Consider the following 102,188-nt stretch of genomic DNA (forward strand, 5'->3'; position numbering starts at 1 on the left):
GCTCTACTCTCTCTCAAATAAATAAATAAATAAATAAATAAATAATAAAATATTAAAAAAAAGAAAGTTTTTTTCTTCTAATAATGAACATTTACCTAGCGTACCAAATTCCATATACTGTTTTTACTGTTTCTTGTTTATTTTGTTTGTGTTTTTTTTTTTAAAGATTTTATTTATTTTTTATTTGAGAGAAAGAGAGAATGAGAGATAGCACGAGAGGGAAGAGGGTCAGAGGGAGAAGCAGACTCCCTGCTGAGCAGGGAGCCCGATGCGGGACTCGATCCCGGGACTCTAGGATCATGACCTGAGCTGAAGGCAGTCGCTTAACCAACTGAGCCACCCAGGCGCCCTTGTTTGTGTTTAATATGCCCAAAGTAATACAGCTTCTAAGTGATTGAGCTGGGATTCAAAGCCACACAGTCTAGCTCCCAAACCTAAATCCTTTTTTTTTTAAATGATTTGAGGTGAAATTCACATAATATAAAATCTACCATTTTGAAGTGAACAATTCAGTGGCAGTTAGTACAGTCACAATGTTATGCAACCACTACCTCTGTCTAGTACCAAAATATTTCCATCATTCCAAAGTAAAACCCCTTACTTATTAAGTAGTTTCCCCCCATTACCCTCCATGTACTGTTTTTGATCCTCATAATGATCCAGTTGTACAATTGAGGAAGGTGAGGCTCTGAGTTCGGTGATAAATCCAAGGTCACACAGCTAGTAAATGTGGAACAGTAATTTTGAACCTTAGTTTTCTGACCCCAGAGCCTAAACCTTTGATTAACACACATCTTTGGGCAAACCCCCAAGAAGGGGGCTGGATTTGGGTTTCAGAGGTAAATTTTGTTGGGGCAGGGATGTAGAAACCATAAGTGCATCCTCAATTGTAAAAAATGCACATTGAAGTAAAACTGCAATTAGTACTGTATAGGTGGTTGGCAGAACAAAAAATAATCTAAGGCCAAGAGCAGCTATAGGGCAGGGACTTGGAAAGGTCAGCACTGCAGGAAATTTGCCAAAGTCTAAGAACGAGAAGTTCACAATTCCTTGGGCGGCCGCTATGTGCCAAGCTGAGAGCCGAAGAGAGGCAGAGTATTCAGGAGGATGTGGCTTGCCTGGGGGTGAGGGTGGGGGCAGGGTCAGCCAGGAAACCTCAGGTGGTTGTTTGTAAGAAAAGCTGGGGGTGCAACTGGGGAACACAAAGTAGGAAATAGGCCTCAGGCCAAATGTATGCCACCTTGCGGGAGGCCATCAGACCAGGAGGACACTGAGGGCTGGAGGGCCTCGCGTTAGTATTGTTCTACATCGTCCTGGAGGGGCTGTCATCAGTCTAAGCCCTCTTCCTCAACATATGGGTCCCTCTCTGGGGCTTCCCCCTTCCTCTCTGGAGGTCAACAATCCTCGAGTTTCCCCCCTTTGTAGGGAGCTCTGACAGAGGGCGCCCCACTTAGGCTGTCTCTCATGGTTTCCTCTTCTCCCTCCCTGTGATGGTGGTGTTCTCTCACAAGCCCCCCACCTTTTTCAGGTTCGGGATCTTGCCCGAGTTGTAGTTTAACAACGCGCAGCTCTCCGCCCAACCGCGCCCCTCCGGCTCCCAGAGGGCAGCTCCATGGAAACCAAAACATCACAACTCCGCGGAGGTATCGCGAGAGGTGCGGTTGCGACCGCGGCCGAGGAGAGGCGGAGCGAGGGCGGGAACAAAGAGCGAAGTGGGAGGGGTCTGGGCGCTTCCGAGGTCCCGGGCGGGAGAAGGTACCTCCTAGTGGCGCCCCCGCGTGACTGCGCTTTACATAATCGAGGCCGCACGCGTCATAAGTGGCGTATTCCAGTCCAAATCGAATCAGAGTTGTCATAAGCCCTGTGTTCCGCCCCTTAGTACTTGATGGACGTCGAAATGAACCAGTGAACGGGCGACAAGCGCCGCCGCGCCCGCCCTGATCCGCCCGCACTCGCCGGCCCGCCCGCCGGCCGCAGCCCGCAGCCTGCTGCCGCCGCCGCCGCCGCCAGCTTGTCCCTCAGACTGTCAGATAAAGCGGCGGGCCGGGCCGGCTGGGCGGTGAGCACGGCCCCGGCCGGACATGGCGGCGCTCTACGCCTGCACCAAGTGCCACCAGCGCTTCCCCTTCGAGGCGCTGTCTCAGGGGCAGCAGCTGTGCAAGGTGCGCGGGCTGGGGCGGCGGCCGGGAACTGGGACGCTAGAGGTGCGGCCCGGAGCCCCCTGTTCTGAGGGGCCGCTCGGCGGGGTCCCCCGGGCAGGGCGTGGCAGGCCCGCCTAGCTGAGGCGCCTCACCAGCTCCGCTGGGGGCCGGCGGGGCACGTGGGGAAGTCCCGGGCTCCGTCCAGGCCCCCGCGGCCGGCGTGTCCCGGTGCTTAGCAACCGCGAGGGATTGTTCTCGGACCCCTTGAGGTCAGGGAGGGAACAGTGGGTCCCCTGCTTACCCCCGACCAGACGCACCGAGATCCCTCCTGGGCTGGCTCCCCCGTCGTTGGTTGCAGACTGAGGGACCCCCTACCCCGCCTGGTACTGAACTCCAGAGTTGGGTGCTGCCTGGGAGGAGAGACTCCCAACTCGGGCGCCTCGCGGGCACTTTCCAGCCAGTCTCAGAGTCGGATGTGGCGCGGCTTTATAGAAAAGCCCCACAATTAAGCGCACGAAGCAGAAGGATTTTTCAGCATCCAGTTGGTGACCTTCGGTTCTGGCCCTAATCCTGAAGGTCCAAGTTCTTTTTTTCGTTTGAGTTGCTTCATCTTGCTTTGCCTATTTGAGTTAATAGAAGTGCTGTGAGGTGACAGTTAAAAATCACCAAGCTGGATTTTGAGATATTCCCAGATAATCCAGAGTTTGTGCCTCTGATATGGGTAACTCATAACTGTATGTCACCGTTGCCTCAAATGGCCATGACTTTGTCACTCTGTTTACCCTGTAGGAGAGAGCTCAGATGTTTGAGTGCTTTTTTTAGGCTTTATATAAATACATATATATATTTGAAATATATATATTGCTTTTAAGGAAGTTTCATATAGGTAAGCAATAATGATTTTAATTTAGCATTTTCATTTCACAATTGCTCAAAAATCAAACAATGGAAGTGGCAGAACTGAAACTAGAATCCAGGGCTTCTGATTTCCAGTCTGACACTTATTCATTCATACTTTTGTTTTACAGTTTATGACTAGTTCCGTATAAGTTCTTTCTTAATTCCCACATCAATGCAGGCCGGTGATGCCAATATTACAGAAGAGAAAAATAAGGCCCAGAAAGTTCAAGTGACTCACTCAAGCACAGTGGCTATGCTGGGAATAGTACCCAGGTCTTCTGCCTCCTACTGAAGGCTGTTTCCATTTCTGACTGCCTTTTAAAAATTATATCCTCATTTCATTTCAGGAATGTCGGATTGCACACCCTGTTGTGAAGTGCACCTACTGTAGAACGGAGTACCAGCAGGAGAGGTACAGTTTTTGTTGACCATGGAAGATGTTAATAGGCTTTTTCTCTTAAAATCGACAATTAGTTGTTTTTCACGGTACAGATCTGTAATTGAGTGCATTATACACAGATTCTGCAGTTTTATTATAACACATTGACGAATACAAAACACACTTATCGTTCCCAAAGTTATCCATTGATTGCTTTAATTTTTAAAGTTACTTTTTTTAAGATCCTTGATCGTTTTATATTGTGTTTATAATCTTTATGACACGAAGAAACCACAGCAGTAAAACAATGAGCCTGTGTTTCAGTATGTTTATATTCAGAGCTTCAAGAATTTATAATCAAAAGGAAGATAGATACTTTTAGAAATGTGACCATTCTGATAAGGGTTTGTTATTTTTTTTTTAATCTCATTTTTAAAAATGTGAAAAACATTTAGGTGTGAGTAAACACACATTTTGGGGAGACTTTCAATAGCAGCAAAGTAGTTTATTGGTGTAGTAAGTTCTGTGGGACTGCAACTGTAATAGTTCCTTAAAGCAGGGTGGGGTCTATTTGCCAGCTCACACATAGACCTAGAAACCTAATTTTAATCAGACTTATTTCAGTTGTAGGAACATTTTCCCAAACATTTTATTATGGATATTTTCACACCAGAAGTGGTTGAAAGAATTGGACAATAAACACTCATATACCCACCACTTAGATTCTACAATTTATGTTTACTGTATTTGCATTTATCCATTAGTGTATTAATCCACCTTATTTGTAATGCATTTTAAAGTTGTGGACATCAGTATACTTGATGCAAAACAGTTAAGCATGCGTATCATTAACAAAATTCAACATTTATTTATGGTCCTTTATTTTTTTAGAGATAAAATTTGTGCACAGTGAAATGCTCAAATCTTAAGTACATCATTCGATGAGTTTTGCAAACCGTGTACATCTGTGTAACCCCAAACCCTTTCGAAATAATAGAACATTATCATCACCTCAGAGAGTCCTCTCATGCCTCATTCCAGTCAATCCCTACCCTTCTTGCCTTCCTCACACAACTACTCTTCTGATTTTCCTTTCCACCATAGATCAGTTTTACCATTTCATAGAAATGGAAACATATAAAACATCCTCTAGAAGCATTATGTTTTAGCTTTTACATTTGGGTCTATGATCCATCTTGAATTAATTTTTGGGTGTGGGGAGAAATGAAGTTTGACCCTGAATTTGCACCATACATAAGAATTTATTGAAGATGGGGGTGCCTGGCTGACTTAGTCGGTGGAGCATGTGACTTTTGATCTCGGGGTTGTAGATTTGAGCCCCATGTTGGGTGTAGAGTTTACTTTAAAAAAATTAAATCTTAAAAAAAAAGTTGATTCAAGGGTACCTGGGTGGCTCAGTTGGTGTAGTGTCTGCCTTTGGCTTCGGTCATGATCCCCGAGTCCAGGGATTGAGATCTGCGTTGGACTTCCAGCTTAGTGGGGAGTCTACTTCTCCCTCTGCCTCTCACCCCCCTCGTGCTTTCTCTCTCTCAAATAAATAAAATCTTTAAAAAAATTGATTCAAGATGGATCATAGAAATAGTTTTTCTTTGTATGTTTTCTGAGATGTCAGGAGCATTTGTATATATATATGTCCCACTTCTTCAGTAATAAATCTAAGCATAAACTCAAGTGTTCGACATCACAGAATTGCTGATGTGAATCCTCTTTCTAAAAGAGTTTCCTTTAAATGCACCTCACTTCTCATATGGTCTCTTTAAAATGGCAGAAAATTGCCCTGGAAAATATTTTGTTTGAATATTTCTTTTAATTTAAATGTTTTCTACTTTGACGTTTTTCTTTGTTTTAACTTTATAGTCACTTTTATAGGACTTTATGGGAAAATAATCACAAAATAGCTCATAGGCTGGATTTTTATGTGATTTTATTTTCAGCCCCAGAATATTGTTTATTCTTGCACATCAAGCATTTGTTTGTACCTCCCTTTGTGAAGAATTAAACTTTATTTGAAGATGATTTTTTTCCCCAAGGTAGTTTATCAGTTCAGATATTTAAGTAATATTATCACCTTGGGACCTTCACAAGACAGAAGATGTTTTTAGGGGCACCTGGGTGGCTCAGTCGTTAAGCATCTGCCTCTGGCTCAGGTCATGATCCCAGGGTCCTGGGATTGAGCCCTGCATCGGGCTCCCTGCTCTGTGGGAAGCCTGCTTCTCCCTCTCCCACTCCCACTGCTTGTGTTCCCTCTCTCGCTGTGTCTCTTGCTGCCAAATAAATAAAATCTTCAAAAAAAAAAAGTTTTTATTTTTATCAGTGCTTAGTTGTTAGAGAAATTGGAAATATTGATAAAATAGTTAGTCATAGCATCTATTTCCTCACATCTGGGATTTTCATATGCTTTTACTTACAGAGGAGTGTGTAGACAGAGTAAAGTCAACATGGATAGAATCTCTGAAGTTTGTATTCGAAACACATATACTTTATTTCTCACCTCAGGTTTCTCAGCTGTTTATCCAAATTGAGGAGAATTACTTCTAGTCCATTTCAGTCTAACATAATATTCTTTTGAGGGTTCTGTCCATATTTGATAATTTTGTTTAGTGATACTTGGAGATGTGATAATCAGAAATAACTCATTCTCCATTTTAACTAAAGTCTCATTTTATCTGAGCTAATAAAATTAGTAGCCACCAAAGAATTAATAGAAGAATTATTGGCCAGATACTCAACCTTCAGTTAACCAGGTATCCAGACCACATATCACCTTGGCACTTAGCAATGAGCAAATTCTGTGGGCTTGAGGAGGAATCAGTTTTCAGATGTTGTAAGTAAGACAGGTTTTTTCTTATAAAAACCTTGTGTCTCTTTTTTCCTTAACAGTAAAACCAATACAATATGCAAGAAATGTGCTCAGAATGTGCAGTTATATGGAACAGTAAGTAGGGTTTCTCTGTACCTAACAGTGAGTACTCAGGTCTCTTGGAACCTTATATTCTGTGGATTATTGATGTAATTACCATATTTTTATTAGAACTAGTTACGTGTCAATACATCCTCAGTGAAGTTGATCTAGTGTTTGAGCTTTCAAGCTTGGTTAATACTTAGTATTGAGAAGGTTTGTGTTTATGGTCATGATGGCAGGATTGTCATTATAATTTTCCTTGAGACCTTCAGTAACCAGTATGAAAAGAGGAGGGGAAAGATAGATCCTACGATGTGACTTCTTTGTTTGGTAGCAGTTGACTGTTCATTTTGATGAACGGATTTTTGTCTCTCAGTGTTAGGGTTCTGGATACTGTGTCCTTGCAGGGAATCTCCCAACTTGTGATATGGTGATAATGGCAAAGAGGCCTTTTGAGAAATTTCAAAGCCCTTGCTGGTTTCTCCAAAGAACTGGTTCTGTTGAATTTCTCACAGAAGTCCCAGCATATATACATGAATGGGGTTTTATTATTTGCTCATTTATTTGTTTTTAAGTCAGTAGTACTGTGCAGAAGAACACCTTACGCGTAGTGTTAGGAATTGGGCTTCATTTGATCGATGTAGAAGGAAATTTGTCAAGTCAGGAATACAATTTTACAATGAACTGTGTAATAGGAATGATTGCTTTAAAAAAAGTACTGGTATTTCATAATATACTCAGTTGACCCTTTTTCTCTCCTTAAGCCCAAACCTTGTCAGTACTGCAACATAATTGCAGCGTTTATCGGCAACAAGTGCCAGCGCTGCACGAATTCGGAGAAGAAGTATGGGCCGCCATATTCGTGTGAGCAGTGTAAGCAGCAGTGTGCATTTGACAGGAAAGATGACAGAAAGAAGGTAAATCTCGGTGTTCTTGTTGACTTTCTTTTTCTTTCAGAGAAATTAAGGTGGGTCACTTGTGTCAAAAAGACATTAACAGGGGGTGCCTGCTGGGCTTGGTGGGTGGAGCATACAACTGTGGATCTTGGGGTTGTGGGTTTGAGCCCCAAGTTGGGTGTAGAGACTACTTAAAAATAAAATCTTTAAAAAAAAAAAAAGAGGGGCGCCTGGGTGGCTCAGTCTTTTAAGCGTCTGACTCTTAATCTCAGCTCAGGTCTTGATCTCAGGGTGGTGAGTTCAAGCCCTGAGTTGGGCTTGGTGCTGGGCATGGAGCCTACTTAAAGCCTACCTTTTTTTCTTTTTAAGATTTTATTTATTTATTTGACAGAGACATAGCGAGAGAGGGAACACAAGCAGGGGGAGTGGGAGAGGGAGAAGCAGGCTTCCTGCTGAGCAGAGAACCTGATGTGGGGCTCCATCTCAGGACCATGGGATCATGACCCGAGCTGAAGGCAGACGCTTAACGACTGAGCCCCCCAGGCACCCTAAGCCTACTTAAAAAAAAAAAGGACATATGATAGAAAAGAATTCTCAGTTCCTTTTCTAGTTGCTATTGACCTTGAAGATTTTTAGCCTTTGTTTTCTTCATCTACTAAATGTGGACCATTTTATTCTTTTTTTTTTAAAGTATATATATATTTTTTAAGTTTGTTATGTATGTATGTATGTATGTAATCTCTACACCCAAGGTGGGGCCCGAACTCATGACCCTGAGATCAACAGTCGCATGTTCTTTTGACTGAGCCAGCCAGGCACCCCTGGACCATTATAGTCTGATATCTCACAAGTTAGTATTTCATGAGAATCTGAATTATAGTGATCAATATCCCATATAAGTGAAATTAACATATAAGTTATAAGTGATGATTGGCAAAATTCTGTTGAATTCTGTAAAGGAGAGATTGTGACTTAAGCAAGATACGTGACCAGTGTCACTATCTTACTCTAATTATTTCTCTCTGTTGAAATTAAAAGTCATGGGATGACATGGAGGAGAGCCCTATGTGGAGCGATGGGGCATTGATAGAATAAAAGTGGTTTAGATTTGTTCTGTTTAAAACTCGGTGACTTCTGGCTGCACTTAGATTAAAACCCAAACCCCTTGCCTGGCCTGCATGGCCCATACTTGCCTCTCAGTCTCATCTGACCTCACACCTCCCATCCCTCCCTCACCTTGTTTCAGCCACATTGGCTGCCTTTCAGCCCTTCAAACATGCCCGTGTCATTCCCACCTTTGTGCTAGCTGTCGTTTTGCCTGATACATCCTTCTCCAAAGCGTCTTAACTGGTTCCTCATGCTCAGATGCCACTTCTTCACAGAGACCCTTTACTAATTCACTCACTCTCACCCCTTATCGTATTACCCTGTTTTATTGTCTTCACAGCATGTAACATTGTGAGAAATTAATCTTGCTTTTTGGCTTGTTTGTCCACCTCCACTAGAACATGAGCTCTATCCATCTTGTTCTTTTTTTTTTTTTTTTAAATATCCGTCTTGTTCTTTGCCACATTTCCAGTGGCCTGGCACATAGTAAGTGCCCCCCCCATATATATTTATATATATATATTTAGACTGATAAAAGTTATAGTTTATTGAGAACTGTTTCCTCTCCCTTTCAATTGTTTTACCACAAATGGCCAAAATATTAATCTGAAATATATCTCCAGCTTGCTGTTATTTATTGAGAAAAAGTGTGCTTCTCATTTTCTACTTTTTAAAAAGTGATTATATATCTTTTTAAATTGAGGTATAATCAACATACCTTATATTAGTTTCATATGTACAGCATAATGATATTTGTGTATATTGGAAAGTGCAGTTAACATCCATCATTATACACAGTTACAGAGTTCTTTTTCTTGTTTTTTTTTTTTTTTTAAGATTTTATTTATTTATTTGACAGAGAGAGATAATGAGAGCAGGAACACAAGCAGGGGGAGTGGGAGAGGGAGAAGCAGGCTTCCCGCCTGAGCAGGGAGCCAGATGTGGGGCTCGATCACAGGACCCTGGGATCATGACCTGAGCCGAAGGCAGACACTTAACGACTGAGCCACCCAGGCGCCCCGAATTCTTTTTCTTGTGATGAGAACTTTTTTTTTTTAAAGATTTTATTTATTTATTTGAGAGAGAGAATGAGATAGAGAGAGAGAGAGCACGAGAGGGAAGAGGGTCAGAGGGAGAAGCAGACTCCCTGCTGAGCAGGGAGCCCAATGCGGGACTCGATCCTGGGACTCCAGGATCATGACCTGAGCCGAAGGCAGTCACTTAACCAACTGAGCCACCCAGGCACCCGTGATGAGAACTTTTAAGATCTACTCTCTTAACAATTTTCAAATATGCAATATAGTATTATTAACTGTAGTCATCATACTGTACATTATATCCCCGTGACTTATTTATTTTATAACTACAAATTTATACTTTTTGACTACTTTCACCCATTTCACCTACCCCCCACTCCCCACCTCTGGCAACTATCAATTTGTTCTCTTCAATAAATGTTCTTTTAATGAAAGAATACAGTACAGAAACTTTTTCAGTGTCCAGAGCTACTTTTTGGAGATGCTTAGGCTTACAAGAGCTAACTCTTGCTAACCAAATTCATTACTTTAAAATGGGAGGATGTAACTCTCCAGTGACCAGATTACTCCTGCTTGCCAACCAGAGCACATCTTCTCTGAATCAAGATACTGGAGAAGCTGACTTAGGAATCAGGAGGTAGCATATAATAATAGTTGGAGTATAAACTTTGCAGTCCTGTAGACCTGGGTTCACTGAATGATCCTGGGCAAGTTACTTAATCTTATTATGCATCAGTTTCATCATCTTTCCTGTGGGAAATAACAGTAGCTGCTTCACAGGACATAGGGAGATTTAACTGAGGTAGAAGACTTGCCTAAGTTCACACACCTCATAAGTGGCAGAACTGGGACGTAACCCAGAGGTTCTCGCTGCCAGTACCTATATCCTGTAGTACCCATGTACCACATTCTCTTTTCTTTATCTTTGTCTCCTTGTGTTTCAGGTAGATGGGAAATTGCTGTGCTGGCTGTGTACACTTTCATACAAACGGGTCCTTCAAAAGACCAAAGAGCAGAGGAAACATCTGAGCAGCTCTTCCCGTGCCAGCCACCAGGAGAAGGAACAGTATAGTCGACTGAGTGGTGGCAGCCATTATAACAGGTAACCCCAAGATGCATAACAATAGGACTGGAAGTACTGGTTGGTCAGGCAAAATACGCAATTAGCCATGGAAGATACCATTTGGTATACATTTTCCTAGTCTTTTCTCTCTAGTTACTATCCTTAGGAGGACTCTCCTTTACCATATTTTACAGTTCATATATCTTCCAAGTGCCAGAGAGATTTCCATAAGGTATCAGGATTTCCTGACTTAGTTTGTATTGTGTCTGAAAAGTTTGTGGAACTTGTTCTACTTTCCCTGTAATGTTCTCCTCACCTTTGGAGTGGGTTATCTCCTTAAAAGTTTGGACGTTTCACTTTCTGAGGCATGCAGCTTTTTTAATGCATATTTGGCCAGGAGGTTGATAGATGTTCTAGGTTTGTCCTGGTGGGATCTAGTCAAAAAGGTGTCCTTTCATTGTAGCCTTAGCTTCCTTTCAGAGTATCTGAGGTGTTTAAGAGTTCTGGCTCTGGATTGAATCCCAGCTCTGCCAGGTTCTCTGTGTGGGATCTTTTTTTTTTTTTTAAGATTTTATTTATTTATTTATTTGAGAGAGAGCATGAGAGGGGGGAGGGTCAGAGGGAGAAGCAGACTCCCCGCTGAGCAGGGAGCCTGATGTGGGACTCGATCCCAGGACTCCAGGATCATGACCTGAGCCGAAGGCAGTCGCTTAACCAACTGAGCCACCCAGGCGCCCCTCTGTGTGGGATCTTGGGCAAGCTTTTTCATCTTTAAAATAGGGAAATAATAGTATTACCTCATGGAATTGTTGTGAAGATAAATTATATAGTGAATGCATAGTGATCAGTTTTATAACTGGCATATAGGAAGCATTCAATATATTTTAGTTACTGTTTGTTATTGTTACCATTATGATTTTGTTTGTTCATTTAGCAAACATTATTAAGTACTCTCATGGGCCAGCGACTCTGCTAGGAAGGCAGAGATGAATGAAAGCATCATGCTGCTTACCAAGAGTATGTAGTCTGGTAGGGAAGACAGACCTGTAATCAAATCATTGCAATATAATTCGATGAGCATGAGAAGCATCAAGATACAGGCATGAGAGGCAGTAGTAATTAACTGCCTTGGGAAGTCAGGCAAGTGAGGCTCAGAGAAGAGCTGGTGTTGGAGCTGGATTTTAGGATGAGTTGGAATCATCACAGAGGGAATGGGCAGAGGCATCCTAGGCTGAGGAAATAGCATTTGTAGAGACATGGAAGGCGTGAGACCACATGAAATCCTGGGGAATTGCAGGTCCTTTTATGTTGCTGGACCTTACGTTTGAGAGCCAGGGAATGGGAGAAAAGGGGATTCTGCAGACATGTTAAGGAGCATGAACCTAATCCTGGGGTCTGTAAAAAAATTAACCCTGACTATTGTGGAGAATACATTGGAAGAAAAAGAGACTGGGGGCTAGTTAAGCTTTTTTATGAGTCCAGGGTAAGAGATGTTAATATTAGAACCTCAACTGAGGCCATGGCACCAGAGATCAAAGAAGCAGATTCAGGAAGATAGTTTAGAGGGAGAATTATGAGAAATTTAGATAATTGATGAACAGGTGGAAGGGTAAGAGCTGGGTGAGTGAAGGATAATTCTCAGGTTTCTTACTTGGGTGAATAGGTAGATTCTTAACTGAGAAAGAATATAGGAAGAAGAGAAGTTCAGTTTTTATTTTTATTTTATTTATTTATTTATTTTTTAATATTTTATTTATTTATTTGACACAGAGAGAGACACAGCGAGAGAGGGAACACAAGCAGGGGGAGTGGGAGAGGGAGAAGCAGGCTTCCTGCCGAGCAGGGAGCCTGATGCGGGGCTCGATCCCAGGACCCTGGGATCATGACCCGAGCCGAAGGCAGACGCTTAACGACTGAGCCATCCAGGCGCCCCGAGAAGTTCAGTTTTTAAAAGTTGAGTTTGTGGGGCGCCTGGGTGGCTCAGTCGGTTAAGCATCAGCCTTTGGCTCAGGTCCTGACTCAGGTCCTGGGATTGAGCCCCGCGTCAGGCACCCTGCTCGGCAGGGTGTCTGCTTCTCCCTCTCCCTCTGCTTCTCCCCCTCCCTCTGCTTCTCCCCCTGCTTGTGCTCTCTCTTTCTCTCTAATAAATAAATAAAATCTTTTTAAAAAATTAAAAAAAACAAAATGTTGAGTTTGGAGAATCAAGAAGAATTATTTTTTGGGAGCTTAGCCTAGAACTCAGAAGAAAGGTTCAGATGTGGCCCATTGGTAGCACATAAGAGTCAGTGGGAATAAAAGTTGTTATCAAGTGTGTATTCCTGCTGCTCCACCCCAGACTTTAATTCAATAGGATGTAGGATAGAGTCTGTGAATCTGCATTTGGGGAATACCATTTCCAACCCATATGATAAGTAGTTGTTAAAACCATGCTCTTGGATGATATAATTCAAGTTGGAGGCTGAGAACAGAACTCTAGAAGCACTCAAGAAGGGTGGAGTGAGTATTTGTAAACCATGTATCTGATAAGGGGTTAATATAAAAAAATATGAAGAATTCATACAATTCAATACTAAAAAAGAAAAAATCCAATTTAAAAGTGGGCAAAGGACCTGAATAGGCATTTTTCCAAAGAAGACATACAAATGGCCAGTAGATACACGCAAAGGTGCTAAACATCACTAATTGTCAAGGAAATGCACATCAAAACCACAATGAGATATTACCTCACATCTTTTAGATGGCTATTATCAAAAAGACAAGAGGGGTACCTGGCTGGCTCAGTCAGTGGAGCATGTGACTCTTGATCTCAGGGCTGTGCGTTCGAGCTCTACTTTGGGTGTAGAGATTACTTTAAAAAAAGAGAGAGAGGAAAAGACAACAAATGTTGGTGCGGTTATGGAGAAAAGGGAACCCTATACGCCATTAGTGGGAATGTAAATTGGTATAGCCATTGTGCAAAACAGTATGGTGGTTCCTCAAAAAATTAAAAACAGAACTACCATATGATCCAGTGGTCATTCCTGGGTATATATCCAAAGGAAATGAAATCGGTATCTTGAAGAGATTATCTGCACCCCCATGTGCATTGCAGCTTTATTCATAATAGCCAAGAGATGGAAACAATGTAAACGATTTGCAATGAATGAATGGATAAAGAAAATGTGATATAGGCAGGTCTTTAAGCGGTGCGGGCCGGAGTGCGGAGCTAACAGCACCATGGAAGTTTGTGTCCTCCCTCTCCAGTCCACGTCCCTCCCTGGGCCGGGCTGGCATTCTTGCCTGCCCCTTCCCACATGGCGCTGCTCCGATGCCCGATGGTGTCCACTGATTTGGAGAATGCTGACACTGGAGTTAATTCTAAAGCTAAGAGTCATGTGACAATCAGACGGGCAGTTTTAGAAGAAATTGGAAATAGAGTTACAACCAGAGCTACACAGGTAGCTAAGAAAGCTCAGAACACCAAAATACCTGTTCAGCCCACCAAAACAAATGTCAACAAACAACTGAAACCTACTGCTTCTGTGAAACCAGTACAGATGGAAATGTTGGCTCCAAAGGGTCCTTCCCCTCGACAGGAGGATATCTCCATGAAGGAAGAGAATCTCTGCCAAGCTTTCTCTGATGCCTTGCTCTGCAAAATCGAGGACATTGATCATGAGGACTGGGAGAACCCTTAGCTCTGCAGCCACTACGTTAAGGATATCTACCAGTATCTACGGCAGCTTGAGGTTCTGCAATCCATAAATCCACACTTCTTAGATGGAAGAGAGATAAACGGACGCATGTGCGCCATCCTGGTGGACTGGCTGGTGCAAGTCCTCTCCAAGTTTAGGCTGCTTCAGGAGACTCTGTACATGTGCGTCGCCATCATGGACCGATTTTTACGGGTTCAGCGGGTTTCTCGTAAGAAGCTTCAGCTGGTTGGGATTACAGCCCTGCTCTTGGCTTCCAAATATGAGGAGATGTTTTCTCCAAATATTGAACACTTCGTTTACATCACAGACAATGCTTATACCAGTTCCCAAATCCGAGAGATGGAAAAACTGATTTTGAAAGAACTGAAATTTGAGTTGGGTCGACCTTTGCCACTACATTTCTTAAGGTGGGCATCAAAAGCCGGGGAGGTCGATGTGGAACAGCACACTTTAGCCAAATATCTGATGGAGCTGACTCTCATTGACTATGACATGGTGCATTATCACCCTTCAAAGGTGGCAGTGGCTGCATCCTGCCTGTCTCGGAAGGTTCTGGGCCAAGGAAAATGGAACTTAAAATGTAGTATTATACTGGATACACAGAAAATGAAGTATTGGAAGTCATGCAGCACATGGCCAAAAATGTAGTGAAAGTTAACGAAAACTTAACAAAATTCATCGCCATCAAGAATAAGTATGCAAGCAGCAAACTCCTGAAGATCACACTTCCTCAGCTGAACTCAAAAGCCGTCCAAGAGCTTGCCTCCCCTCTGATGGGACGGTCCTAGGCTGCTGTGGCCCTCGGGGAAGAGTGCTCCAACTGTGCACTTGGTCTCGCTGATCTGGAGCTCTTCACTTTGTATATAGTCCTCTGGTCTATCTCATGAAACCTTTCCTTAGGCCTATTTTCTAAAATGTATATTGAGGAAAAATAAAGCTATTAATTTAAAAAAAAAAAGAAAATGTGATATATACACATATACACACAAACATACTCTGTGGTATCACTTCTATGTGGAACCTTTTTAAAAAGCCAATTTCAGGGGCGCCTGGGTGGCTCATTCGTTAAGCGTCTGCCTTTGGCTCAGGTCATGATCCCGGGGTCCTGGGATCGAGCCCCGCATTGGGCTCTCTGCTCGGTGGGAAGCCTGCTTCTCCCTCTCCTGCTCCCCCTGCTTGTGTTCCCTCTCTCTCTGTGTCTTTCTGTCAAATAAATAAATAAAATCTTAAAAAAAATAAAAAGCCAATTTCATAGAAACAGAGATTGGAATCATGGTTGCCAGGGGCTGGGAAAGGGGGAAATGGGGAGATTTAGGTCGAAGAGTATATAAACTTTCAGTTCTAAGGAGAAAAAGTTCGGAGGATCTAATGTATAGCAGAGTGACTATTCTTAATATGGTATTATATACTTGAAAATTGCTGAGAGTAGATTGTAAGCATTCTTGCTGTTAAAAAAAGTTAACTATGTGACGTGATAGATGTGTTAATTATCTTAATCTTGGTAATCATTCCATAACGTGTATATCAAACTGTCACATTGTATACCTTACATGTATACGGTTTGTCAGTTACTCCTCAGTAAAGTTGGAAGGGGGGAAGGATGGCATGATCAGTGGTATCAAATATTGAAGACATCAGGTAAGAAGGGGTCTTTCTTGAGGGTGAACTCATTGGGGCTAAAACTGATTTTTAGTGGTGTTGTGGGACTCAGATAGTAGATTCATAGAACTGTACTGAAGAAGAACTGGACAAAGAGTTCAACCTGGTATCCAGTCCCAGCTTCACTATTGACAAGCTATATATCCTTGGGTAGGTCAGTTAACTTCAATGAGCCTCAGTTTCTGCACAGTAGAAATAGTGTCTGGCTGGCTCAGTTGGTGGAGCATGCGACTCTTGATCTCAGGGTCATGAGGTTGAGTCCCACATTGGGGATGGAGCCTACTTAAAATTTAAAAAATTAAAAAGATTTTTAGAAAAGTACTTTTTAAACTATAAGATAGATTATACTTATTAAAATTTTATTGACTCTATTCCTGTAGTTATTAATAAAGCAGGTAATATTTAATTAAAGCTAAGAATTTTGGGGCCCTATGGAAGAGAGCTACCCATGCATCCAGGACCTACGAAATCAACACCTTGGTGGATTTTTATAATCAAGAATAGGGGCACCTGGGTGGCTTAGTTGGTTGAATGTCTGCTTTCAGCTCAGGTCTTGATCCCAGGGTCGTGGGATCGAGCCCCACATCAGGCTCCTTGCCCAGCAGGAGGCCTGCTTCTCCCTCTCCCTGCTGCTCCCCCTGCTGTGCTCTCTCTCTGTCTCTCTGTGTCAAGCGAATAAGTGAAATTAAAAAAAAAAAAATCAATAATTAGCTCTTGTATGGAAGAGCTGTGATATCATGTTGGTCCCATTTAACAACCTTTTATTGTGATGTTTTATAAATCTTTTATTTCTAATGTCTGTCTCTCTCTTTTTTTGCATTAAAAGCCAGAAAACACTTTCTACATCTTCAATTCAAAATGAAATCCCGAAGAAAAAATCCAAGTTTGAGTCAATCACAACCAATGGAGACAGGTAAGTCAGTTGGTGTGTGTGCATGCTTCCGTTTGAGCTTCTGCATGTACAGTTCCTGAAACAGGAGTATATTCCAGGGTATGCCTTGGACCTAGTCTAGGGTTGTTATTGAGTCTCTGAGGGTCATTACATTAGCCACTTGATATCTTATGAATAAGCAGTGCCAATATTTGTTTATAACTAATCCTGTCGGTAAAAGATAAGCACGTATAACTGGATTTAATAGCAGCTGAATCCTGTAGTCCACAAATAACTCCCCCACACTAATTCTAAGAAGTCAGGAGCTGTATGCTTTTCACTATGATCTGTGCCTGTGGCCTCCTCCAGGCAGGGCAGGAGTTGGTCTTGAGAGGTGGGGAGCAGAGACCAGTTGAAGTTAAGACAGTATTGCTCAGCCTGTGAGGGGTAATCAGTGCTTCCTTAGCATGCAGAAAGCCCAATGTAGATACTCAATCAGCAGAGAACGAGATGCATTTAAATATTTTTACTTCTTTTTAAACCTGTCTAAATACATATCTTTATTTGCTTTCCCTTCTGAGTGCTGCTTCCTTTGCAAGCTGCTTTGTCCTAATGTCTAGAGGGCCCCATTCGTGTTGGTGCAGTGTTGCTTCCCAACCAAGTCTTGGGGCCACCCACTTTCCTGTTTCTGCAGGCCTAGGCATCCTGAAGTGAGACAGTGACATACTCTTCCCCAAAATCCTTGGAATCATTTCCATTCTGAAAACGCCCAATATAGGTTCTCCTTCCCAGCCAGTGGTGGATATGGGAGTAGACTAGCACGTAGGCTTACCAGGGCTGAATTTCAATTAAGGAGCACAAAGCATCTGTGAAATGTAGTCTTTCCTGTTACCTTTTTTTATTAACTTGATTTCAGATTCTACAAGGTGTCTTTTTTTTTTTTTTAAGATTTATTGATTTATTTGAGAGAGAGAGTGCGAGGTGGGGAAGGGCAGAGGGAGAGAATCTCCAAGCAGACTCCCCACTGAGCACAGAGCCCAACACAGCACTCGATCCCACAACCCGTGAGATCACGACCTGAGCCGAAACCAAGAGTCAGACACCCAACTGACTGAGCCACCCAGTCACCCCTCACTTTGAAAACATTCTGACAACCCTTTTTTTTGACGGTCCTTTTGTAATGTCATGCAAACCCCCAGTTGTTTTACTGAGTATCTATCTTGAATTCAGTTCTGTACCAGATGTTGACAGTCTCACTTCTGAGCTGTCTGTTGTAGCTGCCTCCCCATTTTCAGTTGATCGTAGACTACTTTCTTGGCCCCACTTTTAAAATATCCATATATGCTCTTGTCCTTTCATTGTTATCCTCTCTTGTCTTCTGAAGGCTGCTCTCTAACAATTTTCCATTCATCTTGGTGTTCTACCACATTCTCCTCACTTAGTTTTTTGATTTTTTTTCTCCTTTTTTTCCTTTTCCATTAGCCTTCTTTATCATACAGAGAGAACACATCATGTTAGGTTTTGGTTTGTTTTTGTTTTTAAGATTTTATTTATTTATTTAAGCGAGAGAGGGTGTGCTCGAGCAGGGAGAGGGGCAGAGGGAGAGGGAGAGAGACACGTAGACTCCCCAGTGAGCATGGAGCCTGACATGGGGCTCCATCCCAGGACCCTGAGATCATGACCTGAACCGAAGTCAGATGCTCAACCAACTGAGCCACCCAGGCACCCCTAGGTTTTTTATAAAACCTTTTCTCAAATAATTTTGTTTTCTTATTTTTTTATAGATATTTATTTGGTGGGGGGAGGAGCAGAGGAAAAGGGAGAGAGAGTCTTAAGCAGACTCTGCACTGAGTGCAGAGCCTGACATGGGGCTTGATCTCATGACCCTGAGATCACAACCTGAGCTGAAACGAAGAGTCAGACGCTCAACCAACTGTGCCACCCGGGTGCCCCCTCAAATAGTTTTATACTTCTAAAATGCCTTTGTCTTTTTTTTAGTATCCTGTAGAATTCACAGCTTCCCTCTGATATTTTCTAGTTTGTAGAAATTGTAGCAAAAACTTTTCAATTTAAGGAAAATCTGAGTTCATGTCTAGCTTTTCTTCCCAGAGAAAATGTACCAGCTACTTTTTTTTATCATATTTGTTTGTTGTTCTGTTGGTGATAAAAAAGCACTCTCAACATTGGGTGATGCCCAGGCACACCTTGTGGTTTATTGTTCTAAAGGACATTCTTTTCCTTTCCTCATAGGTTTTTTTTTTTTTAAGATTTTTTTTTTTAAGTCTAACTTTTTTTTTTTCTGAAAGATTTTATTTATTTATCTGATAGAGAGAGACCCAGCAGGAGAGGGAACACAAGCAGGGGGAGTGGGAGAGGGAGAAGCAGGCTTCCCGCCGAGCAGGGAGACTGATGTGGGGCTTGATCCCAGGACCCTGGGATCATGACCTGAGCCGAAGGCAGACGCTTAACAACTGAGCCACCCAGGCGCCCCTTTTTTAAGATTTTATTTTTAAGTTGTCTCTACACCCAGCACAGGGCTTGAACTTACAACCTTGCGATCAAGAGTCATACACTCCACCGACTGAGCCATCCAGGCGCCCCTCCTCATAGTTTTATTTCATTCTCCGTTTGAAATATGCCTGAAAGAGTAGACTTACTTTGTGTGGCCTTTGAGGACAGACCCAGGGCCAAAGGATAGGAATGGCAGGGGGGCAGGTTTTGGCTTACCCTGAGGAGGATTGCTCTTATATTAAAAGATTTAGAAAAAGGGTGCACCTGGGTGTCTCAGTCGTTAAGCGTCTGCCTTCGGCTCAGGTCATGGTCCCAGGGTCCTGGGATCGAGCCCTGCATCGGGCTCCCTGCTCAGCAGGAAGCCTGCTTCTCCCTTTCCCACTCCGCCTGCTTGTGTTCCCTCTCTGCTGTCTCTCTCCCTCTGTCAAATAAATAAATAAAATCTTAAAAAAAAAAAAAAAGGTTTAGAAAAGACAAGACGCTTCCTAGAGAAGTAGTGAGTTCCCTGTCATTGGAGATATTTGAAAAGAGACTGGATCTAATTTTCTGCCTTGCTAACCTAGCCATCTGTTTTCATTTGATTTCTAGCAGTTCTTATTAATCAGAAGTTAGAGAGTTAGAAAGGTCAGGCCCTAACACAGGATAGACACAACTGGTTTTGTCAACAATGTATTGGTATGGGAAGAATCCTCTCTTAAGAAGCAGGTAGAGGAGAACATTAGGAGCTTTTGGGACCACAAGATTTATATTAGCCCATTACTCTGTTTCATTTGTCATTCTAGTTACGGACTTAAGTAAATTCTCTTGGATTGAGGGAAGACAGTCCCTTGGCAGGTATTGAAAGTGGAGGAGACTTTAATGGGTTCTTTCAGTATTTTCTCCTGTATGCCTTGTTTTATCGTATGGCATTTACTTTTTTGTTACCCAGTAATTCTGCGTATTCATCAGTTATAAAAGCAACGGGTCCATTCTTCTGACATTCTTCTCACATGCTTCATGTGGACCAAGAGAGAATATTCTTATCAATGGACTGTGTCTTCTAGCCATAGAATGTTTGACTTGGTAACTCTGAGGATGTCCAGTGATTCCACTTGCTATTTGGAGTTTCTACCTGTGTAGAGAAATGCTGGTTATTAGATGTAGTTCAAGACGGAGGAATGAACCAACAGCAAGGGGGACCTAGAGTCATTGCTATATTGATGTAGGGAGCTGGGAATCAATATTCCAGTGTCTGCTTAGGAAGAACAGGTTTGTGTTTTACTTTAAAGGTTGCCTTGGGAAGAGTAAGAGCTTTCTTTGGGAAATCTCTAGAGAAGGGCATGATTTGACTCTCATGGCAGTGATTCCTTAACTTGTTTTGGGTGTAAGACATCTCTGACCAACCAGGGAAAGCTATGGATCCTCATCTTAGAAACCACCCATTGTATGTATACACCGAATTATACATACAATTTCAGGGGGTTACAGATTCCCTGGAGCTGGGCCTGGTTAGAGGACTCTGCTAAGAGGACAGAGTTCACCTGGCACTTCGAAAAAATGAAGTGCTCAGGTGCTGTTATTGAGAAGAATCTGTTGAAAACCCAGGTTGTGGTGTGACTCTGGAATTTGCCACCTCTCTGTTCCTTTTCTAACTAATATCATTGAATTGTTGATATTGGAAGTGGTGGTCAACAGGCCAGTTGCAGTGTAGGGGAAGTTGGCTTCCTTCCTATTAATTTCATCTTTTGGGGGCACCTGGGTGGCTCAGTCAGTTAAGGTCTGCCTTTGGCTCAGGTCATGATCCTGGAGTGCCAGGATTGAGCCCCACGTCGGGCTCCCTGCTCAGTGGGGCTTGAAGTCTGCTTCTCTCTCTGCCTTTCGCTCCCCCTGCTTGTGTGTGGTCTCTCTTGCTCACTCTCAAATAAAATCTTTAGAAGAAAATCTCATCTTTTTATAATTTTTAGAAGGGACTGACTGCTCCTGAGATGGAATGCAACAGCCTCTTTCTTTCTTTCTTTCTTTTAAGATTTTATTTATTTGAGAGAGAGAATGAGTGGGGGAAGGGACAGAGGGAGAGGAAGAAGCAGACTCCCCACTGAGCGGTGGCCCAACGTCAGATGCTAAACCACCTGAGCCACCCAGGCACCCCGAGGCAGCAGCGTCTTAGCAGCTGCACCACATCACGGTGCTTTGGGGCAGAAAATAACCAAAAGATGAGCTCTGTGGGGAGTTTTAAAAGAAAAATATGTGAGCTAACAATTGGTAATTTATCCAGATTCTAGGGAAATGAGTTAGTCACAAAAAATTGACTGTTTCACCCATAAATAATTGGGAATCTTCAATGCACCAGAAATGAAATGTCCTTGACTCTTGGGGAATGCATTTGTCTTCATCTTGAATGTGAGAGGAGATGCTGCAGAAATGCTCTGGGTTGTGGTTTGGTTTGTATAGTTATCTCATGATCACCTTGCCTGTGCAATTTAGCAAATGCTATTGAGTCTGGCATGTGTGGAGCATTGTGCTTACTGCTGGGAATTCAAATAGTTGTTCTTACCCTTGAGCTTGTAGTCAAGCGGCCTCTGGTGTGTCCTCAAGTAGAAAAAGGTTTATCCCTCCAAGTTATGATTTTTTTTCCCCTCCATGTTTCTGCCCAGCTTTTCCCCAGACCTGGCTCTGGACTCACCGGGCACTGACCACTTTGTCATCATTGCCCAACTGAAGGAAGAAGTGGCCACTCTGAAGAAGATGCTGCATCAAAAAGATCAAATGATTTTAGAGAAAGAGAAGAAGGTACAGTTTTGTTAATGCCTCTCAGGCTAGAATGATGCAAGGGTAAGCATGTGGTACCATAGGGCATGGTACTAACTCTTGTTTAACTGGTTTTTATTCGGTACTGGCCGCTGATGCTTTGAGAGATCCAGTGGCAAGGTTGGGCTATCCTGGGAGAGGCTTACTGTCTGCCAAGATGACTCATGAGCTGGTATTACCATGGTGAATCTACCTCGGTCAGGTGCATTTAGCAAGTTGATCTTTCTCAGCGTTTGGAGGGAGCTTCCACTTCTCAGGGAGGACTCGTGTTAACCAGGCTTACAGAAATGATGTGTAAAACTACAGTGCTCCTCTTAATTCACAGTGGGGCATAACTGACTCCTGCTCTTCTCAGCATGAGCTGCTTTGGAAGGTTGTAATCAGAAGGTGCCAAATGAGCATGGAGTCAGGACAAGAGGAGGTAGTTATGTAATTGGAATTCTTAATGCTCTCAAGCTAAGAGAACCTGATGTCTCCATCTGTATTATTGGGATGGCCATGTCTGTGGGATAGTAATACTCAAAATATGTGGGCCAGGTCTCCCTCCTTACTGGACTATGTTCAGGTAGGCCTTCCTGCATGACTGGTAGGTCACTTTGCTTCTATTACTGACAACTCTCTTCCTGAGTGACCCACTCTTTAAACACATTAACATCTTCAGTAAAGTCTTACTCTGGTCTAACAGTCCCCCCTCTTTAAGGGAACCTTTTACATCCTTCTTCTGATTCAGGTCTATATATCTTATTTTTAGATTCTTAAAGAATATCTCATTTTTGTCTTAATATATTAATAACAATAATAGCTAACTTTTATTGGATACTTAACTATGTGCCTGACTATTCTGCGTGCTTTCTATGTATTAACTCATTTATCTTCATAAAAGCCCTTTGAGAGAGGAATCACTGTTATCATCATGTCACAGATGAAGAGAGCCTCCAATATTTTTCCTTTTAGGCTTTCCTTCCCTTCTTCTAGTTGTGTTTTTTTCCCTGAGGCTGTATGTTTTTTTGTGCCAAGTTTGGAGTGCTAGGTTTCATTGTGAATGGCCAACAAAGGCATTTATAACATTAAAATATTTATATGCATTCTTTCCATCTAATTTTGACCTCATTTTACAGATGAGGAAACGGACCCAAAGATGTTAAACGATGTACCAAATCACACAACTAGTAAATGGCAGAACAAAGTAATTAACTCAAGTCTTTCTGATTGTGCCGTTCTTTCTCCTAGCTTGTGCTTTCTTCTGCCAGTAAGGTGGAGATTCATGGGGAGAGACCAGTATTTTTTCCACTTTACTACATGACTACTGGATGAAAGCAGACATAAGTATATCTTCTTCATGGACTAGATTAGAATGGCACATCAAAGGATTTTGCAAAATAGAGATAAAATGAACACTTGTTTCTACTGCTTTGCAAAGTTTGGGTTTTAGAAGGAGCAAAAACAAATAGTAGATTGTTTCTCATTGCTTTCAGAATCAAGGTCACACTCCTTGGCTTGGAACACAGGCCCTTCTACATCATGCCTGCCTATCTGTAGCATCATCTCCTGCCATTCTCCATGCTCCTCAGTCATTCGAACAAGCTGTCAGTTACCTCATACTGTCTGGGCTTTGCCCGCCCCTACAGTTTTCTTTGCTCGGATGCCCTCTCCCTACCTTGTGTGCCAGCTGTAGCTCATGTATCTCAAAACTCAGCTCACAGATCACTTCCCTGACATAGATTTCTCTTCTCTTCTTGAATAGCATAGTCAATAGAAGAAGTCCTGGGGTTTGAATTCTAGCTCTGCCACTGGCTAACCTGTATGATCTTGGCCATGTTACTTAGCCCTTTCTAAGGCTTGGTTTTCCCATCTATAAAATGGGAAGAATATTGCCCCCCCCAAAGGTTTATCATAGGATTGAATGAAAAAATAGAATTAAACAGTTTGGGTCACCTGGCTGGCTCAGTTGGAGGAGCATACAGTTCTTGATCTTGGAGTTCTGAGTTTAAGCTCCATGCTGGGTATAGAGATTACCAAACCAAACCAAACAAAAACAAAAACAACCATGTACACACACACACACACACACACACGGACACGCACATACATAGAGATTACTAAAAAACAAAAACAACTTGTTCAAACACTTTGCCCGGAACAGGGTTAAAAATTCAATAAATGGCAATAGCTGTTATGCTCCTGGCTTCTCTCAAACCGTCAGTCATATTGTATTATAATCACTGAGTTATTTGGAGGATTATTGGCATGTATTAAATACATAAAATCTTTATTTTTTTTAAGATTTACTTATTTATTTGACACAGAGAGTGCACAAGCAGGCAGAGTGGAAGGCAAAGGGAGAGGGAGAAGCAGGCTTCCTGCTGAGCAGAGAGCGTAACGCAGGGCTCATGACCTGAGCCGAAGGCAGATGCTTGACCAACTGAGCCACCCAGGCACCCCAATATATAAAATCTTTAAAACCTGCCAGTGATGATGTGTCAGAAATGATGTGTCAGGGTTTTGTGTAATTTTCAGGATATCTTTAGAAAAAACAGGATACAGAATCCCCTGGCTTTGATATAGTTATGGATCTTCAGGAGAGCCCTGGATTTCATTCATTTGGGAAACCATTTAGTTCTTTGGTACCAGAACATTTTTTGTTGCACAGAGATTTCTTCTGGTCACTCTGCCTTTTTTCCCCGCTCAGATCACAGAGTTGAAGGCTGATTTTCAATACCAAGAATCTCAGATGAGAGCCAAAATGAACCAGATGGAGAAAACCCACAAGGAAGTCACAGAGCAATTGCAGGTGAGTCTGCTTATTTTATATGATAACCCTGGTGTATTTAGCTGATTGTATTTTCAAGTGATTATCTCTTAGATTTCTTTGTTCTCAGGGTATTGACAAATTCACATTAATCAACCTTATAGCTGTCTTTTATTGTTTCACTATTGGGTGTGTTCTGATCTTTTTCCCTCAAAAACAGTGGCAGTAATAAATGTGTGTTTTGATTTTTGGATAAGCCAGATGTGATTCCAGATGTCTGGATTGTGAATTCTGTTTATCCAGCACATTAAGGCACTCCACGGTTTGTTTGTGTTGCACAAAGCACCCTTTTGTAACTGGATCCCAGGAGATTGAAGTGTGCTGATTAACCTCCAGCAAACACTATCTTCCCCTGAACCAAGCCCTAGAGCTTTCTGTTGTTTTCTGCCTCTAGAACTTGTTCTCCTCCTGACCCTCTACATTGTATGCCTTAGCATCTGCATGAAAAACATGTTCTGTCCTGTTAAAACATCCTTCTTGCACTGAATTTTTTTGTTTAGGCTAAAAACCGAGAGCTCCTGAAGCAGGCAGCTGCCTTGTCCAAGAGCAAGAAGTCGGAGAAATCAGGAGCTATAACCTCTCCATGAGAGACCATAAGGAGGCTCCCAGTCAACAGCACAGGGGTTCCTGGGTTAGGATTGGTGACCTGGCTGTTCTCTGGGAATTGCAAGCTTTCTTAAGAAATCTCTATTTTATTACAGTTATCCTTCTTTGTGGGATCGCAGGGGGCTGAATGGAAACACCTGGTTTGTGCTGTGTCACGACTGCATGCTTGGATGTTTGGGGTTCCAAGCTCTTTGTCTCACACTTTCACTCTTCTTTCCCTCCCTTCTCCCCCCCCCCCCCCCCGCCCCAACTACTCTCTGTCTGTCCCTTTGGTACTACTCTGTGTGTGTGTATGTGTGTGGTGGTCACTGCTCAGTGTTATGTGCAGAATGATTTTTGTTTGTTTGTTTGTTTGTCCATCATTGCATCCTGCCATACCCATGAGCAAATAGTTTGGCATTAATCACATATCACTGCCACCCTCTGAACTTTGAAAACTGCCACCTTAAGACTTGGTACAATGGAAGAGGCTTTCTCTCTCCAATAAACCTTTTACTTCAGGGTATACTCTTGGGTTTTTTTCCAGGTATATTATGTATGAACTTTGTACTATGTATAGCCAGAGTTTTATTTATTTTTTAAAAAAAGAAACCTTTTCTTGATAAAGGAATAATGGTAGCCTAGCTTGTTCTTCTTGTAAAAGTGATGCCTCTTTAAAAAAAAAAAAGTTCTACTCTACCTTTTAGTAAAGGAAGAAGACCTTTTCTTGTTACCTTGGAGTCTTAAAAACTGATTGCTGAGGTGAAACAATTCAATGCATCAGTATGGAGTTAAGTGCCTTTTGGAGGATTTCTTGGAAGAGCATTTAAGAAGAAGCTACTTAAGGGAGGTAGCAAAGATTTGAACAGTCTGTCTTTTTAAGTAAGGGCAGAAAGAAAGGTTGTCCAGGTTTTACTGGACATTTCCTTCCCCTACCCCTTTCTTGATTGTTTTATGTGACTGATTTTAAATTCTCACACTGCCAGTTCTTTTTTTAAAAAAAAATAAAAACCTTTTACTTATATCATTTGTTATATTGGGCCTTTGTCAGAGAACATTTTTTTTAAAAAATGAGCAGATTCAAAATGGGATAATGTTTGAACTACAGAGCATTTTGAGAGTCAGTATGAGCTGCTCAAGTATGGACTCTGAATCTGATTTTGAGAAATGGTATCACTGTACCTTCTCCTCACTCCTCCTCATTCACCCCAGCTTGCACACTCCTTGCTTTGAATGGAAATGTATTGAAAACAGGTGCTTGTCAGAAGCAGCTTGGCCTCAGCCAGAATTGTTTGTGTCCTATTTTCCCTTCTTGACCCAGTAGGCACATGGATTTACTTTTCCAGGAGAGGAGATAGATTTGCACTTCCAGTCAGTCTCTCGGGTCCTCTATGGGATGTTTGTGAAAGAAATGAGAGATGTGTAATGTCCCATGAAACACAGTAAAATCAACTACCTTGGAATCATTAATGGAGAGGGAGGGGTACTGCGGCTAGAGGTAACCATAAGGGCAGATGACCTTTGTACCTCAGTGTACCAAAATTGTAAGCAGTCAGTTTAACTTGCTAGGCATTTCCTAAGGCAAATGCTTATAATTTGTGATAACATTCTCACAAGTGGAGCCACGCACAGAATTGGACGGAGATGTGGAAATGGGTGGCTTCTTTCCGAGAAGAGAAACAATGGACCATGTTGCTTCTATCTCACTCTAGTAGGGGAGGTCATTTTCCCTTCCACGCAGGGGAAACGGCAGTGCTAAATAGTTTTGTAACTTTTTGAATGAGAAACTTTTAGGTAAAGATAAACTGTCAGGTAATATTTTTCAGATGCATTTACATTTGACTATGGGGAAAAGATTGTGAAAAACGTTACAGTCATGGTTTTTTGTTTTTTTTTTAATTTGGAAGACTTGAGAAATTCTGTTTCATGAAGTGATAATATAAAAACGCATACTTAGTTTTATACTAAATCTTTTTTTAGGGTTTTGGCATTTAATATAAAGCAGATTCACACATTTTCTAACTTTCCACAAGTTCCGAAAAGTGAAGGAAGAAACCTCAGTCTTGAAATTTTGGTTTTTAAAAATCATGACACTGTTTTACCATGAAATTGAGTAGCTAACTTTTGGTAACACCTTTTGTTCATTTGTATGTTTGTATAATGGACATTTTGAAACACGGGAATGTTTTGGTTTGTACAAACTTTGAAAAATGTGTGTTAATAAAAATTCAAATTGACTCAAGTATAATTGTTGGGTGATTGATTGACTGATTGATTGCTGGTTTACCACCAATGGACATATCCCATGATGCCCTTCAGCCTAGAAAACATTTTGTCTTGCTTGTAGACTTAAACAATTAAAAGCCTAACTGTGGTAATAGGGAGTTTCATATCCATCAGAGAATAAACTCATTCTCTTTTTTTCTCCTATGACTTTATTTTCCAATTTAAGTGCTTGCTTTGTTATAAACACTGTGCCAGGCAGTGAGGATACAGAAGTGGAGAAGATTGACAAAGTTACTGTCCTCATGGGCTTCCATTTAGTGAAATATTGGAGACCACCATTGTTTCTTGATTTTGTATTTACCATTATTTTTCAAAATAGAATACAGGATGAATCTTTATAGGGTAATGAGTGAAAGGATTTTGAGATACCATCTCAAGAAGGAGAGGAATGTATTAGTTTGAAACTTTGGTACTGGTAGGTTTTAAAATTAATAACAGGTGCCTCTCAGACATTGTCACTGTCACATCCTGGTCATTCTATTTCATAGACTCAATGACAACTTACTTTCTCTAAATTGAAGACAGTTTTATTTTGTAGGTACCATGGTCTGAATGTTTGTGCCCCCCCCCAATTGATATGTTGAAATCTTAAGCCCAAAGATGATAGTGTTAGAAGGTGGGACCTTTCTTTGGAAGGTGTTTAGGCTCTGCCTTCATGAATGGAATTAGAGATACCTTGCCTCTACCACTTTATGAGGACACAGCCAGAAGGCAAGGACTGTAGACCAGAAGAAGGCCATCACTAGAACATAACCATGCTGGCACCTTGATCTTGAACTTCCCAGCCTCCAGAACTCTTGAGAAATAAATTTCTGTTGTTTATAAGCAATGCAGTCTGCAATATTTTGTTACAGCAGCCCGGAAAAACTAAGACAGTAAGCTATGTCTATGACCATCTTTATTGTGTGAATTAATTTATCCATTTACTCAGCCTTAAAAACCACTGTAAGGGAAGTATATAGTATAAACAATTCTTCAAGAAGGTCTTCAGCCACTCGAAATAACCCTCAAAATTTAGAACTTTGGTTCCATCCTTTGCAGTTTGAGATCATATGTTACCTGCAGTATAGCTGTCTTCAACTGATGGCCGGCTCAAGGGTCTGGGAGGAGCGGTCATTTTCGGGAAGGCCAAAACTGTCAGGAGTTGCAGGGTATCCTGGTTATTATTCCTACATAAGAAACTATCCCCAAATTTAAATATGCCCACGGACCCTATTGATCAAGAATTTGGACAGGGCACTGTGGGGATGACTGATTTGTTCTACAATGTCTGGGTCCTCAGTTGGGAAGATTCAAAAGCCGAGGAATGCTTTCTGGGGCTGGAATCATCTCTAAAGGCTGTTTACTTGTATATCTAGCTGGGATGACTGGGATGACTGGAAGTCCAGTAATGCTGACTGGAGCACCTTACATGGGACCCCTCCATATATAACTTGGACTTCCCCAGCATGGTGGGTCAAGATAATCAGACTTCTTCCATGGTGGCTCTAGACTCCAAGCACAAGTGATCCAGTGAACAAAGCTGAAGATGAATACATCTTCCAACCTGTCCTCAGAAGTCACATTACCTTACTTGTGCAGTACTTTATTGGTTGAGCAGTCAGAAGCCCATCCAGGCTTGAGGGCAGGGGACATAGATCCATTCTCTTTATGAGAGGATGACAAAGTAGAAGAGCATGTTGGATGGAAGCTATTGTGGCGGCTAACTTAAAAAATAGAATCTGCCACATAGGGACTAGATTCTGGAACCAAACCAAATCCAAGAGAGCAAGGCAGAAGCTGCAATGGTCTACCTTCAGATGTGGCTCTCCATCATTTCTGCAATACCTTACTGGTTACAGAGGTCAAATTACTGACACTATTCGAGGTGGAATGGTGCCTCCCACGTGGGTACATACCAGGAAGTAAGGATCACTGGGGTCTGTCTTGCAGGCCGGCTACCGCATTGCCCTTTGGCCTATAGGATTGAGTAAAAACGATGTGAACCTCTAGATTTGGAAGCCAGAAATGAAAGCTGTCAGTTTGGGGAAAGTAGTTCATATTCCTCAGCTCTTCCTGGTATCAATGACTACTTTCCCTACCAGTGTTTGCCAGGTTGTCACTGCAACAGATTACCAACTCTACATGAAAAGTGATACTGGTGTCATGCCGCGGTTAACTCTGAAGTCAGACTGCCTGGGTTTGAGTTCTGTCTCTCCTTAGTTTACGGTTGTTGTGAAGATTAAGTCATATCTGTAGAAGTCGTTAGAACAGTGCTTGGCACATAGTACGCACTAGGTTTTGTAAGCAATTTTTATGCGTGACTTCTACAGAATCTACATTTTCTATTTCCTGAGAGGGAAAGTAATAGAGTCATAAATTAGAATAACCGTGGATGTTCACTTGTTTTTGGCTTCCATTGTTACCTTATCCGAAGATCACATTTAGGCCCTCAGAACATTCATGCAACCCACAACTGGTATATCCTTTTTTTGACTCCAAACCACTCACCTCGTGCATGCCACTTCATCACACTGGTTCTTAGAGTGTCATTTTCTTTAAGTTTAATAAGATATTGTTTGCATACAGCAAAATTTACCCATCTTCATATATAGATCAAAGAGTTTTGATGGATGTATACCGTTGTGTAATCACCACAATCAAGATATAAAACATTTCTATCAACCTCAAAACTTCCCTTATGCCCCTTGGTAGTTAATCCCCTCCCCCCAACTCCAGCCCCTGACAACCATTAATTTGATTTCTAGCCCAGTAGCTTTGCCTTTTCCAGAATGTCTCATAAATGGAATCATACAATATGCAGACTTTTGTGTCTGACTTCTTTCATTTAGCACATGCTTTTGAGATTTGTCCATGTATTTGCATGTCTTGGTAACTCATTCCATGTTTCAGTAGTCTGTTCCTTTATTTTATAGCTGAATAGTTTTCCATCGTATGAATATACGGCAATTTGTTTATTCGGTAACTGATGGGTATTTGAGTTATTTCCAGCTTTTGATTACGAATAAAGCTGCCTTACACATTTATGTACAAATCTTTATAGAAACATGTGTTTTCATTTCTCTTGGGTAAAACACCTAGGGGTGGAATTGCTGGATTGTATGGCAAACTCGTTCAATTCTCTAAGGAACTACCAAACTGTTTTCCAAAGTGGCTATATGATTTTGCATTCCCATGAGCAATGCATCCAGAGTGCTCATTTGAATGCATTCTTCATTGCAACTTAAGTGAATATCTCCATTGACCCTTCCCTACCATTCCCAAGAAAAACTTGCCATATTGGTGATAAAATGATACTTTATTTTTTTAAAATATGAAACTTATTTACTGACGTATAGCATACTTCAGAAGAGTACACATCACATGTATATGACTTGATGAATTTTCACAAAGTAAACACACCTATGTAATCACCATCCGAATCAAGAGGACTGCCACCAGCACCCTAGAAGTTCACCTCATGTGCCCATTCCCAGTTACTCCCTCTCTCAAATTAACTACATACTATCCTTACTTTAAATAATTTTGCTGGTTATGAATCTAATAAAAATGGATTAATACAGAATGTACTCAATTTTTTCTGGCTTCTTTTGCTAGGCATTATGTTTGTTACTTTTTTTTTTAAGTAGGCTCCATGCCCAACATGGGACTTGAACTCACGATCTTAAGATCAAGGGTCAGGGCGCCTGGGTGGCTCAGTTGGTTAAGCGACTGCCTTCGGCTCAGGTCATGATCCTGGAGTCCCGGGATCGAGTCCCATATCGGGCTCCCTGCTCGGCAGGGAGTCTGCTTCTCCCTCTGACCCTCTTCCCTCTTGTGCTCTCTATCTCTCATTCTCTCTCTCTCAAATAAATAAATAAAATCTTAAAAAAAAAAAAGATCAAGGGTCAAGTGTCGCATACTCCACTGACTGAGCGAGGCAGGCACCCACAATGCATTATGTTTGGATAAGTTCACCTGCATTGCTTACATAGCAGTAGGACATTTATTTTTGTGTTCTATAATACTACTACAATTTATCCATCCTATTGTTGATGGACATTCGGGTTGTTTCCACTTTGGAATTAGTAAAAAGAAATGCTGCTCTGGCCTTCATTGTAATAGCCTCAAAATGGAGACAATTCAGATGTCCATCAATAAGAAAATAGATAATCAAATTATAGTATTTTCATATGATAAAATACTACTCAGCAATAAAAAAGACCAAACCACTGATACATGTGACATAATGGATAAATCTCAAAAATATTATGCTAATTGAAATAAGCCAAGCACTAAACAATACGTAAAATATAATTCCATCTCTATGAAGTCCAAGAATAGGCAAAACAAATCTGTAGTGATAAAAATTAGAAAGTGATTTCTGGGGATGAGAGAAATTGATTAGAAAGGAGCACAGCTTGATAGAGCAACGTGTACAAACCTGCAGTTCATTGGTGTTTTTGTACAACCTTGACCCATTTGCTACATTCCTTTTTTTTTTCCCCTATAAAATATGTGATAGAAAGGAGAACAGCACAAGGAAACTTCCCTGGATGATGATGAAAAGGTCTATATCTTGATATGGGTGGTAGTTCCATGGATGTATACAAGTGTCAAAATTCATTGAATTGAACACCTAACACCCCTACATGACATTGTATTGTAAGTCAATTATAACTCAATAAAAATAATACAGAAAATGCTGCTTAGTCCTAAAAAATGCTATTATGAACATTCCTATACTTGGTTTTTGGAACACATAAGTATTCATATCAGTTGAGTATTTAGTTAGGGGTAGAATTGCTGGGTCATAGAATATGTATGAATCACAGCTCTGCAACTTAATAGTTGTCATAGCGCTGGGCAAGTACCCAGGACCTCGAGAACACCAGATTCCTTATCTGTTACCAAGGAGCTAATCTCACATTGATGGGTGCAAACCATGAAAACTGTTTTTGTCAATTAACAAAAGGACACAATGCTGAGAAAAATCACAGATTTTCAGAATATTTGCTATTCGAAATATCAATAAGAATGGAATATTCCACTCCTGCCTGGAGGATTTGAGTTACTTTGACACAGAGAAGCAGCCTCAATTTCCCACCCAGGTGCAAAGCTTCAGATAAGGGGTTTCCAGATACAACGTTCCACATTTATCTTCACGTTGTAGTTTCCAAGGAAACAAGATCCCGAGTCCTCTTGTTAGCTCAGGCCTGATGATAATCCCCTTACATGTAGCCTAGTGTGCTTTGAGGCTATCAAAAAACTGCTTCTTTTAAAATTTTACCTACACTCCATCTTTTCCCCAAATCCTAGGATAATTCTATCTTCTCCTGTGCTTGGTGAGATGCCCCATGATACCTCTGGTGTGCAGTCTCCCTTGCAGCATTACGTTAATAAACCTAATTTTGTCAGACCACAGGTGGTTTTTATCAGATAGGCTTTATCTTGGGGGGTACCCATAAGGTTTGTAAAAGGTGTTCACACACTGGATCGGCATTTAAGAAATGGTAGTTATTTTTTTTATCATCCATATATAAATATAATAAATGTTCATCTGACATCTGGTATTTGCAAGACACAAATGTATACCTATGACAGCACAAAATAGCACAAGGCACAGATGGAAAACCACTTTTTATTTTAGATGGAGAAAGAAAACAACAATAACAAAACCCTATGTCTTCAACTCCTAGGAGAAAAATACCTTTACTGAACTTTGCTCTAAATAGAGTCAAGTGTAAATGAAAAAAGACTATTTTATAGGTAAAGTACAATTTACATTAGCTATAAGATTTGACATAAAACTATAGATTCTAAGAAATGGTAGCATTTTAATAACCAGAATGAGAGCCCTCAAATGTCATCTATCCCTTTCTATAGAGAAAGAAATGCTCTTAAAAAAAAAAATGCCACAACGAAAATAGAAATAGCTTTGCTTACAAAATCTCTAAGGCTCATTCACTCATTTGGGGTCTCCTCCCAAACAGGCAAACTGCTTCCTCTCTTGCCATTCCCCAGAGATCGCAGAGTAGGCTGGGGTGGGGCTGGGTGGAGAACACAGGAAACAAACACTGCTAGTTTCCCCTTCACTTCTTATCTAGATCTCTTCCCAAACCCAAATCCTACCCATGTCTGTCCATTTACGATAAGCTCACCAAATGCAGTCTTCTATGGGAACATTGAGGTCATACACTCCAAATTACTTGAGGAATGATTTCCCCCCCCACCCTCTAGGGAATGACTTTTTCCCCCACCCTCAAGGGAATGACTTTTAACATTTGAGAGACTAGTTCTCCAAACAAAATCCTGGTTTGGGATATATAGTAAATGAAGAGGCTATTTGGGAAGGATTTAGATGGAAAATGAGTTTGGTAACATGAGAATGAGTTTTAGGGAAGTAGGGAGATGAGGATGGAGTTAGCTTAATGTTTGGGTTTTGCTGTCAAATCTCAGAAAAGCAAATTAACCACCGTGGTCTTAATTTTCTCAGTTTTGTAAAAGGGAAAATAACTCTTGCTTTGTCGAGTTACTTTGCTTCAACATTTAAAAAACCGATTGTCCATTATCTATTCTGAACGTAAAAATATAGTTGGAACATTGTCCCTTGCTATGATAGAGCTTATGAACAAATGAATTGCAGTGAAGATTCATACATAGTATGTGCTCAATAAATATTATCATCGCTTTATTGTTTAGATTAGAAGAGGAGTGGAGGAGAAATGAAAGCGGTCTGTAAACCATGAAAGTACTCCGCAATTACTATCAAAGCCCTTCAGGATGGAAGTAGAGAGGAATTTCAGGAGATGGTTACCTATCTGACTTTCAGGGTTGTCGAATTCTCCCATATTTGGGCCTGAATTCTCAGAATAGAACAGAATAGGATGTTAGGGCTGAGATCATCTGGTACAATTTTATGCTAATAGAAAATTCTTGCCTCCTGTCACCGCGCTCCGCGAGAAACAACACTACCACCCCAGCTCCTCCAATCCAAGCCCCAACCGTGTGATGTCAGCGCCCCGCCCCGTTTCCCCAAGGCCGGTGCGTCAGGTCTCTAAGCTACTGTCCCCGGCACCAGTTCCAGCGGCGCCTGCGCACTGTGGGGCGGGGCGGGACGGACGCGTGCGCGCGGCGTGGGGGCGGGGCCAGTGCGCACGCAGCCCTAGCCCCTTCCCCCGCCCTTTCTCTTCTCGGTTTCTCCGTCAGGCTGCGGGTGCAGTCTGGTTGCTGCTTCCGGTAGGAGCGCGGTGCACGGCGAGTTGGTCTCAGTTCCTCGTCATGTCCTACGGTCCCTTAGACATGTATCGGAACCCGGGGTCCTCTGGGCCCCAGCTCCGGGACTTCAACAGCATCATACAGACGTGCAGTGGCAACATCCAGCGGATCAGCCAAGCCAGTGAGCTGGGGACAGGGCTGGGGGGCAAAGGCCATTCCGGGGACAGGCCTGGGTGAGGTTGCCGGGATGCGGAGCCCGGCCGAGGCTACGGCTAAAGCCACACCTGAGGCCGTCTCGGGCTCTCCACTGTGGGGGCGGCGGCTGCCATCCTCGAGTCTGTCAGGCCCAGGCTCCCCGAGGGTCCCGAGCCCCAGCTGAAGCTTGAGTTTATTCTCAGGTGTACTGCCCTCATGGTATGGGGGCCAAAGCAGCAGTCCTGACAGCCCTAGGGTGGAGGGGTGTGTGTGTCATCTCGGGAGCAGTGAGTGAGTTCACTTGGCCCTGTGGTCAGCCGAGTTTTTCCTGTCATCTGCCTTACCCCCACCCACCTCTCTTTCCTCTTTGGCCAGTTTGGATCGGGAGTTGTTTACCGATCTAGACTTTAAGTTACATTCTGCTCAGCTTTTTGCTCCTTGGAAATCAGCTTTCAATTAAGGGAAGTGGAGACTGCATGTGTTTGGGTGACTTAATACCCAGCTCTTTCTGTAATGAATTTGGAAATCAGATACAATGACATGTATTTGAGGGGTGAGATGACTTCTGTTTTAATAAAGAGAGTTCACCGAAAACATTCCCATTTACATGGTTTTGTCTTTTGTAGCAAAAGATTTGCACATATTTTTGGGTTTCAAGCTGATGAAGCTTCTGCATTCCTTACCTGTTTAGCAGCTTTTTTGAACAAATCTCATACACAGAGAAGCCCAGGGACTTGGCCACAATCACATAGCAAGTAAGACATGTTAGAGTTGGTGGTGGATTTCAGAATGTCATTGCTTGTCTTAGAACTAGCCCCCCCCCCCCCCCACCATTAGGGTCTGAATAAGACTGACTGAGCTGATTGAGTCAAATACAGGCAGTTTCTTGTGCCTGAAAATCATCACAGAGCCTTATAAACAGGTCAGTGGCGCAACTTTACTTGGAAAGAATGATAATCAGCATCCTTGTTTATTATTGTGTTTTTGTGAGCTTGGATATACTTTGAATAGGTAGAACTTAGTTGGTCTTGAATTATAATTATGTTCTATATAAAGAAGGGGAAAATTTCTAATGAAGAGTGTGAGACTGGGTGAATTGGAAGTGGAAGGAAGACTATGTGGCCTGTTATGTATAAAAATATAAAAAAATTAATGTGACCACTGGTTTGAAAGTATAGTACTTTGTGTTCCAATTTCTCCTCTTGTGAGGGGACTGTAGTACCAGTTAGGTCAGAAGATTCTGGTTCAAAGCTGAGAGTTTATCGTTGAGGCTAAATCTAACCTTAGTGTCTGTTTGTGAAATATTCATTCTACATATATTTGTTTGAGTATTAGGCATACTCATATACTGAGTATAGGAACCGGCATGGCATGGATTCTTTCAACAGGGAGTCCGTGGCATACATATCGACTGAAGTATAAAGTTGAAAGGGTTCAGTACTACAGAAGAGATAAAGCAACATCGAGTAGGTATTCGGGGGAGAAAGATATCATTTTCACTTGGGAATGATCTAGAAAGGCATTGTGGCATTTGAGCTAGGTCTGAAAAATAGTGGAAAGGATTTGAACTTTTGACAGTAAAGAAGGGAAGAGGAGGGAATAAAATGAACAAGACGTGGTAGTGGGAAAGCATGGAGTATATATGGAAAAGTAGAATGATTTAATTTGGCTAGAGGGGTGGACTCTAGAAAGTAGTGGAAAATTGGGTTGGAAAGGTAAGTTGGGGCCCAAACATGAAGGGCTTTAAGTGCTAAACTAAGGGGGCTGGATTTAGTTCTTTTCTTTTTTTTTAAGATTTTATTTATTTGAGAGAGAGAAGAGGGAATGAGTGGGGGTGGGGGAAGGGGTAGAAGGAGAAGCAGGGTCCCCGCTGAGCAGGGAGCCTGATGTGGTGCTATATCCCAGGACCCTGAGATCATGACCTGAGCTGGAGGCAGCTGCTTAACTGACTGAGCCACCCAGATAGCCCTTGGATTTAGTTCTTTAGAAATGTATAAATTGCATTGGAAGGGAGAGACTGGATTTAGAGACACCAGTTAGGAACTGTGAAAATGAAAAGGAAGGAAAGGATAGGCTTCTTTGGTGACACAATTGAATAGGATTTACCTGTTGGTTGGGTATCGGGCTCAAAGGATCATTGGAATCAACCATTAATAACACTAATAGCTAACATTTGAGTACATACTGTGTGCCAGGCAATGCAAAAAGTGCTTTATATGCATTATCTTACTTAATTTTTTAACAACTCTGTTAAGGAATTACCAATATTATTTCTTTTTATGGGTTAGGAAACAGACTGAGAAAGTTTAAATAATTACTGAGCAAACTGGTACCTGGTTGGCTCAGTTGGTTAAGTGTCTGCCTTCAGCTCAGGTCATGATCCCAGGGTCGTGGGATCGAGCCCTGAGTCGGACTCTCTGCTCAGGGGACAAGTCCGCTTCCCCCTTTCTGTCTCCCTCTGCCGTTCCCCCTGCTTGTGCTCTCGCACTCTCTCTCTCTCTCAAATAAATAAATAAAATCTTTAAAAAAAGTTACCAAGCAAACAAATAGCAATGCCAGATTTTGAAACCAGGTTTGTCTCTTATGACCAGTAATTAGCCTTTTTTATAATTTTTAATATTACAATATTGTAGCAGCTGGCAGTTCAAGTTAGAAGTGACTTGTTCTTTTTTTACTTGCCATAGGAAACTGGGAAATACATGAAGCTGTAGAACTTTCTCTTGGGGTGTGGCTAACCTCCGCTGCTAGATAGTTAGTTCCTTTGAAGAAGCATGGGACATGACTTACTCATCTTTATATTTCTAGTAGTAACAAGTGCTGTGAAGAAAATGGCAGGGTAAGGGGATGGAGGTGAGGAGAGAGAGAGGGCGGGTGTGCTATTATATTTTAGATCAGATGGTTAAGGAAGGGTTCTGTGAGGAGGTGACATTTGAGTAGAGACCTGAGTGAAGTGGAGAGAGCCATGTGAATAGCTGGGGGAAGGCATTGTAGGCAGAGGGAATAGTAAGAGCAAAGATCTTAGTGTGTTCTTTTTTTTTCTTTTTAAGTAGGCTCAATACCCAGTGTGGAGCCCAATGCAGGGCTTGAACTCACGACCCTGAGATTAAGATCTGAGCTGAGATCAAGAGTCAGACGCTTAATCAACAACTGAGCCACCCAGGCGCCCCTAAAGATTTTATTTTTAAGTAATCTGTACACCCAATATGGGGCTCGAACTCACAACCCTGAGATCAAGAGCTGCATGCTCCCCCAAGTGAGCCAGCCAGGTGCCCCCCTAGGGTGTTCAAAGAATAACAAGAAAGCTAGTGTGGCAGTTAAAGAAGGGGAGCATAGTAAGAAAAGAAGTCAGGGAGGTAGCCAGGGATCATTATCACTTAGGGTCTTGATGCTTACTAAATAGTACATTTGAATGAGTGAAGTTTTTCTACCGTCTTTGAAGTCTTCCTCCCTCATTCTTCCTGTAGGAAGGGATACCTACCACATCTTATGACCCTAGGTAGTGTCAGTTGGAATTCTTCCCTTAGGGTTGTTTGGTGAGGAATTGAGAATTTGAAATTGGCAGGGTAACACTGTTTCTACCCTGTTAGTCAGGTTAATGACGTTCCCCAAATCTCTCCAAGACATGGTGGTTATACTAAGTATACACTCTGAATGTGAACTCACAGACATATGCCCAAGTCCATATAGCCCTGCAGGAACTCTACCCATTTGAAAATTTGAGAGAATAGCTATTCTTTTTTCTCAGCTGTTCAGCCACAGATGTGGGTTTGGAATTGCCGAGCATATCAGCTGAAATAGGGCAGGCCACCACGTGGGTTGTTATAGATACAGCTAGGGTTGACTGCCTGGTACAGAAAGGGTTGTTATCAATATGTGTGGGGTACAGAAGAAATGTACTTGGCTCTGCCTATTATGGAGTGGAGGGTCTGGGCAAGTACTGCTGTGTCAGATAAAGGAAAAAAACCTAGTAGCCTCCAAGTTATCTCTGAAGAGATTAAAGAACAGCGTTTCTCTTCTTCAATGTTGCTTATTTATTGCTATGGTTTTTTTTTTTTTTAAACTAAAAACATGAAAGGCAGTTGAATTTTTTTTTAAAGATTTATTTATTTATTTTGAGAGAGTGAGAATGAGAGAGAGAGCACATGAGAGGGGGGGAGGGCCAGAGGGAGAAGCAGGTTCCTCGCTGAGCAGGGAGCCTGATGCGGGACTCGATCCTGGGACTCCAGGATCATGACCTGAGCCGAAGGCAGTCGCTTAACCAGCTGAGCCACCCAGGCGCCCAGGCAGTTGAATTTTTAAAACCAATTATCATGAAATCCCATGGGTGGTTCTTTCAAAGTTATTTTCACATTTGCCATTTGCTTTTTATTTCATTGCCATCTCTTAAATCTTCATGATCTCAACATCTGTATTACAGCAGCATACTCTCATCGTCTCTCTTTCCATTCTTACTCATCCTGATAATGCTATCAGTAGTATGTCTAAAATCCTGTTTGGATTATACCACTCACCTTCTCAAGAGCCCGCAGTGGCTCTCTCATGTCTGCTGCATCAGATTTTAACTTCCTACCTTGTTTTCATTCTCTGTCATCTTTTTTTTTTTAATATTTTAATTTTAAGCAATCTCTTTGCCCAGTGTTGGGCCCAGACCTACAACCCTGAGATCAAAAGTCACACACTCTCCCACCTGAGCCAGCCAGGCGCCCCTCACTCTCTGTTATCTTAACCCAGATTAGGCATATTGTCTACTTCTCTTCACCCTTTGCCATAGGCAGGGCTGTTTTTCTTAACATCCTTAAACACTTGTTTTTGCTCCAAGTTTTTGTTCATTCTGTTCCTCCTTTCTTTAATATCTTTCCCTAACTTGCTAGCTATCTAAATTATACAAATCCTCTGAGTTGTGCTTAAATCCTGCCCCTTGTAACTAAGCCTACCTTTGATTTTGAAAGAAAGTGAAGTCAGAAAGAGCATGGGCTTTAGGGTCAGCAGTTCTGTGACTGAGTCCTTGCCCCTCTATGCACTGTTAACTCTATGCACTATTTCCCCTTTTTGTCTGTAGCCCTCTCTGTAAAAATAGGTAGAATTTTTTTTTAGATTTATTTATGTATCTGAGAGAGAGAGAGCGAGCAGAGGAAGGGCAGAGGGAGAGGGAGAGAGAATCCCAAGTAGACTCCCCGCTAAGCGTGGAGCCCAAAGTGGGACTTGATGCCAGGACCCTGAGATCATGACCTGAGCCAAAATCAAGGGTTTGCCACTTAACTGACTGAGCCACCCAGGCACCCCATGAATAGAATTATTAAAATGGGGTGTTTTTTTTTAAGATTTTATTTATTCATTTGAGACACAGAGACAGAGAGAGCATGAGCAGGGGGAGAGGAGAGGGAGAGGGAGAAGCAGACTCCCTGCTGAGCCAGGAGCCCAATGTGGGGTTCGATCCCAGGACCCCAGGATCATGACCTGAGCTGAAGGCAGATACTTAACCATCTGAGCCACCCAGGCGCCCCTAGAATGGGGTGTTTAAAAGTAGAGTGACTGGCACATAGTAGACATTCAGTAAATGGTGATATTATTGGTTGAGTCTCTTGCCCTACTATGGTTTAGTAATTAGGTGAGCAGGCTGAGGAGTCAGACTACCTGGGTTTGAATCCTAATCTGCTTCTTACTACCTGTGTAAACATACTGCTTTATCTCTCTTGTTTCTTAATTTCCTCATCTATAAAGTAGGGTTAAAAATAATATCTACTTCATAGGGTTGTGAGAATTAAATGATGTAATTATGTAAAGTGCTTAAAACAGTGCGTGCAACATAGTAAATGTTTAAGAAGTGTTGGTTATCCTTTTGTTGTTGTTTCTTTGAATTTGCAAGCCCTTTTCATGCACAGTTTTTAGCACTTTTATTCGGTATTCTTTAATTAATTATTTTTGACCTTGTCATTCTAACTAGAGAGATTGCTTTCAGTTTTCTGGGTATAGAAACAGTTCTCTTTAGCTCCAGTGCCTGGCACAGCAAAGGATATGTAGTTGGCGTTCAATATGTACTTAATTGATGTTATCATTGCTAAGTATATTGTTCTTTGTCTTGAGTTTGATAATTATAGCTCTCCTTAATTGAGTTCTTTTATGTGCCAGACACTGTTCTAAATTTAGCTCCATATTATCTCATTTTATCTGCTCAAAAACTGTATGAGAGTTCTCTTGTTATTCCCATTTTTTAGGTGAGGAAACTGAGGCACAGAGGAGTGAAGCCTTTTGCTCAAGATCATAAAGCTAAGCTGGATGCCTGGCTGGCTCAGTCAGTGGAGCATGCGACTCTTGATCTTGATATTGTGAGTTCAAGTCCCACATTGGGTATAGAGCTTACTAAAAAAAAAAGATCATAAAGCTCAGAAGTGGTAGAACCGGGAATAACACATAGGCAGTCTTAATTCAGAGTATTCTCTTAACCATTACATATTCTGTCATTGGCACAGTAAATGGAAGATTATGTCTTTGATATTTAGTGCTCGGGTTTAGTTTAGTTTAGAGCCTTAATATTGTAATATAGTGGCTACATTTTTCAAGTCAGGTCATTTTCATTGTAGCTAATGAAAACAATATAAACCTGATTTTTAGAGTAAGACACTGATAGGACTTCATTGTCATAACCACCACATAGGCTATCATTTTCCCATTTGGTATAAATATTGTTTTTTTTTCTTTGAAAAAGAAACACTATGATGGTAGTTACTTTGATATGACTAGACTTTGATTTGGATTAAGGTTCATTTGGAGATTCAGGGGTGCCTGGGTTGCTCAGTTGGTTAAGCATCCAACTCTTGATTTTGGCTCAGGTCATGGTCTCAGGGTCATGACCTTAGGGTCGTGAGATTGAGCCCTGTGTCAGGCTCCATGTTCACTGCAGAGTCCACTTGAGATTCTCTCCCTCTGCACCCCCCAAATAAATAGATAAATAAAATCTTTAAAAAAAAAAGGTTTATGTGGAGATTCAGATTCTACTTAAAGCTGATATCAGCTAAAAGCACATAAAGAGTGTTCAATTTAGAGTAATTCATAGTGTGAATATCAGCTGTAATGTACAATAAATTGATTTGTTTTGTAGTCTTCATAAAAGTTTTAGCCAGGACATGCTTTTAAAAATAAGAGGTCAATGATAGAAATTGAGGTCTAGTTTTAAAAAATAACAAAATTGCTTACATGGAACTTAAGGACTTGTCTTTATATTTGGCCTAGTCATCTGGTTTCTAGGATTATGTAGCATTTCACAGACTATTATTTTCACCCAAAGTGTTGTAACAAGTCAACCTAAGATAAAACTTTTATTTACTAGAATGCTTAGAAAAGGAGTTTTCTTATTAACCAAGTTGACCGGAAAACCCTTTTAGATTCAACCTATTTTTATAAAAATCTTTCCGGAAAGTATCACTTTACTTCACTGTTAAGTACACTCCAGTGAAAATAACTGTGTATGGGAACATTCTGTTCCTTTCTGGGCTTTAGGTTTATTTATTTATTTATTTTTTATTTTTTCCTTTGGGCTTTAGGTTTATTAAGGGACAAAATTCTTGGATATAAAATAGATGGGTCATTGAGTCACTATTTTTGAATAAATCCCTGATGTTGGTGGTTATGGAGGGCAGTATACAAAAAATTCTGCTTTGGATTCCGTAAAGTAAGACACTTCTGTCCTTATGATTTGAGTTTTGGTGTATCTGATACCTGAGTCTTGCTGGAAACATTTAGGAAAATATCTTAATACTCAGAAGTTTAGAAAGAGTTGACAGAGGCTTGGATTAATTCTGGTGCTTAGCTAGGAAATAACCCTTAGATCCCCCTTCCCCGAACTTCTGTAACCCCCCCCAACAAATTCAGGTAACCTCAACAAACAAAAGAAATCAGAAAAGTCTAGATGAAAAAAGTTCTCAGCTGAGAATATACAGAGAATAGCTGATTTTTTTTTTTTAAGATTTTATTTATTTATTTGACAGAGACACAGCGAGAGAGGGAACACAAGCAGGGGGAGTGGCAGAGGGAGAAGCAGGCTTCCCGCTGAGCAGGGAGCCCGATGTGGGGCTCTATCCCAGGACCCTGAGATCACGACCTGAGCCGAAGGCAGATGCTTAACAACTGAGCCACCCAGGTGCCCCGAGAATAGCTGATTTTTAATAGATTTTTTCCCATGTCCTTTAAAATCCCCGTTGCTCTCTAGGGTATTTAATAAAAAATTTTTTTAAGTTTATTTTTTAGTAATCTCTGCACCCAACGTGGGGCCCGAACTCACAACCCTGAGATCAAGAGTCACATGCTTGGGGGGTGCCTGGGTGGCTCAGTGGTTAAGCGGCTGCTTTTGGCTCAGGTCATGATCCCAGAGTCCTGGGATCGAGCCCCGCATCCAGCTCCCTGCTCAGCAGGAAGCCTGCTTCTCCCTCTCTCACTCCCTCTGCTTGTGTTCTCTCTCTCGCTGTCTCTCTCGGTCATATAAATAAATAAAATCTTAAAAAAAGAGTCCCATGCTCAGAGTGCCTGGCTGGCTCAGTTGGTTAAGTGTCTGTCTTCGGCTCAGGTGATGATCCCAGAGTCCTGGGATCGAGTCCAACATCGGGCTCCCTGCTCAGCAGGGGAGTCTGCTTCTCCCTCTCCCTCTGCCATTCCCCCAGCTTGTGCTCTCTCTTGCTCACTCTCTCTCTCAAATAAATAAAATCTTGAAAAAGAAAAAAGAAAGAGTCGCATGCTCTTCCAGCTGAGCCAGCCACGTGCCCTGAGTATTTAATAAGTTTTGATTAGATGATTAATACCTTGATACTTTGACGTATTCTAGAGTTTCTAAGGAGGGTACTCTATAAAGACAGTCAATAAGATGAGATCTGTTTCCTTAAACTTTTTATAAGATCTATCTTAATGTGTCTTTATATATTCAACCAACTATTTTTGGAGGGGTGTGTGTGTGTGTGTGTGTGTGTGTGTGTGTGTGTGTGTGTGTGTGTATTGTTATGCAAATTCAAAAATGAGTAGAATGTGGTCCCTGCCCTCCTGAGGCACATACTCCGTCCAATCCCATTTGTACACAGGTGGAACCTCTCTATGCCAAACTCTGGCTTGCAAAAAACACTCCTTGATTGCATAGTATCTTTCTGGGACTAGAGCTTATTTATTATTGTTGAATTTCAGCACTGAGCAGTGATAGGACTTAGAGAACATTTATTTTTCACATACTTGTAAAGATTTAATGAGGAAAAAATAGTACAAATATAAGTATTATAATAATAGTAAGTACTCAGTATATGTTAGTTAAACCTGAATATCACATACAATTGGTGAAAAGAGACTCGGCAACATGAAATGACTTGCTTGGTGCCATGTATCTAGTTAGTGGTTAAGTGTGGCTTAGAGGTCAGGTCTTATTATTCCCAGCTTATGTTCATTCATGTATTCTGCCTTAAAGAAAGTGTCATGATATAAAAGGAGGTTAACTCAACCAACAATGACTTATGTATCCACTGGGTGCCTGGTGCTCTGCTGGACTCTGGAGAGTACACAGGAATGTTCCCAAAAGTGGGAGGGAGTTGGGGAAGAGAGCAGGTTAGAGCAAGGACATCGGCCTACCTGGGGTAGACAGCTATTAAGTTAGGAGGTATCAGATAAGCAGGGTGGGGCTAAGTGGAACACTGGAATTGAGGCCTGCCCTGTGTCACTCCATTCTATTTCCTTTAAGCCTCAGCCTTTTGAGAAAACATAACATGGCACAAAGAATACAGCCATTGGAATTTGCCGTGGGTTTGAGTTCCGGTCATTATGATATTCTGTGTCTTCCCATTTCATTCCAATTTGAAGTCCTTGTTCTAGTTTAGAAGGCCCTGTACGATCTGGCCTCTACATCCTTGGTCACTTTCCTTACTCCTCTCCCGCTTGCTCTGTTGTAGCCGCAGTGGCCTCCTCACTGTTCCTCATTTACAAGAAGCGCTCTTGCCTTGGGACTTTGACTTCATACTCTGTTAGAAAGCTTCTTCCCCTGTATTTGTATGGCTTGATCTTTCACTTCCTTTAGATCTCTTCTCTGTGTCACCTTCTCAGAGAGGTTATCTCTAGCTACACTATGTAAGCTAGTACCCTCTCCCTGCCCTGTCTTTCCAGCCCTTACTTGAATTTTTCTTTTCTTTTCTTTCTTTCTTTTTTTTTTTGTAAGATTTTATTTATTTGTTTGACAGAGAGCACAAGCAGGGGGAATGGAAGGCAGAGGGAGAAGGAGAAGCAGGCTCCCCACTGAGCAGGGAGCCCGATGTGGGGCTCAATTCCAGGACATTGGGATCATGACCTGAGCCGAAGGCAGATGCTTAACCAACTAAGCCACCCAGGCACCGCTATTTTTCTTTATAGTACTTAATCACCACCAGAGATCTATGTTTATTGCCTGTCTCTTTTCTTTAAAATGTTAGCTTCTTAAGAGCAGTCGTCGGGCCGCCTGGGTGGCTCAGTCGTTGAGTGTCTGCCTTCAGCTCAGGTCATGATCCCGGGGTCCTGGGATCGAGCCCCGCATCGGGCTCCCAGCTCAGTGGGGAACCTGCTTCCTCCCTCTCCCACTCCCCTGCTTGTGTCAAAAAAAAAAAAAAAAAAAAAGAGTAGTTGTCTTCTAGAGCATAGGACAGTATAGAGTAGGTACTCTGAATGAATGAATGAATGAACGAATGAATTCTGTCACATTCATGAGCCTCAGTGTGCCCATCTATAATATTGAGATAATAATGCTTATTTAAAGGGTTGTTGGGATTAAATAAAATAATGCTTATCAAGTGTAAAGGAAAAATACTCCTGTTTTTCCTCTACTTTCAATACTTCTGACATCAGATGTGTGGGTTTTCCACACACCAAATATTTCTGAGATTCTCCAAACACCAGTTGGATCTCCTACAATTTAACCCAATTCTGATACGTCTGCCTAGAATTAATTATCAGATGCCACACGTTAAGGGCTGAGTCCCACATGACTATTCCCCTTCAGACACGAGTTGCAAGTTTTGGTTATCACGTGTGCTTCTGACCAGTGGGCTATAAATCCAAGGTTCCCAGGAACCCCTCCTTGGGTTCGATTAATTTGCTAGAGCAGCTCACACAATTCAGGAAAACATTTTACTTAATACATACATAATTCAGGAACAGCCAGAAGGAAGAGATGCCCAGGGCAAGGTATGTAGGAAGCTCGTACACCCTCCCAACACCCGCCCTGTATCTTCACCTGTTGACCAACCCAGAAGCTCATGAAATGGAGTTCAAGAGTTTTCATAACGCTTAATCTTAATGGGCAGTGCCTATCATCCCTGCCCCCCACCGCCATTTCCCTAAAGTCAGTGGGTGGGGCTGAAAGTTCCAACATAATCACTTGGTAGTTCTGGTGACTAGCCCCACCCAGCCCAAGGCTATCTAGCTCTAACTCACCCTAGTAGCATAAACTCAGTGTATTCAGAGGGGCTCTTTATGGGGCAACTGGGTGGCTCAGTCCGTTAAGCAGCTGACTCTTGATGTTGATCTCAGGGTCCTGGGATCCGAGCCCTCCACAGGGCTCTGCACTAGGCCCGGAGTCTACTCAAGGATTCGCCTCTCTCTCCCTCTGCCCCTCTCCCTGTGCTGTGTGTGCACGCGTACGCGCTTTCTCTCTCTCTCAAATAAATCTTAAAAAAAAAAGGGGGGGGGATCTTTATGAATAGCAAACGACACTCCTGTTGTGCACAAAATTCCGAGGGTTTAGGTGCTTTGTGCCAGGAACCGGGGACAATGACCAAATGTATTATTTATTATATCACATCAAGTACCTAGCCCAGTGTCTGGCACATAATAAATGCTCAATTAATGCTGATGTCTGCCTTCTTATAAATTATTTGTATGGCTAGCCAGTTGATAGCTCTAGTGGTATCCTGATTCCAATTTGACTGAGATAAGAGGCGAAATTCCACATGTTAGTGATGAAAAACTGTTACTTATCTTATAGAATGCTGTCTTAGCAAAATGCACTCATTATGGTGCTTACATTTTCCTGTGGAACCATTAAGCTAAAAGTAACCTCACTTAATAGAATAATTGATGTATTTTAGGAATGTTGGTCAAAAGGCAAAATTTTAATCACTTGAACACTGTATTTCCATTATAAAATTGGAGTTACATTTTTGCTAAACAAAACAAAAACATGGTCTCAAAATAAGATAAAATCATAATTTGTTTTTTTTTAAAGATTTTATTTATTTGAGAGAGCAAGAATGAGAGAGAGAGAGAGAGCACATGAGAGGGGGGAGGGTCAGAGGGAGAAGCAGACTTCCTGCTGAGCAGGGAGCCTGATGTGGGACTCAATCCCGGGACTCCAGGATCATGACCTGAGCCGAAGGCAGTTGCTCAACCAACTGAGCCACCCAGGCGCCCAGATAAAATCATAATTTGAAGTGCTACAAGTTTATTCTTTTTTTTTTTTTAAGATTTTATTTATTTATTTGACAGAGACACAGCGAGAGAGGGAACACAAGCAGGGGGAGTGGGAGAGGGAGAAGCAGGCTTCCCGCGGAGCAGGGAGCCCGATGCGGGGCTCGATCACAGGACCCTGGGATCATGATCTGAGCCGAAGGCAGACGCTTAATGACTGAGCCACCCAGGCGCCTCAAGTTTATATATTCTTGACTTTGGGATTTTTTTTTGCTTTTTAACACCCATGATGTAGTGATTTTGTCTAGATAGAAATAACTCGTACATATTTCTAAGGACTAGGTTGTTCAATTGCTACTTAGGAGTAGAGTCACCAGCAATCAATTAGATTTTGCTTAATCATTGTTTCTTATCAGACGTAGAGGCTATTAACTCATCAGTGTTTGTGTAAGGTAACTTGGTATTTCATAAACTTCAGCTTGCTTTTTTACTATTCTCTCTCTCCCTTTTTTTAAGATTTGTGTGTTTTAGAGAGAGAGCATGGAGGGGCGGGGCAGAGGGAGAGGGAGATAAAAGCAGACTTCTCGCTGAGCTCAGAGCCAGTCGGCGATCCCGGGACCCTAAGATCATGACCTGAGCCAAAATCAAGAGTTGAACTCTTAACTGACTGAGCCACGCAGGCACCCACCTTTTTATTACTCTTGGTGACCAGATTAAGAGCAAGATTATGATTGAACCTTAAATTTTGTTATTTTAAGGAACACCCTATTCTAAGTTCTAATAAGTGAAGGTTTTTTCTTACTTCATATGGAAGCACTGTATGTACATTGTCCCTATAATATATACAAATGGTGTAATATACAGTGGTTTCCTCCTCATCTTCCACTAAAGCCAGTCATCTAGCAGTCTGGTATCTCACGAGTGAAACTTTGGCATTAATGCTGAGAGAATAGGAAAGGCCCTCACAAAGGAGACAGCGTTTTGGCTGGAAGGGTCATATACCTATTGTGTTATGTTATCTCTTGAGGTTCTGGTGAAATTTGAAGATAATCGTGTTTCCTCTGGGCAAGGAGTACTCTATTATGTCTGTACTCCAGCAACTTGGAATAGAAATTAGTGAATGCTCTTCAGAAGCAAGCAAGCAGGGGTGCCTGGGTAGTGCAGTCAGTTGAGCATCTCTGACTTGGTTTGGGCTCAGGTCGTGATCTCAGGGTCGTGAGATCGAGCTCAGCATCAAGCCCCATGTCAGGCTCTGGGCTCTGCATTCATCAGAGTCTGCCTGGAGTTCTCTCATCCCCTCCTCTGCGCCCCTCCACCCCCAACACGCACACATGCTCTCTCTCTTTCAAATAAATAAATAAGCAAGCAAGCAAGCAGACAACAACAAAGAAATACAAGAAAATTCCAACCTCTACAAATGAATGAATTAATGAGTCTAACTCCTTCATCCTCCCAGCCAACCAGAAAAAGAACAGAACGCAGGACACAAAAGAAATCAAAAGGTCAACTACACTTCAAAAAAGCCCACAAAAAAACCCAAAAATATTTAGAATAAGAAAAAAAAAAAAAAGATAACGCTCTATTTCTGATGCACAAATCAGCGAGGTACAGGGCTATTCACATTCCCAGGCAAGCTGGTGTTAGAGTGTTTCTCCTTATTGGTAGATGATCAGTTCCTCTGGACCTCTGCTTTCCTAGTCCAGGGCTAGAGGCCTAAACATCTAGAATTCAAACATGAACTTTTCTAGTCTTAGCAAAATATCTAGGAAAAGATAGAGAACGTTATCTGAACAAAACCATATATTTGACTGTAAACAACATAGTTAAAAGAACATAGGCCTTGGAGTTCAATGTATTTGGGATTGGATTTTTTGCTCTGTTACTTAATAATTGTGTACCCTTATACAATTAACTTATGTAAATGTAACTTATATAGCTTATCTAAATATATTTCCTCATCGGCAAAAATGAAGATATACCTACTTCAGACTGTTGCTGTGAAAATTAATAAAATAATGTATACAGAGCTCCTAATATAAAAGCTCCTGGCACATAGAGGTGCTCAGTCAATGGTAATTTATTATTATTATTTTTAATGGTAATTTATTATTAATAACAAATGTATATTGTCTTTCCAAAAATGTTTGTTATAGAAAAATTATTGTGTATTATGAATTTAAATTTTAATTGTTGCGAGTTGATATTTGGCCCTTTCAGAGGTGTTGAAATTTTAAACTAGCGCCTGGGAAATCTGGAAAATTTTGAAAGTTCTTTGGGAATGATGAACAAAACTGCTACCCTTTACTTGGTGACATAGTTATCTATAGGAGAAAGGTGAACCTCGTAATTAGTTTTAGAAGGGAATGTATATGCTAGTTTTGATCATAACATGTTTTCTGTTAGTTGCATGAACTCTTTCAGGTTGTGGAGAGAGACTAGTGATTTGAGAAGTAGGTTGCTCATGATGAATGTATTTTTCTTTTAAATAAATCTTTCCCCCCCCCTCTCCCCAGCTGCTCAGATAAAGAATTTGATGAGCCAACTAGGAACTAAGCAGGACTCAAGCAAACTACAGGAAAATCTGTGAGTAGCTTCCTAATGTGTGGGGTTCTGTGAGGGCCCTTTGAGGACACACCCACTGTCCTTGCTGCGTGGCAGCTTAGGTTTCCAGCCTGTGGACTCGGAATGACAGGCAGTGGGACATGAAGTAATAGCTGGATTTAGAAGAGGGGCAACAAAATATATTCATGGGTTGTGATCTCTGCTGCCTTTCAAAATCCTGGAACTCAGATTCTTTCTTCCCCGTGGGCTGGTTAGGAGAACACTTTGAGGAAGTAGGGAAGGGAACTTTTACCACTGTTAAACTGTATTCTGCCTAAATGAGCCTCCTTGTTGGCACAGGACTCCTGATGATCTGCAGAGCTCCTCTAGTCTGTTGGGATTTCCAACTGTAAATATTAGAAAAATGTATTCACAATGATCTGAGGGGCGTCTGAGGGAGAGGAGAATGGACTGGTGGTAGGGACTCGTGATTCTTTTTATTACATCCTTCTTGACCCCATTTCTGCTTTTAGAAGTTCTATTCTTCATCTTTAAAATATACTGAATGATATTCTTTGTTTCCTGTCCTAGACAGTGTGAAGTGAGAGAATGACTTACTACTTTGAACTTTTTCCAGGGAGATGTGAAAAATCTTTGGATGTGTTAGTAACGTCTGGGAGGTACAGGCTCCTGTTTGACTCCCTCTTGTTTTTGACTCCCTCGTTTTTTCTCTTGGAGGCCCCTTTGCAGTGAAAAAATAGTAATGATTAAGTAGTATAGTTTCTCTGTCCTCCCTCAAAACCTTTGTAGAAATAGCCGCAGAGTGGGGGAAACCATGACTAAAAGGGACTCTTTTTATGTTTCCACTACTTTCCAATCCCACTTAATAGAATGCATATTCTTCCCTCTTTACTATTCTTCCCCTATACTCCTTATATGTTTTTATGCAGTACAGGGCTTCTTTGTTTTGGAGGGAAGAGCCAGAAAGTCGAGCATGAAGGACGATAGGGAGCCAAGAATAAAGCTGAAAAAGTGCCAGCTTTAAGCAAGGATGTGGGAGTAGATCTTTGGAAGTTGTTCCCTAGGGTAGAAGCTGTGCTTTTAATGCACATTTCATCCAACCCCCAGTGTCTGGATTCCATCTCTAGTCAGTGGCCTGTGACAGACAGCACCTAGGCAGAACTGCTGGGCAGTGGATGGGAGAGTTTTGTGAGACCTTGGTGTATTCAAACTATTAGGTTTAGATGTGGGGGGGCACTTGCTCTTATATTTCTTTTTTTTTTTTTAAGATTTTATTTATTTATTTGAGAGAGAGAGAATGAGAGACAGCATGAGAGGGGAGGAGAGTCAGAGGGAGAAGCAGACTCCCTGCTGAGCAGGGAGCCCGATGCGGGACTCAATCCCGGGACTCCAGGATCATGACCTGAGCCAAAGGCAGTCGCTTAACCAACTGAGCCACCCAGGCGCCCTGCTCTTATATTTCTATCAGAACTGCTGATAGGCATTTCCTTTCTCCCCAAAGAGTTAAAATACCTGATCAGCAGGTTTCACTGAGGTAGGTTCTTTCTACTGAGTAACATGAAGATGCCTTGCGGTGGGTTTGACTTGAGTTGTGTTTCTGGATTTGTGTGTGTGTGTGTGTGTGTGTGTGAACCTGGGCCTTTGGGAACCCATTCCTTCAAGTACCCCTTTCATTCTCTGCACTGGGGCACTCTGAGAACTAACTGTACTAACTGTAACAGCTCTCGAGGAGTGGGAATATCCTGAAACGTGTCTTTTCTCCCTTAGGCAACAGTTACAGCACTCTACAAATCAGCTCGCCAAGGAAACAAATGAACTACTGAAGGAATTAGGGTCCTTGCCTCTTCCCTTATCTGCTTCAGAACAGGTTGGTATTTTCTGGTGTGTGTGTTTGTTTAATAGGAAAGGACTTTGTTTTAATGGGAAGGAAGTGTGTGAAACAAAAATAATTTGGCCTTTGGTGCTAGGTAGACCTTCTCTGACCCTCAGTTTCCTTATCTGTAAAATGGGGTTATGTGACTGTTGTGACAGTAGAAAGAATGTATGCACCGGGTCTTGCAAAGTGCTCAGCATTTAGTAGTAATCAGTATCTGCTGCTATTATTAATAATAACATACTAACATATTGATAAAATGAGCTTAACTGGTAAACATTCTCAGTGTTTGCATCTCTGGGTTTTGGCCAGCAGCTTTATGTTTGCAGGCTTGGTCCTAGTTTGTTTTGTAGTCAGTTTCTATAAATTTCAATCAAATGTTTTTGCTTTCTATTTTGTAGTCACTTTCATGTCCCATCATGAGTTATTCATAGGTTTCAGGTTGAAGAAATGCCCAGGGGAAAGGATTTCTCTTTTCAAGTTATTTTATTCAGTGGTCATTGAGATCCTTTAAAAACACACAATTTTTAACTGGAGTTCATTGTTCCCTTGATGTGCTGGGCCTTTTCTTCACGCATTCCTGCAGTCAGTGTGCCTCCTCCTTTATTGTGGCTTGACCTGTTTTACTTATCATTCATGGTCTACCTCAAATCCTCTCTCTTCCAGGAAAAAAAAAAGCCTTCTCCAACTACCTTAGCCTACTGTGATTCTGTTTTTCTTTTAGCTTCTCTACCATTCCTGGGAGCACTTGACTTATTTTGCTTTTTATTATTGAATTTTTTTCTGATGATGTCCTATTCTCTGATGGCTGTAAAGACAAAGCCTACACCTTCCCTATTCTGGGTTGTGTTTCATTCTGTGAGTTGTGCCTAGTTGTAACATGAAATAATTTTAGTGTGCTGTAATCATCATTTAAAAAATAAGTGTAGGAATATCAGAATGTATACCATGTAATAAAGGGAACTATTATTACAGGAAGCTTTCATTTCCTACATATGTGTATATATGGTACTAGGTCAAGATGTCACATTATTTCTGCATGTCTCCATCAAAAAAGTTTGAAAATGTTAGTTTAACCCATGCCTGGCAAAGCTGTTTAATGAAGCAGATTTTAGTCTTTAGAGTTTTGGCGCCCCCTTGCACAAAAGAGAGGAACCAAGACTAGATAGATGCTTTGTCATTGTGCTACAGAGCAGCTCTGATAAGAAGTAATCTTAATGTAATCCCCTTTGATCGTCCATAGGTGTGCTGTTGTTATTCGTGCTGATATTTCATTTAGAGACCAGTTCCCCTTGCCATCCAGTATCTCCAATAAAAATCACCCCTTCCCTCCTCCCAGCTGGGCACTTAGGGAATACACGCTTGTGGATGGTTTTAGTTAGTAATAAAAAGAGTCTAAGGATCTTGATGAAAACAGAGTGTTGAAAGTACTTAAGAGTTAATAGCCTAAGCAAAAGAAATAGAAAGTTAAATCTGCTACCAAAAGAGAGAGAGAGAGAGAAGGATTTAATGTATTCCAAAATCAAATAGAAGTTATTTTTGGATCATCCATGCTATTGTTCCCTTCCATTACACTGGATCATTAAGAACACGAACTAGATCTTCACACAATTCCTTGATTCCTTCCCCTGTTGTGCGGAATACCATTTGCCCTTTCGATTCTTTATTCATCTAATCAATCTTAGCTTACCACCATCTGTTTGCTCCTGTCCTGTATATCAGACCGTATATCCTCCTTTGAGTCTTTTTTCATATTCACATGCTATCATCAGTGATCTTCTCATTGCCAAGTCTAGTGGGCTTTTTTGAGCACTTTTCTGTCTCATTTGAAACAGCCCATCCCGTCTCTACTGAAACGATCTTCTTCTTTCCACGATTCCCTTTCAGTGTGTCTCCCGACTCTGTTATCTTTTGCTGGCCTCTTTTCTCTTTCCCCAGGTGGAGTTTCAGCCTCCTTCTCTGACTCTCTGTGTTCCTAGAAGTAGGCATGTCCCAAGGCTCTGCCACTGACCTCTCATTTTCTTAGTCTCTGCTTTCTCCCTCAGGAGGCTCATCTATTTTTATGAGTTCCCTGTCACCTTTATGAACAGGACCCCCAGATCTTTTCCTGGCTCTAGCCCTTAACCTCTAAGGACTAGGCCCATATTGCCAATCCCTACTCTAATATCTCCTCTTGAATATACTGCCTTCATCTAAAATTTAATGTGTTGTCTTATACTGAATTCGTCCCATTTCACCCAAATCCCTTAACTAAGCTGATTGATAATACTGATTGTCATAAAAAAAGTTTGTGCCTTTTGACCTAATATTCCCACTCATGCAAATTTGTCCTAAGGCAAAAAGGTTGGTAGAAAAAAAAAAACTGTAGTCTGGAAGTGGATTTCCTGTATTTAAATTCTACCCCTTCCGGGGTGCCTGAGTAACTCAGTTGTTAGGCAGCTGCCTGCGGCTCAGGTCACAATCCCAGGGTCCTGGCATCGAGCCCCGCATCGGGCTCCCTGCTCCGTGGGGAGCCTGCTTCTCCCTCTCCCACTCCCCCTGCTTGTGTTCCCTCTCTTGCTGTGTCTCTCTCTGTCAAGTAAATAAATAAAATCTTAAAAAAAAAAAAAATTCTACCCCTTCCACTTACTGACTGTGTGATCCTAGGCAGATTACTTGATTTCTTTATGCCTTGGTTTTCTGATCTGTAAAATAGGGACTATAATAGTACCTACTTATAGGTTGTTGTATAGATTAAAGTATTATGTTAAAGTACTTATAACCGTACTGGTACATAGTAAGAACTGTATTAATATTAGCAATTACAGTGGGGCTCACATTAGCTTTATTTATAATAGTTAAAACCTGGGAAGAATCTAGAAGGAATGTTTACATAAATTTTACCAGATCAACTTGATAGACTATTATGTAACAAAGGTCAATAATTATGAAGAGTATGATAACATGGAAAATGTTTATGATATACTTAAAGATACTATTTTTGTGGGGCACCTCTCTGGCTTAGTTGGTGGAGCATACAACTCTTGATCTCAAGGTTGTGAGTTCAAGCCCCACATTGAGCATGGAGCTACTCAAAAAAAAAAAAAAAGAAGATAGTGTTTTTGGTTTGTGAGATTAGAGAATGATGGTTTTTCCCTCTTATTGTTATAATGTTTGTGTGAAAATAAAAAATCCCAGAAAAAGGGAAAAAAATTCCTCATCTAAATTTGCTTTCAGGGTGCCTGGGTGGCTCAGTTGGTTAAGCATCTGCCTTTGGCTCAGGTCATGATCCCAGGGCCCTGGGATCGAGTCTCACATTGGGCTCCCTGCTCAGCGGGGAGCCTGCTTGTCCCTCTCCCTCTGCCCCTCCACCCTGCTCACGTGCTCACTCTCTCTCTCTCTCAAATAAAATCTTTTAAAAAAAATAAAATAAGTTTGCTTTCAGCATTACCATAATTCTCCCAGGTGTGGTATTTGAGTCATTCTTGACTTTAGCTCCCTTGTAGCTCCATAGTCAGTCACTGAGTCATAATGTTTCTTAAATTCATGTCTTTTGTGTTCCCTTTACGGATACAATGTCCTCCTAACCTTTAACCTAGAATGTTGCAATAGTCTTTTTGACATGTTTCTTTTTTCCATCCTATCCTGTGTACCATCACAGACTACTTTTTCTAAATTATCATTTTGTACCTATCATGTTTCCTGCTCAGAAATCTTTGTTGCTCTTTGTTCTTTAGGATTGAATCCCAAACTCATTAGCTTGGCATTTAAAACTTGCTCTGGTCAGCCCCTTCTCTGTCTTTCCAGGTCTGTCTTTTAGCTATTCTCATGAAAAAAACTTAGGTTCCAGTCAAACTATCTCCTTATAGATTCTCTTCAAATTTTTACTGCCATGCCTTTGATCACACTGTTTTCTTACTTGGAATTGCCTTACTTCCTCCATCTGCTTATTCAGACCTTTCTCTTCCTTCAGTATCCACTTTCTCTTGGCCTTTTTGGCCACTTGCGTTCTTAGTGATTATACCTGCCTCCAAACTCCTGTAGTACTAATGGGATATAGCAGTTATTTATATTGATTTGTAACTTGTGTGTCTATATCCCTTATCTATAAGTAGTTGGTAAGCTGTTTGAGGTCAGGGATGAGTTTTTACTTCTGTGTTCTCAGCACATAGGTTCTCTCAGTATGTGTTTTTTTGAGACATAGAATCAATAAGCTTAGTAAAGATAGCCTGTAATAGTTTTCAGGTTCTGAAAGATTTTAAACTTCACTACAGTATGAAGGAAAATGATTCTGTAGTTTTCAGGGAAGCTCTGAACTCAGTGTAGATGAATATTTTTAACATTTTAACAGAGAACAATCTCTTTTGGGGTTCAGTCTGAGCCTAAAGTTATTTATTCTGCTTTTAGATTCTCCAGGGAACCAAAATTCTCAATTGCATTTCCCTCTGAGATTGCCTTACAAGGTAAATGACACACAGTCCCCAGGTTTGTCAGAATGAAAGAAGGAGAATTCAAACTTGGTCTGTGGCATTAATGAGGGATTTGAGTTAGCAAAGAACAAATTTATTAATTTAAGGAAGAGCCTGTTTTATAGTAATTTTCCTGGTTGGAAATCTTTAGAAGGAATAATTTTGCTTTTAATGGGAATTAAAACCAGATTATTTAGGGTTAATATGAAATTTCAACTCCTTGTTTATTTCCTTAGCGCCAGCAAAAACTTCAGAAAGAACGTCTCATGAATGACTTCTCTGCAGCCTTAAACAACTTCCAGGCTGTTCAGAGAAGGGTATCTGAAAAGGAAAAGGAGAGCATTGCCAGAGCAAGAGCTGGATCTCGTCTCTCGGTGAGTTTATTCCCAAAAGAAGACCCTTGCGATTGCAGGTTGTTCTTTCCCACATTGTTGGGGTTTTTTTCCCCCCCTCCTAACTCTGGCCATTTTGACCATTAGCTTTTGTTTGTTACCTGCCCCCCCTCAGTAATAATAAACGTTGACATTAGCCATTGTGAAAATGCCAGATTGGTACAATCTATATAAAAAATACGTATGCAGGGCACCTGGCTGACTCAGTTGGTAGAGCATGTGATTCTCACTCTCAGGGTCGTGAGTTCAAGCCCCATGTTGGGTGAGCAGCCTACTTAAAAAAAAATTTTTTTTTAATAAAAGTAAATTAAAAAAACATGTATGCCTATGGTCTAAGACTAGAAAGGAATATGCATAAAGATTTGAAAAAGTGACAGAATTGTGTGTGATTTCTTTTTTTTTAATTTTATTTGTCTTATATTAGAAACTTAGGAAAAGAAACAATGAATCTATTTCCTAGAATATAGCAGGCTAGGTTATTTTCACTAGACCTCTCTGTGAAACAAATTAACAAATACTAAATTTTAACAACCCAACTTCTCAAAAGTATCAAATGGCCATGAAAATATTAAGGTCAAAATCTAAGAGAAGAGAACCCATAGAGAGGTAAGCTGAGCACTGAAACTGCTTTTGCATGGAATACATTTACTGAGGGCAAACTTGAACTTTAGATTTGTTGTCCATGTGGCATGAGGGGGAAGAAAAACCCAGAGTCCAGACAAGGTGGAAAATCTAAAAGAAGGTGCTCCTCCAATTAAACTGGACCCCAAAAGGCTATATCCTTCAGGTATGGGTAAACCAGAAGTAAGCCCTTCTTTCCTACAAAAAGATTGCATTAGCACTGAACTGAGCAAGCGATGGAGGACAACAGGAGAGAGGGGAAATCCAGACAATAACTTGTACCACAAAGGAACCTTGAGGCAAATTTACTGCCCAAATTCATACTACATGAATGATCCGAAAGCCTCAAGCTTCAAGTAGTTCTGGACTGGTAGAGTACCTAGGTACCAGGCAGAAGCAAATACAAATCCTCTCTGGTTAGACACCTTTATCCTAGCCCTGAAAGAATACCCTCAAACAATTTTTGAAGTGTCATGAGCAGCACAGGGTTAAAAATACCCAAGTACAGTGATTAACATAACAAGAAAAATACCCAAGTACACAAAGAAACAAATAACTCTAAACAAGAACTAATAGAAACAACAATGAGGTAAAATGGACCTACAGAGACTTCATGTATTAGAATTATATGACAACTGTCCTTATTGTATTTAAAGAAAATCTTGAAAACATCTGCAGGAAGCAGGAAACTACAAAAAACTTTGGAAAAGGGTCAAAATACTTTCTAGAATTGAAAAATATAATATGGAAACTAAAAACTTAATGGATAGATGATTTAACTAGAAAACAGAAGATATTATCTATCTCATGATATTATGTATCAGCGTGTAGGACAGGGGTTAAGAAGTTAAATAGGAAGAAAGACCATGAGAAATGGAGAATAAAGAGAAAGGATGTGACCTAGTTTTAATTGGAGTTTCAGAATAAGAGTGGAGCAAACATAGAACAGAGGTGATATTTGAAGAGATAATGGCTGGTAATGTTTTAGAACTTATGAGAGACACTAATCTGCAGTTTCAAGAAGCCCAACAAATCCCAAAAAGAATAAATAAGACTCTCATCTGAATACATCAGAGAGAAACTTCAAAACACCAAAGACAAAGAGAAAATCATAAAAGTAGCCAGGGAAACAATGGAATACCTTCAGAGAGGCAGTAGTTGGATTGGCAGTTGACTTCTCAACAGCAACAGTGGAAGCCAGTTGAGAGCTATCTTTAATGTTCTAAAGGACAATAACTGCCTACCTAGGAATCTAAACCCAGTGAAGGAAGATATACAGAATGAGAATTAAAGACATTTTCAGTCAAAAGTGAGTGTGCTCTCAGCACACCTTACTTAATATTCTAGAAAATGAACTTCAGGCAGAAGGAAGGTGCTCCCACATGGGAAGTCTGAAAAGCAGAACAGAATGAAGAGCAAAGAAAGTGGTAAATACGTGAAAAGACAGACTACAAACAGGGAGAAGATACTGCTATATGTATAATTGACAAGGGACTAGTAACCAGAATATATATAGAACATATAAAGAATTCCCATAGGGGCGCCTGGGTGGCTCAGTCGTTAAGCGTCTGCCTTCTGCTCAGGTCATGATCCCAGGGTCCTGGCATCGAGCCCCGCATCGGGCTCCCTGCTCTGTGGGAAGCCTGCTTCTCCCTCTCCCACTCCCCCTGCTTGTGTTCCCTCTCTCTCGCTGTGTCTCTCTCTGTCAAATAAATAAATAAAATCTTAAAAAAAAAAATTCCCATGAGTCAGTATGAAAAAGATACAACCCAATAGAACAGTAGTTTCTCAGACTTTCTGATCTCAGGACCCTATTAACACTTAAAAATTATTAGGGACCCCAATGAGCTTTTATTTGTATGAATGGCATCTATTGATATATATTAGAAAAAACTGTAGGGCGCCTGGGTGGCTCAGTTGGTTGAGCGACTGCCTTCGGCTCAGGTCATGATCCTGGAGTCCCTAGATCGAGTCCCGCATCGGGCTCCCTGCTCAGCGGGGAGTCTGCTTCTCCCTCTGACCCTCCCCCCTCTCATGTGCTCTCTCTCTCTCATTCTCTCTGTCTCAAATAAATAAATAAAATTAAAAAAAAAAAAGAAAAAGAAAAAACTGTAAATGTTTATGTTAGGATGTATGTATAAGAATGTTTATAGCAGCATTATTTGTAGTAGTCAAAAGTTGGACATCTGAATGCCCATCAGTAGTAGAATAAGTAAATGCATTATGGTATATTCACATACTGTAATATCATACAGCGAAGAAAATAAATGAATCACAGTTACATTCAGCCTCAGGGATGGATCTGGCACAATGTGGCGTGATCCAATCAAAGCATGAAAGAATACAAACAGTATAATTCCATTCATGTGAAGTTCAGAAGCATGTAAAATAATATTAAATAAGGATACATATCACTGTATTGAAAATACAAGAAAATGATCATTGTAAAGTCAGGATAGTAGTTACTTTAAGGGCGAGGGAGGGGGCATTGTAATTGGAGAAGGGCATAGGGCACTAGCAGTGTTTTGTTTCTTGATTTGGGGAAAAAGTAAAACAAAAACAAAAACAAAAAACCTCACAGTGTTCCTCTGGGTGGGTAGAATTTTGAAATTTTCTTCATTTTCCTTGTTCTTTTAATTACTGCTATTATAAAAAGGGAAAGACTTTTTTAATGGGAATAGATTGCTCTTTTAACATTTTTTCTTAAATTTTTTTAATACACGCATTAGACTGATTTTTGAAATGAGTCTGCCACTTTAGTGCCTGATATGCCATAAATGTCCATTTTTTTTTTAAATCTTTATGTGTTCTGAAAATTTGTTTCCCTGCAAGTTTCAACTCTTTCCCTTATTCTACCTCCCTGTTGTTTACTCCTCTCTCCAACCTGTTCCCTCCATCCTATTTAGTAAGGTTACCATTCTGAGCCCAGGTTTGCTTTCAACTACTTCACAGCCATTTTCTGGTTGAGACAGATTGCCAGAGCCCTGTGTCATCTTACAGATCCTGTTGGAGCCAAGGGATGTTGCTTCTTTATACTGTAGCGAAAGGAAGCCATTGTTTTGTGTGTCTGTCTGTGACATGTTTCTGGATTACAACAGCAATAATGCCATCTGCTTTCTAGGCGGAGGAGAGGCAAAGAGAGGAGCAGCTCGTCTCATTTGATGGGTAAGGAATTATCCATACAACCTGCTGGCTAGTTGAGGTGGATTCTATACTTTCTGCTTCTAATTTTTTTTTTTTTAAGATTTTATTTATTTGTCAGCGAGAGAGTACAAGCAGGGGAAGCAGAAGGCAGAGGGAGAAGCAGGCTCCCCACCGAGCAGGGAGCCCGATGCAGGGCTTGATCCCAGGACCCTGAGATCATGACCTGAGCTGAAGGCAGACGCTTAACTGACTGAGCCACCCAGGCGTCCCTCTGCTTCTAATGTTAAAAATCAGTGCGGAGAAGAAGGAAAAATGAAGGAAGACCTGGGGTGGGTGACTTATAATCCACCAAATAAAATAAAAAACCTTGGGCTTTTCCAAGGTCTTTGAATTAGAGAAGAAACAATTTGAAGGTGAATAAAAAAGCCAGAGAAATCTCTGATGTCTTTGTGTTGGGGAGAGAGCCTGGCTCGCTAGGAATAAGTATGAACCCATGAATCTACAAATTAGGATGTTACCTCTAATTCAGATGTAAGTTTTTCAAAGTTCTTGGGTCTCCGTTTACCCATCTGTAAAATGGAGGCAACTCATTCTTTTAGGAGTAGTACAAGAAAAAGCAAACAGTTTGCATCTGAAAGACATCTTCTTTCTTAATTTCTCCAGACTGAATTAACTAATTCCATAGAAATGTGTTGGTGGGGTGCCTGGGTGGCTCAGTCATTAGGCGTCTGCCTTCGGCTCAGGTCATGATCCCAGGGTCCTGGGATAGAGCCCCGCATCAGGCTCCCTGCTCTGCAGGAAGCCTGCTTCTCCATCCCCCACTCCCCCTACTTGTGTTCCCTCTCTCGCTGTGTCTCTCTTTGTCAAATAAATAAATAAAAATCTTTAAAAAAAAATGCGTTGGTGTTATTAATTCGGAACTTAAAATGCTCTATAATAGGTATGAATCTCTCTTCCCACTACACTGTGAGCGCCTTGGAGGGGTGCCTCGTGGGCTCTGTCTTACTCCTTTTTGTATCTCCAGTGTGGGGAAGAAACTAAATACTGTGGAGATGATGTCTGATTTATGCATACTGTTGGAATTTTTGAAGTATTTTATGTCTAGCATCATATGTAGTATGCCTTTCTTCTAAATATGGTACCTGAAAAGAAGAGTTATAACATTTCACTAGCTTTTTATTTTACTTTTCTCTTAAGGGGCATTTAACCCACTGGCTCCTGGGTGGCTCAGGCAGTTAGGTATCTGTCTTTGGCTCGGGTCATGATCCCTGGGATTGAGCCCCATGTTGGGCTTCCTGCTCAGTGGGAAGTCTGCTTCTCCCTCTCCCTCTAACCCACCCCCTTCTCGTGCTCTCGCTTTCTCTCTCGAATAAATAAAAAACCTTAAAAAATATTTTTTTTAAAAAAAGAGGCATTTAACCCAAAGTATAATCTCAAGGAATGTTCTGAAAACCAGAAGATGTGATTCTGTTAGACTAATTGGAGAAGCATCGACAGGTCACTTAGCCTGCTCTCCTCCACCCATTTAGTACCCAAGAGACCAACACAGCTTACACTCTGAGAGTGCTCTAGAAGAGGATGGGCCAGGGTGCTTCATTGACTTTGAATCTCTTTCTGCTTCCCTTGTCTAGCAAGCCCTAGCAAGATTGTAAGTGTACCCCTAACTGGAAAACAGCAAGGAGTCCCATCCCTCATAATCGTGCTTCATCTCAGTTTTGCCCAGGGAAGCTGAGACTTTGTTTTCTTGGTAATATCAGCTCTTTGCCTCCAGATATGTAGAATGTGGCCCTCAAGGACTTTGTATTGATACCAGAGGCATTGGAGCCCGGTCATGTCCTTGGATAGGCTCTGCTGGTAGTAATGTTGTGGGTGTCTCATGCACACCTTAGGAGGAATCAACTAGTGTGCTTGTTGCCTTGCAGCCATGAGGATTGGAACCAGATGCAGAGCCAGGAGGATGAGGTGGCCATCACCGAACAGGATCTGGAACTTATTAAAGAGAGAGAAACAGCAATTCGGCAGCTGGAGGTAAGAGCCACGTCATGTTTTTTGTTTGACTCCATGTATCTGCACTCTAATCCACTTGGATTTTCTCTCAGCAATTATGAAAAAGCATGAAATGAGTCCTAATGTGATTTGCGTATTATGTCTCAATGTAATCATGGTGAATTTGAACTACTCTTATGGTGGTACTGGTCATGGTGCCCAAGAAGACTCAAATACCATATCTTACATGGTCTGTGGGAGAATATGCATGAAGAACAGAGCAAGGCAAACAAATATTTTATTGCTCATTAAGACTTTGCCACCAGGGTACCTGGGTGGCTCAGGCGGTTAAGCGTCTGGCTTTGGCTCAGGTCATGACCCCAGGGTCCTGGGATTGAGCCCGCATCAGGCTCCCTGCTTAGCAGGGAGCCTGCTTCTCCCTCTCTCTCTCTGCCCCTCCCCTGCGCTCATGCTCTCTCTCTCTCCCGCTCTTGCTCTCTCAGATAAATAAATAAAATCTAAAAAAAAAAAAAAAAAAAGACTTTGCCCCCAGACCTCTTTGGAGAGAGCCCTTTTGGGGCACCTGGGTGGCTTAGTTGGTTAAATGTCTGCCTTCAGATCAGGTAATGATCCTGGGGTCCTTGGATCGAGCCCTGTGTCAGGCTCCCTGGTCAGCGGGGAGTCTCCTTCTTCCTCTGCCCTCTGTCCCCATCCCACCCCCCTTTTCGTGCTCTCACTCTCTTTCAAATAAATAAAATCTTAAAAAAGAGAGAGAGAGAGAGCCCCTTTGTTTAGTCTGAATAGCTCAGAATAAAGGCAGGCCAAAAAGTTTGCTTAATTTTTGTGCATCCCATAGTCCAATCCCAAGTTGTAGATATGACTTCACTGCAAAGAAACAGGAACAGGTTTGGTTTTTTTTTTAATTAAAAAAAATTTTTTTTGTTATGTTAATCACCATACATTACATCATTCGTTTTTGATGTAGTGTTCCATGATTCATTGTACAGGAACAGTTTTTAAGGTGGGGATTGAGGGAAAGGTCTTGAGGCCTTTCTTACCTGATTTTCCAACTTTAACTTTACATAATGACAAGTATATTCTTAAACCTGAGTAATTTTCTCCTCCATGCAGCTAGAGGACTGCCATCCCTGGGGGCGGGTGCAGTGAGGAGGAGGGGGTTTGTAGAGGAGAAACTTGGAGCTCCTTCATGACCTTCATCTGTGGCAGTGGCTCTGAACTCTGACTGTACCTTAGAGTCACTTGGAGACTTTTCCCCCCAAATGCCCAGCTGTTCTCCCTCCCATGCCAACTATTAGTTTTGACTATGTGAAATTCCCATTTTTTTTTAGGCTAAAAATGGGCAAATATTCACAAGATTTTTTTTTTTCAAACTTCCCAGGTGATTATAATGTGCATTCAGGGTGGAGACCCACTGCCCTAGAGACCATCAGTGTCACAGTTCATCCTCAAGTTTGATAATTTTATTGCCTTCAAAGATGTCCTATCTTTTCTCTTTTTACCTACTGCAACTAACCATCGACTTGGTTCTCTAACATTAGAAATACTGTTATAGCAGAGTCGAGTGAAACACAGAGCTAAGGAAAGGAATGTAAGGTAGAGGACGTCAGGAACATAATAGGTGCTTCACAAATTCGGCATTCAGCATTAAGTCCGAGTGCCTTAGCGGGGACTGGATTTTTATATCCAGTCATTTCCTACATCTAATATACATCTAATATTCTATTCTAATGGAGTAGAGGTTGTGTCTCCTCGACTGTCACATTGTGCATCTGACATTTCTAGCTACCAAATGTGTGGACTTTTTCCACATCAAGCAATCTTTCGACACCAGCTAGGTGTTTTACAATTTAATCCAATGCTCACACTGTCTACCTGGAGTTAGCATCAGATCCCACAGCTTAAGGGCTCAGTCCCACAACCCTCCCCCCAACTTGGGAAGCCAACTAAGTCTAGGTTGTTACCTATGCTTCTTACTGACAGGCTATCAGTTGGAGGTTCCCGTGACCCCCTCATTGGGTTTGATTAATTTGCTAGAGCAGCCCAGAACTTAGGAAAACAATTTATTTACTAGGCTACTGGTGTATTATAAAAGTTACAACCCAGGAACAGCCAGATGGAAGAGATATGCAGGGCAAGATATGTAGGAAGGGGTGCGGAGCTTCTATGACCTCTCCACCTGCACCGCTCTCCTAGCCCTCCATGTTCACCAACCCAGAAGCACTCTTAGTCCTGCCATTTAGGGTTTTTATGGAGGTTTCGTTATGTAGGCATGATTGATTAAATCATTGGCTCTTGGTGGTTGATTCAGCCTCCAGCCCTCTGATAACACAGTTGGTTCCCCTGGCAACCAGCCCCCATCCTGAGGGGCTTGTTCTTTAAGCTCAGGTGTGGTTGAAAGGGATGTGTTATAAGTAACAAAAGCTAATTTTCTCTCTTTTACCACTTAGGAAATTTCAAGGGTTTTAGGAGCTCTGATCCAGGAATGGGATGAAGACTAAATATATATTTCTTATTATAAATCACAGTTTCACACCCATGTTATAACCAAGCTGGGCTATTTGCTCTTTAACTCAATTAACTTTTTGTTTATATGGCTTCCCTTTTGCTTTAAGGTGCAACTCAAGGGGCGCCTGGGTAGCTCAGTCGTTAAGTGTCTGCCTTTGGCTCAGGCATGATCCCAGGGTCCTGGGATTGAGCCCCGCATTGGGCTCCCCGCTCAGTGGGAAGCCTGCTTCTCCCTCTGCCTCTCCCTCTCCCTCTGCTTGTGTTTCCTCTCTCGCTGTGTGTCTCTCTGTCAAATAAATAAATAAAATCTTTAAAAAAATAATAAAGCTTTAAAAAAAAAAGGTACAACTCAAGTCCTGCTGCTTCTACAAGCCTTCCTCTATACACCTTCCTATAACCGCTTACTAGTCACTTCCTATATAATGACTTTTCTTATTTATCTTATTGTGTGCTCATCCCATCCCCCACCTCCGTTAGCTAGTAAGCCTTTTTGTATCCACAGCAACTAGCAGACTGTCCCTACTACAGTAGACTCTTAGCAAATAATTAAGGTTTTGATGTTCTGGTAAGAACTAGTCTTGCCAAGTTATGATTCGGAAGTCGTGGCTTTCAAGCATTGTTTTTTATTGTAGCGTTCTGAGAGGCAGTGTATTGCAATCGAAAGAGCATGGGCTTTAGAGATATTCTGGCTGCAATGCCTGGTTTCCTTACTGACCAGCTTTGTGACTAGACAGTTATATAACCTCTCTGAGCCTTATTATCCTCAAAGATACTTGACTTCATAGAGTGACTGAATGATTAATGTAAATATCAAAGAGGCATAGTAACATAATGAAAACATCATGAACTTTTAATTCTCAGCTCTGCCACTTGCTAGCTTTGAGACCTTGGGACAAGTCCTCAAACCTTTCTTGAGCCCCACTTTTCTCTTCTGTACAATGGGGATAGTACATGTCTCATTGTGTTGTCATGAGGACCAACTAAGTAATGATTAATCATAGCTGACACTTACAAAGTGCGTATTGCACAATTCCAAGAACTTTAAATATATCAACTTATTTAGTGCTTCTGCACTTTAATATGAGATGGGTACAGTCAGTGTCCACATTTTAGAAGGGACAGCCCAGAGAGGTTCTTAACCTAAGATGGTACCACAAGACTGTGGAGGATTAACTTCACACAGCAAGAGTGGGTTCTCTCTGGCTGACAGTCAGGCTTCAAGAGTCTGTGCTTTAATTACCTACCTGGTATAGTTCTTGGCACATAGTAGGCATTTAGTAGATATTAATTAACTTTATTTTCATTTTCAGTTTATGGAGAAAGCATGATTTATGCCTTAGAAACACATGTGTTATGTTTACACCAAAATTTTGGCTAAGTAGAGGAATTGAATTGTCTAACATGTTGCTTGATGTTAATTATTCTTTGTGTTCCCTAGGCTGACATTTTGGATGTCAATCAAATATTTAAAGATTTGGCCATGATGATCCATGATCAAGGTGATCTAATTGGTATGTATCATTGATACCTTTAACCTCAAGGTGAGTTGATAGTAGTACTTGTGTGTGAAGAAGTCAATAAGACATGCCTTAGGAAATTAAGAATGTCATTTAAAAATTATTAAATTCTTTTTTTGGCCCCCTTTTTATATTGTCAGATGTAGAAACTAAAGTGAGACCTCCGTGATTACTCAGCTCACTTGCCATTGCCTCTTGTTTAGTCTTTGGCTGTTTAGGGAAATAGCTCTTGGCTTCCCAGCTTTTATCTACAGAAACGTACACAATTTTGGGATTAGTAACCTTTTTTTTTTTTTTTAAGTTTTTTATTTGGAAACGATTTCAAGTTTAGAAAAGTTGCAAAAATAAAAAGACTATAAGGAATTCCTTTATAACCTTTACCCAGATTTACCTCTTGTTAACATTCTACCCCCATTTGCTTTAGACTTGCTCTCTTTCTCTCTAAATATACATATGTATACATAGTTTTTTCTGAACCATTCGTGGGTAAGTTGCATACTTCACAACCCTTTGCCGCTAAAATGGTTCAGTGTTTATTTCCAAAGAATAGAGCTACCGTCTTACCCAGTGGTAACTTTTGATTCCATGGCTGGATAGTTGGAATGGTGGAATGGTGAAACCAGGAGCCAGAACATCAAGAGTGTGTTTAATTTGCAATCTTGAAACATCTGATTGTGGTAAAAAGGTAAAAACATCCACTGCCCTTCTGTCTATTTGCAGACAGCATAGAAGCCAATGTGGAAAGCTCAGAGGTACATGTAGAGAGAGCCGCTGATCAGTTACAGCGGGCTGCCTACTATCAGGTAAGAGCGCATACCAGGGACAGCCGCTATGCTGAGACTTCAGGAGCTGCCACAGCCTGCTGACGCCCTGAGAGCAGCTGCAGGCTTCGGCCTAGGCTTCAGCCGGAGGGGCCGTTGGTCGTAACTGCATCCGCGGTCCGCTCTTAATACTTTCCTCTGCGGAGAAATCGACAAAAAGACATCAGTCCTTGAATAAACTGACACAGAAGCCTCTTAGCTACAAAGCTAATCCCAGAAGCTGGCATGATACCTAAATCTGGTATAAGGCTAATTTTGTATTCTGAACAGCTAAAATTTGTTCCAGTTAGTATAGTAATATGTACAAAGTAGGACTTGGTGGATACTTTATGTTGACTGCAGCCACAGAGGATGGACAGAAAATCAATTCCAACTGCTATTTGTGAATAAGTAGGGGGTTACCATTTTTCTATGAATAAATGGGAGTTAATCGTTCTACTTTGTATGAAGTGATATTTTTTTTTACATATTAGCTGAAACTGGTTTTGTGACTTTTACCTGGGTCTTTATCTCAAGTGTGCAGGTACTGTGATTGAGGTCCTCTTCATTTCCTCTCCGTTTGGTGCTGTATGGCTTTTTAATAAACAGCATTTCAGTCATTTTCCATGTTCCTAAGATAGTTGTATTTTACCTGGAAATGTTCTTAAGGAAATTTGTATTTAATAGTTGTGTTTCCTTTTAAAAACTGAGTGATGATGTTAGTGTTAGACAGTACAGGACTTACGAAGTAAATTATATACATCCACTCAATATTATGTGGGAGTTAAAAGAGATGTTTATGAAGAGTTTATAATAACATTTTTGTGCTAAAATGTTAAGTGAGAAAGACATCAAACATCATACAGTATGATCCCAATTCTGTCAAATAACAATATGCATAGATAAAAGATCATGAGAAAGTACAATCAGAGTGTCAGTGGTTTTATCTGTAGATGATTATTTTCTTTCTGCTTGTCTGTATTTTTTACAGTAAACACAAAATTTTATAATAGTTATAAAACCTTTATTAAAATGCACAAATAACTTATTTTATTACAAATAATGCCTGGCAGCATATATATGTATATGTATAAACAGTACATATGTATAAACAGTCCCTTTGCAGAAATGTATTAGGGGATCTGGAATTAGAATTTGCACTACTGCCTTGCGCTGATAACTGTTGAGATTTTGGGAAGGTCTCTGCATATCTGTGCACAGATAGAGTTAATGCTGGATTACAAGGAGGCAGATTTATGAAACACTCTTGGAGTCTTAGATATGAAAATTTTTACTTGTCTCATGAGTGTCTTCTTTATATATTTTTCTCCTCAGAAAAAATCCCGCAAGAAGATCTGTATCCTGGTGCTTGTCCTGTCTGTGATTATTGTCATCTTGGTACTTATTATCTGGCAAATTTATAAATGAAGTGATTGTCTCAGAGCCGCCTTCCGCTGAGCTGTTTTCAAGGGCACCTGCTTACTGGAGTCTTTCCAGAACAAACTGATCACAAGAAGAGAGCATACACCAGAATGTCCTGTAATAATTTAGTTAGAAAATAACTACTAACTAGTCCTTTGGAATTAGTGACCTATGGAGACAGTATTTATCAATTTATGTATACATTCTATTGATTTCTCAAATTAGGAATTAATTTATGTGGATTTTGCATTCTCTTGTATTCTGATTGCTCTTCATCTCCAAGTGTTTACTGAAAATTCCATTCTAGATATTCTTGTTTTGACAGGTGACACTACAGTCTTGTAATATTGTTATTTTATGTGTATACTAGATTCACCTTTTTACTAGCAACTGAGGTAGAATTACTTTCTGACAGCCAGCACATTTGTCAGAAGCTATATAATAAGCTGGTACTTTTTATTATTTAACATTTTAATTTGAATTTCCAAGAAGCCTATTCTCTATCTGCTTTGAAAGATTTTGGCAATATATTTAACTGGAAAGTAAAAATTGCACATTTGATCCCGATTAAAAGTATCTATTTGAGCTGGCCAGTTGTCAAAGGACCTGTTAACGGGGTCTAACGTTTACTTTATTATCTGCTAGTGTCATCCATGGCAGTTCATCTGCACACACACTAAACCATCTTGTTCACATTTTTAAGAGATTAATTTAATTAACATTATTATGCTCTCTGGGGTCTCTCTCCCCCTGTCTGTATAGAAAGGGAGAATTAGACAAAGCATGCTTTTGGAAAGCAAATAGGAATTGTTTGGAATGATTTAAACTTTTTGTTGTTGTTCACTTGTGGTTCTACATTCCTGGTGAATGATGAATATTGCTGTCAGAAGGCTGCCCCTTCCCCCATAAGGGCTGCTGGGCATTTGATGGCAGGAAGATTTTAAAAGCTAGACTGAAGTTGGTTTAAAATTTAGTTCTGTGAACCTGGTGATAAAGCAAAGAAAAGGTTCATTTTTGTAAATACTGCCGGTTTGGAATAGTGATGTTAGACTTATCCTAATTTATGAACAAGAGATTAATCTCCATGCATAGTTTTAGACAAAAAAAATGTTTCAATAAAAGATTGCTGTCTTGTAATAGAAATGTTGTCCACTTCCCTTTTTCACACAGGTCTAGAGCAGTTAAAGGGAATATAATTTCTGTAGGCTCTCACATAAGTGTGAATTGGGCCAACAATTTCAGTTCATCCTTTAGTGAATTAGAGGACTGGGCTACCCTGGATATATTTATATTCATTTCTTCCACTCCCTTTAATGTTACTTAATCTCCTTTTTTACCAAACTAATGTGAATAGTAGGGAAACAAGGGCCCAAATGCCTAAGTTTCTTTGTACTCTTGCACCATTCCACTCCTTAATACAAATAAACATTTTAAAAAAGCTTTTGTAATAAGTTTTTATGAGTTAACATGTGGTAGCTATTAGGTAAAGTGCTGTCCTGAGAAAAATTGAGACTGGCAAGAAGACTGGAGGTCAGGTGAGGATTGGTTTGGGGATGGAATAAGGGCCAATGCTGCCCTTTCCTTGAAAAACAGGATGGAGCTCCTGGGGTGTGACAGGTGGCCCAAGCAGCAGCTTCAGGGCTCGTTCCTTGGTCCTACAATCAGCTGGACTTGGGTACATCATTTGTAACATTTAAGGCAAAAAAATTCCTGATTGTGAAAAACAATTTCAATTTGGGTTAAATGAAGCTATCATAGGTGTGTTCTATAATACTGTGTAATCCAGTGGTGGTGATAATAGTGGTCGTGGGTAGCCAATTTGACCTTGGCTTAGAATTTGAAGGGCCTGGAGTTTATGGTAGTTGCCAAGAGGTTCTGCTAGATGATCTTAATAAACCTGTTCACAGAATCCTCCTTATCTCTGCTTTGTTTGTCTTTGGGGGAAAGAGGGCACCATGGTCTAGGACAGTGGTTCTTAACCATGGCTTCACATTAGAAACTAAAAAAATACTGATAACTCAGTGCCCCTGCCACAAGATTCTAATTCAGTTAGTTTGAAGTACAGCCTGGGCATTTAAAAGCTCTAGGTAATTCTCATGTGTAACCATGGTTGAGAACCATTAGTTTGGAGGTCAAAAACTAGACTGGAGCACAGAAGGCTGAAGAATCTTGGCTCTGCCATTAACTTGCCATAGGTTATTAGAAGTCATTTAACCTATAGGCCCCAAGTTTTCTCAGTAGCTCTCTTCTAGCTCTAACATTTTCTGATTATAAGGATCACAGGGGTTTGGTCTGAACATAAACATTCTGTTTGCCTCGGTATTCCTTTCCTTTCCTCTTCCCCTTTTTCCTTCCTTTATGGAATGTTCTAGAAGTAATAAGCAGATCTACCATTCTTTGAAGTGAATTAAAACTATAGTACTATACAGGGTAAAGTAGAAATGTCATTCTGGGCCCTTCCTCTGGGAATGTTCCAGGACAAAAACTTGTAGCTGCTAGACTGATGCTCCCAGGGCAGGTTTTGTCCTGTCTCATCTGCCAGGGAGTGGGGATACACACTGTTTTATACCATTGGGCAACAATATCAGATTGGAATTACCATTGCCATCAGTGCAAAGTAAAACACCCTAACCCACCTCCATTCATTTTTTTAATTGAAGTATAATTGACTACAATATTCTATAGTTTAGGTATATAACATAGTGGTTTGATATCTATATACAGTGTGAAATGGTCACCACGAAAGTCTTGTTACCGTCTGTCACCAAAGTTTTTACATTATTGACGATATTACCTATGCTGTATTGTATCCCCATCAGTTATTTTATAACTGGAAGTTTGTACCTCTTTATCTTCACCTATTTTGCCTGCCCCCAACCCCCCCCCCCCCCCGATTCTGGCAACCAGCAGTTTGTCTCCTGTATCTATGAGTCTGTTTCTGTCTTGTTTTCTTTGTTCATTTGTCTTGTTTTCTAGATTCCATATAAGTGAAATCATACGGTATTTGTCTTTCTCTGACCTATTTTAGCTAGCATAATACCCTCTAGGTCTGTCTATGTTGTCGCAAATAGCAAGATTTTGTTCTTTTTTATGACTGAGAAATATTCCATTATATATATGTATATATATAATCCCATTTTCTTTATCCGTCCATCTATCGATGGACACTTGGGTTACTTCCATGCCTTGGCTATTGTAAATAATGCAAAGGACATAGGGGTGCATGTGTTGTTTTGAATTAGTGTTTCCATTTTCTTAAGATAAATACCCAGAAGTGGAATTGCTGGATCATGTGCTAGTTCTATTTTTTTCTATTTTTAATTTTTCGAGGAACCTCCATACTATTTTCCATAGAGGCTATACCAATTTACATTCCACCAACAGTGTACAAGATTTCTCTTTTCTACACATTCTTGCCAACACTTGTTATTGCTTGTCTTTTTGATACTAGCCATTCTGACAGGTGAGAGGTGATATCTCATTGTGGTTTTGCTTTGTATTTCCCTGATGAGTATCTTTTCATGTGTCTATTGACCATCTGTATGTCTTCTTGGAAGAACGTCTACTCAGGTCCTATGCCAATTTTTTTTTATATTGAGTTGCATGAGTTCTTTATATATTTTGGATGTTAACCCCTTAATGGATATATCATTAGCAAATATCTTCTCTCATTCAGTAGGTTACCTTTTCATTTTATTGATCGTTTCCTTCACTGAACAAAAGCTTTTTAGTTTGATATAGTGCCATTTGTTTATTTTTGCTTTTGTTGTCCTTGCCTGAGGAGACAGATCCAAAAAACTATTGCTAAGGTCAATGTCAAAAAGCTTACTGCCTATCAGGTCTTATATTTAAGTCTTTAATCACTTTGAGTTAGTATATAAAAGAGTGGTTCAGTTTCATTCTTTGGCATGCAGCTGTCCAGTTGTGCCTACACCATTTATTGAAGAGACTGTCTTTTCCCCTATTACATATTCTTGTCTCTTTTGTCAGATTAATTGACCATATGAAAGTTAGTTTATCTTTGGGCTCTCTATTCTGTTACATTGATCCATGTGTCTATTTTTGTGCCAGTAACATACCATTTTGATTACTATAGCTTTGTAATATAGTTGGAAATCCAGGAGTATGATATTTCCAGCTTTGTTCTTTTTGTTCTTCTTAATACTCCATTCTTTTTTAGGGGTGCCTGACTGGCTCAGTCGGTGGAGTGTGACTTTTTTTTTTTAAGATTTTATTGATTTATTTGACAAAGAGACACAGCAAGAGAGGGTACACAAGCAGGGGGAGTGGTAGAGGGAGAAGCAGGCTTCCCGCTGAGCGGGGAGCCTGACGCGGGGCTCGATCCCAGGACCCCGAAGGCAGACGCTTAACAACTGAGCCACCCAGGCGCCCCAGAGTGTGTGATTCTTGATCTCAGGATCAAGAGTTCAAGCCCCATGTTGGGTGTAGAGATTACTTAAAATCTTTTAAAAAACCCAAACAACTCCATTCTTCCCCCCCCTTCCTATTGAGAGGTTATCCTTAGTCACGGGAATGAAGATTTTGCTTTTGATTTTAGTGTGAGTGAGTGAGAGAACACAAGTAGGGGGAAGCTGCAGGGGGAGAGGGAGAAGCAGGCTCCTTGTTGAGCAGGGAGCCCAATGCAGGGCTTGATCCCTGGACTCCAGGATCATGACCTGAGCCGAAGGCAGACCCTTAGCCAACTGAGCTACCCAGGCGCCCCTATAGTGGGCTTTTTAAAGTACCATCTTTGAGTGTGAGATAATGACCTTCCAACTTTTTAAAAACGATATTTCAAGACTATAAAAATGAATAGGTGGTGATATCATTGGGAAGTCTTCATTTTTAAAGCTCCTTAGTTGACCAAATAAAAGTTGACATCCCTATATTACTTCCCCCCGCCCCCCGCCCCCCCCCCGGTCCACAACATCTCTGTCTGTGAGACACTTGTCTAGACTAGCCCCATCACTTTACAATTGAAGAAGCTGAGGCCAGGAATGGCAGTCTAATACAGGAATTTAAAGCTAGAGGAAGTGCTCTACATGTGCATAGTCATTTGTGGGATGACATTTGAACCCATATTACCAGTGATTTACTATGCTAACTGTAAAACTTTTTGTATATTTCTTGTCTCCTTTTTACAGATTAGGAAACTGAAGCATAGTATGCAGCCTGCCCATAGGTACACAGTTTAGGAATGATGGAGCCAGGATTTGATCTCAAGCACTCAGACTTAAAACCACACCTGGAGACACTCTACACTGTGTTTTTGCTCACCTCCTCTTTCATGAAGCATTCTCTAAAAATCTGGAGTAGTGGCAATTTCTTTTTTTTTTTTAAGATTTTATTTATTGAGAGAGTGAGAATGAGAGACAGAGAGAGAGCACATGAGAGGGGGGAGGGTCAGAGGGAGAAGCAAACTCCCCGCCGAGCAGGGAGCCCGATGCAGGACTTGATCCCGGGACTCCAGGATCATGACCTGAGCCAAAGGCAGTCGCCTAACCAACTGAGCCACCCAGGCACCCTGGAGTAGTGGCAATTTCTGCCCATCTTTTCTTTGGTCACGACCTTGTGAACTTTTCATTCACCACCCTGCTAAATGAAGCCTCTGGTTTGTAGTATGTATTCACAAACACACATTTTTTTGTGTCTCCATTTGATTACTCAGAAATTAAAGAGGTTTTAAGAAAGTTTTCTGACATCAATATGCTCCTAATGTCTTTGGGTTCCATTCTAAGGGGGTCTCAAAGTCTAAGAAATTAATCTTAGTTGAGATACCAGAATCCCAAGGCAGTTGGCCCATCAGTCTTTCCATTTCAGGGACTGCTGCCCTTCAGTTTGCTGATCTATACTGACATCATTGGCGCCCAAACAAAGAGCATTTTGCTTTGTAAGGCCTAGGTAAATGTAAGGTGCCATTACATCAGAAGCCAGTGTGAATATCAGCTGTGCTGGAAACAAGAAATATGGCCAAGGAGTAAAGAATTATAAGGGTAAGAATATAGCGTTAGGTTTCTTGGGTGTGTAGTCAGCACTAGAAGGGATCAAATAATGGACCACACACAGAAGCTGAGAAATTGAAAGGCAAAGTTGATATTTGTTATGTCACTGTTAGCTAGAAATGGCTTCAACACCACCTTATGCCTGAAAAGGGCATGGAACCTTGAAGGCCTGGACAATCTCTGTAGATAAAAGTACCTTGTTCTTTTCTGTCACACTCAAAACACTTGAGAATAATTCCTTCTCAGGAATCATGTACTCATGCTCAAAGGAGGAGCCATAGCCTGTTTTCTTGAAATGAAGTTTAGAATTTGTATTTTTCCTATCAGCCTGGTCTTTGGAATCCCACGACTGGAAAGGAGGATATTAACAGGTAATTTGATAAGTGTTCCAATCAGCATCCTTGCCGGATAAGTTTACTGTGCTTTTGAAAGTCAGTGGAAAAGGTGATTTTCCTGCCTGCCTACGAGTTGACAATTTAAAAATCCAAGTTAATATTATGCTGCAGTTAAATTCTGATGCCCTGGAGAGGTCAAAAGGGCAAACACCAGGCTGATGTTTGATTTAAAAATCTAAAGGACCAGTAGCAGGGAATCAAAAGAAATAACTCTATCATAGAGATAACTTGCTGTGTAGTGCCTGTTTTCGGGTGAACAATAACTTTGCAATTGGTTTCTTTAAAAACGGCCAATTAATCCTCTCCTGTTTTCTACAAAAATGAAAAAGTGTTGGGAATCAGTTGTATGCTAATAATAAATGTAATTGACCAACATCTAAGTATGAGAGACTGGTGATTTAAGAGCACGGCCTTTGGCATCATACCGATTTATGTTCGAATCCCACTCACTTGTTCTGGGTTGAGACTAGGTAACTCAATCTCTCCGAGCCTCCCCTCAGGAATCCTACCTAGCTCACTGGTGTTGTGAGGATTAAATGAGATGATCCATATAAAACATACTTGCACAGATAAGTAAGCATTCAATAAAGCCTTTACAATCAGAGGCTCTGCTACTTATTGGTCTCTTTCGGGCTACCGTAGGCCTAGGACAGGCCTGAATCCTAATGCTTCCTTGCACTATTTAATTACCATGACCAAAATTTTAAAATCCAAAGGGGCCACAGCTTAACTATTTCATTCATACACACTTAAGATTTGGAAGGCTGCCTTCGAATTGGATCCGCCCTTTGCTGCAGTTTGTCCAGTTTTCATAAACTAGATGATCCCCTAATGCAGCCTCCCAGATAATCTACAGAAATCCTCAGACCCAGATTTGGATTAGGAAGGGGATGTAAGTACCATGCATGCAGCTCTGCGAAGAGCCGTTAGAAGAGAAACTGACCACTCCACTCTCTGAGTTCTGCCTTCTAGCTTCTCTCCAGATTGGGGTGGAAAGGCTCATGGTGCAAGCGCAGGACAAGGACAGGGTCCCAAGACTTTAGAGCCCAGGGGCGTGTCTGGAGAACACAGGGGAGACCGATACCCCTCCTTACAAGCCCCTTTCCTCAGACACTTCCCGGCCAAGGAAAGCCCTACCCTCCCGAGACTTTTCCAGAGAAGCCCAGCTGCCTCAAAACACCGGAAAATAACTTAAAAATCAGATTCCAGTCTTCACGGCCACTAGACACGTCCCATGCGTGCGTAAGTAGACGTGCGCGCGCGCGCGAGTGCGTACGCACAGACTGCTGGGATGCCGCCTCTCCCCTCGGGTCTTCCAGTTTCCCGGCGTGCTTAGGGCCCGCCAAATGGGAGGGGGAGACGCAAGATGGCGGCAGCCGCGAACTCCGGCTCCAGCCTCCCGCTGTTCGACTGCCCGACCTGGTGAGTGGCGGGGTGGCGAAGGCTGGAGTGGCCTGGCCCGGTCTGGCTTGGCCCGGACTGGCAGGGCAGCTCATTTCTCGCAGCAAGCCGAACGGCTCAGAGACCCTGGAACTGATTGAGGGAGAACTGTCCGTCGGGCCGGGCGGCGTGTGGAGGAACCGGGAGCCTGGAGCCCGGGCCCAGAAACTGAGGAAACCCAGACTGGGGGGCTCTGGGGTGCTCGCTTAGGCAGTCCCTTGGGCGATCAGCCGGTTGCCGGGGCGCTTCGGGGCCTTGGCCCCGAACTTACCCCAACTCCTGACTGAGTGCCTGGTGCTCTTGTGGAGCACCGTACCTGCCCCCCTGCTCTCCGTCCCGAGCGCGCACGAGTCCGCTTCTCGGCCCCAGCCCAAGCTCAGTGCCCCGCATCCCTCTGTTGTTGCTGCATCTCCCGTGCGGTACTTGTCTGTCTCCCGCAGACTGGAAGCTCCCTGAGGGCAGGGACGGCTTGACCCATCTCGAAGCCGGGCACAAGTGGACATCAGTAATTGCTGAGATGAACCCCTTTCAACCCTTCTCAAGCTCTTGGGAATAATGGAATAATTTAATTTAGTCTTTGAGCAGGGTACAAGATGAATACATATGAATTGGCTTGCAAGGAGACCCATCCGAGTTAGAGCTGTTTCTGCTGTAGCTCATCACAGTTTATGCATTATTCCTTTTTCTTTCCCGTTATATTGAGCTCCTCAAGGGCAAGGGCTGTCTGAATCATATTCGTGTTCCCAGCTCCTAGGCCTAAGCCAGGCACATAGTAGGAGTTCAGAAGGCATGTTGTGGATGTAACATTTAACTTTCCTTTCCCTGTTTACTGTACAAAATGGGCTTTTGTCCAATGCACTGTCCTTTCAACAACTGCCGTATAGAGGAGTTGGGACAGGATTGTGAGATGACTATGTTGCATCTTCAGTTAGATGGATGAGGATGCAGTGTGTGTGTGTGTGTGTGTGTGTGTGTGTGTGTGTGTGTGTGTGTGTGTGTGCATGCAAATGTAGGGGCTCTGGCAAGATTGTTCTTTCTTCAAACTTAAAAGGAGCAAAGACCGGAAGCAAGTGAAGGTGTGGCTGTTTTCTGGGTCCCTCTGCATTTTTGTAGCACCCAGTTGTTTCAGTCTACAAGTTGTATGCCTATTTTGGTCCCTTGCTGCATTGATTTCAGAAGTTGGACCAGGACTGTAAACTTACAGTTAGAAGAGACTATTTGAGATCACCTACCATTTCCTCAGAGTCTGGTATGTACCAGGCACTGTTTGGTGCTCTGATGTATATGTATCCCTCATAAATGGTGTTATAAGAAGTATAGAGAACAGTTTCCTGAAACATACCATTGAAGGAAGACCTGTTCAAGAGTAACAAACATCTCTTGTATTTATTGGTACCTGGTTTTATGGGCATGCTTTTGGATTGCCCTAGCTCTCTAATTATGCACCTGTGATTTGGTCTCAGAGCTCAGGACAGTACCCTCTGTTTATTCTGTGATGAGACTAATCTTGATCAGCCCCAAACACCAACTGATTTATTCTACCTTTATAGGGGATTAGTGGTAGTGATAAATCTTAGATTCAAACTCCAAGTAACCAGACTACAGCAGCTATAGTACTTGGACTCTCTGTGCTGCTTTTTCTCTGAGGTTGATATCCAGTGTTAAAATATAGGTTTCTTTGGTGCTGCTCTAAATACAGATCCAGTAAAGTCTGTTTTAGAGCAATTGAATCACTGGGGAAGTGTCAAATGTAGAAAGGAGCTGTAATAACAGTGAAGTAGATGACATTTCTGCTTGAACATGAACTAATTATAGGCTGGTAGAAGAGCTGCATTGTTGAATGGGACAGTGATTGTAAATGGCATTTACAAACTCATCCTGAAAATGCTTTTCTCACTCTTATTTTTCAGGGCAGGTAAACCCCCACCTGGTTTACATCTGGATGTAGTCAAAGGAGACAAGCTAATTGAGGTATGGAAATACATGTCTTCCCTTTTTTTTCTCGTCACACTAAACATTTTTGCCAGTGACTCATTTTTCCACCCCCTCTCCTGTGCTTTGTTTTCCAGCAATGCTACTTTTGTTCATCCTGATTTTTTTTCTATTAAAAGCACATGGTGATATAACACATTCAAACCTAGTATCTCCCACAGATGCTCAGTTTTTTGTGACTTCTCTCACCTTCCAAATGAAGGGTTTTAATTGATCATAGGCTTATGAGTCCCCATCAAACTGGACTTGGTGAATTCTATCTCTCTGAGGACATGGAGTTGTGTGGAAGTTACAAGATACACAGTAACTAAAGAAGAAAGTGAATGATGTAGATTGCGTTTCACTTTTGGGTTGCATTTATGCAATTCAGGCCCAAGCCCTTCAAAGAAGTATAGTAAGCTAAGATGCTTGCTCAAAAAGGAGAACGGCATGGTGATGAAACTCATTCATTCATTCAAAACACTTATTGAATGCTTATTGTGTGCCAGTCATTGTGCTCAGCAGAGGGACTACAACAGTGAACAAAACAAGCATGGTTCCTGTCCTCAGATTATCTGGTAGGAAACACAATCACACAAAAATTACATGATTATAATTTAAATAAGTACTATACAGGAAAAGTTTAGCTGAATTCCAGCTTTGCTTTTTTTTTTAAGATTTTATTTATTTATTTAAGAGAGAATGAGAGAGAGCACGAGAGGGAAGAGGGTCAGAGGGAGAAGCAGACTCCCTGCTGAGCAGGGAGCCCGATGTGGGACTCTATCCCGGGACTCCAGGATCATGACCTGAGCCGAAGGCAGTCGCTTAACCAACTGAGCCACCCAGGCGCCCCAGAATTCCAGCTTTTATACAAGTCTTTAGAATGAACACCACATGGAACTTCATGCGAACATGAATTTTGATTAGATATTAGGTTGTATAAGTTTTTTTAATCCTTACGGTGCCATTTACTTACCAAGAAATGGAGATTATGCCCACTATGACCATGGAGTTGTGAGTTTCCATGTCTTAAGGCAATTTTATGTTTGCTCACTCAGGTAGAATTTTAGGTTCAAGGCCCCATTATTGAATGCAGTTGGTTTTCTTTGGCGTGTATAGTAAAGATCAAGATGGTTGAAAGGCATCTGTGAGATCTCCTGAAGGAGACCCAGGTGTTTTGCAAAGTATTAAGGCATGAATTGTGATGAATTCTGTTAATTCATCATGCCCTTAGCCCGTCACTTATAGAGGCCTTTTGTGTTGAGTTCTTCTATCTTAAAGGTTACAAAACATCCAGATTATTCAAGGAAATAATTTAGCTAAAATGTCTGTAAAGCCTTTTTTACTATAGACTGTTCCACAGATGTAAAATATCGTTGCTAAATAGCATGAAGCTTTGAAGACATAGAGGAATTTATTTTGGTACTAGAATTTAGTAAATCTCTAGTTTGTAGTAGAAAGAAATAGTGAGGCATAGCCTTAATGCTAATACCACATCCCTTTGTGAGATAATTTATATTTCCAAAGCACTCTGATTTGTCAAACATCCCTCTGATTACTGGTTTCCATTAACTGATCATGTTTTCTGTCTTTCAGTGCTCTTAGGTATGCTGAGTTGCCACACGATTGTCAAGTTACAATCCTTAGACATCACTGTATTGTTTTGGAAAGGAATGGACCTAAGAGATGCTTATTTTTAAGGATTTAGGCAGCACTTGATACTAACCGAGCTATCTATATCCTAGCCTTGTGTCAAAGGCTTGTGATGTGTTGTGATAGCTGGGTTTAAGAAGTGCAATATTAAAACAAAAGCCATGAGTCGTTTAAGCCCAGTGTGTAAAGACACACTCTGAGTTATAACTCAGAGGCACAACTGAATAGTGGTTATTAGCCATAGCTAGTCAAGAAATTATGCTGTTAGTTACTGTTGAAAGACGAATAAATTATTTCGTTCACTTGACGTTGTCCAAGAATTAACACATTTCCTTAATTCTAAGACATACTGTTACCCCCATGTATTTGAACATTTCTGTAATTCAGATGCCTTTAAAAATATATATATATTTGACAGAGAGAGAGGGAGAAAGCACAAGCAGGGGGAATGGCAGGCAGAGGGAGAGGGAGAAGCAGGCTTCACCACTGAGCAGGCAGCCCGATGTGGGGTTCAATCCCTGGGCCCTGGGATCATGACCTGAGCCAAAGGCAGTTGCTTAACTGACTGAGCCACCCAGGTGCCCCTTGAGATGCCTTTAATAATGAAGGTACATCTTTAATTTGGAAACCGTTTCTCTTTCCCAACCCCCTGAACACCTAAATCTCTGATATGTCTTTGGCACCTTAGCATTAGAGAAATTTGGCCAGTGTTATATTAGAACCCAGGAGTGGGTGATCTTATGTATTGCTTCCTTGAGACCAGCTTATGAGCACTGTAGTTAGCAAATTTAAGTTTGTGCATACATCATCTGTGTGCATATAAATATAACTGAAAAATGCTGTGAGATTCAGCCTGCATAGACAGTACCCGGAAGGAACAAGATGTTGAAATTTCAGGGCTCTCTTAGTTCTAAATCAGTGTCTGATTTTTAACCCAAATCTTAAAACTTGGGGATGACATGGGGATGGTTGATTGAGCTGTCAGGCTGCTGTTAAATCTTGGGGCTCCATAGTGGTACAGGCCTGGCATAAGCTCTGCCAGCAGCAGATGGGCACTGCTGGACAGAGTTTCCCATAGGTGACCCACATACGTCGACTAGCTTGAACCAGTTGGGTCTTAAGGCTAAGCCTGAAAGAGGCTGGGTAAGTGATAGTTAAAAGAAAAATTAAGAATGTGACCCATAGCACTTGTTCACTTCTTAAAAAGACTGAGTAACTGATAGTTAAAAGAAAAATTAAGGACGTGACCCATAGTACTTGTTCACTTCTTAAAATGTTCCTTGCCTTATGGTGCATTTTTTCAATGTAGGTAGAGTGAAGAAAATACATAATGTAGTGGTTAATAGAGCTTGGACTCTGAAGTAAGACGGACCTGAATTTCTTTTTCTTTATTTTAAAGATTTTTATTTATTGAGAGAGAGAGAGAGAGAGCATGAGAGGGAGGAAGGTCAGAGGGAGAAGCAGACTCCCTGCTGAGCAGGGAGCCCGATGCAGGACTCGATCCTGGGACTCCAGGATCATGACCTGAGCTGAAGGCAGTCGCTTAACCAGCTGAGCCACCCAAGCACCCCGGACCTGAATTTCCAGTTACAAATACAGTAGTAACCCCCTTAACTGCGGTACCGTTTCAGTTACTGGCACAGCTGATCCTCCTGACATGTTGTCAGAGGTCAGTTGTGGTCTAATGCTGTGTCACAGTGTCTGCGTCGTTCCCCTCATTTCATCTTATCACGTAGGCATTCTGTCATCTCACATCATCACAGGAAGAGTGAGTATAGTACAATAAATATTTTGAGAGAGATACCACATTCGCATTAACTTTTATTGCAGTATATTGTTATAATTGTTCTCTTTTATTATTGTTGTTAATCTCTTACTGTGTAATTTATATATTAAAGTTTATCATAGGTATGTATGTATAGGAAAAGACACAGTATATAAAGTTTGGTATTATACGAGGTTTCAGGCATCCACTGGGGGTCTTGGAATATATCTCCCACAGATAAGGGGGTAACTACTGTGTTTAGCTGTGTGAACTTGAATATGTTAATTACTTTCTTTGAGTCTCAATTTTGTCATCATAAAAATAAGAATAAAAGTACCTGCCCACCGCACAGAGTGGTTGTGGAGACGAAATGACATAGCAGGAAACCTAGCACAGTATGTGGCACCTAAGTGCTCAGCAGTATCAGTGGGAGGTATAATTCTGGATTCATAAGGGGAACACCAAAGCACAGGGGAGAATAGTGGCCCAGTGTGAGTTTAGTGACAGCCAGGAATGAAATCTAAGCCTCTTGAGTCCTACCTGGTACTATACTAACTTGACTATTTCTCTCCTCAGCTTTGTGCTATCTTCTCTCGGGGATTTCAGGAGGAGTGTAGTGTGAAATGTGAGCTAGAGCTTAAGGAGACCTGTGTGTAAAGGAAAAATATAACATTCTTGAGCAGTCAAGTTGTAGACTTCTAGAACTGGGAAAGTGTTAGCAGTAATTCATCTAGAGTCCTTCATCTACAACAACCCAGTCTACAACCAACCAGCAAAGGCTTTACTGATTCAGGTTTAAAAGAAAGATAAGAATTGGGAGCCTGACTGGCTCGGTCGGTGGAGTGTGCGACTGTTGATCTTGGGGTCATGAGTTCAAGCCCCACATTGGGTGTAGAGATTACTTAAATAAAAATTAAAAAAAAAATTAAAAGAAAAATAAGGACATTGTTGTGAGTGTTCCATAAAGCTAAAATGAGCTCAAAGAATGTCCTTTATCCTTATCCTTCCTACTTATTTGGTGTTGAAATGACCTTTCTTTTATAAAATGATTATGATGCTACTAATTGGTGAGAATTTTTTTTAATGTCCTTCTTTGACAAAATCAAAAATTAACAATTCTACATCAGCTCCTTCTCCCCTCATATTTTTTTTTTTATAATAGTTTCCTAGTCTGTGAAATCCCCTTTTCTGATGTTATACTGGGACATTCTATAGTTTTGGGTCCTTTTTAGTCCCATAGCAGTGTCTAGAAACATTTTAGAGCTCTTCTCTTAGAATTGTTTCACACAGTGGCACATTGTTTACAATATTGGTATTGCAGGTCATTCACACCTGAGTTCAAATCCCAGCTCTGCTACTTAACCGGCTGGGCCACCTTGGATGAGTGACTTCATCTCTCTCCATCTGTTTTCTTGTCTTTAACAATAGAGGTGATACTTGTTTCACAGAGTTGTTTAGAGAATTAGATGAGATTATGCTTAAAATGCCTAGCGGTAAATAGTCTGTCAATAAATCTTAATCCCCATACCCTTCTTCCCTAAACCTAGAAAATCTTTGCCCCATGTAGTAGTTCTATGTTTGGACACAGCAAATACTCATTTAGAGTTAACTTAGAGTAATATTTTTTTGTGGCCAATGAAGTTAGATTTAGGTACTCATACAATGATATCTAATGTAATTGTACTTCCTAAAGAGGGTTCCAAAAATACTTGGGGCTATGGCAGCATGATTAGAATACACATAGGTGTTTACACCCCTTTCCTTTCCTCACCGATTGTTAATATTCATTCGAATGTAGATTTTCTGAACAGCAGCCTTACTACTTTGTAGACATGCTTTGTATTTCTTGTTTCCTGGTTGGCCTAAAATTAAGATCCAGTGAAATCTTAAATTTCCCATGGATGGAAGACAGCCACTCCCACAGGCTACATTCATCTAATAGAATTAAGAAAAGTTCTTTTCATACCAACACAAGACATTTAACCACTGCATTTGGGGAGATTAATTGCCATCTCCCCTCCAAAATGCTAGTAAATTATTCTGAGCTTTTTTTTTAATTTTTTTTTAAAGATTTTATTTATTTACTTGAGAGAGAGAATGAGAGAGGGAGAGAGAGCATGAGAGGGGGGAGGGTCAGAGGGAGAAGCAGACTCCCCGCTGAGCAGGGAGTCCGATGCGGAACTCGATCCCAGGACTCCAGGATCATGACCTGAGCCGAAGGCAGTCGGTTAACCAACTGAGCCACCCAGGCGCCCTATTCTGAGCTTTTTATCTTGAAGAATAGTGGGAAATAATTTTGTTTTCACCTTGGCAAGGAATTTTATTTACTCAAGATTCTCTACTTACTAGATTGGAAGAATTTTTGCTAAACCCTATTGAAACAAGATTTAAGTAATATTTAATTTAATATTTATTTAGAAACTGATTATTGATGAGAAGAAGTATTACTTATTTGGGAGAAACCCTGATTTGTGTGACTTTACCATTGACCACCAGTCTTGCTCTCGGGTCCACGCTGCCTTGGTCTACCACAAGCATCTGAAGAGAGTTTTCCTAATAGATCTCAACAGTAGTAAGTAACTCACATCCCATCCCGTTCGTTTCACACATTCCCTTTGGGGCAATGTGAAAATGCTCTTTGGGTTCTTCAGTTTTGAAATCATGTTTTATTGCTCATCGAGGAAGAAGTTTATGTTTGGTTTTTAAATCAGCTCCTCTTTCTGTGATATCTCCTATTTTCCTGAAATAATTGATGACTAGAGAGAGAAGAGGGTTTTGGGAAGTCATGTCCTGGAAAAGGCAATAGGTATATACAGAGAACAAAAAAAAGGGTACCCAGGAACCAGGGGCTCTGGGTATTCAGGTGTTTATGGGACCGTGATAAAATTGTGGTCTGGTTTAAGCAGAAGCCATGGAAAACTCCATTAATGTATTAGAGTAGTGTTGCAGGACATTAAAAAATACTTGCTTTGAGCAGTTTAATTTTTTATAATGGGTTCTTTATTCCAGCTACATTTTGCTTTGACTACTAATAATACCAATTTTAATTCCATGAGCACACTCCAAGTAAGATTTTCATCTTTGCCAAAGATAATCCCAGAAATGCACTTGAGACAACTGCATGGGGCTCTGAAGTTTATTCATTTTGCCCATGTATCTGTATAGTGTAAAATGTAAAGCCTCCTGCTCCTGGGCTGATCATGTGCTACTCCTTCTCCCCTCCTCTAGCGCGCGCGCACACACACACGCACACACACACACACACATATAATCTGCTTATATAATGACTTTGGAGGGGCTTGTGTCACAAGTACTTAACTTGCAAATTTATCTCATCTTTTCTTTCCATTTTATAACATGCAGAATGCTGACATGGAGAAATATTGAGACTTTCTAGTAGAATTTTGGTTTGCCTTGGCATTCATAATGCACCTGTTTCAGCCAACATCCTTTATTGTCCTGGGGAAAACCCAAACATAACTGCCACCAGGCCAGAAGTTCTTATGTTCCTTACACTTGGGGCTGGAGAGGTCAGACCACAGCAATGCCTGTCTTCTGCCTTGCGGGGCATGGCTGTCGCTGGGTTGGAGCCATTCCTGCTAGACCCAGAATGAAGCCACACCTGTCCAGCGGAGAGTGAGCAATGGTCTTTGTTCGATGGGGTAGCGACGGGTCTGGAGATATGTAAGAAATGCACTGAAGAGATTCAAGACTCAGTGAACAGTTTCCTTTTCATGGGGACCCATGACAAGGGATTCAAAGCGGACCCAGTGCTATTTTCATTTTAAAAAGCAAAACTGATGTGCTGGGAGGAACTGCTTGCCCTCCTACAACTCAGGTTGGATTTTGTTTCTGTGTTTCTCTCTTACATTTCTGATTTGGTTATTCCCAGCACACGGCACTTTCTTGGGTCACATTCGGTTGGAACCTCACAAGCCTCAGCAGATTCCCATCGATTCCACAGTCTCGTTTGGTGCATCCACAAGAGCCTACACTCTACGTGAGAAGCCTCAGACACTGCCGTCAGCTGTGAAGGGAGATGAGAAGATGGGTGGAGAGGACGATGAGCTCAAGGGCTTGCTGGGGCTTCCAGAGGAGGAGACCGAGCTTGATGTAATTCCATATCCATCTACGGTGTTATTTTGTCTTTTGGGACTCTGGGTTTTGCAGTATGTAGCTGTTCTGTGTAGCTTGAAATGCCAGTGACTTAGCATCATGAGGTTTGCCGCTTTGCCAGTATAGTGTGTCCAGATGTGAGGCACCTGGGACAGCTGCGCCATGTGGGCTTGGTTATGTCCAGCCAGGCCTCGCGAGGAGTTCCTGTCAGACCTTCATGGTCGTCTGTATACCTTCATTGGATGTTAGAAGCCAGGGCTGGGAGTTAAACTTTCCTGGAGCTGCCCTGTCCAGTGCGGTAGCTACTAACCACATTTCTGGTACTCAGTAGTCACATGTGGCTAATGACTACCATATTGAATGACAAGGATATAGAACATTTCCATCACCCAGAAAGTTTCGTCAGACAGGTCAGGCTTAGAGAGACTGAAGCTTTCGTTCATTTACATTGATTTTTTTGTTTGTTTGTTTTTTAAGATTTTATTTATTTGACAGAGACACAGCGAGAGAGGGAACACAAACGGAGTGGGAGAGGGAGAAGCAGGCTTCCCGCCGAGCAGGGAGCCCGATGTGGGGCTCAATCCCAGGACCCTGGGATCATGACCCGAGCCGAAGGCAGATACCTAACGATTGAGCCACCCAGGCGCCCCAACATTACCTTTTTTTAATATGGCTCAAATAGCCTAAGAATCTCTGAGTAGAACTAGACTGCTTTTGGTCTTATGGGCCTAGCTGCCCTGAAGGCCATGAATTTTACAAGATGTAATTTTAAAGTGCTAAAGTTGTCCTTTTCTAGGGGCTAGCCCCAGTGGCTTGTGATGCATCTGTTGTCCTTAACATGTCCATCGCTGCACTGGTGTGACTGGTCTATTCAGGTAGACAAATGCCAGCATGCCCTTACCCACCCTCATACATTTACCTCTTGTTCATCAAGGCAGTTTCTCAGCCCTTAGGAGAAAAAGCACAACAGAAATCTTATCATTTACAAGTTACTTTGTTCTGGGCGCCTGGGTGGCTCAGTTGGTTGGGCGACTGCCTTTGGCTCAGGTCATGATCCTGGAGTCCCTGGATCGAGTCCCGCATCGGGCTCCCTGCTCGGCGGGGAGTCTGCTTCTCCCTCTGACCCTCCCCCCATCTCATGTGCTTTCTCTCTCATTCTCTCTGTCTCTCAAATAAATAAATAAAATCTTTAAAAAAAAAAAACAAAAAAAACAAGTTACTTTGTTCTAAAGAAGTAGCCTCATAGCCAGGCACCTTGCTGACCGTCACCGTTCCCCATCTCACCTCCAGGGTGCTTCCCTGCTTCCCTGTCTTTTAAGTTCAGTTTGTTAGGTCCTCCCTGGGTCTTCATTCTCAAGACATTCAGAGTGTCTCAGACTGCAGTGCAGATTGGAATAGGTCCAGAGGTTTGGGAAGAGGCAGGCAGCAGTGCCGAGGCCAAGTTAATCATTGAAATAGATGGGTGGTTATGAATAGAAATGGGGCCATACACAGGGACGGGGAGTGACAAACCATTAATGCCAAATATTAAGTGCACTGGCCCTGTCCTTCTGAGCTCTAGTCGGGAGGGCTGCTGGGAAAGAAGCTGTCAGTTGCCCTCTCTCATCTCTGTTTCGTTACTTTAAGGCAGTTCATGGAGTTCCTCCCAGTCACATTCTTTAATTCTCAGCATGAAGACATGATAGTCTTTCCCCCAGAAACATAGAGAACCTCACCTCAGGGATATTTACGTAGATGACCTGTTCTCAACTCAAGGTTCTTCACCTCCTTGTGACCATCATTGCCCCACTAGTCAGTGAGGATGTTCCATATTTTGTAAAAAGAGGCTTGTTAATAGTAGCAGCATAAGGGCAGTAATGAGTCTTTTCTGAATACAAGAGGATCTTGTTTGCCTGGGGAGGTTAACATTCGCTCCTAAAGCCTTCTTGCCCCTTGTTTAGCTCTGTGGTCTTCAGATTCCCTGTGTACTGACTCCTGTCTGTCTTGTGTGAACCCTGGCCTAGAACCTGACAGAGTTCAACACTGCCCACAACAAGCGGATTTCCACCCTGACCATTGAGGAGGGGAATCTCGACATTCAGAGACCAAAGAGGAAGAGGAAGAACTCTCGGGTGACTTTCAGTGAGGATGATGAGATCATCAACCCAGGTGAAATGTCTTCCTAGTTTCTTCCAGTGAAAAAGCTGTGATCTCAGAGAGTAGTGTGCACAATGTGTAGGTTGGTTATAATGTTTCTCAACAAGGTGTAGGATAACCAGTGCTATATTAAGGAAAGAGAATTCTTACTGATCATCAGTGGAGTACCCTCAAACGCTCAAGTATTATCCAGTTGCAGTGTGAAAAAAACAGACAAAGAAAGGGCCCGCGTAATGCAGTATACAGAGCCAGGCTGTAATTCCCACCTGCTGGTCCAGCAAGTCTGTGTCCTAGTGGAGGTTGAAGTAGAGTTGTTTGTTGTCTTTTACCTCAGAGTAGAGCATTACTGTCTTTGTGGAATTCTGAGTGTGAGTGGTAACTCTAAGATTGGAGAGCCTTGTGCTGCCACCATTAACTGCACTAAAGACTTGCCTCTCTGTAAGGAAGTAATGTATAGAGAGTTTGTATGGAAGCGTCAGCAAAGTGAGAGCATCTGTTTATGGGAAGGCCACCAAATTCACCAATTTGTTCCATCATTCAACATCCATTTATTGGGCTCACATATATATCAAGTACTCTGGTAGGTAGATGACATTGAGCGAGGAGGTATCATTTGTATGATGAGGATGGAATTGAGATTCTGAAAACCCTGTTAGAAATCAGTCTCAATGGATAGAAATGAAGATCCCAAACTAACAAGTTGCTTTTACTTCCCAAATGAAATACAGTGAGAATAACCTTCAGGTCCTGCATATAGGTTCAAAATATCAATTATTTAAATGGAGAGGATCCATTCCAGTGACAGCTCATTAAAAAAAAAAAAAATCTAGGGAGTTTAGTTAATTGAATGAGTCATCAGGGGGATGTGGAAACTAATCAAGTGCAGTTTAAAATTGCATTAATAGAAGAGTAGGGGATAGTAACCCCACTCACCTGTGTTCTGAGCAGAACTCACCCAAACAGGTTACCAAATGCAAGCACAGCCTCAGCCACTGAATGTGTTATGTAGTCCTGAGGGAGGAGGAGACTCACAGCTATGTAACACTGTCCTCCAAATGCTGGGAATGTAGGGGAACCATGCTTGAGGAGGCATGGCCTCTGTGGGTGGATATTTGCAGGGCTGACCTTAGGGAGGAAAGAGTAGGGAAAGCCAGAGCCAGTGAGTAGCAAGTATTTGGCTCAGGATAAAAAACAACAACAAAATCCTTATATTTAGAAGAAGGATCAGAAAGATCCCTATGAAAGATCCAGGCGTGCGTTTGGTGTGTGAAGTAGAGAGGATTACTATCCAAGCAGTGAATGGCCAATGGAAGTGTTCAGGCAGGGGCTGAGTGACCAGTTGGGGAAACTTATTTCTGGACCCCAGAACCTACTGAATAAGAATTCCTAGGGGTTGGACCTAGAAATTTTATAGTTTTAAACAAGCTCTTTTTTGTACTGATGAACAGCCAGCAATTTAGGAATCACTGGACTAGTCAATCTTTTAAATCTCTTTTAGAACTCAGGTTCTGGTCTGTTGTTTTTCTCCTTGAAAATTATTGCCCTGGGGGGCACCTGGGTGGCTCAGTCAGTTAAGCATCCCACTCTTGGATTTGGCTCAGGTCGTGTTCTCAGGATTGTGGGATCAAGCCCCTTGTTGGGCTCTGTGCTGAGTGTGGAGTCTGCTAGAGTTTCTTTCTCTCTCTCCGTCTGGCCCTCCCCTTCATGTGCTTATGCTGTCTCTCCCTCTTCCTGTCTCTCTCAAATAAGTAAATAAATCTTTTTTAAAAAATTAGAAAAAGAAAATCATTGACCTGGCGCAAAATGTGTATTCAGACAGAGCCTCACATAGCGGTTAAGAAGACCTGGGTTTGAAATGAGCCTCTTCACTTAGTAGCTCTGTGACCTTGACCAAGTGACTTAACAGATATTGGCCTCACAGGACTGGTGGGGAGGCTAAATGATTAATATATGTACAGATACTTTATTTTTTTATTTCTTTAAAGATTTTATTTATTTATTTGACAGAGACACAGAGAGAGAGGGAACACAAGCAGGGGGAGCGGGAGAGGGAGAAGCAGGCTTCCCGCCGAGCAGGGAGCCTGATGCGGGGCTCGATCCCAGGACCCTGGGATCATGACCTGAGCCAAAGGCAGATGCCTAATGACTGAGCCACCCAGGTGCCGCCTGTACAGATACTTTAGATCAGTGCTCAGCACTCAGTGAGCCCTTGACAAATGTTAGCCATTATCCTCAGTGTCATCAACCATCACTTTTGCATTTTGTCCATGCAGCCGTTCCTATACCAGAAGTAGACTTACTAGCAAGGAACTTGGTGGTAGATCTTCGAGGAGCAGAGATCTCGTGGGTTGGGTTTATCCTCTTTCTTGGAGAGGAATGGCTAGAGATGAGGAGAGGGTGAGAGGCCCGAGCACCGCTCAGCCAGCATGGCATAGGACAGGGTCCCCCAGAGAGTTATCCTCCCCCTCCACAGGCCTTTTGCGCACGTGGGGTGCGTCCCCCTGAGCCACCCCTCTTGGGCTCCGTTGCTCTTTTGCTTCATTTAGCTTGCCTTGCTGAGGGGACGTTTGGAACAGGGCTCCCATGGGGTGAGAAAAAAGGTAAGAATGCCTTTTATAGAAACCTCGTCCCTTTCCTAATGAGCCTGGATATCTTTTCTTCTTTCTTCTATATATTGTTCATTCACTGAGCAAAGACTGATTGTGAATGTAATGCCAGGGTGTATTCTTTGGAGGCATCTTAATATGTGAAAAACCAGACGTATTAAATAAACAAGGGATTAATTACTCAAATAGTGAATCTCTGTTTTCCAAAGGGATTCATAGGGGTGTTTCTTTGAATAGTAGGCACCCTCTATGCATTTAAAGTCAGATATACAGCCCTTAATAGGGAAACAGTTCCTTTCCCACCACTATATTAAGACAAAGGGGGCTTGCAGTAGTTTTTTTAGTCATGATAGTAAGTCTGCCTGCCTGTTTTCCAGACCTTCAGCCTTCATCAAGAAAGGTCCCCTTCATCCCAGGTGACCCAGCCCGGTCGTCCCTTCTGTGCTCCAGGAACACTATCTTGCACCCCTCCATTGTGTTGTAGCCTGTCCGGCTTTTCAGCCGTGAACTCCTTAAAGGCGGGACAGTATCTTGCTCTTTATTTTGATGCTTGATGTCCAATAAATGAGGCATGAGAGAGTTACTGCAAGCACGTCCCTTCCTTGGTCTTAGCACTTTCTTCCTGCAGTGAATGAGGCTAGAACCAGTAATGTGTGTGTGTGTAACCTGTGAAACGGGGGCTGCTCTCCACCCTGCCTGGACGGGGGCTTCAGCTCCTTTAGTAAGTCTTGATTGTATACCGTTGTTAGGTCAGAAGGCCAGGTTAACTTGGAAGCCCTGGGCCTGAATCCTAATTTCTGGTATTTGCTAATGAGCGGGCATTGGCAAGGTATGTGGTGTGTGACCCCTTCCCATGTGTCATTGTTTTATCACTAGCTTGGGCTTGATGAAATCTCTTTGATTTCCCCCTTCAAAGAGGGACTCATCGTATGGAATGGGAAAGAATTTGGGAAAGGCAGTACAGCACAGTGGTCCAGAGCCAAGGCCTATTTCTGGCTGCTTGGACTCAAACCCTGGTCCCTCCACTCCCCAGCAGGGTGACTGGACCAGGCACTTCACCCCTCCAGGCCTGAGCGTGTCTGTTAGATGCTGATTGTAGTCGTACTCGCCTCGTGGAGTTGTGAGGATTTAACACAGTGCCAGCACTCAGTAAGCACTTGAAGTGTTAAGTTGTATTTTACTGTTTTAATATGAGTTGTGATTACTTTGTTTGCAGTGGGCCCTATTCCCTTAATCATCCCAGCAGAGTATCAAACTAACCCATCTCTCATGTCTTCTGCAGAGGATGTGGATCCCTCAGTTGGTCGCTTCCGGAACATGGTGCAGACTGCAGTGGTCCCAGTCAAGGTAGGAAGCACCTTGTAACAGTATTTGAAATGCTGTACAGTCTGGTTTAGAAACCCATGCTTTTATGCGTAGGTAAGTGTTAATTATGTGCTTAATTTTAAAACACAGTCTTTGCTCTTCTCCTATTTTTCATCATGTGGAAATACTTTCATTCCACCTGAATCTGCAGGATCCTGGACTGCCATAGAGAGACTGCAGGTGGCCAGCCAGCTTGATGCTGCGCGTAAATTAGGGTACGCTGGGAGTCTGTAAAGTTACCTCCCAGCAGGGCGCAGAGAGACCCACTTTCCTTTAGCCTTGCCTTTCTGACTCCAAGTAAGCTATTAGGCGAGGAAGAGGCATTGTTGCATTTCTGCAGGGCCCCTGCAGCTATGGCCGTGCCTTTGTTGTGTGATTGGGAATGGCACAGATAGGAAAGGCAGCCCAGATTGGATTGGGCTGAAAGATCAGGTATGCTGAAGAGCCAGGAGGTGAAATTACAGAGACGTTCTGGTTGCTCAACACGTGGAGGAACTATGTGACCACTTGGACTGTCCACAGGGAGCAGATGGCCCCTTGAAGTAGTGAGATCCCTGTGAATTAGAGATCTTTAAGAAGTGATTGGAAAATGCTGGTCAGAGGTGCTGTAGAAAGTTTTATTAAAAAAAAAAAAAAGTCTTTAGGGGCTCCTGGGTGACTCAGTCGGTTAAGCGTCTGCCTTCGGCTCAGGTGGGATCGAGCCCCACATCGGGTTCCCTGCTCAGCGGGGAGCCTGCTTCTCCCTCTGCGCCCCCCCCCCCCCCCGCGCTTGTGCTTGCACTTTCTCTCTCTTGTTCTCTCTCAGATAAATAAATAAAATCTTAAAAAAAAAAATCTTTAGGGGCACCTGGGTGGCTCAGTCGATGAAGTGTCCAACTCTTGATCTCAGCTCAGGTCTTGATCTCAGGGTCAAGCCCTGCGTTGGGCTCCATGCTGGGTGTGGAGCCTACTTAAAAAACAAAACAAACAAACAAAAAAAACTTTGGACTATATTAGACTAGATTGATTACCTATGTCAAGTTTTTGGTTAGTCTTTTTTAATCCAAAAGGGGTAGAGGGTTGAGGGGGATCTTTCATGAACATTCATAAGCCAGTGTGAAAAAGTACAAGATGGAATGTTTCTCTGCATCTCCATAGCGTTTGTGTCACATTTCTCCTAGAGCTCTTTTCTCTCTTTCTGCTTCTTCCTTTGGAATGTTCTATTGTCATTAAAGTATAAAACCAGGGGCCCGTGGGTAGCTTATTCAGTTAAGTGTCCGACTCTTGATTACGGCTCGGGTCATGATCTTGGGGTCATGGGACTGAGCCCTGCATCAGGCTCCATGCAGGTGTGGAGGCTGCTTAAGATTCCCTCTCTCCCTCTCCTTTCACCACCCCCCCCAAAACAAAGTATAAAACCAGCAGATATTTTTACTTCTTTGTCAGTTTTATTATGATATAATTATTTACATACAGTAAAATACATTTTAAGTGTATAGTTTGGGTTTTGACCAATGTATACACATGGGTAACCACCACTATTATTAATATATAGATTTCCATCACCCCAGAAAGTTCCCTTATGTCCCTTTGCTGTCAGGTCCCCCCACTCCCAGCCCCAAGCACCCGGTAGACTACTTACTATCACACAGATTAATGTTCACAGAGCAGGCGATCAATATGAAGATACTAACTTTTTACTTAAATACTACTACCTATTAACACCTCTGCTTTCCTAAAAGGGTATTTTAACATCAGAAGACAAGGGAGGCTGTGACTACAGGATAAGGAGTAGTCACTTAAACTGGATAGGTTTTACTTTATGAAAAGTTGACCCATGATCCTCATTTTTCTCAGTGTGACGGAGGATTGTGAACCCTTTGTGGGGAGCGGTGTTTGGGAGCCCTCATGTTAGACAGTGACTGTCTGGTCTCTTCAGACCCTGAGACTTCAGGACAGTGAAATAGGTTGTCTGGGAAACAAAACAAGCTAGAGGGTTGGGGGCCTTTCTCCAAGCTTTCTAGGGCTGGAATAGAAAAGGCTAACTAATACCCTCTTGTGCCTCACCTCTTGCTTCCTCTGTTCCTTGCGAACCACAGAAGAAGCGGGTAGAAGGCCCTGGCTCCCTGGGCCTGGAGGAATCGGGGAGCAGGCGCATGCAGAACTTTGCATTCAGTGGAGGACTCTACGGGGGCCTGCCCCCCACGCACAGTGAGGCCGGCTCCCAGCCGCACGGCATCCACGGGACAGCACTCATCGGTGGCTTGCCCATGCCATACCCGAACCTCGCCCCTGACGTGGACTTGACTCCCGTCGTGCCGTCAGCAGTGAACATGAACCCTGCACCAAACCCTGCAGTCTATAACCCCGAAGCCGTCAATGAACCCAAGAAGAAGAAATATGCAAAAGAGGCTTGGCCGGGCAAGAAGCCCACACCTTCCTTACTGATTTGATATTTTTGGTCATGGAGAAGGGTGGGATTGGGTGGGAATTGGGTGGAAGGGTGAGGGGGGAGCTAATGAACTAGGGAGAAAAACTTTCCGTGTGTGCGGTCTCGTCTTTCAGAATGTCTCCTGGGGCCCTAACCGTGTACCATTAAAGCTGGGGAATATCCCATAAAGACCTGTCTTCAGAACACTTGGAGTGTAGAGCAGTGTTTCATATTTCCTGACAACTAGGCTGCCCTGGCTCTTTCCGAGGCCTTCCATCACCTCCTTTTTCTTTTCTCCCTCGTTCTAGGGGCATTTTGATTTAAAGGCGCGTTCCCTGGGAGGAGACTCCAGGCCCTCAGGTGGGATCTAGAGCCGTGGCGGTGGCAACAGCATCACCAGCCTGTGGGGCCAGCAGCCTGATTTCTGTTGACTGTCCCTGTAAGTCCCAGATAGCAAAGGGGTTGCCGTGGACCCCAGGGCGATCAGAAGAGGGTTTAGAATTCTTCAGTTAAGCTAAGGTTTCAACTCAGAGATGTTTGCCTAGGTCCCTGGTTTTGAGGTCCAATAGTTAGGCTTTTTTCTCTTTTGTCCTTTCTGTTGGAATGAGAACATTTTGATTTTCCTTCATCTGTGACCAGTGCCATAGACACGGATGGGTAGTTGGAAACTTACAGTATTGTTGGAACTTTACCTGTTTCTCTTGCCACATCTGAGTACCCTACTTGCCGGAGTTTCTCGTTTGATTCCAGAGTACTGTCCTCTACTCTCTAAAGTCTTGCTTTCCTTTTCAAGTGTGTTGTGAAGGCAATTTTTTAAGGATATGACCAGTTAGAGCAGCAATTCCAGTTAAAAAGGAAAAGATTTTACTTTGCAAGTACCTGATGTCTTTAAGAGGACATTTTTAAATGTTGGTTCAGAGGCTCTCCCCTCCTTTACTGAGAGCTCTCATAACCCAGAGCTCCAGGACTGGGCCCAGCTAACAAACATAGGAGACGAAGGTAGCAAACAGTGATAGGAGCTTTGTACAGAGATTTGTACATTTGTGTAATAGGCCTTTTCACGCTTTATGTGTAGCTTTTTACCTGTAACCTTTATTACATTGTAAATTAAACGTAACTTTTGTCATTCGTGCCGTCTGTGATTCGGTCGCCATCCCGGATTCCCGCCGCCGTCAGGGCATGTTTGTCAGAGGTACAGCCGATGGACTTGGGAGGCGATGCTCTGGCCCCATTTTATTACCACAAATAAAGATGCCCCCTGCCGAATGTGGAAATTCTAATTAGAGATTCCAGTCCCCAGACTGAAGCCTCACTGAGCAAAGTGGGTTAAGAGGTGCCTGCTGCCCTTCATCGGGAGGCAGAACCGCACAACGGACGTGGGGCGCCCAGGCCTCGGGACACTGGTCCCTGGTGGGCGTCGTTGCCTGGGCCTGGCGGCCCACACTCTGGCTTCAGCCGCTCGCATCGGGAGGTTTGTAGGGGATTTCAGCCAGGGTTTGGATCAAATGCGTGTGTCTTGCACACAGGACCTCATATGCAGGGAGTGGCTTTGTGATGAGGATGCCAACTAGCTTCCATATCCCTTGGGTTGAGAGTGCGGACCAGGGGCAGGAGCAGCCTGCGGAAGAACAGGGATCCATAAGATCTCAGCTGTGTAAGAAGTTGACTTTCTTAGTCACCTTCTGTGAAAATGAGGGTCCCTGTCTTACAAGGACGCCTCCCTCGTACTGTAGTGAAGGTGACCGTTTGTGCTGGTCACAGCCCCTCAGCAAGCACCTGTCTACCCTGCCCACCATTTACGGCAAGTCATTTCATTTCCAAAGCCCTAAGGAGGGGCCTGTTTTTATCCCCACTTAGAGGTGAGAAAACAGACCAACTTCCCTATGGTCCCACTATAGCAAAACTCTAGTCTGAATCCAGAGCCTGAGCGCGCGGGCTGACGCGGCCTCCGGGATGAGTGAAGGTGATGGATGTGCTCCGCAGGCTGTAGCTCTGTTCATGGCTAGGTTTGTTTTGGAGGTAAAAAAAAAAAAAAAAGTTTTCCAAACCGGACGACTCACTGGAAGTTATGTTAAAGGGCTTAGATCTAGTTTAGGTAATAAACCCTTGCTGGCGAGAGAGCTTCTACCCTGCATGATTTGGTTTCAGAATTGGAGTTGCGGGGGGAAACTTGCATTGTAGTCTCAGAGAAGGCTCAGCAGAGAATATCCAAGCCTGCCAAGCTATACCTTTCCCTGTAAGGGCCCATTTGACTTCAGTGGAAGCAGGACTGCTTAATTTGGTAGTTCCCTGACATAAGGAGGTGTATATGTGTGGAAACCTGACCCCCCTAGCACCATACTTCTGAGTCGTTCCAGTCAGGTGGTAGTGCCTCTCAGAGACGGGTAACTCGGAAAGGGGCTCCGTTGCCTCTTGCCCTTAATGCAGCTCCAGATGGGCCACAGGTGGATAAGCCCCTCCTGTTCACCACAGGACCGGCAGATGGTTATCACTCTAGTGAGCATGACGCTGCTATGGGACTCAGCATCTCCCTGGCCTGGGACACGCACCCACTGAGGAGAAGCGACTGCAGGTTTCCCCAGAGTCCTGTGCCGGCTCGTGGGCCATCGGCTCAGGAGGGAGGGAATGACCCTTGTTCCCCTCCCCAGGGCGGGAGAGGGTGGCAAACCCCGCGGAGAAGGACACCTGTTGACAGGAAGCGGCCCATTCCCCAGGTGTTCCCCGCTCAGAATCAGCTGTTTGGTGACAGCTTGCCGAAAATACGCCCATTATCTGCAAATCATAGAGTTTTAGAGTCCGAAGGACTTAGGAGATCCTGTCTGGATCCTTCATTTTGCTTGTGAGCAAACCATGGTAGTAGGGACCCACTTCTTTCAACTAATACGGACGGAAATGTGTGAGCTGGGCACACGGAAGTGCGCCACCCCGCCTGCAAGAGGCCTGCCTTCTGGAGGGAAACGCGCACACTAGCGATGCTGTCACCTGCTGGGAGCTTTAGTGGAAGGATGGACAGGTAAGGACAGCAGAGATCGGAAAGGAGGTCAGGGAGGCCTCTAGGGTGATGACATTCGAGCAGAGCACTGAAGAAAAGTAGGGAATTGCCATACGGAAGAGCATGGATTCAAGTTTCTCCAGGCAGAGGAACCAGAAGGACCAGGGGATGGCCCACAGGGGGAGGAGGAATCAGAAAGGCAGAGGCCAGATCCCACCCTGTAAGCTTTGCTGGGGAATTGGAAAGTTTTGAGTTACCAGGAGACCACAGAAGGTGTTTTTTCCTCCTTACTTTAAAAAAGAAAAAGAGGGGCGCTTGGGTGGCTCAGTTGTTGAGCGTCTGCCTTCGGCTCAGGTCATGATCCCAGGGTCCTGGGATCGAGCCCCGCATCGGGCTCCCTGCTCCGCGGGAAGCCTGCTTCTCCCTCTCCCACTCCCCCTGCTTGTGTTCCCTCTCTCGCTGTGTCTCTGTCTGTCAAATAAATAAAATCTTTAAAAATAAAAGAGGAAGAAAGAGGAAGGAGGGGGGAGGGAGGAAGGGAAGGAGGAAAGGAGGGCAGGAAGGAAGGTTGGCTTAGGAGAGACATGCTCTTGTAGAAATACTAGGAAATCCAGAGCGCATGCATCTCGCCCCACCCCCACCCAGAGTCAGGGAGACTTCCTCGGGGGAATTTCCGGAATCGGTTGTTAGGAAATGCCTCTGGCGGTGGATGAGTAAGGCTGTCCCTGGCCACAGGTGAGTCTCCCTGAAGCCAGGGAGACAGGCGTTCTAGTGCTTGCTCTCTCACAGTTTAGCAAACCTAGAATTAAGTCTAAATGTTGAGAGAATACGGAAGAAAAAGTTTCCAGTAATTCTGTCTTCGGAAGGGGGTGGGGCTCAGGGGAGAGGGTCCTGGAAATCTTCAGAGGGGCGACCTTGGATGTTTTCAAGTGGCAGAGGCGAGGGCACGCAGGAGCGCAGGGGGCGGGTGGATGAACGTCCCCAGCATCTGATGGGGGTCGCGGGAAGGCTCTGGAGTGCTTCACCTACTGAGTTCGGATGGCATCTGTCTCGGCGGAGTAAAACCATTGCCTGTTCCACTGGGGGAGTTGGATTCGGAGGCACCGCCCTCTGAACCTGGGCGGAGGTGCAGTTTCGGACTCGGCCAGCAGGCGGGGTCCCGCTCCCGTTCTTGGAGCTGCTGTGGTGGCGGTGGGACCTCCCAGGGCGGCAGGCTGGTCGTGGAGGGGAAGAGGAAGGAAAGCGGTCTGGCTCACTGTCCTGCAGCCTGCGCGCACTCGTTCTCCCAACGGCTCTGAGAGGAGGCCGGGAGAGCCCCATTTCACAGCTGGGGGACTCGAGGCTCTGGGAGAGAACCCAGCCCAAGGCTACACTCTGGCACGTGGTAGAGCAGGGAGTCACACCTGCGCCTGATGTTTTGGACTCTGAAGGGCACAGGGAAGCTCCTGACGTGGGTTGCTGCCCTGCCTTTGCCACGGGTCTGTGAGAGACAGGAGCTTGGGCCCTTTCCGATTTTTCTCCCTCTCCACGTGGCTGGGACACGGGGCGCAAGAGCACCCGGCTCCGGGGGTCCCGTACAGACCAGGCTGGACCACTGGCCGCTGACAAAATCCAAAGGCAGAGAGACAGCGGTGGTGGGACAAGAAAGGGACTTATTTCAGTGAGGCTGACACCGGGAAGACGGGACTAGTGTCCCAAAGACTCTCCGAAGTGCTGAAAATACCTCCGGGTTTATATTAGGAGAATGTGGGACACAGGCTGATGGGTCCGAGCGGGTGGACAGTGAAGGTCAAGTGGGTCACTGTCTTGGCGTCAGTCACGTGGGGTCTTGCTGGGGTCAGGGCGGTCCGTATTGCTTGAGGGGGGAGTTGCGGTTCCCTTGGGGGAACGCTGTGCCTGCAGGGTCTTCTGCCTAAGAGGTAAGCTGGAAGGAACTTAGAAAGTTTGGGGTCAAGATGGAGGTAGTGCGAGGCCTCTTTACCCCTTCTGTCTCCATCTCTGGTGCCCTTCGCGGGCTCGGCTCTCTCCACGCCTAGGGCCTGAAGCACACACACTGTTGCACCTTAGGCTGGGGGCAAGGTTACCCATGCCCTGCAAGCAAGATGTGGGAGGAGCTCTCAGGAGAGACCCTCTGCTGCCCAGGTCTCCCAGCCGGCCTGCCTGCCTGCCTCGGCCCCCACCTGCCATGCCTCGGCCTTCCTGCACCAGCCAGGCCGCCACTGGGCACAGAAGCCCGTCTGCCCTCCCTGCAGCTGTGCCCTCCTACTGACGGCCAAGGCCAAGGCCGCCTTCTCTTGGGCCCATTCCCAGCAGCATTCAGGCTCAGACCGCTCTAGACCTTCTCTTGATTCCATTTCCCCACCAGCTACCTCAGCTTCCTTCCATTTCTCTGCTCCACTTTGCTGTCCAACTTTCGGAAAGAATGGTCTTATCTTGCTGTCTCAACTTCCTCTCCTCCACTTGCTCTTGCATCCACCCCTGGCAAGCTTTTGCCCCAACACTCCATCAAAACCTCGCCTGCTTATACCCTGGTCAGTCATGTCACAATCATTGCTCCGCCCAGATTACTCCAGAGGCCCCTCATTACCTCCAGAGGAAGACCCACTCTTTCCAGGGCAAGTCTGGCCCTACTCTGCACCCGCTCCCGTTACCTCTCTGTTTTCCTACCTCTCCCCGCCTTACTGACTCTGCTGCAGCCACCTCGTGGGGGCGGGGGGCTAGCTGGTCCCCCAACCCTGCCCCTGTGGCTAGGACTCTTCCCAGATGTCAGCATGGCCCCCTCCCTCACTTCCTTCAAGTTGTGAAAGAGGAAAGCAGGCCGTGACGTCTAGGGGCTGGCCTGGCACTCACAGCTGGGCCGTGGTGTTCTCTCGTCAAACAATTTTACAGCACATCAACATCAGACAAAGCCACGCTGTGTCGGCGATGAACACAAACAGCACCACTCTGTAATCATGTCTGAACCCAGACAAAACATGAACATTGCCCAAGCCCCAAAAAGGACCAACCATCTTTATGATGGGTTGACTTGTGGTTCCAAAAGGTATGTCCAACCGGAACCTCAGAATGTGACCTTCTTTGGAAAAAGAGTCTTTGCTGGGTAATTAAAGGATAAGGGAGGGATCTTGAAATGAGATCATCCTGGATTAGAATGGACTAAACCCAATGATGAATGTCCTTCTAAGGGACAGAAAGGAGGAGACAGACACACAGAGGGGGAGGCTGAGATTGGAATGATGTGTCTACAAGCTAAGGAACGCCAAGGATTGCCCGCAGCCCCCAGAAGCCAGGAGAGAGGCATGGAGCGGGTTCTCCCGCAGAGCCTCCAGAAGGAACCAACCCGGCTGACATCTTGATATGGACCTTCCAGCCTCCGGTCTCCAAAACTGTGAAAGGCTACATTAGTACCACTATAAGCCACCTAGTCTGTGGTGATTTGTTACAGCAAACCTAGGAAAGGAATGCAATCCCCCAAGCCGGCTAGTAGGAACTAAAGAGCTGTAACCTTGGCCTGGTCTCCCCTCCTTCTAGATAGAGTTTATTAGGATCCCCAGCGTAAAACTGGCCTGGCTTCCTGAAAGCATCCAATCTAGAATCAAGCCCTGCTTCCATCAGCCCTCCCAAGTCCCCTACCCCAAGCTTGAATCCTACCACAAGGCCTTCCTGACTAACACTCTCTCACCGAGTCACCCATAATCCCTATGGAGCGTGCAGTTCCAACTTGCTAACTGCCTTGTGTTCCTGGTGGTCTTTGGCTGGAGGGCATTGACGAAGTCTTCACCCAAATGCCACCATTTCCAGCTAAATGATTTCCACCTCCCTCTCTCTTACCCCCTCCCCTTGCTCCATTTCCCCGTGGCTCTCCCCCCCTTGTCCCACACTAGGCCATCTTATTGACTTTCTCTGTACTGTTTGTGGTCTGTCTCCCCCCACCCCCATGTGAATGTGAACTCCACTAGGGGGCAGGGATTGTTTCTCGTTTTGTTTCTGGACGTATTCAAAATGGTGAGAACCTAGCCCTCCGTGGCTTCTCAGTAAAGATTTGTTGAATGAGTGAATTGGCACTCGGCCAGGAGGAAGCCCAGGAACAATAAAAAAATTAAAAAAAAAAAAAAAAAAGGAAGCCCAGGGAGCGCCTAACCAGTTTGGCCATCAAGAAAGCTTCCCTGGAAGGACCCAGGAGGGCTGGGGCTGGGTGGGTAAACAGAGGTGATCCAGGCGCGAGAGTGGGCTTTATGAGAGTATTTGGGCATGTGCAAAAAGCCTGGGGAAGTGAGGGGTTACTTAAAGACTGGGGGAGAATGAGCACTTCAAGGTGGCTGAAGAGGAGGTTCCGGAAGAATCAAGCAAGAGATGAGCCTGAGAGTTGTCAGGGGCCAGGTCATTGGGCGGCGGACAGTGCTGTGGAGCAGGTGAGGGAAGGCCAACGGCGAGGCTGTCAGAGGGTGAAATGGCGTGAGCTGGGTCCGTGGCAGCAGGAGAAGGGGCAGGGTCCAGGGGGAAGGGAGAAAGCCCAGGGTGAATCCTGGATGTCTGCTCTGGGCGTCTGGGTGTTCAGAGGTGCCATTCACTGCGGAGGGGAACACACTCCTGGAGCTCAAGTTTG

At 42.6% G+C, this 102,188-nt stretch overlaps 3 protein-coding genes, 1 non-coding gene and 1 pseudogene across 8 annotated transcripts; all 5 read left to right on the plus strand.

The window, feature by feature from the left end:
* Nucleotides 1-1,707: 1,707 nt before the first annotated feature.
* FAM76A (family with sequence similarity 76 member A) lies at nucleotides 1,708-27,600 on the plus strand. Of its 2 annotated transcripts, none has more exons than XM_027624693.2 (9): nucleotides 1,708-2,204; nucleotides 3,389-3,453; nucleotides 6,322-6,376; nucleotides 7,108-7,260; nucleotides 10,328-10,485; nucleotides 16,627-16,713; nucleotides 21,816-21,951; nucleotides 24,659-24,760; nucleotides 25,279-27,600. In XM_027624693.2, the coding sequence occupies exons 1-9, from the start codon at nucleotides 2,082-2,084 to the stop codon at nucleotides 25,363-25,365; spliced, it is 966 nt and encodes a 321-aa protein (XP_027480494.1). In that variant the 5' UTR covers nucleotides 1,708-2,081; the 3' UTR covers nucleotides 25,366-27,600. The 2 variants fall into 2 exon arrangements, with proteins under 2 accessions (XP_027480494.1, XP_027480500.1); XM_027624699.2 differs by having other exon boundaries at nucleotides 1,710-2,162.
* LOC113939107 lies at nucleotides 13,740-14,984 on the plus strand (annotated as a pseudogene).
* Nucleotides 27,601-34,797: 7,197 nt separating the features above from the next.
* STX12 (syntaxin 12) lies at nucleotides 34,798-70,170 on the plus strand. Of its 3 annotated transcripts, XM_027621260.2 has the most exons (10): nucleotides 34,910-35,027; nucleotides 41,257-41,367; nucleotides 49,954-50,023; nucleotides 51,770-51,869; nucleotides 56,560-56,697; nucleotides 60,458-60,501; nucleotides 62,403-62,508; nucleotides 66,431-66,503; nucleotides 67,230-67,312; nucleotides 68,645-70,170. In XM_027621260.2, the coding sequence occupies exons 3-10, from the start codon at nucleotides 49,974-49,976 to the stop codon at nucleotides 68,735-68,737; spliced, it is 687 nt and encodes a 228-aa protein (XP_027477061.2). In that variant the 5' UTR covers nucleotides 34,910-35,027; nucleotides 41,257-41,367; nucleotides 49,954-49,973; the 3' UTR covers nucleotides 68,738-70,170. The 3 variants fall into 3 exon arrangements, with proteins under 3 accessions (XP_027477052.2, XP_027477043.2, XP_027477061.2); XM_027621242.2 differs by lacking the exon at nucleotides 41,257-41,367 and having other exon boundaries at nucleotides 34,800-35,027; XM_027621251.2 differs by lacking the exons at nucleotides 41,257-41,367; nucleotides 67,230-67,312 and having other exon boundaries at nucleotides 34,798-35,027.
* Nucleotides 70,171-76,406: 6,236 nt separating this feature from the next.
* Nucleotides 76,407-95,718, plus strand: PPP1R8 (protein phosphatase 1 regulatory subunit 8). 2 transcript variants are annotated; one of them, XM_027570043.1, is made up of 7 exons: nucleotides 76,407-76,550; nucleotides 78,479-78,539; nucleotides 84,376-84,529; nucleotides 85,850-86,070; nucleotides 88,077-88,221; nucleotides 92,098-92,162; nucleotides 94,259-95,718. In XM_027570043.1, the coding sequence occupies exons 1-7, from the start codon at nucleotides 76,495-76,497 to the stop codon at nucleotides 94,610-94,612; spliced, it is 1,056 nt and encodes a 351-aa protein (XP_027425844.1). In that variant the 5' UTR covers nucleotides 76,407-76,494; the 3' UTR covers nucleotides 94,613-95,718. The 2 variants fall into 2 exon arrangements, with proteins under 2 accessions (XP_027425844.1, XP_027425852.1); XM_027570051.1 differs by having other exon boundaries at nucleotides 76,422-76,550; nucleotides 84,454-84,529.
* On the plus strand, nucleotides 80,249-80,414 carry LOC113917710. Its single transcript, XR_003518331.1, has one exon.
* Nucleotides 95,719-102,188: the final 6,470 nt, after the last annotated feature.

The sequence above is a fragment of the Zalophus californianus genome, chromosome 4, assembly GCF_009762305.2.
Source record: "Zalophus californianus isolate mZalCal1 chromosome 4, mZalCal1.pri.v2, whole genome shotgun sequence".
NCBI classification, from domain to species: domain Eukaryota; kingdom Metazoa; phylum Chordata; class Mammalia; order Carnivora; family Otariidae; genus Zalophus; species Zalophus californianus.

Coding starts and splice junctions, on each gene's coding strand:
- FAM76A (XM_027624693.2), top strand. CDS start 2,082: ATGGCGGCGCTCTACGCCTGCACCAAGTGCCACCAGCGCTTCCCCTTC. Junction 3,454..6,321: donor ACGGAGTACCAGCAGGAGAG/GTACAGTTTTTG, acceptor TTTCCTTAACAG/TAAAACCAATACAATATGCA. Junction 10,486..16,626: donor GGTGGCAGCCATTATAACAG/GTAACCCCAAGA, acceptor TTGCATTAAAAG/CCAGAAAACACTTTCTACAT.
- STX12 (XM_027621242.2), top strand. CDS start 34,910: ATGTCCTACGGTCCCTTAGACATGTATCGGAACCCGGGGTCCTCTGGG. Junction 50,024..51,769: donor AGCAAACTACAGGAAAATCT/GTGAGTAGCTTC, acceptor TTTCTCCCTTAG/GCAACAGTTACAGCACTCTA. Junction 56,698..60,457: donor GAGCTGGATCTCGTCTCTCG/GTGAGTTTATTC, acceptor TCTGCTTTCTAG/GCGGAGGAGAGGCAAAGAGA.
- PPP1R8 (XM_027570043.1), top strand. CDS start 76,495: ATGGCGGCAGCCGCGAACTCCGGCTCCAGCCTCCCGCTGTTCGACTGC. Junction 76,551..78,478: donor CTGTTCGACTGCCCGACCTG/GTGAGTGGCGGG, acceptor CTTATTTTTCAG/GGCAGGTAAACCCCCACCTG. Junction 78,540..84,375: donor AAGGAGACAAGCTAATTGAG/GTATGGAAATAC, acceptor ATATTTATTTAG/AAACTGATTATTGATGAGAA.